Here is a 144,179-nt window from a genome sequence, read left to right as displayed (position 1 = left end):
ATAGCAGCTAACAGTAGAAGCATGTATCAGGTATCAACTAAACTAAACTAGGGGAGTACTAACTACCAACAGTAGTAAGTATATATAAACTGCACATATCATAAGACACTATCAAGAGATAAGTCAAAGGGTACCCGCCTCAAATAAAAGGTACAATCAAGCAAATCCAAAGTCAACGTCGAGACGCTCGTCTCGAATCAAAATCCTGCGTCAAACAATATATATATTTTTTAGTTAGCTAAATCCAAATGAATAGCTAAACAAAATCACTAAACTAAATTAGGGCAAAACCCTAATCACCACAATCACACCTACCTAGTTAAATCTAACAGTCAATTAGGGTTAGTTACCTAATCCCTAATCACCAATTAGATTAGAAATCCAAACTTAGATTAAATCCAATAATTGGCTAGGGTTAATTGTCTTAACCCAAATCCTTCCATTAGTTTAATCTAAGTAAACAAATCTAATCACAATCGACAACTAATTATAACCTTAAATCTAAAACATGATCTACCACATGTTCCATTCTAAATTCAATTCAAGCATAACCCTAATTCAAATATAGAACATGTCTCAATTACTCCTACACATACCTCAAATCTCAGCTCTCTGCTCTTGATCCGTAGCCAAAGAGGAGCTGCTGGTTGGAGTGTTGCCGAAAAGGAAACACTCCACAGAACAGAGCAACCTACTAGAATCAACCGGTCACGTAGAGATCAAGACATCACAGACCAAACAATACCGCCTCTGCCCGACAGCTCAAGAACACTTCACCATCATCAACCGAAACCCCCAATCAACCACAAGAATAGGAGGTGCAAGATCTGCTCAGAAAGAAATACTAGCACAAGAAGAGTCAATGCCGGAATAACCCTAACCTAACGAACCTTTGAATCTACCAAAGATCCGGTGATGCCTTACCTCCAAGATCACTGCTCGGCGGCGTCACTCCGTCCAATCCGGCCAATAAAGGGTGGATCGCACTGTGAGCAGCGCGAGGAGAGGAAAGGGAAGGTCGATTGGCTGGGAGACTGTAACGCCCGAAAATTCTCAAAACTATTTTAGAAATATTCTATGATTTTTCTGGAATTTTAGAATATTTTTATGGAATTTTTAGAGTAGTGGAAGTAGCAAAAATAAATAGAAAACGAAAATAGCTTAAGCGGGAATTGAACCCGAGACCTATTGGGTCCTACGACTTATGGTGAACCATGGTAACCAAGTGAACCCAGCAGGGCTGTGCTGAAAGGAAAGGGAAATAATTTTATTTAAGTTGGAGTTGGGTATATAAATAGGAAATAATTAGGTGAAGAGTTATTTTTCTTGGATCGTAGCTTTCTCCACCCCAACCTAATTCCGCCGCCCACTTCTCCTCTCCCTCTCTCGGCGCCAACCACAAGGAAGGCTGAGGTTCGGCCCAAGGACACTTTCCGGCGACGACTTCGACACGAGGACGCTCCCCTCCGCGAGAGGAACGCATAGACGTGAGAAGATCGTCGAAAGGATCGTCTCCTCCGGAAATCCAGCGATTAGAATCGTAAGAAAATCCAAACAGGAGGTAAGAAACCCCTCACCTGCAGTATAAGTAGCTTCCGTGTGAATTCCATGTTTTAGTTTAGTAATATGTAGACTTTCGGCACAAGGATGCGAATTAGTGCATACTAAGTGTTTGATTAAATTATTTAGCACAGAAAAATGCAACTTAGGCATTTTAATAGCTCAGTAAATGCAATAGAAGCATTTAAATAGTTTAGTTAGCCTTGCCACAGCATATATGGGACTACGGTCCAATGGGTGGGCACCCATAGTCGCCTCTAGGTTCAGATAACCTAGTAAAAGCAAGGTAAATTAATTAGCTATGATCCAGTATTTTATTTTCAGTAGTGGCACTGTACAGGATTAGATATCCATTGGGCTGGGCTCCCATAGTCGGTCCCTAGGTTTAGATAACCTAGTAAACCTTACTAAATTCGGGATTTGCAACCCCGGGTCTAGTTAAGGATGCGCGCATAGCATGTACAGTTGCCGGGCCCACTAGCAGTATGATTATGTATTTTAATCTATTATATTATAGTTTTTCAAAACTCACAAAGATCAGTTATGTTAGTTGAGTTTGAATTCAGTTCCAGACTAGCTTAATTCATGTTCAGCTCCGTTTTCTTTATTGTTACACATGATAGTTATGGTTAGCTTTGTATGCCATGCTTTGGTGTTCATGTTCAGTGATTTCAGTATGCCATGTTTTAACAAGTTTGACATATGTTTGATAGCATGTTTTTTTTTAAAAGCATAAATGCATCGTATGCATGTTTTAGTGAGGTAGATGGTTTCTTACTAAGCGAAAGCTTATAGATACTTTCTTTTCCTTATACTGCAGATAAAGGTAAAGGAAAGATGGACTAGCGGAGGCTGGAGGGCAATGCTACGAAGATGTGTGTGGGCAGGAACTTGGAAAGAAGATCTTAGGGAACTCTAGCAAGCTTTGTTTAAACATTAGTACTTTTTAGTGTTTTAGCAATTTGCACTTTAGTATGTTGATCGCTATGAATTAGTTAACCATGCACTCTATTATGCTTAGAACATTGTTCTTTATGATGTTAGAATGTTAGTTGTGGTTGTTAGAGTGTTTCCTAGCCATCTTAGAACATGTAATGTGATTGAGGCACGAAATAGTGCTGAAATCAGGGGTTCTGGTTCGAAATCAGAAACCCAGATCGATCTACAGATCGATCAGAATTGGGTTGTGCCACTGGATCGGTCAGCTGACCGATCCAGATGCGAACAGAGAGTACAGAAGCTCACTGATCGGTCAGCCGACCGATCAGTGAGCCACTGGATCGGTCTACCGACCGATCAGTGTACTCCTGGATCGGTCGGTAGACCGATCCAGCCGCATACAGAAGCAATATAGCTTATGGATCGGTCAGCCGACCGATCCAGCACTACAACAAAAGTGACTTTCCGCAGCACATCATTAACGGCGTGCAGTTAAAGTGCGCCGTTAATAATAGTTTTTATGGCGCGCCTAATTATGTGTGCTGCGAATAGTATAATATTTATATAAATAACGACGTACAGAAAAAGTATGCTGTTAATAAAATTTTCTACGATGTGCAAAGTGCGCTGTTAAAACTTAATATTAACAGCGCACGGAGCGCGCTGTTAATAATTATTATACCCAATTAAAATTACTTTTAACGGCGCATTATTCGCAGCTCGCTGCAAATACACTAGTGTAAAATCCTGTTTTTTTTTAAGTAGCCCCGTGTGTACTCTTCCCCTTCGTCAAAAAAAAAAAAATCCCTACCCCCTTTCCTCTCTTCACCTCGTCCCTTTGCCCCTCTGTTTGTGGAACGCCGCCCCCCGCCAGCGACAAAGGCGCTGCCCCTCCCCCTTCGAGCACCATCAGCGGTAGAGGCGTCGTCCCCTCCCTCTCTTCGAGCCCTATCAACAGAGGCGCCTAGCTCTCCGAACACCATCTCCCTCCCTCCCTCTCTTCGAGCACCATCAATGGCAGAGGTGCTGTCCCCTCCCCCTTCGAGGACCATTAGTGTTAGAGGTACCTCCACCCTCTTTGAGCCCTATCAGCAGCCCCTCTTCGAGGCCCATCAGCAAAGGCACCCATCAATGGCAAAGGCCCTCCCTTCGAGCTCTATCTCAGTAAAGGCGCCCCAGCACCATCTGCGAAGGGGACGGAACGAGGCGTGACAATTTTTTTGGCCCGATAATAATCAGACTACATCTTGGCGTTGAGAGAACCCTCAGCCATTTCGGTTTTCCCTTCTTTGAATCAAGACATCATGGCGGCGGAGGACAGCTCGTCGGCGGGAACAGTAAGTGATCCTTGTGTTTGCCTTCTTATCTTTGGATCCATTGTGCTAGTACCCGGTTGATCCTTGCGATTGGTGTATTTCTGAACCTTAGCTCAAGGTGGATGAGGAACAGTTATTTATTGCCGAATCCCGCTGGGTCGAGGCTCTAACGACCTGTGACCACCTGTCATCGTTGTGCTACGACCTATCCTAAATTCCTCTTCCGGTTACCCCTGCTCTAGGTTTGCCTCTTCATCAACTTATGAATATCTGAATATCTAATTCAAGTTTCTTTTTTTTCGACAGCAAATTATCATACTATGGTTCCATGAATCTGGAGATCAAGACGAATCAAGGTAGGAGATAAACCCTAACGATTTTAGAGGTTTTGTAAGGCCCTTCCTCGATTCGAATGGTTCACTATGTCTAAACTCCATCACCTGCTCGTTATAACATCCCTGAAACATCATTTAGTTAACTGGTTGTGTTAAAGGAAATTTCAGGTGTCATCACCCTGCTGAAAACTGGTTGTGTTTGAGCTGCAAAGATGTTTTCTTCAATCATTTTATCAATAAGCACATGGTGAACCATCACCAAGAAATTGGGCACTGCCTTGCTTTGAGTTTCAGGTTAGATAAATTACCCTCTTAGTCCATAAGCTGATTAACTTCGAGTGAGTGCATGTTTAATGCTTTGTGATTAACAACATCCAGAAACGATCTATCAGTTTGGTGCTTTAACTATGATGCATATCTAGATGTTCAGATGATCAGGCAACTACGACCTATTTATGAAGTTACCCATCTGCCAAAATTTGGTGAGCAACCTTCAACTATCACTCAGACTTTAAAGACAAAAATCAAAAACTTGCATCTTTGTTAGCAAGTTGATTTTCTTCCATTGTGTTTTATTATTCCCTAGTGTTTCCTTCAACTATTATGAAAGCTTTAATCCTTCTGAAACCACAAGTTAAGTTACATGCAGTTGTTATCATATCTGAGCCTTTTTAGTTTGGTAGAAATCTATATGAGCTTTATTAGGTGGCAGTAAAATGTCACGTTCTATATGAGCTTTGATAATTTTTCAAAAGAGTTACTATAATGCGACATTCTAGTTGCGTTGTGTAGGTGGCAGTAAAATGTAGGCCATTGACTGAAGGAGAACAAAAGCAGTGCATGCATATTATTCAAGTTATGGATGATAAGGTGTTAACTATAGTTAATACGACAATCTGTTCTTTGGAAGATTACAACAAGCAAATTGAACAATTGAAACAAGAAATGAATGATGCTACTCATGGAGCTGACAACATACGGAGTGATATTAGTGCCCTTGCTCAAAGATATGCTGAAATTGATCGTGATGAAGAATGTGGGGTATTGCTCTGACTTACATTTGTATATTTTTCAAGAAATTAAAAGTCTTTGGTCATCTTATGATAATGGAGATTATAACTGTTATGTTTGTTGACTTGATGTTAATATCTAGCTCAGTCAACATTTTCTAAATTGAATAGCTTGTGAAGTTGTGTCCTATGAAGTGTCTATAGTTAGCTCCTAGATTTGCAGAATCAGATTGCATTAGCAATGATGTAATGGAATATGGATGTAACTTCACTTGCATTGTTTATTAAGTATAGATTAAAATGTTTAAACATGAAGTTAATTAGAAATTCACCTTTCTTCAAATTGTTATGCTAATCTTCTCTTTTGATTGATAGGTTTGTAAAAGGAAAATATTAATGGCTGGAGGGGCACCTCTTCTGGCTAGGGGATATACATCAACTGGACCTATGACCCCCCTTCTTTATTTTCCCGTGTGGTCATTCCTTTCATGCAAATTGTCTGATTGCTCATGTGACTCGATGCACAAGTCGAACCCGAGTAAGTAAAAATTAGTTGTTTATTTGCATTTAATCTCAATGTTTCAGTGTTTATCTTTCATCTATGAGAGAATACTCTACTATTAACTCCTAGAGCTTGTAAAGCTACGTGCTGTATATTTTTTAGAGTTTCTTGTTTGAGTTTCTTCTATTTTTTTTTGCATATTGCAAGCTACACGATGACAACAGGGCTTGATAGGCTTACTAAATCAAAGGAAGCAGCATTATCTTATGCAATGTGTTTTTAGTGATGCAGAACCTTGGGCTTGTTCCTTGAAGACCAATGCTCGATATAGAGTTTGAGACAACAAAGTGATGAGTGGATGTGGTTCTTTCTGGGCTTTTATACAACTTTTGTAGTATTTTTTTTCCTCTGTATCGTTGGCGTTGGCTCCTGAAGGCAAAGGCTAACTTCTACTTAGGAAGACTAGATCAAGCATTTGAATTACTGAAGAAGCTTGAACAAGGGAAAAGTATAGTGGACAAAATTTCACTATATTTTTTCAGAATTTAAAAGGATAATGTTTTTCTCTTCAAATATATTCTTACAAACTATGACTTTTATTAATAGTCAGTTTGTAATAGCAAAATTTAACAGGATTATGTAATAGTTACTTTGTTATAGATTTGGTATCTTGCTTTGGATCTTCAAACTTTGTTTTGGTATAATGAAAAACTGACTTTCATTAATTTTGTGTGTATTTGATTTTCACTAAATTTGTTGTAAAATTTTATTTTATTGTATTTATTCATGAAATTGATTTTTTTTAAATATAGATAAGATTATCAACAACATATGTTTGCACGTTGAGGATGATTATCCGCGGCGTGCAATGCACGCCACAGCAAATAGTATTTGCAGCGCACAATGCACACCGTAGAAAATATTTTCTGCGGCGTGCATTGCGCGCTGCAGATACTATTTGCTGCAGCGTGCACTGCACGCTGCGGATAATATTTTCCGCGGTGTGCATTGAGCGCTGCGGATAATATTTTCCGCGGCGTGCATTGCGCGCTGCGGATAATCTAGGACTTTCAACAGCTTTTAATTGTGCAGCGCGCAATGCACGCTGCGGAAAGCGAATATGCGCGCTGCGGAAAGTCATTTTTGTTGTAGTGCAGAGTTTTTCTCCGTGCCGGTATCAAGCTGGATCGATCACTGGATCGATCCGACAGCCCCAATCGATTCATGGATCGATTGAAATGTCTGATTACAGCTAGTAGGACATCCGAGAGGCATAGATTATCTTCCCTAGCATATGTACAACTCCTAGGTACACCTAGAATATTAAGTTCAGAATTTACAGTAATCAGTTTAGTAAAATTTTAATCAATCCAGATTTCCGCAATAGTAATTTAGCACAGCATAATGTAGCGATCGGCCTCACAGCCTAGTCAGTAGAAGGCGGGTCGTTACAGAGACAACACGAATCAAGCCCCCCGCCGTGCCCTAGCCGCCGCATCGTTGACGATCGGTCGCTGAATCCACCGAACAACAACCCCTCGACCGAAGAAGATCTGTACTCCACCAGTCCCATCGTGCTCCAGCAAGCTCCGGTGACCCCACTGGTTTCCATCGAGGTCGACAGTCGCCGGAACCGTCGGCTTTGCTTCGTCTGCAAGAGAGAACAGAGGAAGGGGAGAAGAAAAGATCGGGGAAGGAGGAGAAGGTTAGGGTGAGGAGAGGATCGGGGTCGCCGTTTGGGGAAGAAAAATAAAAGGAAAATGTTTTATAAATAAAACATTTTCTCAATTAAACGGGTATCCCAAACAGGCTTTATCCGAACCCGCCGATCGATCCCCTCAAAACCCTTCGTACAAGCTCCGAAAAATCCCTAGAAAATTTCTAAAAAGTCCAGAAAAATTTTATAAGGCTATGTCTCAAATAACCCTATTTATTTAAATTTTTTGATATCTCACACAACTGGCGACCTTTTATGTCGTCAACCGATGACCCTCAGCCGTGTCGGTACTCACAAGGTCTTCCCACCCCCTGGCCAGTGGATTTTTGCCTTCCCCAGGATTTGAACTCTAGATCTCCAGGTTAAATACTAGAGTTTATGAATCCTGGTAGGATTCATAAACTCTAGTATTTAACCTGGAGATCTAGAGTTTGAATCCTGGGGATGGCAAAAATCCACTGGCCAGGGGTGGGAAGACCTTGTGAGTAACGACATGGCCGAGGATCATCGGTTGATGACATAAGGGGTCGCCAGTTGGGCCACCATTGTGGCCACTCAAGGGACCGCCAAGGGGCCGCCAGATTGGGCCGCTAGTGTGGCCGGCCAAGGGGCCGGGTCGTTACAAGATTCTTCTTGTTTGAATTGTGTTATGAATTTAAAAAGACATGAAAATCCTACATAACTTAACAAAACTAATTTAATTAATAAAAATTGAATAATTCAAATGTAACTCAAATTGATCAAATCAACCCAAACCTTAATCAAGATTCAGATCTAGTTAATCAAAACTTATTTATTCAAGATGATTTGAATTTAAATTAAAATAATAATAATCTAAAATTAACTACAATAAACAGAATTTAACTAAAAATTTAGAATATAAAAACAAGAAACTAAATTATAAATTAAATACAAAATCAAATTTTAGAAAACTAGAAAAACAAAATAATGTTTTGAAAAATAAAATTAATATATTAGAACACCTTATTAATAATTTTATCAACTTACAAAATCTAGATTTAAGTTATAAATCAAAACCAAATTTAAACCAAAACTTCCATAAACCTAATTATAATCATGTACCCTTTAATTATGAAACTAATCAATATTAATAATAATAATAATAATAATAATAATAATAATAATAATAATAATAATAATAATAAATAAAAACTAGAATGATAACAACAATAACAATAAAAATAATAAATAAAAACAATAATGATAGCAATAAAATAACAAACAATAATAATAAATATAATACAACAACAATAATAATATTACTTGTTTGAATTGTTTGGCTTACCATGATCATGCATATTTATATGTTATATACCATGTCATGCATCTTCTCTTTATGCTGTTAGTTTAGAATGGTTAGTTATAAAAGGTTTACCAAACCCTAACAACATAGCATCGAAATGGATTGAGATGATAATGCATCAAGGAAGCTTTGTCACAGGTATGTCTAGGCTGAATCTTGTTTATTCTACCTGGTGCACTAGACTTAGTGGAACTGACCGAAGCTACCCCAGTCAAATATAGGCTAGTTAGACCAAAATTTAATATTAAGTTTTTTGGGTGGGAGCAGTTTGGAAAGTCTTCAACAAGTGGTCCACCGTTGATACACAAGAAGGTCATATGCTTCGCCACTGAACTGAAAACTTATCCTTAGGAAGCCTGCTTGATTAACCCAAAGCTAAGTTTGAATCTAACGTGGGTTTAATAACCTTTTTCAAATTCAACTAAAAACTTAATTAAAATTATTTTAAAACTTTAATTTAAAATCAAATATTAAACCTAATTATGAAAACCCAATTTAAATGTAAAATTAAATTACAACTTTAAATTAATCAAAATTTAATTCAAACATCATTAAAACTTTAATTAATAAAACTAAAATTAAACTAAAATAAACTTAATTTAAACTAAACTTAAACTTAAATTAAATCAAGTGTAATTTAAAAAGGAAACTAAATCAACTTTAAAATAAAACTAAATTAATTGATTAACCCAAATCAATAATTAACTTTACAATTTAACTTAATGCATTTAATTATTTCTTAATGAATTTCAACTTGAAATCTTAACTTTAATCAACAAATAAAGTACTTTAACCTTAAAAAAAATTTAAATTAATTAAAACTAATTCTACAATCTTTACCAAATTAATTCCTAAGAACAAATTAAATTAATAATCAATTAATTCATAACTATTAATTATGAAACTTATAATCAACCTTAATTGAAATAAGCAATAATTAATCTAAAAATTATATATCAAATTTTTAATCCTTAATTAAAAATAAATAATCATACTAAATTAAACTCAATTAAAACTAACTTTTAAATTAAGTTTAAATCAATCATTAATCTAACAATCAACCTATAACCATAACTATTAAAAATAATTCTTAACCGAATCAACTTAATTAAACCTTAATTAGCTAATTATCATTAACAAATAACTTTAAAATCTCTAAACTAAACATTGATTTATACATTCAAATAATGTTACCATTAATTGATCTTAATAATTTATTTTAACCCAAAATTAACTTAACATAATCAAAGTTCAACTAAAATTTAAATTTCAACAAACTCAGAATCAATAAAGTCATCTCACATAATTATAGGATTACCATGCTTGAAAATTTAGAATGGGTGAAATGCTAAGAAAATTAAAATTTATAATATTTTTTTTTAAAAAGTGTTTTGAAAACTTATAAATCTATTCTCTTAAGAAATATTTTTTTTTTTCAAATTTTGATTGATGATTGATTGGATGTATTATTTATATAAATTATTGTTATTCACAACCTAAGTCTTTAGATCTTTAAGTCAACCATGACCCTTAGACACATCTAGGAATATCTTCCTTGTGGGTAATAAGGATATCTAAAAAGAGTGTCTGGTTAAGGGGGAGAGACTATACTGAAGGACATATTTTTTTTTTAAAAAAACAATATATCTTCAAAAAGGGTTTCAAAAGTTTTGATTTCAAGCATTTTTTTTAATCTTACTTTTACATATTTTGGAAAAATGCTTGATAATTTTTTTTTTAAAAAAATTATCTTTAAAATCTCTTAATTCATATCAAATATTTTTTTTTTAAATTACTTTTACAAAATTTCTTGATTTTTTTTTAAAAAACATCTTGGTTTTAAAATTAGCTAGAAAATATTTTTGAAAAATAATTCCAAATACTATCTTTTAAACATAGCTCAAGCATTATCTTTTCAAAATCATATTCTTCAAACTCAAACTTTTTGAAAACTTTTTGAAAAATCATAGTTTAAAAAACTACTTTGAAAATTCATTTCAAACTTTATGTTTCATACTTTGTAAAACTCTTTGGAAATCTTTTTGAAAATTATTTTTATGTAACTCTTATTCCTTGACAAATATTTTTAAAAGCTTCATATCTTGGTCGGTATTAAATCTTTGCAAAAAATATTATAGCCTTGGAATATCTTAGTAACATCCTTGTAAATATTTTTCAAATTAGCCTTGAAGTATTTTATTTTGAAAATAAAAATGATGTATGTTCAATTCGACACTAAGAAACAATATTTTTCAAAATATAAATGATGTATGCTCAATTTAAAAACCCAATTACATCTTATTATTATCTTTCAAAAGAGTGAGGGAATACCTTAGGAATATCTTGAGGATGTTTCAGGTTTTACATCATTGTTGGTGCAAAACTTAGGGGTACCTTAGAATATGAAGGATTCTTTTTGATGAATGACAAAAGGGGTAGAAGAAGGTTTTAAGTTAGAAATCTAAATCTTATGAATATACCTAACTTAAACATATTTGTCAAACATTAAAAATGGGAAGATTGTTGGTGCAATCGACCTCCAAGGTTTTAATGTCCGACAAATATGTTTAAGTATGATCATGGGAAGTCCTAGTCATGACTAGGCAAGGCTGAGAAGTTAGCTGAGTCTTGGAAAGTCCTAGTTGTAGGCTAGGCAAGGAAAATCTCGGTATATCGTGGAAACCAGGTGGAGAGATATGGAGGACCTGATCCTTGGGTAGCCGAATACTAAGGCAAGGGAAATCTCGGTATATCATGGAAGCCAGGAGGATAGGTCTGGAGGACCTGATCACTAGGTAGCCGAATACTGAGTCTTGGTGAGTGAAGCCAGGTGGAGAAAACCCTAGGGGGTGATAACCTTAGGTAACAAGAAGTCTTGGAGGAGTGAACTCCAAGCAAGGTTGATCGCGCGGTCGACTAGACCAGAGGATTTCAGTAAATCTAGGTTTAGGTTTACCATTATATTCTGTATTACTATTGTTGTTGGCTAATATAGTATTGTAGGAAAATTCTTAGTGGATCAGGTGATCAGACATTGAGCAGGCAAAGTCCAAATATGTCTGGAGGACTATGTTTGGCAGGTAAGTTGAGGTAAACAACTGGAGGAGCGACAGTGAGGTCGGGTTCCTGAAGGGAACAACCTAAAGTCGCTGATCCAACTGAAGAAACCGGGAAGGTTTTCAAGTTGAGATCAAGACAATTCTACTATCTAAATATTACTCATGCATTATTATTGTGCTAACCTTAGTGTTGCAGGGATAGTTTGCTTAACTCTGTGTTGCAGGTTCGGTCGGATCGGTCGACTGAACGAAGGGATCGATCGACTGAACCATGATGACTCAGCACAACCTAGTTCATCAGCATCGATCAGAAGCAAAAGGAAAAAGAGCTAATTGGTCGACCGAACCAATCAACATTAAAGCACCATTAAATGAGGATCTTGGAAAATCTTAACGAACAAGGAAGGAGCCTGTTCGATTGACAAAAAGAGGATCGATCGACCGAACCTTTAATGACCAGTTAATGCAAACGATCGAGCCAGCGTCAGACTCCAGCCAGGAAGGAAGAGAGCTGGTTCGGTCGATCGAACAGAGGGATCGGTCAACCGAACCTCAAAGACACTTATAAAAAGGGGCTCAAGGTCTGAGGCTGAATAATACTTTTTTCTGATCATCACAAAGCTCATCTTTGCAAGCGGACCGTGCTACAAGTCTTCTACGACTCTTCAAGCTACACCGTTCGGAAGTACCGACTGTGCTTCAATCTTCACTTACTATTGCTGGTAAAACTTTATTTGTATTGCACTTAAAATTTATAAAAGATAGTAGGATTGTTACTATCTTATATCTTTGTATTTGTACAATCTGCTTCTTTCCGGGGATTTCGGAAAGAAGGGTTATAATGGATTGCCCATCGGTATGATCAAGGATCACGAGCCTTCGAGTAGGAGTCGACCTAGACTCCGAACAAAGTAAACAAACTTATCTTTTATTTTACTTTCCGCTGCACGATTCTGATTTTCAAAGAAAAAGAAAAATTTTAAAAGAGCGCGATATTCACCCCCCCGCTATCGCACTTATCTGATTTAACAGAATTGACAACTAAAGTTTGATATGATCAAATGTTATCATGATTATGATAGACTCACATTATTGAATTTTAAAAATGTTCTAATATACCATGGACCAAGATGGAAGAAAGAAAAATGTCTTAGATTAATTTAGTTGCCACACATGTCTCTTCATATTCCTTGGAGAGATGAAGAGACACTTATCTCTTTATATTCCTTGGAGAGGTGAAGAGATAAATGTCTCTTCATCTTCCTTGGAGAGGTAAAGAGACACATGTCTCTTCATCTTCCTTGGATAGATGAAAAGACACTCATCTTTTCATCTTCAATAGAGAGTTGATTAACTATATAAAGAGATGTGACTATCCTTCGAAATGAGAGACCAAGAGTGTAGAAGTGAGAGAGAAGTGAGGTGGGTGAAGAGAGAAGTATTTTATTTCTAGTTGTCGCCCCCTCTCAAGAAGATAGAGATCTTTCCATTTCTTCCATCAAGAGAAATCCATCTCTTTGTCAATTGTTTGTTACAACCGTCAAATGAAAAATGACATTTGATCTCTACTGCGATCAAGCATTGGAAAGGGGACTCTGATCGTGGGCTGGATTAGAGGGAGGAAGCACAAGTTCAATACAAACAAAGAAGAGCTATTTCGCTAAACTCGAGATAGTTGGAGATATCCCGAAATAAAGGTTGTTTGAAAGGTATGTTTTCACTTATGTTTTGATTCATTTGTATAATGATGCATGTGTTAATAGTTTTATTTAGATTTTGATAAAAGATCTAGTATATTTAAATGAGATAGTTCTTCATGTATAAATAAAAGGATTAAAATGATATTAGATGAATCATTCAAATGATAGTTTATCTTTGTTATGCTTTAAGGATCTTAGTTGAATAGTTAGATTGTAATGCATACTTAGATTAAATATCATACTCATGTTTATTTTTGAAAATCCATATGAACACTCCTTTGATTTAATTGTTAAATCATAAAATAAATTTTAAACTTCTGCTGCACATAGGGGAGTAGAAGCATAATACGTGAATTTTGAATTCTGTTCCAACAGTTGTATCAGTGTCAGGTTATCATTGTTTGTCATATGAATTTTAAGACAAAAGAATATATGCTCCTTATAATTTGTTTGGCCACATAAAATATTTGGTAACATATTATGATAAAAATATGATTTTATCTATACTAATTATTTTACCAAAATTGATTATAGATAAATTATTTTGTCAATTTATTAGATAATCTTGAGGTCAAATATAAAGAATCAACAAGAAGCATAAATTGATCAATTACTTAATTATTAATTAATTGATATAAATGCATATGATGCAAAAAGGATGATCCAATGACTCTCATTTATTGCTCATCCTTAAAATTATGTGATAATGATATATAGCAATATATATGTTGGTCCTCTTGTGTTAGGACCAAAGGGAATTTAGATATCTTCACAATGATATGATATTATCTACTTTAGGCCTAAGCCTTCATGGTTTTGTTTTTAGGCTCTACCCAAAAGACTTCATAAGAATGGAGATATCTTTCCCTTATAAACCCATGATCTATTTTCAATGTGGGACTTTGTTTGCAACTATGCAACCGAACAATCCCCCCTCAAACGAAGGACCACAAGCTTCCCACATCCGATCTTCGACCCACCAGGTCTTTTTACCCCTTGATCCACCCGACCTACTAAGACTTCCTTGCCTAGCCATAACTAGGACTTCCTGCTTGGAGTTTGGTCCTATTGATTCAGACATGGGAGCCTCCACTTCCTTTGTTCGAGGTCAATATTCTACTCACATGGTTCAATTAGACCATAACTCTTGTGCATAGTCTACAGTTAGACATTCTAGCAGTCTGGCCTCTGATACCAATTGTCAGGACCAAAATAAACGTAGATATCTTCATAATGACATGATATTATCCACTTTAGGCCTAACCCCTCATGGTTTTATTTTTGGGTTCTACCCAAAATGCCTCATACCAATGGAGATATCTTTCTCTTATAAACTCATGATCATTCACATGTGTTTTCAATGTGAGACTTTGTTTACAACCTTGCAATCTAACACCTTGTAGCTGACAAGAGGGGGGGGGGGTGAATTTCTCTACATAATAAAAATAACAAATACCTTTCTTGATCTTTTTAAACTAAGTTAAAAACACTTGTTTAATAAGATACTAGAAAAGAGAAAGAAGAGGAAGATCTTTTACTTAGTTTACAATAAGGGGATTGCTAATCCAAGACGTTGAAAGCTCACTATCAAATCTCCTTCTGGCGGAGATGCCTCTTACAACAGTTAAAGCATTCGATTACAAAACTAAACAAAAAGAAGATCGTTTGCAAGTGTTGTTCTAACTAATAAAATCCGGGTTGTATTTATAGCACTGATCTGGGCACCTGGAAGGGTTTTCGGTGCCTAGGTGTGGATAAAATTTTATCCATGACACAACAGATAACAATAGCTGGCATTTTGATAAATTTTCTGGTGCAAGCGCCTGGATCAGGCTGAACTAGCCCTCTACCAGGGCACGAGCCTGGGGCACCCTGGTCGCCCTGGGAGTCCGGGCACCCGAACTAGAGTCAACTATGTGTTGACTTTCGATATGATTTTTTCCGCTCTGGCTCTGTTCACTTGGGTGATTTTGGCCATCTAGAATAGGGCTCACCCAAACCCATTTTCTGGCCTTCTAAAACAACCTTCCTCTCCAGCTTCTCGTCCCTCGGAACCGCCGCGCGCTTCCTTCTCGTTTGCCAACTTATTCTTCCGTAGCGCCTCATCCCTCAGATGCACCGAGCCCATCGACTCTCTCCCATACCATCCTTCTCACTAGATGTGTCTTTCGCTCGACTTCTTGTGCTTCTAAGTTCTTGCATACTCAGACACAGGGCATCAAAACACAACAGGACCTTACTTGACTTAGTTGATAACATCAAAGCTACCACGGGGTATTTACAATCTCTTCCTTTTTGATATGAGCAACCCAATTTAAGTTAGGATAAACTAAAAAAAATAATTAGAAAATAGCAAGTATAAATTTTACAATTTAAAAAATGTACAAAAATAAAGATGAAAATGTGCAAAAATCAAGATATGTTACCCTCCCCTAGACTTAACCTCTACTTCTCCTCCTTTAATCACATGAAAAATAGGGGTATGCTATGAAAGTAATTTGAAATAAATTTAAAGCAAAATCTAAGGGATAAAAATATAATGACTAGTATCCAGAAAAATCATCAAGTATAAATTTTTAAAATATGGATTTTTACTATTTATTAACAATTTTTGAAAAAATAATTTAAGAATTATGTTTAATTGTTCAAAAATTTTCACAGGTAAATAGATATATCCAAAGCTATTATAAAATTTTCATAAAATTATGGATTTTATTTAAGCAATAATAATTTATCTTCTAAAAAATTTGAATTTTTGAAAAAAAAGTTTAAAAATAGTTTCCATGCAAAAAAAAGTTATGAAAATTATTTTGAAAATGTAATAAAGCAAGTATTTTTATAATTTTTTTTAAAATTAAATGAAAATCAAATTTTTAATATTTAAAATATGATTTTTATAAAAAAATCATAGAAAAATAATACAATGGTAAAAAAATTCATTTTTTTTTCTTTAATCAATAATATGATAAGAGTTCACAAAAAAAATGAAGTTGGTAAAAATTGCTTTGTGAATTATTTTTAATTTAAAAAGTATTATTTTTGTTAAAAAATTCATAAAAAATAATTTATTGGTAAACAAATTTGAATTTTTTCCTACAAATAAGTGATGAAATTATCTTTTTTTTCAAAAAGATAAATTCTAATTAATTTCTAAAAGAAATCATACAAAGTAATTTATTTGAAAATATTATAAAATTATAAAAAACTTTAATTTAATTTAAAAATAAGGTATGCATAAAAATTTAATCTAAGCATCAATTTGGAACCCAATATAAGTTCCTACCTATTGGATTAATCAGAAATTTATTCAGAATATATTTTGATAATAATTTGTTGATTTAACCCTTATGATATCTAAGATACCAATTGAGTCCTTGATAATTTCTAAAATTTGAATGAATAACATTTGAACATGTAGAATTTTTCAAATTTTATATTTGTTCTTTTAAATTTTTATTTTCTATTTTTTGTTTATCAAAATCTTCCAATCGATAAGATGTTGCAAAGGTTCTTTTTAACTCATTATTTTCTTTTAATAATTTTTTATTATCATTTTCTAATTGACATGATGTTTTAGACAAGATTTTTATAAATTTATACAACTTGTCAGGAGGCAGAGACCATACCTGACTTACCTCGTCGATCCCTTAATCTGAATATCCTTTTGACGTTGCTCCCTCCTCATCGATGCTCTCGATGCTCATTGTGGATGAGCTTGCTTCGTCTTCTTCTTCTTGGTGACTTGCCATCAGCACAAGTCCAGTGTGTGCTTCGATCTCTGATTCTGATGATGTTTCATCCCACGACGCCTTTAGGTTTCTATACTTTGTCTGGATCGACTTCTTGTTCTTCTCCTTGTTCTTTAATTTTGGATAGTTGTCTTTGACGTTTCCTTCTTTATTACAGTGGTAGCATCTTACATTTCTTTTCCTTCTTTTACCCTACACTTGATTAAACTTATTAGTTTTAAAAAATTTTTTGAACTTCCTTACCATGAATGTCATTTCATCATTGTCAAGGGATGTTTCAGACTCTGGTTCATCCATTTTTACCTTTAGGGCAATGTTCTACATCATCTTCATATTTAGATCTGCACATCTAGATTCATAAATTTTAAATGTCAAAAATAATTCCTCTAAATTACTTACCTCTAAGTCCGTAGAGATGAAATATGCATCTAGTAGGGCCGACCATTTAAGAGTCCTATGAAATGCGTTAAGTACGTATCTTAGTGAATCTCGGTTGGCTACCTTTTCTCTGAGATTCATGAGTCCCATGATGAATTCTTTGATTCTCGAATAGAGGTGTGCGACAGTTTCACCTTCTTCAAACCGGAGGTTGTTCATCTGGTTTCGAAGCAGGTCTCGTCTCGTGAGTTTTGCCTCTAAGGTCCCTTCGTGTAGTTCTAGGAATTTATCACAGCGCTCTTTAGTTGACTCATAGGCTCTGATCTGGTTAACTCAGCAGATGGAATTCTACCCTGCCATTTATCATGAAGTCGGCTTGCTCCTTTTTTGTCCACCGATATTCTTTTTTTCCTTTGGTGCTACAAAATAATACTTCATAATAATTAATAATTCAAAATCTATTTTGAAGAATATATCGATCTTCATTTTATAGTTCATGAACTCCCTCTCGAAGTTCAGTGGGTAGATACTCGGTCCGACCATCGTCTTCTATGCTTCGATTGACGATTAGTCCTTCTGAAGTGGTTGGGCTCTAATGCCACTTGTTGGTCCCTTGAGGTCGGCAAGAGGGGGGTGAATTGCCTTGCACGATAAAAATAACAAGTAACTTTCTCGATCTTTTCAAACTAAGTTAAAAACACTTGTTTAATAAGAAACTAGAAAGAGAAAAAAGAGGCAGATCTTTTACTTGATTTACAATCAAGGGGTTACTAATCCAAGACGTTAAAAGTTCACTATCAAATATGCTTTTGGAGGAGAAGCCTCTTATAGCAGTTAAAGTACTCGATTACAAAATTAAATAGAAAGAAGATCATTTACAAGTGTTGTTCTAATTACTAAGATCAGGGTTGTATTTATATAATTGATCCGGGAGCCTGGAATGGTTCTGGACACCTAGGTGTGGATAAAATTTTATCCATGACATAAAAGATCATAGCAGCTGGCATTTTGATAAGTTTTCTGGTCTAGGTACCTAGATTAGGTTTGGGTTCTCGGACCGAGCTGAACTAGCCCTCAACTAGGGCATGAGCCCGGGGCACCCTGGTTCCCTGGGGGTCCGGGCTCCCAGACCAGGTTTGGGTGTCTGGAGTCCGGGCACTCATAATAGCACTGAGCACCCGGACTAGAGTCAACTCTGTGTTGACTTTCAGTTCAGGTCTTCAGCCCTAGCTCTACTCACTTGAGTAATTTTGGCCATCTGAAATAGGACTCACCCGAACTCATTTTCTGGCCTTCTTGAGCAACCTTCCACACCGGATTCTTGTCCCTCGAACCGTCGTGCGCTTCCTTCTTGTTTACCAGCATACTCTTCCATAGTGCATCGTCTCTCGGACGCACTGAGCCTGTCGACTCTCTCCCTTACTATTCTTCTCACTAGCTGCGTCTTTCGCTCGACAACCTATGCTCCTAAGTTTCTGCACACTCAGACACAGGGCATCAAAATACAACGGGACCTAGCTTGACTTGGTTGATACATCAAAACTACTACTGGGTACTTACAATATATATGTATGTTTGTTATTTTATAACATAGTTGCATGAATTTGGCAAACATACATAAAGCATATCTTCAAAGTAATGAGATAAATGTTTAAAATCTCTCATTTTGAATACGATTCAAAATTTAGATCCAGCCATAAAGGGAAAAATAAAAGAGTATATTTTTTCTCTACCTTCCATTAACAGTGGTTGCATGATGATGGCTACTCGCAGTCAATGTTTGGCTTATATCATTAGGGAGGTCTGGACACCAGAAAGTTGTGTCTTCCATTGACATAAGTGATATGGATTGGTTAGAACTCTCATGACTTCAGCTCATATCATTGGGGAAATGCATGGTGATCGCCCATTTTAATCTAACATTGATGGGTCGGCTTGACACGCAAAGATAATTGGCATCATATTATTGGGCTCTTATCAAACATGAGGCAAAATACATAGAGATTGCATATGATGTAATTGAGTTCTACCTTTTGGGAAGTGTGATCGGTTGATATCATTCAGGGATCACAATTGGCTAATTGGGCTCTATGTACTCGCTAAGGAAATATAATTTTCAGTTTCTATTAGAAGGTGATGGAAATGTTCAAAATAGTGGGAATAAATTCAAAATATAAAAGTCCACATATTTTGTCTTATGAATTATTTAAAATAGTCAGTAATGTTAATTATCTATTTTTCGTTCCAGTATATTTTTGATATGACATCTCGAAATCCTCTATCTATGAAACTTAATCAAAACAAATTAGCTAGACCTAACTATTCTGACTGGTTAAGAAACTTAGAAATTATTCTAGCTTCTGAAAAGATCACATATACACTGGATAAGACACCTCCAAAAGAGGCTCCTATCAATGCCATGTTGGGATATAGCCGATGCGGTATGTGCTAAAAACATATTTCATAAACAGACATAACAGAAGACTTAACGATAAATAAATTAATTTATTACATTACACACACCACACACATGCAAGATACAATCGCATAAACAAGATCATAAAATAAACCGAAATTGAATAACAATTATTCAAGGTATACCTTATGGATGACCTATAGCGAGAAGGGCATCAACCTTTTGCGATGTTATCGAACATTGCCTCTATTTGTATCCACGCCAAGCTCTTTAAGACAACTTCAAGAGAACAAGCTTCAACTTCAGAAGGTACTAGCCACAAGCGAAGGAGAAGGATTAAGAGGAGGATGAAGAAGTAAAAGAAAGATCTTCTTCCTTTGGGTGGCTAACGGCAACAAGAGGAGACCCTCTTGTTGTGGTCAGTGGCAAGAGAGAGGGAGAGGGAGAGAGGTATGGTTTATAAAGCTTAAATCCAACCCATTATGCCTTAACCAAAATTAGCCCATTAACCCCTTGGTTTGGTTCACAACTAAATCAAATTGGTTCATGCCTAAGCCAAATTGGTTCATGACTAAACCAAATAGGGTCTAACTCTTTCATAAGAGATGTGGCCCATTCATGCTTCTGTTTCGATAAATATTTTCATATTTATCTTATGTATGGTCTAACCAAATATTTATCTTTTGATTTGAGAATCTTATTTTCTAACTTGTTTTAAGTCTTTTAGAGACTCGTAGTACATGTGACCCAATAGGTTCCTGGTTTATCTTGGTCATCTATAATTAGCTTCTTAATTATAGAACGATCCTGAGTGACACCTAGTAGTATATTATGATCCCCAATTAAGTGAAAAATCATAATTGATCTTAGAACTAATTCTGAATCCTTTAATAGGTATAGTGAGTTGTGCCTTATTCTTTTCACTCATCTTATACCCACTTGGTTCAGGACATGGTCACACCTAGCTCAAGTAATACTAGGCTTACTATGTCACACCTACTAGGCTTACTATGTCAGACCTAGCCCTTGTAATACTTCCTTGTTTTATGGATTCAAATTACTTGTATATGTGTATAAGAATCCCATACTCTTAACATGTGATGTTTTGACCAAAGACTTTGAGTAATAATCCAAACGAGTGTCTATAGGGTATACGTCTCCTCGCAAGGAGTGGTGAATCCTCTATGGGCTATCCAAATACCTTCATGTACTTCAACTTATACCCAATTATCTCGGGTCCGTACCTTCAAGAAGATGCTTGATTAAGATGTCAAAGTATAAGTCTCCATAACCAAGGTGACTTGTATACCTCAAGTTGAAGGAAACTTGCACTCAAGCTACAGTAAGAACTTCATAGAAATATCTATATATGTAGAGAACCATATGAAATCATATAGTAGGTCACTCCAATGGACTAGTTACCATAACTAGCATCTACGTTTAACTCTCGACATCCCAATATCTCTGGTTAGTGAGAAATAGTTGCTTGACTGAACCAAGGAGTACAACCCATGCTAGTTTTACAGAATTGATGATGTTTGAATACACCAATTCAATGACTAGGAAAATTATAATATGTTTATAATTACACATGTAGAGATAATTACAAGTTGTGATCCAATCATAAATTCTTTCATGCTATGAATTGTATTGAGGACATTTAGTAAATAGGTATAAGACTATTTAAACATATAATATGTGTTAGTATTATCCCTATGAGCCAATTATGAGATGATTAGGCTTATTGGATTATTAGGTTAATGGTTAATCTAATATAATAATCCAACCCATTAAGAGGAAAATAAAGAGATCTTTAATTTGAATTAGACTCATTGAGTTAGACTCAATTAGATCCAATTATTAGATTGAGTGTAATTTAATTTAGATTCATGGAGTCAATTTGGATTGATGTTCATGAAGTCAATTGGGATTGATAAGGTTCAATGAGTTAGACTCATTGGGTGAACTTGAATTCACCAAGGAAGAGGAAAGGTCTTTTACATGATTTGATCATGTAAAAGAAAAAAGACTAAAAGACTCTTCATGGAAGATGAAAAGCCTCTTCATGAAAGATGACAATTCATGAAGGAAGATCAAAAGGCACAAGGGATTTTGGTATTCCATGAGAATATAAAAGGTGGTGCATTGATGATTTTTTGGTGAGAAAAAAAAAATGAAAGATGTTCATTTGGTCTCTTCTCCTTCCTCCTCTTCTTCCTCTTGGTTGTTCCTTCCTCATGGCCGAATCACCTTGTGTGGCTAGCACCACAAAGTTGGTTCTTCTCCAGATTGAGAGTTCATGAGATGAACGGAACATGTTGTGTGGATACTGTAGAGGCACGACCACTTGATCGCGCTGAGATTTGCATCCAAAGAAAAGTTGTTGTCGGGATTACAAAGGGCACGCAACAAAGGTATATCTCTCATATAAAACTTATTGTATGTAGTTTTAACCTTCGTATGGATCTTTTGGGAGAGGATCTAGTTAATGTTTCTGTTGTGCTTTCTCCTGTTTAGCGCCCTAGATCCCAACAGTGGTATCAGACTCACTTGCGAAGGCATATACTAAGTTGTTAGATTTTATGTGTGATATAGAAATTGCATGAGATATTTACTATGGTTTACAAGATTATAAGTCCTTTGTTTTGTTGGGACTGAAACAAAGTTGTTATGAACAAACTAGGTCCCGACCATACAAAGTTTTCGGCCAAACTAGGTTTTGGACAAACTATGTCTCGACCATCCAAAGGTCTCGGTCATACAAGGTTTCGGCCAAACTAGGTTTTGGCCAAATTGGTCTCGGTCAAAATATAATTGTAAATAGAAAGATTTTATGGGTAGTAGGGTCTCGTGTATGATAACAGCTCATACAATGAGTATGCAAAATAATTTTACTTCGCAGACGCTGCACCCTGAAACTCCCACAAGGGGCACTGCCCCCTTGACCCCCGCCCTCTAACCAGCTAGAGGGACCACCATGGCGTTGCGACTCATAAGTATTTGTAGAAATCATAGTAAATTTTATGTCATAAAAAAATATTATGAATGTTATATGACATGGTGCATGGTTATGATCTTTAACCCTAATGTGATTGGATATGTGTGTATGTTGTAATTCATAATATAGCCTATGTGTCATGCCTTCATCTTTTATCACTCTTGTTGTAAATTTAGACTACCCTTGAATGTAACTCAAGGTTTCTTTAGGTTTTGTAATATACAAATTAGAGAATAATTAGTCTACAGGACGACGGGGTGAAAAAGGAAAAGGATAACAACACACGACGACCAAAAAAGCACTTGGAGAAGATGCTTATACCTAGGTTGACTTGTCGATCTTCTCATTGGCTTGAGAGAATTGTAGATTATGAGGCCATAACCATGTCACATTTTTCCTTTATGTATATATGTGATGTATGCTATGATATTCCATGAATGTATGTGATGTATGTGTTGCTATCATAATTAGGTCTTTTTCATATGCCTATCAATGTTCGGTACTCACTATTACCTCGATCATTTGTAGTCAGGTTTGCCAAATCAAAGTGACTCATTTTATCTTGGTAGAGTGTGACAGGACAATTGTGATGTCCGACTATTAGACTTTTGGTGTGACTTAACTAAGTTATCTCACTTGGATTGAGAACTTAGAGGCATAACCCATATGATGAAATTCAAATTATATTAGTCTTGGGCGATTAGCCAAAGCTAACTCAAGATGAGCTATAATGTGAATTTCATAAGATGGGCAAATGAACAAATATTCTTGTTCACCGAAAGATACAAGAGTTACATAGGATGTAATTGGTAAACGTTGTCTACCTAAGTTGTATTAAGTCTTGGGCGATTAGCCAAACTAATTCAAGATGAGGTATAATGTGGATTTTGTCCCACTTGAATGTCTTTGTTTTTGGGTTCAGAGCTAGTAGTGACTTGCTCCTTGTAACGCCCGCCCTCCCTGCTACTAAAGGGACGGCGCTACTTACTTACCTAACTATTCCAGAATACACATGCATATTTAAAATTTCTTTCTAATAACATAAGCAGCGGAAATGTCATGAAATTATGCTGGAATGTAACATAATACAATTGGTTCATGTCAATTATAATAAAAATATAACATAGCAGGTCTTTATTTGTCTTAGCCGAGCCACTGCCACACACACCTCCTTGCCTCTCCTGCAGCTCCCTTAGGTCATCCATCCCTTGCCTTTATCTGTGGTACAAGGAAGTAAGCTATGAGCACACAGGCTCAGTAAGATCCTTTCCTACTCACAAAAATCGTATCTCAAAGCATAATCATATCAGCATATAATCAATGAAGACATAATCATCCAACATTATGTAATGTGAACATAGCTTCTTATCATATCATATCATTATGAACCAGGATTCTATCATACCATAAATAAAGGGGTCATGTGATGTGAAGCATAAGAAGCATAACATATCATCAGGTCATATGAATCATAAACAAAACATCCCATAACATCATGTCCTATAAGTCATAAGAGTATGACATAACATCACGTCATATAATTCATAAAAACATATCATATTATGAATGAGTGCATTATGCAAAATGTCCTTTTTAAAACATATGTCATGTCAAGTGCAAGATGTCTTTAAACATATCTTTTAATACTTAAACATAATATCATCATCATGAGGGTCCGGCTTGTACCACATACATACATATATGCGCGCAAATCCCTAGGACAAGGTAGCTAGCCCCGAACCTACTAGGGATCTAGACCCGTTCATAGTCCGTCGGCCTAGGGGCGTACTAAAGAGCCCATCCCTTTTTACTAGACCCGGGCGCTTATGGAGCCCACCCTTGGTACAAGCCATACAAAGTAAAATACATGTCATGCATATCATATCATCATAACTGTCATATCATATCATCATAAATGTCATGCTCTTGTCTTAACATGAAGAGTGCTCTTAATCCCTACTTAAGGGAAGCAACTCTTAGCCATTTTCTTATCATATCATAAGGCATACATTCTTGGGCACATAGCCATCATATAAAATCATTATCATGCTTGGTTCATAAGCTTACGTAAATGAGCATGCTACATATTTGAAATCATACATGCTTGGGTACATAGTCATCATAAGACTCATTTCATTCATAGTTCATAAACATACATAAATAGACATGTTACTTGTCTTATCATAAAGCATGCATACTTAAGCATAAAACACATCATGAGAGTCATCATCATGCATAGTTCCTGAGCATCCTTAAATAAGCCTATAAAGCATCATAGACAACCATAATCATACATGGAAAACATTTACTAGCATCTCCTAATTCATATCCTAGTATGTGAGACACCTAGCAAAGTCATAATTGGGTTTCTAACCCTAATTTCATATGGTGGCCGAAAGTCACCATGCTTAGTTTTAGGTTACAACAACATATAAGCATGTGAACCTTAAATCAATTTCATGTAATAAACTATAAAGAATATCATGAGCATAGGTAGTAGGTTCTAAGCTTCCTAGGCCTTTTAACTTAGTTGTGGCCGAACCTTTAAGAGCATGAAACTAAGTTCTACATAAGCATAAAAATACCAAGCTACCTTCATATCATATCATAAGGGAAATCCATGAGCTTGCTAAGTTTAAATTTAAACTTTCTTGAACCCTAGGTTATAGTCATGGCCGAAAGTTCATGAAAAGGGAAATGACTTCTAAACAACATACAAACATGAATACCTAGCCAATTTCATAACATCTCATAAGGAAGTCTATGAGCATACTAAATTTGGTTTTGAGCTTCATGAACCCTAAAACTCCATCATGGCCGAAACTTCATAAAAACAAGAAATAAACCTCTAAGCAACATGCAAACATGAATACCTAGCCAAGTTCATATCATATCATAAAGAAGTCTATGAGCATGCTAAAATAGGTTTTAAACTTCATGAAACCCTAAAAATCCATCATGGCCGAAACTACAAGGAAAGGAAAATAACTTCTAGGCTACATACAAACATGAATTCCTAGCCAATTTCATAACATATCATAAAGAAGTCTATGAGCATACTAAATTAGGTTTTTAGCTTCATGAACTCTAAAAACCCATCATGGCCGAAACTACAAGGAAAGGGAAATAAACTTCTAAGCTACATACAAACATGAATACCTAGCCAATTTCATAACATATCATAAAGAAGTCTATGAGCATACTAAATTAGGTTTTGAGCTTCATGAACCCTAAAATTTCATCATGGCCAAAACTTCATAAAAACAAGAAATAAACTTCTAAGCAACATATAAACATGAATACCTAGCTAATTTCATAACATATCATAAAGAAGTCTATGAGCATGCTAAATTAGGTTTTGAGCTTCATGAACCCTAAAATTTCATCATGGCCGAAACTTCATAAAAACAAGAAATAAACTTCTAAGCAACATATAAACATGAATACCTAGATAATTTCATAACATATCATAAAGAAGTCTATGAGCATGCTAAATTAGGTTTTGAGCTTCATGAACCCTAAAACTCCATCATGGCCGAAACTTCATAACAACAAGAAATAAACTTCTAAGCAACATATAAACATGAAGACTTAGCCAAGTTCATATCATAACATAAAGAAGTCTAGGAGCATGTTAAATTAAGTTTTAAGCTTCTTAAAGCCCTAGAATATTCATGGCCGAAACATATCAATAAGAAGATCAAGCTTAAACAATATCTAACATAAATCTTTAACTAAGTTCATATCATAACATAATAAGATCCATGAGCATGGGTTCTTCTCTTTTATGTTTATTTTTAAGTGTTCTAACCTTTCGAAAATATCATAAGCGACTTGTACCACAGGTGAGGGAATACTTACTTCCTTGTTTGATTTACTTAAGGAGAAAATCTTGCTTGTGGAGCCTTCCTAGAGAGGAGTCCTCCTTTGTTTTTGGATTTCGGCAAGGAGAGGTGAGGAGGAGGCTTGGTCACGGTGAAGAGAAGGAGGGAGGAGGAAGAGGAGAAAATGAATTTTCTTCTTTAATTTCCCCTTTTATTCATCATGAGAGGAGGAAGGGAAAATGCACTTTTCCTTCTCCTTTCTTTTACTTCTCCTTAATGAAAAAGAGGAAGCAAGAATCCTCTTTTCTTTTGAGAGGAAGAAGGCTACTCTAACTTCTCCTTCTAAATGAAAGAAGCTCTTTTCTTACTCTTAACTATATTGTCACTTCTCTCTCTAACAATAACTTCTCTTGGTCTATTGGTTAACACATACATGTATCTAGTAAGAGATCCAAGGTTCAAACCTTGGTCATCTCTTTTTGGGTTCTATTATTATTTGCCAATTCACACATAAGACTTATTTTCTTTTTATTCATGATAAAAATATCTAAAAAAAAATCTTGCTAAGTACCCTAGGGGTATTACACTCCTACCAAGCTTTAACATTCAGTCGGAGAATCATTTAATTAAAAAGCCTAATTAAATTATCCAAGTATGATATTTTCTACATTTTATTGTAGACCACCATGTCGTTTAGTACGTCGAATACACTCTTTCTGTGATCTATCCTTGATAAGGACAAGGTTAATGGAGATAATTTTCTAGATTGGTATAGGAACTTGAGAATAATTCTTAATCAAGAGAGAAAACTATACGTCTTAGAGAAATCCATTCCTGAAGCACCCCCACTACTGTCACTAGAGCTGATAGGGATGCTTATAAGGAGTATCAAGATGATGCATTAGATGCATTATGCCTTATGCTCGCCATCATGAACTTTGAGCTTTAGAAGCAACATGACAACATGGATGTTTATGATATGGCTGAACATCTTAGACAACTATATCAAGGACAAGCAATGCATGAGAGATTTAAGATCTCTAAGGCTCTGTTTCAATGCAAAAGGGGCAAAGGAAAATGAAAGCCCAAAGGTAAGGGTAAGACCCAAGCCAAAGGAAAGGGAAAGACCCATGCATTGAAACCTAAAGGTGGGGTTGCTAAGGAACAAACCCGCTTCCACTGCGGTGAGACCGGGCACTGGAAAAGGAACTGCAAGGTGTACCTGAGGAACTGAAAAGGAAGAGAAGTGAGACTTCTGCCTCAAGTATATATGTTATAGAAGTCAATCTATCTATTTCTTCTTCATGGGTATTAGATATCAGATGTGCATATCACATTTGTACTAATGTGCAGGGACTGAGAAATAGTAGAGCATTGACAAAGGGTGAAGTGGACCTATGAGTAGGCAATGGTGCAAGAGTTGCTGCTGTCGCTATAGGAATATATTCCTTATCTTTGCTCGCTGGACTTGTTTTAGAACTAGAAGAGTGTTGTTATGTACCTGCTTTAACTAAGAACATTATATCTATTTCTTATTTAGACAAGAAGGGTTTTTCATTTATAATAAAGGACAAATGTTATTCCGTTTATTTGAATGATATGTTCTACTGTAGTGCACCTCTAATAAATGGACTTTATATTCTAGACTTTGAAAACCCAATCCATAATATAAATACCAAATGGTTCAAGTCTAACGATTTGAACCAAACATATCTCTGGTATTGTCGCTTGGGTCACATAAATGAGAGTCACATATCCCATCTCCATAAGGATGGACTTTTGGACTCATTTGATCTTGAATCATATGAGGCATGCGAATCTTGTCTTCAAGTCAAGATGACAAAGACTTCATTTAGTAAACATAGCGAAAGAGCAAATGACTTGTTAGGACTCATACATACAGATGTATGTGGCCCTTTCAGAATAGCAGCTAGAGGAGGCTACCATTACTACATTACTTTTATTGATGATTTCAATAGGTACGACTATGTGTATCAGATGAGACACAAGTCATAATCCTTTAAAAAGTTCAAAGAATTCAAGAATAAAGTACAAAACCAACTTGGAAAGAGTATTAAGATGCTTCGATTAGATCGAGGTGGGGAATACCTTAGATAAGAGTTTCATGACCATCTGGTTGAGTGTGGGATCATATCTCAACTCACTCCACCTGAAACACCACAATGGAATGGTGTATCAAAAAGGAGAAATCATACTTTATTAGATATGGTACGATCAATGATGAGTCAAACAGATCTTCCTATTTCCTTCTGGGGGCATGCTCTAGAGACGACCGCTTTTACACTTAATCACGTTCTATCTAAGGTTGTAATAATTGTTGGGTTTTTCGGGCCGCAAAAATAGCTTTTTGCGTTGCGGAAACCCCGAAACCCCAGCCACCGGATCCGTGCGAAGATTAAAATTTTGAAAACATTACGAGTACGAGTTTCTTACACTAGTTCTAAACTATATCTATAAGGAGAAAGAATTTACCCTTGATGCGAAGCATCCCGCTCGTCCTCGGTTCGCCGAATCTCGAAAGTGTCAAAGTAGACACTTCTTTATGTGTATCCACACAAGAAAGAGATGGAGAAGAACCTCTAAGGATGTGCTAGCAACCTTGGAGATCAGTAATGGAGGAGAGGGAGAGCAAGAAGAAAACTAGAGAGGAAGAAGATGATGGAGTTACTCACACAAGCACACAAAATGCACTAACTCCTTATCAAAAGTGGCCGGCCACTTTAAGGGGAATTGTAACCTCCATGGGATGCCAAGAGTCACAACTCTTGGTAACTCCCAAGAGGTGGCATTCCACTTAAGCAACCATGATGATGTGGAGCATCATCATTGGACCACTTAATGCCAACTCACTAATGAGGTGGCAAATGGTCAAGTCAAAATTGACCCTTCATCTTCCTCTCAAGTCAAGACAAACTTGACCACTTCTCTCCCTTGGTTGATCTAATCTAACCATTGGTTCAAGTCAATTTTAATTTAATCAATCTCTATTCATTGAATTAAATTGATTAAATGAGTCTAAGTCCAAATTAGACTCACTTAACACATGAACCAAATTGAGTCCAACTCAATTAGCCAACTTTGGATTACCCTTAATTCAATTTGGTTCATCATATGAACCTAATCATTTAGGTTCATCAAATGAACCTAATCTCCATCTAATTGCCCTTTGTGTGTGACCCTATAGGTTCTTGTAACGTTGGCAATGCTCCTAAACCCATTTAGAAGCATAAATAATGAGCGGTATCTAGCAACACATCATTACTACCCAAGTTACAAGAATGTTGAGATCCAACATCACCTTGTGACTAGTAATTGTGAGTCCTCACAATATATGACATTGTCCTTCTATCCTAGACATCTAAATTGATCAATATGAGACATAGACCGTGTCATTCTCTAATCAATCTAAATCTTGAACTACAAGTAGACTCACTCAATCAAATGAGCTCAATATCTCATATTGACTCATTTGGGCATGGCCATGCACTTAGTGGTCTCACTCTATAAAGAATATCGATGTCTCTCCCGTCATATAGGAGGGATAGATCCCATCTACATCACTCACATCCCTCCGTATAATTTGTTACCTACCCAGTAATCGCCTTTATAGTCCACCCAGTTAGGGGTGACGTTTGACGAAGCCAAAGTATGTAACTCCTTATGTAGGGAACCATGGTGACTTCAGGTCCAAGGACTAGTAGTCATACTAATAGCCACATGAGAAAGTATATGACACTCATATAATGATCTATGATACTTTCTCATGGCGGGTCATTTAGTATACATTCTCCAATGCATACCCATGTGTCAACTTGATATCTCTATATCCATGACTTGTGAGATCAAGTCATCTAGTTGACCTACATGCTAGTCTCATCACATTAACATTGTCCCTAAATGTTAATACTCGACTAGGAATGATTAAGAGTAGTGTTCCCTATATCATCTCACTATCGATTCAACTAACCGATTGATATAGGTAAGAACCCTCTACTCAAGGACACTATTATACTTAGTTATTTGACACCAATACAAGTAAGTATAATAACCAAAACAAATGTCTTTATTTATATACAAGAATATGATACAATGAGTCCATACAACAATCATCAAATGATTGACTCTAGGGCTCTAACTAACAATAATGACACCATATACGATATGAATTGGGAAGAGTCCCAAAATGTCTTTCATGAAGATTTGGGGTTGTGAGGCTTACATTCAATGACAAGTCTCAGATAATCTAGGATCCAAATCAGACAAGTGATATTTTAGTAGGATATCCCAAGGAAACAAAGGGATATTACTTTAATAATCCCACACAAGGCAAAGTGTTTGTTGCCAGAAATAATGTCTTTCTAGAAAGGGAATTTGTTTCTAGAAAACTAGTGGGAGTAAAGTCGATCTTGAAGAAATTCAAGATGCACAAACTAGCACTGACACCTTGATGGAGACTAAATAGGAACCATAAGATATTGTGGATCTTGTTGTTGTTACACCACAAGAAGTTGTGGAGCAACAACCTATTCAAGTAGCACAAGCTCTACTTAGATATGATAGGGTCCGTTGTCAACCTAAGAGATATACTTTTCTCTTGTCTAACAATGGTGATGTAGTGCTAGTTGGTCTCAACGAGCCTACATCTTATCAGTAAGTTGTACAGGGCCCAGATTCTGAGAAATGGCTAGAGGCCATGAGATCCAAAATGAAATCCATGTACACTAACCAAGTATAGACTTTGGTTGATCCACCTGAAGGGATCAAACCCATTGGGTGTAAGTGGGTCTTTAAGGTGAAGACTGACATGGATGGTCATATGCATACCTATAAAGGTAGATTGATAGCTAAAGGATTCAAGAGATTCATGGTATAGACTATGATGAAACCTTTTCACCAGTTGCGATGCTAAAGTCCATTCGGATTATGCTTGCTATACTTGCTTACTATGATTATGAGATCTGGTAGATGGATATCAAAATCATATTTCTTAATGAAAATCTACTCGAGGATGTGTATATGACACAACCTGAGGGTTTTGTAGATTCAGAGCATGCTGGAAAGGTATGTAAGTTGCAACGATCTATATATGGATTAAAGTAAGCTTCTAGAAGCTGGAATCTTCGATTTGATGATGCGATCAAAGCGTTTAGTTTTATTAAGAATGAAGATGAACCTTGTGTCTACAAGAAGATTAGTTAGAGCACAGTCATCTTTCTCATATTGTATGTAGATGACATACTTCTCATTGGAAATGATATTCCTACTCTTCAATCAGTGAAGACTTGGTTTGGGAATTGTTTCTCAACGAAGGAATTTAGTGAAACATCCTACATTTTAGGCATCAAGTTCTATAGAGATAGATCTAAGAGATTCTTGGTCTAAGTTAGAGTACATATATTGACAAAGTTCTTAATCATTTTACTATGCAGAATTCCAAGAAAGGATTTCTGTCGATGTCATATGGTGTGAGTCTTTCGAAGGCTTAATGCCCCTCTTCTAAGGAAGAAAGAGACTACATGGATTAGATTTCTTATGCTTCTGCTATAGGGTCTATCATGTACACTATGCTTTGTACTCGCCTAAATGTCTCGTATGCTTTAAGCATGACGAGCAGATACTAGTCAGATATAGGTGAAAGTCACTGGACAACAGTCAATAATATTCTTATGTACTTGAGAAGAACTCAAGATTATTTCTTGATCTTTGGAGGCGATAAAGAGCTTGTTGTAAAGGGTTACAACGGTTGTTGTAAAGGGTTATCATCGTTCAAGCTTCCAAATTAACATGGATGATTCTAAATCACAGTTAGGGTATGCATTTTATTTAAATGGTGGTCTTGGGTATTGAATACTACAATGATTCCATCTTATTGAGGGATCATCGATATATGAGATGTGAGGATATGTAGAGAACCAAACAATGCTAACATTACAAATCCTTTGACCAAGGCTTTGGCACCGAGAAAACATGATGGTCACACTAGGTCAATGGATATTAGATATTTCAGTGATTGACACTAGTGACATAAGGAGATTGTTAGTGTAAGCCCTAAGAGGAAATCAAGAGTTGATTGACTTAGGACATTTTGTATCATATTTCATTATCAATAAAAGGTAAAGTTGGTTATTATATTTATTTCAATTTAGTGTCGAATGAATAAGTATAATAATATCCTAGAGTAGGAGGTTCTAATCTACAAGATATCAATTGGTTGAATTAATAGTGAGATATTATAGATATACATAGAACACTACTCTTAACTATTCGTAGTCAAGCAATAATATATAAGGACAATATTAATTCGTTGAAACTAGCATGTAGGCCAACCGATGACTTAATCTCACAAGTCATGGATATGAGATATCATGATGGCACATGGGTATATATTAGAGAATATATACTGAATGACCCGCCATGAGAATGTTTCATGGATCATTATATAAGTGTCATAAATATTCTTATGTGTCTATTGGTATGAATAAACCTTAGACCTGAAGTCACTACGGTTCCCTACATAAGGCGTTGTATACTTTGGTATCGGCAAACATTACCTGTAACAGGATGGACTATAAAGTCGATCACTGGGTATGCAATAACTTATGTGGAGGGATATGAGTGATGCATATGGGATATATCCCTTCAATATAGCAGAAGTGATATCTGTGGGTCCCTTGATTAGTAGGACTCAAGAATGCATGACCATGCTCAAATGAGTCAATATGAGATATTGAGCTTATTTGTTTTGAGTGTGTGTACTTAGAGATAAGAAACACAAAGATTGATAAGAGAATGACACGGTCTATGCCTCATTGATTAATCTAAATATCAAGGATAGAAGGATTGAGTCATACAAGATAATAGCCACGGATAGGTTAAGTCAGATCTTGACTTTCTCGTCACTTAGGTAGTAATGATGCATTGCTAGATGTCACTCATTATTTATGTATCTAAAATATTGATTTGGACACATTGCCAACGTTACTAGAACCTATTGGGTCACACACAAAAAATATGTTGGTTTGGAGATAGGTATTTTAGTTTGACTAAAATACTGAGGAACTTTAGATTAATGGGTTAATCTAAAGTGTTGGTGTCATCTTTGTAATGATTGGCACCTAGAGCTAGTGGGAGATTGTTAATATTAGCCCTATGAGCCAATTATGAGATGATTAGGCTTATTGGGTTATTGGGTTAATGGTTAATCCAATATAATAATCCAACCCATTAAAATGAAAACAAAGAGATGTTTAATCCGAATTAGACTCATTGAGTTAGACTTAATTGGATCCAATTATTGGATTGAGTCTAATTTAAATTAGATTCATAAAGTCAATTTGGATTGATGTTCATGAAGTCAATTGGGAATGATAAGGTTCAATGAGTTAGACTCATTGGGTGAACTTGAACTCACCAAAGAAGAGGAAAGGTCTTTTACATGATTTAATCATGTAAAAGAAAAAAAGACTAAAAGGCTCTTCATGGAAAATGAAAAGCCTCTTCATGAAAGATGACAATTCATGAAGGAAGATCAAAAGGCACAAGGGATTTTGGTATTCCATGAGAATATAAAAGGTGGTCCGTTGATGATTTTTTAGTGAGAAAAAAAATGAAAGATGTTCATTTGGTCTTCTTCTCCTTCCTCCTCTTCTTCCTCTTAGCCATTCCTTCCTCATGGTCGAATCACCTTATGTGGCTAGCACCACAAAGTTGGTTCTTCTCTAGATCAAGAGTTTGTGAGATGAACGAAACATGTTCGTGTGGATACCATAGAGACACGACCACTTGATCACGCTGAGATCTGCATCCAAAGAAAAGTTGCTGTCGAGATTACAAAGGGCACGCAACAAAGGTATACCTCTCATATAAAACTTATCATATGTAGTTTTATCCTTCACATGGATCTTTTGGGAGAGGATCTAGTTAATTTTTTGCTACGCTTTCGCGTGTTTAGCGCCCTAGTTCCTTACAATATGCACTCAAATAGTGAATTTATATTTATCAAATAAATAGTAAAATTATAACGTGATTGCCTTAAGACATCCCTCAAAATCTAACACTCCCACTTGGCCTAATGCCAATCACCATGATGTCTTAAATCGTAAGCATGGATGTGACTCTCAAACTTGCTTTGTGATAGAGCCTTTGCCAAAGGATCCACTAGGTTCCTTTTAGTGGAAATTTTCTTGAGTTGGTTTTCTTTCCTACTAATGATCTCCTTGATTAGATGATAGCGGTGAAGCACGCATTTGGATAACTGATGAGACCTAGGTTCTTTTGCTTGTGCAATGACTCTAGTATTGTCATAGTAAACAAGTAATGGTTTAACAGTGGATAGAACCACACCAAGTTTGGTAACAAACTTCTTGATCCAAACTGCTTCATTTGCTACTTCCGAAGCTGCAATGTATTTTGCCTCACAGGTTGAATCTACAATAGTGTCTTATTTGGAGCTCTTCTAATTAACTACACCTCCATTTAATATGAATATGAATCCAAACTGAGACTTGGTGTCATCCTTATATGTCTTGAAACTAGCATCCGTATACCCGCGTATGATCATATTACCATCTCCATATACCAAGAACATATCCTTAGTTCTTTGAAAGTATTTATGGATTATCTTGAAGGCTATCCAATGATCCATTCCTAGATCTGACTGGTATCTTCTTGTTGCACTTAGAGCATATGATACATCGAGCCTTGTACATAACATAACATACATGATAGATCTTATTACGGATGCATAAGGTATTTTATCCATGAAAATTCTCTCGTCTTTTGTATGTGTGCATATAGACATCGAAAGGTGAATTCCATGCCTCATAGGTATGAAACCTTTCATAGATTTAGACATAGTAAACTATTTTAGCACTTTGTTTATATATGTTGATTGTGAAAAACCAAATAACCTTTTAAGTCTATCTCTATAGATCTTCATCCATAGGATGTAAGTTGCTTCTCACATATCTTTCATGGATAATGTCATGAACAACAAAACTTTAATTGACTGTAGAACTGACACATCATTTCCTATAAATAATATGTCATCAACATATAATATTAAGAATATTGTCACATTCCCACTAACCTTTGGATACACATAAGGTTTATCTGAATTTTATAAGAAATCAAACTCTTTGATCATCTAATCAAAATGGATATTCCAACTCCTAGATGATTACTTTAGTCCATAAATAGACCGTTGAAGCTTGCATACTTTATTCTGGTTAACAGATGTGAAGTCTTCAGGTTGTATCATATACATGTCCTCGAGCAGGTTTCCATCAAGGAAAGCTGTTTTCACATCCATTTTCCATATCTCATAATAATGATAAGCTAATATGGCCAAGAGTATCAGAATGGATTTAAGCATGGCTACAGGTGAGAAGATTTTGTCATAATCAATGTCTTGCTTTTAATGATAGCCTTTCGCCACCAACCTTGTCATGTGGATAATTATTAGTATTAGCCCTAGTACAAGTTATGAGATGATTAATAAGGACACTCTTTGTATCATATTTTACTTATTAATAAAAGATAAAGTTGGTTATTATATTTACTTTAGTTCAGTGATGAACGAATAAGTATAATAATGTTCTACAGTAGGAGGTTCTAGTCTACAACATATCAATTGGTTGAATTGATAGCGGGATATTGTGGATATATATAGAATGCTACTCTTAACAATTCCTAATCAAGCATTAATATATAAGAATAATATTAATGTGTTCAGACTAACATGTAGGTCAACCGATGACTTAATCTCACAAGTCATGGATATGAGATATCAGATTGACACATGAGTATATATTAGAGAATATGTGCTGAATGACCAGCCATGAGATGTTTCATGGATTGTTATATGTGTTGGTGCAATATCCTTTAGGTCAAGGTTGACTGAGTTGACCAAGCTTGAGTCTTGGTCATAGTTTCGATGTTTGACAATACATGTAGACATATGGACAATGCAGGTGCAGTTGTTCATGTGAGGAGATTCTGATCAGGGACTGATCAGTGTGGATGAAGAAGAGTCAAGTAGATCAAGGATGATCGGATACTTGACTGGAAAGTCCTGGTGAGTGAAGCCAGGCAGAAGAAAAATCCTAGTGAGTGAAGCTAGGAAGAAGGGAAATCCTGGTGAGTGAAGCCAGGTGAAAGTCCTAGTGAGTGAAGCTAGGCAGATTGAAAACACTAGTGAGTGAAGCTAGGTGAAAGTCCTGGTGAGTGAAGCCAGGCAAGGGAAATCCATATGGATCAAGGATGATCGGACATCTAGTGTTGGGAAGTCCAAGTAGGTCAAAGGATGCAGGTGCAGTTGTTCATGTGAGGAGATTCTGATCAGGGACTGATCAGTGTGGATGAAGAAGAGTCAAGTAGATCAAGGATGATCGGATACTTGACTAGAAAGTCCTGGTGAGTGAAGCCAGGTAGAAGAAAAATCCTAGTGAGTGAAGCTAGGAAGAAGGGAAATCCTGGTGAGTGAAGCCAGGTGAAAGTCCTAGTGAGTGAAGCTAGGCAGATGGAAAACCCTAGTGAGTGAAGCTAGGTGAAAGTCCTGGTGAGTGAAGCCAGGCAAGGGAAATCCAGATGGATCAAGGATGATCGGACATCTGGTGTTGGGAAGTCCAAGTAGGTCAAAGGATTGACTGGATACTTGGCACGAGAAAATCCAGATGGGTCAAGGTTGACCAGACATCTGGTGGAAGCTCAAGTAGGTCAAGGGAGTGACCGGATACTTGACACGAAGAGAAAAGTCCAAGTGGGTCAAAGGGATTGACCGGACACTTGATGGGGAGTCCTGGCAGGTCAAGGGAGTGACCAGATGCTAGGCATGATGTACCAACAGGTCAAGGTTGACCGGATGTTGGTTTGAGAGGCTTGGGACTTGGTTTTGAGCAAAAACCAAGAGCTGGATCGATCAGTGGATCGATCCAGGAGCGGGATTGATTAGTGGATCGATTCAGGCCTTTCCCAGCGAACAGAGAGCCTCTGGATCGATCCGTGGATCGATCCAGAGGTCCCAATCGATCAGTGGATCGATTGGGACGCTGCTGCTTCGCACGATAAGCACTGGATCGATTCGTGGATCGATCCAGGCATTTTTCCAGAGCACAGAGGCACTCTGAATCGATCCGTGGATCGATCCAAAGCCTCCCCGATCAATTGGGAATAATCGAATGGATTGGGATCCGACCGTTGCGTCGTATTTGAGCAGCAGGCGAGCGTTGTCTTCGGTACTTCTTCACCGATTCATTTCAGATCTTCACCAGCTCCTCCACAGCTCTCTCAAAGCTCCAGATTGCCAGTTCTTGAAGGTTCTTGGAGTCTTCCAAGTCAAGAGTCGGATCAAAAGCAAAGAAGAAGAAAGCTAGGGTTAGGGTTTTTGTACTCATTGTAAGCTTGTGCTTGTATTTCATTACCTTTCCCTTTCTTCTTGTATTGAGAGTCTTGTAGGGCTTCTCCCCCTTTGGTAGTTACCATAAAGGAGGGTTTTATTAGTGGAGGGTGAGTGAGTAGGTGTGGATCCTTGGACTAGTCACCTCTTGTGAGGTGGATACCAAGTAAACCAACCTTGTTAGCATTATGTGGTTTGTTTCTTGTATTTTCACTGCGCATCTTTGAAGAAACAAGCAACGATGAGCACCTAGCATGGGACGGGCTATTCACCCCCCCTCTAGATACTTTTCGGTCCCAACAAGTGGTATCAGAGTGAGGTCGCTCTTCACCGGAGTCATCGCCGGAAGGGGTAAACAAAACAAGCCAAGCTAGAGGGTGAAGAAGTTGGAGCAAATTCTTCAAGTTCAAGATTTTATCAAGCTCAACTTCAAGATGCAATTCCAAGATGGACTTGGATTTGACACAAGAGTGGCTCCACCATATTCATCTACAAGCTTCGATCTTTGGAAATCAAGGATCGAAAACTTCCTAATGGTGGAGATAGAGCAATGGTTTGATCTCATGGAAGGTTTTGAAGCTCCCACAAATTCCAAGGGCAAAGTACTCAAGAGGAGCAAGTGGAGCCAAGACAAAATCCAAAGATGTGAGGCAAATGACAAAGTGACCAAGCTTTTGGTCAATTTATTGCCGAGCAACATCTTGGAGAAAATAGGAGAATTTGAAGATGCCAAAGAGCTATGGAGCAAATTGGCAAAGATTCATGAGATCCCCTCCACTGTACAAGATCAAGAAGAATCCAAAGAGGGTGACTCATTGGATCAAGACCAAGTGGAGGAAGACTCCGAAGTTGAGAGATGCTCAACTTCCGAAGAAGAGGAAGTCCAAGAAGTTTCATCCTCAAAGGAGTGCAATCAAAAGAGCAAGGAAGGAGTATATTCCTTGTTTCATGTACAAGAGGATGAAGAAGAAGATGAAGTCTCCACATCTAGGATTGAGGGGGAGCAATCCTTGGTGACACCGGATCAAGAAGAAGGAGAAGTCTCTACATCCGGGTCAAGAGAAGAAGTGGAGGAAGAAACTTCCACCTCCACAAGTCAAGCTAAATCTATAGGAGGAAAATCATTTGCGGATCAAGAGGAATCCTCTACCTCCGGATCCAAAAGAAAAAGTGTCATCCCTACACAAGAAGGTATAAATAGTTCAATTAATAATAAAAATCATATTATATGTTTTGAGTGTAGGAAGAATGGGCACTACAAGAGCAAGTGTCCCAACTTGGCCAAGAAGAAGGGCCAAGTGACAAAAAAGGGCAAGGAGAAGCCCAAGGAGACAATCCTCGGAATAAAGAAGAGCAAGGAGCACATTGTGTGCTTTTCTTGCAACCAAAAGGGGCATTACCGAAGTCAATGCCCTAAGGGGAAGAAGGTGGTCAAGGCTCATGGAGGAAGCTCAAGTCAAGGGGGAGCCTCCAAGGTAAAAAGAAAGGTAACTTTCATTGAGCCTACCCCTTTAAATTATGGTAAAAAGCATGATAGTTCTAACTTATATCATTTTAATGCAATTTACCATGAAAATAGGAAGCATGATAGTGTTAAGGAAAAACATGTAGCTTATCATGCTAAGACTACCACACCTAGGTTTAGGAAGGTAAACAAAAATCTAGGCAATAACCCTAAGGACAATAGTTACAAGCCTAGAAACCAAAATGCTCATGGACGTAATGAAAAATCCAAATCTAAGGACTTAGTGATGGAAAATCAAGTCTTGAGTGTTGGATGATCGGTGGACGGCTTGAAGGGGGTTGGATAGACGGCGCCCCCAAATCCTTGCTTCCTATGATGTTAGTGCAGCGAAATACAAACAAACACAAATAGAAAGCTAAACACTAAATACAAGAATGGAAATGCAAACCGCTAACACGTTCGTTTACGTGGTTCGGAGATAACTTGCTCCTACTCCACGGCGTGTCCGTAAGGTGGACGATCCCTCAATCCGTCGATGGATTAGTCCCCGGCAAACTCCGGCTAGCTCAACCTCCTTGTGGGTGGAGAAACCTCACCACAACACTCTCCAAAAATACTTGGACACAAGGGAACCTTGAGCACTTTGGTGACTACTAATTAGGCTTTAACCAAGTCTAATTTCGTCAAGTTAGCCGGCCATCCCATGCTCCTTCTTATAGAGCTTGGGGAAATCAGCCTTGCTGATTTGCCCGTTACTAGTCGACTGATCCTTGCACCAGTCGACTGATGCCAGCCCAACGGCTCTTTCAACGGCTATCTGCTACAGTGCATCAGTCGACTGGTCCTTACACCAGTCGACTGCTACAGTACGCTACAGTAACTACTACAGTGCACTACAGTAACTGCTACAGTGCCGCTACAGTAAAACCCTAAAAGTAGGATTTTACTCCGAGTACAATCTCTCATGCACTCGTACCCTCACGACTCATTTGACTCTTCTTTGCAGCCTTGACCTCTTGCCTTCAAGCCTACTTCCTTTGGCTCTCGTCCCTCGGATGCATCCAAGCCCGCGGCTTGTCTCCAATGCCATCCTTCGCGTATGCCTCGAAGTCGCTTCCCTCGGCCATTGTCCTTGCTGCCTTGTCCATGGTCCCTCAGATGCTCCATCCTTCACCGGACCCGAAGCTGTCAACCTGAGTCACATGTGTCACCTGCAGTCCTGCACAACTCAAGTACACATATCAAATAACAAGGGTAAACCTAACTTAAACCCTTTGCCCAAACACCAAAACACATGGTCCCACGAACCATTGGGATTGCTTCAACATTGAGGTCAAGACTTGACAAATTAGAAAAGACCCTAAAAAGGATGGAAAATATCCTTAAAGGGCAAAATGAGAAAAATCTAGGTCTAGGAGTATCAAAGTCATCCAATGGCCGTAGAGGTTTGGGATACAAACCTAAGGCTAAGAAGGATAAAATTTCATACCATAGGGTTCCATATAGTTATGGAACTAACCCTAGGTCTAGTGGTCAAGTCAAAAATACTAGGGAAGTCATCCCTAAGAGTATTTTTGCAATAAATGTGACTAAGGCTTCTAAGAAGTCTAAGAAAGTCACAAACAAGGTCACAAGGGAGGCTATCCCTAGAGTTGACCTAGAAAAAGTGACCAAGGCCTCCAGGAAGCCAAACAAGGTCACTAGGAAGGTATCTAGGGAAGTCATCCCTAGTGAATACCTAGAGCATCCAACGAGCACCAATAGGTGTTGGGTTCCTAGGAGCATCTTCTCTATCCCATAGACGGGTTAGAGAGTGTCAACTCTAAGAAGAAGGGTAGTTAACCCAACTTTGATGAAATTGACACTCAAGGAGCATTTTCAAGGTTATTATTAATCTTTGAGAATGAAAAGGATTATGAGTTACTCTTTGGAAGAGTAAAATGTACCAAAATTGAAGATATTAATTTTAATCTTAAATGTCACGTATTGGGAAATTCATAAGAACTACCAAGTTGGGATTTTGGTATGTTCTTAGGAAATTAAAGGCATTTTAAGTCTTAATTTAAAAGTGCTACTCTTGTGGAAAAATGAAATATGCCAACATTTGAGGAATATGCTTAATTTCAATTGGCATAAACTAATCAAGGGAATTAGAAATGCTAATTTAGGTTTTGGCATTTTCTTGAAGCACTTATGGGCAATCTAAAGTTTAATTTTAAGTTAGCTAAGTTTAAGGACACCTAGATAGGTAATCTAGGCATTTTATTTATGCTAAATCTTGCCATGATTGTTTGCCCATGATATGCCATGACATCATATTTAGTTTTGTATTTTGCATTCATTCTTTTATTATGAAAAATACAAAAAATATCATGTCATGTCATACATACATCATGTAGTTATAGGAATATTTCTTTTGAAAGCTATTTCTTTTTGATGTATACCATAACATTATCATGCATTATTTTATTTTCTTTAAATTAAGAACAAATGGCATTTGTTTAACAAGTGGTGTTAACAAGTAACATCCTAAGTGGATGTTCAATATCCACAAAATGCCTAGATAGATATGCATGATCCCTAGATTAGGGTAAAACCAAACTTTACATCTCACAGAGACCAATAAGATGACTTGTATGTGTTTTAGTGCACATTAGATACAAGTGAGATGTTAGGATGATGAACAAAACTCATGATGTTGATCTAGTGCATTCTTTTGAGTTTTAAATTCATCAAAACACGTAGTTATGTGTTTTCCCATCATTGGGAAAGCTAATGTACAATTCATGTGCATTAAGCCCAAGGAATATGGTGGGATATTGGTTTTGAAAATCATTTTAAAATACTTTTGGAAAACCTTGGTGAAGGCTAACTTTTGATAGTAATCACCATTGAATAGTTAGACACAAGCTTGAAGAAAACACTAAAGTCTTTGCAAGTTTTTAAGTTTGTGTCAATCTTTGAAAATATGATGTATTTTTTTAGAAATCTATTTTTCCTTGATAGTATATACCCTAAATAATGTCTACACGAAATTTCATGATTTTTGGGTTTTTGTAGAATTTTCTAGGGGTTTCTTAAGTTGGCTGAATTTGAAATTCAGCAACTATCAGAGCTCCGATCGATCCATGGATCGATTGGAGTGTCTGAATCGATCAGTGGATCGATTCAGAAGGTAATTCTCACGAGCAGAAGCTCGCTGGATCAATCAGCCGATCGATCTACACATCCTGAATCGATCAGTGGATCGATTCAGATAGGTTCAATCGATTGGAACCCAACTCCAATCGATCCAGGATGCTGATTTTGGCTGAGAAAGCCTGATTTCAGCATTTTGAACTTTGTTTAGTCAATGTAACCATTCCAAACCCCTCAAAATACATTTGTATACATAAAAGGGTGTTTTCACGTTGAAAACAAGGATGGATTGGTTAAGGAAGACTAAATTGAAGTTTAGGTTGAGGTTTGTTTCAAATTTTTGAACATTTGAACCTCACAACTTCTAAATTTGGGTTTCCTAAAGGTTTAGGGATTCCAAGTCATTGTTGGTGCAATGACAGAAGTTACCACCATGTCTTTAGGGGGAGGGACTCTTTAAAGACATGAAAAATTATCTTTCATGAACCTTGGAGGGTGGTTAACCTTCTTTAGAGAAAATGCTCATGAATGAGCATTTGAACTTGAAATGGGGAGTGAATATCCTCATTATTTCAAGTGGTATTTTTCAAGTGGTTGAAAAATGCTCAAGGTTGGGCATTTGTCTACATTGCGGGAGAATGTAGGGAAAATGAAGGGTATGGGACCTTCATTATGATGTTGATCACAACTGTAAGAAACTCTTCAGCGGGAGAGTTTCAAAAGGCATAAAGGTTCAACGAGTGAAGTTGTAACCAATGATGAGTATCTCTTCAGGGGGAGAGTTTTCAACAATGGATTTGTTGTTGTGTGCCCAAAAATGGGGCATAGTTTGATGTGTGCCAATAGGGGGAGAATGTGTGGTTTAAATTAGGCCTTCATTACCTATGGGGGAGGTCATAGGGGGAGAATGAAGGGAACCAACATTCATACTTTGGCATGAAGAGAGTTAAGGCTATGGGATCAGCTTAACTCAGAGTGGTTCTAACTTAAAGGTATTGTCAAACATCAAAAAGGGGGAGATTGTTGGTGCAATATCCTTTAGGTCAAGGTTGACTGAGTTGACCAAGCTTGAGTCTTGGTCATAGTTTCGATGTTTGATAATACATGTAGACATATGGACAATGCAGGCGCAGTTGTTCATGTGAGGAGATTCTAATCAGGGACTGATCAGTGTGGATGAAGAAGAGTCAAGTAGATCAAGGATGATTGGATACTTGACTGGAAAGTCCTGGTGAGTGAAGCCAGGCAGAAGAAAAATCCTAGTGAGTGAAGCTAGGAAGAAGGGAAATCCTGGTGAGTGAAGCCAGGTGAAAGTCCTAGTGAGTGAAGCTAGGCAGATGGAAAACCCTAGTGAGTGATGCAAGGTGAAAGTCCTGGTGAGTGAAGCCAGGCAAGGGAAATCCAGATGGATCAAGGATGATCGGACATCTAGTGTTGGGAAGTCCAAGTAGGTCAAAGGATGCAGGTGCAGTTGTTCATGTGAGGAGATTCTGATCAGGGACTGATCAGTGTGGATGAAGAAGAGTCAAGTAGATCAAGGATGATCGAATACTTGACTGGAAAGTCCTGGTGAGTGAAGCCAGGCAGAAGAAAAATCCTAGTGAGTGAAGCTAGGAAGAAGGGAAATCCTGGTGAGTGAAGCCAGGTGAAAGTCCTAGTGAGTGAAGCTAGGCAGATGGAAAACCCTAGTGAGTGAAGCTAGGTGAAAGTCCTGGTGAGTGAAGCCAGGCACGGGAAATCCAGATGGATCAAGGATGATCGGACATCTGGTGTTGGGAAGTCCAAGTAGGTCAAAGGATTGACTGGATACTTGGCACGAGAAAATCTAGATAGGTCAAGGTTGACCAGACATCTGGTGGAAGCTCAAGTAGGTCAAGGGAGTGACCGGATACTTGACACGAAGAGAAAAGTCCAAGTGGGTCAAAGGGATTGACTGGACACTTGGTGGGGAGTTCTGGCAGGTTAAGGGAGTGACCAGATGCTAGGCATGATGTACCAACAGGTCAAGGTTGACCGGATGTTGGTTTGAGAGGCTTGAGACTTGGTTTTGGGCAAAAACCAAGAGCTGGATCGATCAGTGGATCGATCCAGGAGCGGGATTGATCAGTGGATCGATTCAGGCCTTTCCCAGCGAACAGAGAGCCTCTGGATCGATCCGTGGATCGATCCAGAGGTCCCAATTGATCAGTGGATCGATTGGGACGCTGCTGCTTCGCACGATAAGCGCTGGATCGATCCGTGGATCGATCCAGGCATTTTTCCATAGCACAGAGGCACTCTGAATCGATCCGTGGATCGATCCAAAGCCTCCTCGATCAATTGGGAATAATCGAATGGATTGGGATCCGACCGTTGCATCGTATTTGAGCCGCAGGCGAGCGTTGTCTTCGGCACTTCTTCACCGATTCATTTCAGATCTTCACCAGCTCCTCCACATCTCTCTCAAAGCTCCAGATCGCCAGTTCTTGAAGGTTCTTGGAGTCTTCCAAGTCAAGAGGCGGATCAAAAGCAAAGAAGAAGAAAGCTAGGGTTAGGGTTTTTGTACTCATTGTAAGCTTGTGCTTGTATTTCATTACCTTTCCCTTTCTTCTTGTATTGAGAGTCTTGTAGGGCTTCTCGGCCTTTGGTAGTTACCATAAAGGAGGGTTTTATTAGTGGAGGGTGTGTGAGTAGGTGTGGATCCTTGGACTAGTCACCTCTTGTGAGGTGGATACCAAGTAAACCAACCTTGTTAGCGTTGTGTGGTTTGTTTCTTGTATTTTCGCTACGCATCTTTGAAGAAACAAGCAACGACGAGCACCTAGCACGCGACGAGCTATTCATCCCCCCCCCTCTAGCTACTTTTCGGTCCCAATAATATGAGTGTCATAAATATTCTCATAGTGACTATTAGTGTGAATAGTCCTTAGACTTGAAGTCACTATGATTCCCTACATAAGGAGTTGTATACTTTGGTATCGACAAACGCCACCTGTAATATGGTAGACTATAAAGCTAATTACTGGGTATGTAATAAATTATATGGAGGGATGTGGGTGATATAGATGGGATATATCCCTTCCATATGATAAAAGTGATATCTATGGGCCCCTTGATTAGTAGGACACAAGAATGCATGACCATGATCAAATGAGTCAATATGCAATATTGAACTTATTTGATTGAGTATGTCTACTTAGAGATTAAAAAACATAAATATTAATAAGAGGATGACATGGTCTATGTCTCATTGATCATTCTAGATATTAAGGATAGATAGATTGAGTCATACAAGATAATAGACATGGAAAGGTTAAGTCAAATCTTGATATTCTCACCACTTGGGTAGCAAAGATGCCTTGTGTAAAATACCAAAAATAGGAGAATATTAATAAGGGAATTTTCCGGAATTTTTGGAAATATTTCGGGAATTTTTCGGAGCTCGTATGAACGAATTTACGGGGATAAAAACAGGACCTCGGGAAGGCCTATTTGGGCTACCCTATTTTTAAGAGGAAATGTTTATTTTCTTTAACTCATTTCCTTTTTCTTTTAATTTAATTTATTTTGATTTATTTCCTCTTCTTCGCCCCGTGCCTCACCCGAGCTCCCTCACGCGATCTCCCTCCTCGCGCCCGACTCTTCCCCCATGCCCTAACCGGCGCCGCACGAGCGGTTCCTCCTCCCCGAGTGCACAAAACCCCTCGGCCACTTCTTCTTCTTGCTTCTTCTCACCACTGCCCGAAGCTTCTTCATCTTCCTTGACTTCAAATTGGCGCCGACTCCTCCTCCCCTTTGGGCTCGCGACACCGCCGACCTACCTCCTACTCATTTCTCCTCTCCTCTGCCCGACGCCGACGACGCCGACGCCGGGGAAAAGAGAGCCGACCCGTGACTCCCACACCCTCCCGAGACACCGCCGGCCACTGGAATCCAGTGCCACCACTGTGCCTGCCGACGCCGCCGTCTTCGACCCTAGCGCCGACCTCCTCCACTTGGCCGTGCCCTAGATTTGCAGCGGCACCGAGCCCTCTTTGCCTTGGCTCCGGCAGCAGACCCTGTCTTCAGCTTCTGCCCTAGCGCCGGCCGCTGCTCTGAGACCTAGATCCGTCTCCACTGTAGAGATCAGAAACACGCCGAGACCCCCCTTCTCTTTCTCCTTGCCGATTTCCGATAGTAAGCGTTCCTCTGCCGGACTAGGTACCATATCAGCCCTTACCAGATTTCTTTTGTTTCTCTTTCTGATTGTTATTGCAACCTCCTCACTGTGCCCTAGGGCCTAACCATGCTATGTTCAGGTTAAAGGGAGAGGAGGGTCGGCAGAGGCATCATCTTTATCAGAAGCTCACAGATTTGGATTTGGGTAAGTTGTTAGCATAAAGGTTATGGGAGTAAGGTAAGGGTTTGGTTTATGGATTGAGTTGATACATTTTGATACATGTTTTAGGTATGTATTGATACATATCTAAATTGGTTATAGGGTGATTTAGGTATGTTATGCTATGATACATAATAAATTATAGTCATGTGTCGGTTGATTAGGTTTATGTGTTTTTGGAATTAGGGTTTTTGCCCTAATTTAGGGTTAAAGAACTTATTTAGCTATTTATAGGAATTTAGCTAAATAATTGTATATATATTGGTGACACAGGACTTTGACGCGAGACGAGTATCTCGGAGTCAGATTTGGACTTTTCGATTGGAGGCGGGTACTTTTGACTTATTGTCTTTGATATGCATAGTAATGAAATTAACAAGTTGCATTAATTATGTTCCTCATTTGTTTCGGTTAATCACTACCCGATTACCTGTTACCTGCTTGATTGATTGTTTGTTTTGCATTTCATGTTATTATGTACCTGATTACACATGCTCATAGGGGTAGTGATATAACCATGCTTCACCATGTTCAGGACCTAGGTGTGATACCTTATCTGATCTATGCACCCTTTATATGATTTACTGACTATGGTGCACATCATATATGTATATAGATTTGGTTCAGTATATTACCATGCTTAGTGTCATGCACCATTCGCATGACTACATGCTGTGTGATAGATTGCTCTATTATTGTCGAGCACATCTCCAGTTTTCATCACTGTTCGGTGCTCCGTTGTTGATGCTCATGGGTAGCGTGATGTAGCGTGGTAGCACGTCAGTTTGCTCTTCCGGTGCTCCGTTGGTCCACTCATGGGTAGTGTGATGCAGTGTGTAGCATGTAAGGGACCCCTCCCCATCATCGTGTACCGGGAGATGAGAGCATTGCGCTCCCCCATTTATGATTTGGGGTAGAAGTATGTGTGTACTCCGACAGCATCCCGTCCACTCGGTCACTCATCAGGAGTAGTGATGCAGAGTGCACGGTCGTCACAGCCCTACCCACTCGGTCCCACCTTTGTTGTGAGTTGGCTGACTGGCGTCAGGGGTGACCATCACATTGGCATCATATGCATGATTCATTTATTGCTTGTGTTTGTGTTTGCTGCATTTATATGCTGCATATTGTTTGGATACCTATGTTTGACATGCATACAGAATTTCCATATCACTCAGATTGTTTATCCTTATACACAGGTCGTGGTTAGTACAGTTTCTCTCCTGTTTACTTTAGATGCATTTTTATATTCCTTATATCAGGAGACTGTACGCATGATTAGTGCTAGGTGTTATTTCCTTACTTTGCATATCAATTGTACCTGCTGAGTGTTGGACTCACCCGCCTCCATTGTTGTTATATTTCAGGTTGATGCTGTCAGGAGAGAGTTCCAGTTGCTAGTCCCCTGCAGACCACGAGGACTTATTGATCTTTTAGTTTTCTTCTCTATTAGACTATGTTTTGAACTTGTTATATTTTGGATTGTTTTTACTTATGGATCTTGTATGGATTCTTATCATTGAGGGACTTTGTTGTGGTTTGGATATGTTTTACTCCATGCCTGCCTGGACGGCAGAAGAGGTGAGTTTGTCGGATTTGAGCTTTACGAGTGTAGTGGAGTAGGGTTGCTTTCGAGTCATGGTATATTGATTTGTTTATTTCTTATTAAACTGCGTGGAATGCCTGTGTGATGTGTTTTATTACTGTTATTATTCTAGCCGCATGTGGATGAGGTATGTGGATATGTAGAAAGTTTCAGATTGTTCGCCGTACAGGGGAGATGCTGCCGAAATTTCTTCGGACAGAGACTCCTCCGGGGCGTGATAATTTATTTGGTATCAGAGCTTAAGTTTTATGATCTTTGTTTTCATATTTTGGATAGTTGGTATAACCTGATACCAATTGATATGGTATCAGAGCGCCAAAGTTTGGCGATATTTGTTTGATTTCCGTGTGTTGAATTTTTGAGATTTATCTGATACCAATTTATTGGTATCAGAGCAGGGTGTGATACATGCTTTTAGTATTCTGGATATATTGTGCTAGCCCTAGTTTGCGAGTCAAACTGGGTAGTTATTTTGGTTGCACGGATTTGTTATTACGTATATGTTTGAACTTCCGTTTCGGATTTTATTTTGGATTTCCGGTGATTTTCGTGTATGGAATTTGGAGGTCAATTTGGGGACTGGACAGCGACGGAACATCTCCAGACAACAATTAGGTATGATGTTATCTTGGTAATTGATGATACTTGTAGTAATATCTGTGATATAATTTAACAGATATGAGGCGATCTACGCGTATTGCTGCGAGACATGGAGCTGGACGACCACGTACGAGGACCGCGGGATCTCTGGATGTGCCAGAGATGCCTTCTATTGATGAGCCTGTCAGCCAGGGACAGACTCAGCATGCTGCGGGCGCGTCGAGCTCTCAGACCCCGATGGCTCCCTTAGAGGTACCTACCTCAGCGGCACCGACAGTATCCACTCCTACTGTATTTCCGGTACCACCAGGGGTACCATTGACATACCCGACACCAGCTCCAGCCCAGCCTATGGCGTACTCGGCACCACCGCCACCTGGGCCTACAGTATACCCGACACCAGCGGCACCTGTGCTCCCAGTACATACGGTGTACCCAGCAGTACCTGTATTAGGGATACCGGCTACTCCACAACCGGTACCATTGCCTACCGTTCATCCAGCCGCGGCCACCTATGTTCACCCTACAGTGCCATCGACGGCATATGCTCTAGTTTACCCAACAGCACCGGGAGTACCTCCTCCGGTTTATACAGCGGTACCACTCGTAGCACCAGCTCCAGTGGTTCCGCCAGTTCTGATAGCCGTTCTGACACACCTCACTGACATTGTTGCGGCACGAGCCAGGATTCCAGTGTTGGCAGAGTCGATGAAGAGTTGATTCACACTCTTCCGAGGAGACCGAGATCCGAGTGTGGCCTTGTCTTGGATTGAGACTATAGAGCGGACCTTCTTCTATATGGCTTGCTCCGAGTGGGAGAAAGTAGAGCTGGCTGCTTTTCATTTATGGGACGCGGTCGACACTTGGTGGATTACTCAGCGTTCCATCATCGACGAGAAGAACATCACGTGGGCCAGATTCAGAGAGGCTTTTGAAAGCCGTTTCTTTCCACGAGCTTATCAGATGGCTCGCCGGCAGGATTTTCTAAGTTTGCGACAGAACAATCGATCGGTGACAGAGTATAATACAGAGTTTGACAGATTGGCCAGATTTTGTCCAGAGCTAGTTGCTGAGGACAGTTCACGTATGCAGCAGTTCATTCAGGGGCTGGATGGACATTTGCAACTAAGACTTGTGGGTCTTGGTATCACATCTTATGCGGAGATGTTGGACAGAGCCCTCATTATTGAGTCAGCTCAGCAGAGAGTTTTTCCGGATAGGAAAAGGATGCAGCCGAGTTAGACATCTGGACAGATCCAGCAGTCATAGGCTACACCACAGCAGAGTAGGCGCTGTCGGTCAGATCAGGGTACTTCTGGGGTATCTCGTAGGCCTCAGAAATCAGGACAGTCTTCTTCAGGACGTTTCCGGTCTCCACAGCAGAACCAGAAACAAACCGCCAGCGACATTCGGTGTTTCAGATGTGGGTCCAGAGATCACATCACCACAGCCTGTACTATGTAGCAGCCAGTTTGCTTTTATTGCAAATTTCCTGGGCACCAGAGTTAAGATTGCCAGCTGAAGGCTCAACATACTGCTCCCGAAGTTACTACTCAGGGAGGACAGCACAGTCAGTCAGGGTCTCGACAAGGAGGGCGGAGATTCCAGCCCTCACATCATTAGCAGGGGACAGCTTCACCTGCAGCAGCATTTGGCATGCATGGATAGGAGTACTCCAGTGCTTCCATAGCACCCTAGAGTTCTGTTCCGGGACCTTATTATTCGACGCAAGGGCAGTATCAGATGCAGCCTCAGCCTCTGGGCCAGTACCAGACTCAGTCCCAGCCATCGGCACAGTATCAGTCGCCGCCTTCTCAGTCTTCTCTGGCACATTTTCCAGCAGCGCCTCAGTGGCAGGCTTCTGCCCAGCTGCAGTAGCCGCTGGCAGCGTTACCACCTCCTCCTCCGCCAGAGACTGAACGTGTTCATGCGATTACCAGGGAGGATGCACAGCGGGCCGACGGATCCATTTTCCGCGGTATGATTTCCATTTATGCATTTTCCGCTGATATATTGATTGATACTGGTAGCTCGCATTCTTTTATATCCTGTACCTTTATGCGGGAGATTGGTAGATTACCTACTTTTAGACTGCAGCGATTGACCGTCTCCCTACAGTCCGGTGATACTTTAGATGTCACCCAGGAGGTCAGAGGTTGCCCGTTAGACTTTGGCAACATGATACTTACGGTAGATCTTCTAGTATTGGAGATGGTCGAGTTTGATATTATTCTTGGCATGGATTGGCTGTCAGTATATCATGCTACCGTTGATTTCCAGACGAGGGTGGTCACTTTCCAGCCTCCGAACCAACCCTCGTGGGATTTCACTAGCATCAGAGATGACGGCATATCGATCATTTAGGCGATTCAGGCTCAGAAGCTGTTGTCACATGGCTGTCATGGTTTCCTATTATCTCTGATTAGTACTGAGGACAGCAGTAGTTTGCAGCTCTCCGACGTTCCTATAGTCCAGGAGTACCCAGATGTATTTCCTGAGGAGCTGCCAAGTTTGCCTCCCAGAAGGCAAGTGGAGTTCGGTATTGAGCTGATTCCGGGAACCGCGCCGACATCGAAAGCTCCTTATCGTATGGCACAAAAAGAGTTGAACGAGCTGAAGGTTCAACTCCAGGAGCTTTTAGACAGGGGATTTATTCACCCTAGTGTTTCTCCATGGGGTTCTCCGGTGTTATTTGTCAAGAAAAAGGACGGCACTATGAGGTTATGTATTGACTACAGACAGCTGAATGCAGTTACTGTCAGAAATAAATATCCTCTACCATGGATCGAGGATTTGTTTGATCAGCTCAGAGGTACTTCAGTGTATTCTAAGATTGATCTGCAATCCGGATATCATCAGCTGAGAGTCAGAGACTCAGATATTCAGAAGACAGCTTTCCGTACCAGATACGGTCATTATGAGTTTTTGGTAATGCCATTTGGGCTTACCAATGCTCCAGCGGTGTTTATGGACTTGATGAACCACATTTTTCTTGAGTATCTAGATCAGTTTGTTATCGTTTTCATTGATGACATATTGGTCTACTCTCATTCTGAGGAGGAGCATGCACAGCATCTTCGTATAGTCTTGGAGACTCTTAGACTACATCAGCTGTACGCGAAGTTCAGCAAGTGTGCATTCTGGTTATCCTCAGTCGGTTTTCTGGGACACGTGGTTTCTAGCAGAGGTATTTCAGTTGATCCTCAGAAGATCGAGGCTGTCATCGGTTGGGGCGGTAAAGTCGATTCGAGATCCGTAGTTTTCGATTGGCGGATATTACCGACATTTTGTCGAGGTTTCTCGCGTATTGCTATGCTGCTGACCTTACAGGAAAGGCGTGAAGTTCATGTGGTCCGAGGATTGCGAGACCTTTCAGGAGCTGGAGCGGAGATTAGTGTCGGCTCCAGCTTTTGTTTTACCATCCGGAGGGCGGTTGTACTCTTCACCGACGCGTCTCTTGAGGTTTGGGTATTACGATGCAGCACGGCAGAGTAGTCTCTTATGCTTCTCGTCAGCTGAAGGAGCATGAGAAGAACTACCCAGTTCATGACTTGGAGTTAGCTGCCATCATCTTTGCTCTGAAGCTTTGGCGGCATCATTTATACGATATTACATTTGAGATTTTCACTGATCATAAGAGTCTCAAATATATTTTCACTCAGAAGGAGCTTAATCTCCGACAGAGGAGATGGATGGAGTTCCTGAAGGATTACGATTATACCATTAGCTACCACCCGGGGAAAGCTAATGTGGTTGCTGATGCACTCAGCAGAAAGTCCAGAGGGACTTTGGCTTGCCACCGGACTTCAGTCACGGACTTGATTCAGGGTTTCTCTGAGTTAGACCTTGAGGAGCAGGGACAGACAAAGCAAGGTATTCTTGTTACTATGGTTGCTCAGTCGTCGATCAGGACGAAGATCCGAGAGGCTCAGGCTAGTGACAAGCATTGTCAGTTCGTTGGCAGCCAGATAGCTTCCGGGCAGCAGACCAAGTTCACACGAGACGAGGAGGGTGTTATATACTTCCGAGGTAAATTATGCGTACCTCAGTCTCATCCGGTCTTACAGGAGCTACTTCAGGAGGCTCACCGCTCTCGATTTACGATCCATCCAGGCGGGACCCGTATGTATCGAGACTTGAGGCGTTCCTATTGGTGGAATGGCATGAAGAAAGACATCGCGTATTTTGTAGCTAGATGTCTTGTTTGTCAGCAGTTGAAGGCTGAGCGCCAGAGACCTGTAGGATTACTTCAGCGGATTCCTATTCCTGAGTGGAAGTGGGATCACATTACCATGGACTTTGTGGTGGGATTGCTGAGGACACGACGTGGCCATGACGCGATTTGGGTAATCGTTGATCGATTAACCAAATCCGCACACTTCTTAGCGATCCGGAGGATAGATTCCATGGATCGATTGGCAGATCTATATTGCCGGGAGATCATCAGATTACATGGTGTTCCGTTGAGTATCATTTCGGATAGAGATCCACGGTTTACATCTCGTTTCTGGTAGAGTCTGCAGCAGGCCTTGGGCACGCAGCTCCGATTTAGTACAACCTTCCATCCACAGATAGATGGATAGTCAGAGCGAACCATTCAGACTTTAGAGGACCTGCTGAGGTCATGTGTTATGGATTTCGGAGGCAGTTGGGAGGACCATCTGCCGTTAGTAGAGTTTGCTTACAACAGCAGCTTTCATTTGGCTATCTAGATGGCACCGTTCGAAGCGTTGTATGGTAGACCTTGTCGGACACCCGTCCTCTGGGATGAGGTTGGAGAGGCCCAGTTGTTGGGACCTCATAGAGTTCAGCAGGATGCAGAGTTGGTCTGTACTATTAGACGGAGGATGTCAGAGGCGCAGGACTGCCAGAAGAGTTACGCTGATCAGAGACGCAGACCACTAGAGTTCTCTGTTGGCGACCATGTATTTCTGCGAGTTTCACCCATGAAAGGGGTGAAGAGATTTGACCTTAGAGGTAAGCTAGCTCTGCGGTACATTGGCCCTTTCGAGATCTTGGAGAGGATCGGAGCAGTAGCTTACCGACTGGCACTACCACCGTCCCTGTCAGGCGTTCACGATATATTCCACGTATCTATCCTGAGGAGATACGTACCCGACCCGACACATGTGTTGGCAGATATCCCAGTTCCAGTTCGGCCTGACATTACTTATGACGATGTTCTGGTACGAATTCTCAACTGGAAAGAGCGTCAGTTGCGGAACAAGACTATCCGGCTGGTTAAAGTCGGATGACAGCATCATTCGGACGAGGAGGCTACTTGGGAGCTCGAGGATACAATCTGAGCTCGTTATCCCCATCTTTTCACTTGAGGTATGTGATTTAATTTACCGTTCAGCATTTATACTTTATATTTGTTGTTAGTACTTGTTGATGGTAGATAACGAAATTTGGGGACCAAATTTTTATTAGTAGGGGAGAATGTAAAATACCAAAAATAGGCGAATATTAATAAGGGAATTTTCCGGAATTTTTGGGAATTTTTGGGATTTTTCGGAGCTCGTATGAACGAGTTTACGGGGATAAAAATAGGACCTCGTGAAGGCCTATTTGGGCTACCCTATTTTTAAGAAGAAATGTTTATTTTCTTTAACTCATTTCCTTTTTCTTTTAATTTATTTTATTTTGATTTATTTCCTCTTCTTCGCCCCGTGCCTCACCCGAGCTCCCCCACGCGATCTCCCTCCTCGCGCCCGACTCTTCCCTCATGCCCTAACCGGCGCCGCACGAGCAGTTCCTCCTCCCTGAGTGCACAAAACCCCTCGGCCACTTCTTCTTCTTGCTTCTGCTCACCACTGCCCGAAGCTTCTTCATCTTCCTTGACTCCGAATTGGCGCCGACTCCTCCTCCCCTTTGGGCTCGCGACATCGCCGACCTACCTCCTACTCATTTCTCCTCTCCTCTGCCCGACGCCGACGACGACGACGCCGGGGAATAGAGAGCCGACTCGTGACTCCCACACCCTCCCGAGACACCGCTGGCCACTGGAATCCAGCGCCACCACTGTGCCTGCCGACGCCGCCATCTTCAACCCCAGCGCCAACCTCCTCCACTTGGCCGTGCCCTAGATTTGCAAACCTCCTCCACTTGGCCGTGCCCTAGATTTGCAGCGACACCGAGCCCTCTCTGCCTTGGCTCCGGCAGCAGACCCTGTCTTCAGCTTCTGCCCTAGCGCCGGCCGCCACTCTGAGACCTAGATCCGTCTCCACTGTAGAGATCAGAAACACGTCGAGACCCTCCTTCTCTTTCTCCTTGCCGATTTCCGATAGTAAGCGTTCCTCTGCCAGACTAGGTACCATATCAGCCCTTACCAGATTTCTTTTGTTTCTCTTTCTGATTGTTATTGCAACCTCCTCATTGTGCCCTAGGGCCTAACCGTGATATGTTCAGGTTAAAGGGAGAGGAGGGTCGGCAGAGGCATCATCTTTATCAGAAGCTCACAGATTTGGATTTGGGTAAGTTGTTAGCATAAAGGTTATGGGAGTAAGGTAAGGGTTTGGTTTATGGATTGAGTTGACACATTTTGATACATGTTTTAGGTATGTATTGATACATATCTAAATTGGTTATAGGGTGATTTAGGTATGTTATGCTATGATACATAATAAATTATAGTCATGTGTCGGTTGATTAGGTTTATGTGTTTTTGGAATTAGGGTTTTTGCCCTAATTTAGGGTTAAAGAACTTATTTAGCTATTTATAGAATTTAGCTAAATAATTGTATATATATTGGTGACACAGGACTTTGACGCGAGACGAGTATCTCGGAGTCAGATTTGAACCAGTTTGGACTTTTCGATTGGTGGCGAGTACTTTTGACTTATTGTCTTTGATATGCATAGAAATGAAATTAACAAGTTGCATTAATTATGTTCCTCATTTGTTTTGGTTAATCACTACCCGATTACCTGTTACCTGCTTGATTGATTGTTTGTTTTGCATTTCGTGTTGTTATGTACCTGATTACACATGCTCAAAGGGGTAGTGATATAACCATGCTTCACCATGTTCAGGACCTAGGTGTGATACCTTATTTAATCTATGCACCCTTTATATGATTTACTGACTATGGTGCACATCATATATGTATATAGATTTGGTTCAGTATATTACCATGCTTAGTGTCATGCACCATTAGCATGACTGCATGCTGTGTGATAGATTGCTCCATTATTGTCGAGCACATCGCCAGTTTCATCACTGTTCGGTGCTCCGTTGTTGACGCTCATGGGTAGCGTGACGTAGCGTGGTAGCACGTCAGTTTGCTCTTCCGGTGCTCCGTTGGTCCGCTCATGGGTAGTGTGACACAGCGTGTAGCACGTTAGGGACCCCTCCCCATCATCGTGTACCGGGAGATGAGAGCATTGCGCTCCCCCATTTATGATTTGGGGTAGAAGTATGTGTGTAATCCGACAGCATCCCGTCCACTTGGTCACTCATAAGGAGTAGTGATGCAGAGTGCACGGTCGTCACATCCCTACCCACTCGGTCCCACTTTTGTTGTGAGTTGGCTGACTGGCGTCAGGGGTGACCATGACATTGGCATCATATGCATGATGCATTTATTTCTTGTGTTTGTGTTTGCTGCATTTATATGCTGCATATTGTTTGGATACCTATGTTTGACATGCATACAGGATTTCCATATCACTCGGACTGTTTGTCCTTATACCCAGGTCCTGGTTAGTACAGTTTCTCTCATGTTTACTTCAGATGTATTTTTATCTTCCTTATATCAGGAGACTGTACGCATGATTAGTGCTAGGTGTTATTTCCTTACTTTGCATATCAATTGTACCTGCTGAGTGTTGGACTCACCCCGCCTCCATTGTTGTTATATTTCAGGTTGATGTTGTCAGGAGAGAGTTCCAGTTGCTAGTCCCCTGCAGACCACGAGGACTTATTGATCTTTTAGTTTTCTTCTCTATTAGACTATGTTTTGAACTTGTTATATTTTGGATTGTTTTTACTTATGGATCTTGTATGGATTCTTATCGTTGAGGGACTTTGTTGTGGTTTGGATATGTTTTACTCCATGCCTGCCTGGATGGCAGAAGAGGTGAGTTTGTTGGATTTGAGCTTTACGAGTGTAGTGGAGTAGGGTTGCTTTCGAGTCATGGTATACTGATTTGTTTATTTCTTATTAAACTGAGTGGAATGCCTATATGATGTGTTTTATTACTGTTATTATTCCAGCCTCATGTGGCTGAGGTATGTGGATATGTAGAAAGTTTCAGATTATCCGTCGTACAGGGGAGATGCTGCCGAAATTTCTTCGGACAGAGACTCCTCCGGGGCGTGGCACCTTGCTAGATGTCATTCATTGTTTATGTTTCTAAAATAGTTTTAGAGATATTGCCAATGTTACGAGAGCCTACTGGATCACGCACAAAGAATAGGTTGATTTAAAGATAGGTTCATATAATGGATCATTGGATTGAGTCTAATCCAAATTAGACTCATTAAATTAAACTCAATTGGATTCAATTATTGGATTGAGTCTAATTCATATTAGACTTATTGCGTCAATCTGAATTATTGAGATGGTGACTCATTGAATTTGAATTGCATGAATTACATGAAGGAAGATAAAAGGTCAATTTTAAAATTGACCATTGACTCATGAAAAATTCAATGTTGATTTGAATGCTTGAAGGAAGACCAAAAGGCTCTTGTCTTAATGGAGTGTTAATGCTCATTAAGTGTATTCATTCGATGAAGTACATATGACCTTTTTCATCTCATTTTTGATATGTGAATCTTCTTCTTCTCTCTTCTTCCACCTTTGGCCGAAACCTTCCCATTGTAGTTATTAGCACAATCTTTGGTTGGTTTTCTTCTCCACTTCGTGAGTTCATGAGATGGACAGAAGGCTTGTTCGTGTGGATACCGTTAGAGACATGGACATGTGATCATGCTAAGATCCTAGCTATCAATTTATGTTTATGTACCAAAGGTATAACTCCCTTTTAACAAACTTACTATATATTTTCTCCTTTGCATGGATCTCCTGAAAAGGATCTAGTTAGTTTTTCGCTACGCTTTCTTCTTGTTTAACACACTAGATCCTTATAAGACCTTCCTCCAACACAATGAAAGTCTAGTAAATATTGTAATAATTTTAAGCTAAGAAGTGGCTGGAATAATAATGAATTTAAGAAGAAAGATGAGTATGGATATGAGATGAGGAATAAAAGAGAATCACAAAATCTCACCTCCATGACTCCAACAAAAGACTATAGGTCACCAGTATCATTTCCTCAACGGTTAATGAGTTCAAGCCTAGACAAGTAATTTGCACCTCTCTTACATATTCAAGGAGAATATGTGGAAAAGAAAGATAAAATAATTCTACCATCTCTATCGAGAACTTATGAACCACTCCGTCCCCTTTCCATATGGGTTAGTGTAAGCCAAGAATATAAAGAATTTGATGTACTTTGTAATGATGTGGTGGAAACATGCAACTTTTTGGATATAGCTACTAAAGCTATAGGTGGTTATAAAATTTCAGATTCTTCTAATGGAGATTGTGATGATGATGTAGTGGATTATAAATTTTTGGATTTACTTATTGAGGGTAAAGGTTGCTGCAGTGATATAGAGTTTTTGGATGATGATGGTGATGAGTATGCTCAACATGAAATCTCTAATGATGTTGTTGATCCTTCTATTGATGATCTTGATATTAGTGTACTCTTCACCTCTTCTAAAGCTATTGATGTTGTGGATGAAAATGTAGGGACTTTTGCAGTAGAGGCAGAGTCCCAAGAATCACTTTCTTTGGAGGCACCATCACTTGAGCCAAAGCAAGAACCTTTACCTAATCTAGAAGGATTCACATTCAATTATTTATAACATTCATGTACCTCTTTGAAATACAAAGTATCACTAGTGATCTTTTAGAAAACTTCATAGAGGTACACATCATTGATTTTATTGGATCTAGTTCATCTTTTGAAACATGCTCTATTAAACCTAATATTTTTATAGTTCTTTCTTATCTTTCTCTTGTATGGGAGGTGTTCTCTTTCTTTGCATGTGCATATTTCACTTTGGCCAAAAATTAGAAGCTCAATCTTAATCGTCTTTGACCACCTGAAAGAACCTCCAAGAAGATTAAGATGGAGAGAGTGATACTTCACTTTATATATATCCTATGATGAAAGCTCTCTCTATAATAAGAGCTCTTGATAAGAGGGTGTTGAAATATCTTACCCCTCGAAGAGCAAGATTTAGATGAATCTAATGGGGTGGTCAAGCTAATGACCTAAAAAAAGTACTTATTGGGAGGCATCCCAAGTTCTTTTCTATTTTTTATTTCAATTTTTAGTTTCTTATTCATAACCCAAATCCTCTACTTAAGTTTTCTTGTCTATCTTCTTTGTATAGGATTCAAAGATTTGGAAGAGCATGGCTACTTGATGGAGAAGTTAATGACTTGGGTCTTTGAACACATCATTTGATAACTTCTCTACAAACCTCCTCCATATTACATTTCTAGTTTTCATTAGGACAATAAATAGTTTAAGTCTGGGGGGATGTGTTGGGTTTAGTTTATTTTTTTCATATTTCTTTTTGCATAATAAAATATTTTCTAGTTGCATCATTAATCATATCATGATTGTTTGTTCCTTAATGTAAAATTCTAACACGCTTGTTCTAGATTTTATGTGATTTATTGGTTACATATGGTGCTAGTATGTTTAGTGATTTATCTTTTCCTATCTATGTTACCATGAAATGAGCAATGGTCTTACTGTAGAAGTTTGAGTGTTGGCCTTGTTTTAGGATCTCTTTACATCTTGCCTAATTTTGATGGTAGATAACTCTAAAAATAGCCATGATTCATTAAAATAGACTTGTACTTGTGTTTCTAAGGTGACCTCTTAATTACATTTTGGTTACTGGATGATCTTGGATCATAGCAACTCACTTGAAAAAATTAAAATTCTTGCATTTGTATTTGTATATTTACATATGTGTTAGTGCTACACTTTTAAAGCACCAAAAAAATCATATGAATAAGAGATAAAAATTAGTTGTCATAAGTAGAAACTAATAATTTACCCCTTTAAGACTGAGTTTAGTTACTAGGAAAATAAATGTTATGTTTCTCTTAATTTCGAGTAGTCCTTTGAGACCTTGTTTAGTTTTAAAGATATAAACCATGCATGTGGCAGGTAAGTGCCTATCGCTAGAAGTATAAGGAACGTAGTTTTATAATGACTTGACTAGGCTTAGGGATTAAAACTTAAAAAACTTAGGTCAATATTGCACTGAGTATGGAGAACTATTTCTTAGGTCATACTCAAATAACTTGTCTCTTGCTCACCAATGAAATCATTAGATAGGATTAGATTGACTTGCTAGAGATTATGATGCACTATTTAGCCACTGGAGTCTATATTGTAGTTTTTATTTGAGGACAAGTAAAGCTTTAAGTCTAGGGGTGTGATGTGCGTAGATTATATATATTTTTATGCAGCCTTTGACGCACATCTACTTATTTCCATGAGTATAATCTATATTTATTGCACTCTATATCATTATTATGTCATACTTCCAGTCTATTTGTTCAAAGATTTGCTCTTTGCATATTTTGATTGACAAGATGTCATTTGGAGTGAAATGGAGTAAAGGTGCCTTCAACCAGGCTGATTTTGCCGTTAGCAGTGGATAAACTTTTATCCACTGGCGCCTCGCTGGAGGCGCCTTCCAGCTCTATGGAAGGCACCATCAAGCCACAAATAACATTTTCCAGGGGATATAAAAAGACCCCTGGACCTAGGAAGTAAATATCAACTCTGGTTTCCTAGCAACTTTCAAAGCTTTCAACGAGTGCAAGAGGCTTCTTCGCCTTCAATGAAGGATATTTTCTTTTAGTGCTTTCATTGGTCTTGGATTAACAACCACCTAGGTTGTAACCAAATAAATCTGGTGCCTCATCTTTAAGTTGTTATTTTCATTATTATTATAGTTGCTTTTAATTAGAGTTGAAAGAACAAGAAAGGTTTTTATTTATTTTTTCAGGCAATTCACTCCTTCTTACCGGCCCGATGCATCAACAAGTGGTATCAGAGCCCAACCGCATTAGAAGCACCAAAACGATGCCCGGACCGACAATTTACCCACCAAAGTTTGAGGGAGAATTTGTGTCTTGGAAGAAACGCATGGAGGTGTTTTTTAAAACTAATTTTGAATTATTGTTAATATTAAAATATGGATTTGTAGCACCGAAAGAAAAAGAGGAGTATCAATGGACCAAAAAGGAGAAAGAAGATTTCGTGGCAAATGGACGAGCTGTATTCCATCTACTGAGTGTGCTACCTCCACAGGAAGTCAACAGAATCAGCACCTATGAATCATCAAAGACACTTTGGAAGAAGTTCCTGAAATTACATGAAGGTCGTCCGAAGCCAAACTCGTAAAACGGGACCTACTCCGGAACCAAATAAGCAATCTCCAAATGGAAGAAGGTGAATCAGTTGCTCAACTACACAGAAGAATTAAGGAGCTAATTACTGCTTATTGAACCTCGGAGAAACGGTAACCAATCGGGACACACTGAGGTATGCTTTAAATGTATCCCTAAGAACATCGGAATGGGCATCTATAGTAGACTCCTACTGTATCTCCAAAAATCTCGAGGTGAATACTTTAGAAAAAATTTTCTCCACTTTGGAATTACATGAATCTTGGTGTGTAGGACAAAGAAAGGGACCGAGTTAAAACATTACCCTAAAGGTAGGAATGAACGATCCAGACTTTGAAGAGTCAATTGATGAAGACAAAATGACTTTAATGGTAAGGAAATTTAATAAGTTTATTCGATCTATTAAGTTTAAATTGCAAACAAAAAAGGATTATCGAAACAAAAGGAAGGTCCGATGCTACAACTACAATGAAGAAGGACACATCAAGGATGAATGGTCTAAACTAAAGAAGAAGGAGAAAGACAAGGGCAACAAACCAAAACACAAGAACTTGAAGGCCACATGGGATGAATCATCATCCTCTGAGTCTGAGATCGAGACCTTCTCTGGACTAGCCCTAATGGCAAACCATCAAATAGAAGATGAAAGCGGTTTAGAGATGAGCATCGATGAAGGGGGAGGATCATCAGAAGAAAGCTGCGATGAAGAAGGGAGCATTAGATCATGAGGTAAGTGAGGTACATGTACTATCTCCTTAGCAGTCTTTTAATTTTATCAAAATGCTTTATAAAAATTTGTACAAATTAAAAAAAGAAAGTATTGTTTTAAAAAGATAATTAGCTAATGCATGCCCTCTAGAATTATATGATCATCTAAAATTAGAAAATAAAAAAATAGAAGATAGAAATCAAAAAATTGAAAAATGACCATGCATGCTTGAATTTGAATAATTGTTAAAGCCAAAATCTAGAAAGTATGGTAGACTAAACTGGTATATTAGATATCACTAGGGGCAAATTAGGAATATTCCTAAAAATTATGTACCCCTCAAATTTTTAATTGACCCAATAGATAGGAACTTATATTGGGTTCCAAAAACATACTTAGAGTCAAAACATACTTAGAGTCAAATTCTTTTTAAAAGGGTTAAATGTGAGAAAGGAAATTAGATATTAATTTCTTTAAAAGGCTTTGTCTCGGAAAGTGGTTGTTGCTCCAATATCCAAGAAGGCCTAGTGCCTCGCCACAGCCTGGAAGCCTATTATTGAAACAAATAGTTAATTGACTAATTGTTAAAATGATTTACTATTATAATCTGTTAACAAGTTAGATTTTTTTTTTCAAAATTTCACACTTAACAAAATATTTTTGTTAACTCTTTTATTGTTTTTAAGTATAACTTTATGAAAATTTTTAACCATTCTATTTACTTTTTTTTTTAAGTTCCCCTCAAAATTAATTTCAAAATATTCTAACTTCTTATGTTATTTTTCCTATTTTTTTGATGCGATTAGGGGGAGAAATAGGTACAAGTTAAGGAGGAGTTAGGATATATTTTTATCATTTTTTTTACAAAATTCTTTAATTCAATATATTTTTACTCTAACATGAACTTGGGTTGATGCACATCAAAAAAGGAGAGATTGTTGGAACCTTGTGGTAGTTTTGATGTGATCAACCAAGTTAAAGTTAGGTCCTATTATGTTTGATCCTTGTGTCTAAGTGTACAGAGCTTAGGAACACAAGAAATTGAGCGGAAGACACAGTTAGTGAGAAGGATTGCATGGGAAGGGAGTTGACAGGCTCAGTGCATCCGAGGGACGAGGTGCTACGAAAGAGTATACCGGTGAATGAGAAGGATGTGTGCGATGTTTAGAGGGACGAGAAGCCAGAGCGGAAGCCTGCTTGAGGAGAAAGCCGGAAAATGGGTTCGGGTGAGCTCTATCCCGGATGGCCACGATCACCTAGGCAATTAGAGCAGCAGAAGAGTAAAAAGAAGGCTGGAAATACTGCTGGAGGTGCCTTCAAAGGGAGTTGAAGGCGTCTTCGTATGCCTCCACGACCTTCAGGAAAAAGGCTCCTTCAGCTGGCTTGAAGGTGCCTTCAACCAACCATGGAAGGCGCCTTCGACCAGGCAGATTTTGCCATTAGAAGTGGATAAACTTTTATCCACTAGCGCTTTGCTAGAGACGCCTTCCAGCTTTATGGAAGGCGCCCTCAAGCCACAAATAAGATTTTCCAAGGGATATAAAAAGACCCCTGAACCTAGGAAATAAACATCAACTCTGGTTTGAATTTCCTAGCAACTTTCTAAGCTTTCAACGAGTGTAAGAGACTTCTCCACCTTCAATAAAGGAGATTTTCTTTTAGTACTTTCATTGGTCTTGGATTAACAACCACATAGGTTGTAACTAAGTAAATCTGGTGCCTCATCTTTAAGTTGTTATTTTCATTTATTATTATAGTTGCTTTTAATTAGAGTTGAAAGAATGAGAAAGGTTTTTATTTATTTTTTTAGGCAATTCACCCCTCTTGTCGGCCCCGCTGCACCAACAGTACTTCCTCAATGAGTTTTTCCATCCTTGATAGTTGATTGTTTTGTTGATATCTATCTCATTTCCCTTGATCTTGATTATTTATATAGGAGAAGTTTAGGTGAATCCTCTATTCAGGATTATATATGTTGGAGAATGGATTATTTTGTCTTTAGTTGAAGTTGTCTACTATATCAACTTGTTCTAATTGAGCTAATTGTAGAGAGAAGGCTTCAAGTGGGTAACTTTCTTTGATGTGCTCTATGCTTCCACATCCTTCACATGTAACGATAATGGCATTCACCAGATTTACACTCATTGTATCAAATTTCTTTGTCAGGGCATCCAACTTTGCACAAAGTAAACTCATCGCATCAACATTGTATTTTCCAGGAACATTGATTAGATTTCCTCCTCTTTCAAAAGCCCATTAATGGTGGTTGAGTGCTACCCTCTCGATAATTTCTTTAGCTTCATCTAATCCCTTATTCATTAGAGCTCCACCAGCTGTAGAGTCTAATGAGACTTTAGTTTGGTAATTACTGTCGTTATAAAAAGTGTGTATCACCAACCATTTTTCTAGACCGTGGTGAGGGCATTGCCTGAGCATTCGTTTGAATCTATCTCATGCTTCATGTAATGACTTAGTTTCATTTTGTTGAAAGTTGGCAATCATATTCCTCTTGGAAACTGTTTTACTAGGAGGAAGAATTTCTCCAAGAATACTTGCTCACACTTCTCCCATGAGGTAATGCTATTTGCAGGTAAAGAATTTAACCATGCTTTAGCTCTATCTCTGAGGGAGAATCCAAATAATTGCAATCTCACTATTTCAGGAGGGACCCCATTCATCTTCATAGTTCCACAAATTTCATAAAAAGTTTCTAGATATTGATTTGTGTCTTCAGTGGGTCCTCCCCCAAACTAATTATACTGTACTATTGATATCATAGTTAGTTTAATCTCAAAATTATTGACCTTGACAATAGGTCTAGTAATGCTAGACTTCAGACCTCTAGAATAGGGAGCAGAATAATCCTTCAGTGGTTTGTTAGCCATCTCAACCTGTTCATATTCTAATTGTCTCTATAGAATTCTTATTCTTCTAAATGTTCTATCAATCTCAGGATTGACGAACAATAATTCTCTTGCAAGGTTAGATATTTGTATACAAGAACAAAATTTATATCAGTTTTATGTTTTTGTCAATAAGAAAACAAATGTAGAAATTGAAAATGCAAAATTGAATGTACAGAAATTAAAAGTAAGGGAGTGCAAGCTATGTATGAAAGGAAAATGTAAAATATTTACAAACAATATTTATTATAACTCAAGTTTTCATTACAAATGTTAATTACAATCTCTGACAATGATATCAAAAACTTGTTATGCTATCGCAAGTGTACAATTACGTCCACAGGGATTAGTTAAGCACTAGTGATTTCACATAGAGAACTAGCTAAATGATCGAGAAGTTTGTAAGTGTTTGAACTATGAGAAAGATAAAGAGAAGTTTAAAAGAGAGTCAAGAGTTGTTGTGAGGAAATTGGTCAAGGGGAGTATTATAGGGGTTTAGTTTCATTGTGATGTTAATTAATGTCCTATGTATGGATTGCCCATCTCCAACCCTCTATCCTTATGTACAAGTAGGGAGTCTTACTAATAACCGACACTACCCTATGATGGTCGTATTGGAGTATTATCTCTATTGTTATTTGATGCCACTAAGCAATTATGGTAACTTATGAAATTCAGTTAATGAGTTACCTTCGTCACTAAGGGTCACCTAGGCTTTTCAATCACTAAATTACATAGGACACTTCTTAGTACAGGATTAGAGATAATCTATTAAGCCTAATTAGACACTTCCAGAATTCCTCTCCCTTTTCGGTGACACCCTCAAAATGTCACTTTATATGGATAACTCCCTCTCACGGAGCTTCCACGGCTATACGATCTAGGACATCATCTATCTAGGATGAGAATCCAATAAATCCATTTAATCAAACATGCCATTCAAGGATAAAAACTCCACACACATATTTAATCAAAGAGATACAAGGCATAAGCATGTCATTTGAATAGAACATTGGCAAATCTATAGAGTAAGCATCAATTATTCACACATCACAATTATTCCCTTAATCATAGAACAAGATTGATCTTCTCCATAACAAGAGAAACTAGATCCAAATACACAGAATTGATATGCTTCTGCTCAAATCTATGAGAAAGGAGAAAGAAGTCTCATCCAATACTTCGAAGAGTCTTTGAACCCAATCCTTTTCTTCCGGAGTGATGGAGATATTGAAAGCAGCTTTAGATCATTGTTCGCAATGCAAAAGAGGTGTAGATCTAGATCAAAAGGAACCCCCCCAAGGGAAAAAGTCTCCTACACACAAAAAGGTGAAAGAACACCCTTTTATAGGCATGGACATGGCCCCTACCTGGGCCATGTCATGGCCATGTGAAAGGGCATGACCCTGTGTTGGTTTTTCCAACACTGGTGAGGCACGACCGTGTGGAATCCACACAGCCACCCCCTGTGTATCTTCTGTTGGGCACTGTAAGTACTCCAAGTTAGTTTTGATGTGGTCAACCAAGTCAAGTTAGGTCTTGTTATATTTTTATCCTTGTGTCTAAATGTGCAAGAAGGATGGCACAAAGAGTGAGTCGATGGTTTCAGTGCATCCGAGGGATGAGAAGTTGTGGAAGAGTACACTGGTGGAACGAGAAGGATGCATGCAACTTTTTCGAGGGATGAGAAGCTAGAGCGAAAGACTGCTCGAGGAAAAGGTTAAAGTTGGGTTCAAGTGAGCTTAACTCTGGATGGTCAGAGAATCACCCAAGAGACCAGAGCAGATGATCGAAAAAGTCAACATAGTGTTGACTTATCTAGGCATTCGAAGAGGGTTTGGGTGCCTAGACTGCCTCAGATTAGAATGGGTACCTCGTCGAGGAGTCGTTGCTAGGGATGACGTTCGGGTTCATGTCAAGAGCACTGCGAGCACCCAAATTGGTCCTGGCACCCGAAAATGGATAAGGTGTTGCCATCACACTGTTGAGTAGCTGTTACGAGCAGTTAAGATGAACAACTAGGGGCGCTCGGAGATGCTACGTCAGGAAACGACTATTTTCGACCAGTGAGCTATAAATAAAGCCTTGGTTTTCTTCAGTAAAAACAACACTCAACAACACTTTCTGTACTTTTATTTCCATACTCTATACTTTCTTTTTTGTTCTTCAACATGTGTACTAGCCTTCTCCGCCTCTGAGGATTCGCTCATAGAAGGATATCATAGTGAGCTTCCATTATCTTGGAGTAGCAATCTTCTAATTGCAAACCAAGTAAACCTGGTTGTCTTGTACTTTCTTTTAATTTTGTTCTTATTTAATTAAGTGTTTGTCTTGTTAGTATTAGCCTTATGAGCCAATTATGAGATGATTAGACTTTTGGGTTACTCATTGAGTTAGACTCAAATGAATCCACTTATTAGATTGAGTCCAATCTAAATTACACACATTGGATTAATGGGTTATACTCATTGGGTTGTTGGTGCAGTGAGCACCAAACGATTGAACCTATGTTTTGATAATGGAAAAGGATTCAAAGTTAAGTTGTCTTGTTATCTAACAAGTGTGATCAGCTTGCAAGAAAGTTCTAAGTGTTCTTAGGCAAAAGTCCTACTGGATACTAGGCAGATGGAAAACCCTAGGGGGAGGTAACCCTAGGTCTTAGGGGGTGGTAACCCTACATTATGGAAAACCCTAGGGGGAGGTAACCCTAGGTGGAAAGTCTTGATGGGTCGTGAACTTTAGGAGAAAACCTAGAGTTGGGGACTTTAGGTGAAAATCCTAGTGGTCGCTAACCAGGTGAAAGTCTGGATGGGTTATGGAGCGGACATCCAGCATGAAGACCTGAAGTCTCGGGTGTTGAGAAAAAGTCTAGTAGGTCTAGAGGATCGGTCTGGCAACAGGTAACTTCTCCTAAGAGGAGTAGGTGAGGACACGTTCCCCGTTGAGGGAACAGTAGGCGTTAGTTCGACCGAGGATTTTCAAAGGAAATCCAAAAGTCAGAACCGAATAGTTCGGAAGCTATCAAAATTTATTCTTTAATATTACTTTATTTGCTATTTGTCTAACTCTGTTTTATAGGAGACTAAAACTTTTTTTAGGGTTAGATTTGACCTTGATTGATCGACCAAACGTCTGGATCGGACAACTAAACCCTCAAACAAAACGATCAGATTTCTAGCGAGATGATCGGGTTCGACCAAGGGATCGGTCGACCGAACTTGGGGTTTAGTTAACCGAACAGTGGATAGGCGTCAACGTGGTCGAGCCTAGTTGATCGGACTAGATAAGCTGGGGATCGATCGACTAAACTGCGGGATCAGTCGATCGAACAAAGATTTCCATCCAAGCAGTGGAACTTGGACAGGAAGCTGGGACAATTCAGGTAGGATCGGTCGACCGATCCGAGGGATCAATCAATCGATTAGAGTCGAGTCAAACCTACTCCCGAATTTAGACTCCTCTGTGATACTCCAAAGTGCTTTGACAATGTGTAATTGCTGCTCTAACAATCGATGAACTTCTATTTAATCTTTTATTGTTGGTAACACAGTTTCTTTTCATTGTTTTTATACACTATGTGAAAAACGACTTTTTACTTCGCCACAATTTACTTCGGCAATTTAAATATACGAAGTAAAAGTGTATAAGCAACTTCGCTGCAAAAACCGACGAAGTATATACAAATATAGACTTCACAGATTTAAAAACACGGGCTTCGCTTTAAACTGAAATAAACTATTACTTCAGAAATTTGTTAAATACCGAAGTAGTAACGTCGTGAATACATTTTTTAGTGTTTACTCCGAAGTAATAGTACAAGAGTTAACTTTTATTTTTACAAAAAGACTCTGACTTTTTCTATAGACCTTTGTTCCCCCCACTTCCTTTCATTTTCTTGGGTTAGGGCTTCCGATGCTCCTCTTCCGAAATTGAGTTGTTGGACCTCCTCTTCCTTCCCCTTCATTTCAGTCCTCTCCGTTCCCCCTCGTTAGGGCTTCCAATTAGGAGTCTTAGGCAACAGAGACAAAGGTTTGTAGCAGTCAGCCAAAAATAAGGTTTGGCAACTTGAACTTTCTTACGCAGGGTTTAGGTTGCAAGTGTTTGAGATATACCGTATGTTTTCAATTTGACAGAGCTGGCGGAAGGCTAAGGTCCAGGTTTCTTTCCATCGATTTCTTTTTCTTATTCTTCTTCTTTTTCTCCTCCTTTATTTTGCAAAATCATGTTTTAGACAGTCTCCAATTTGTTGCAGGTTTGGTGCTATTCTTCCAACAAAGACAAGTAAACATTATGCTTCCGATCTAAGCACAACTTTCCTGAGAATTTAGAGGGTGTAGATGGGTATGTCTTCTATTGGTGAGAGCCAGCGTTGCCTTGCTGTAATCTTTCTTGTAAATTTAATGGACTGGTATTGAGAGGCCAAAACAAGATTTTTTTAATGGATATATTCTCTTTTTAAAACAAGATTCTATTTTATACTAACAATTTGATTTCATGTCATTATTCGTAGGAGTTAATGATATTCAATTTTTTGGTTTAGTTTTGTTTGGTTGCTTGGCTTTTATGTATTTCCAATATTTTAAAGCATGCCACATGAAAACATAATCCAAGCTTTTTTCCTGTAAATTTTCCAAGTGAAATCAATGTTCAAATTCCGATTACCTATTCACAATGTCAATTATTACATTCAATTAGGTTACTGATTGTTTATTAAACTTTGTCAATTATTATATTTAATGAAGTTACTGGTTGTTTATTAAACTTTGTCATATGAATTTCTTGCCTATATTCTATAAATCATTAATACATTTTCAAGTAACAATATTTGGCCTGAAAATTGAAAGTAATCCATGGAACATTATATTTGGCCTGAAATTTTATTAGAGTTTGAGAAAGGTAAAAATTATGTGAAACAAATTGATGGCACTTTATTATTTGGAAAATGTTTTTTTCATTTTTTTTCAGTCTCTGTGTTTGTTGTCTTGTTGTCTTGTTCTGCTCTGTAATCTGGAAATTTTTTTTGCTTTTTTTCAGTGTCTATGTTTACGAGGTCATTACCTAAAGGGCTGATTCATGATGCTTTCTTGGAGTAGATACTTCTATTTTTGGTTGTTCTTTATTTGGTTTGTTGTTGTGGATCGTGTATTGTGGGATTGATTTCTGTTGTAAAAGTTTATACCAATTAAAATTGTTGGTTTTTGACGTAGAAGAATGCATTTCAGCTGCACAAATATAGATTTTCATTGAGCACTGACTATACTTCATGAGATTTATGAGTCATCCCATGCTTTCGTTCTTTATATATCCACATATTGTACAAAATACGCATTTGATGAAGTCATGTTTGGACGTAATGTGAGTACATTCCTTATGTTGTTAGACTGATGACTGAGGAGGAGACCATTCCTATCGAATTTGATGAAGTCATGTTTGGACGTAATGTGAGTACATCATTGTTGAGAGAGGATGTCATGCGTTGTATGGAAATGAGAGAGATAGGGTCCAGGCAAATTTTAGTTTACATGGGGTAAGTTATGTCTTATATACAATTCTTCTCTTTGCATGAGTTGATGTCTTAAGTAACCATGTTTTTTATTACTTGAATGCAGTTACTTGTACAAGTACATGAAGGAAACAAACAGGGCTGAGTATGTGTCGTTTGTGGATCCCAACAAAATACCAGCCGCTCAAGATGGCAGTACCTCTTCACAACACATTGCTAATCAGTTGGAAGCATCAAACGGAGACAGCATATGCCATATCCCATACAACACTGGGTATATTTTTAATCCCTGCTCAATTCATAATACATAGTAGCTTAGCTATATATTGACAATCGTGTAGGTACCACTGGATTTTGACCGTTATAAACGAGGACAAAGATACAATTTATTTGTTGGACTCAATGGGTAATAGGAACCGAGATGACGCTTGGAAAAATACAGTGTGTAAGTATGTTTTAGATTATGTAGATTGTGAATAGATTGATTACCAAATATGAAATGAAATAAGTTCTATTTTTACAATGTAGTGGAGTGAGGACGTACCTTTGTATGAGGGGTAATCCAAAACGACCAACTTTCAAACAGTTGACGGTATGTCTTATTGAAAACATGCATTCCTGGTTCTTATATATTTGGTTTTTCACTTTGCATTAACTTTGATTCATTAGGGTAATCTAAAACAACAAGGTTGTGTTGAATGTGGATATTGTGTCATACGGTACATGAAAGAGATTGTTGAATGTGAGGATATACAGTTGGAGAGGAAGGTGTGTGAATTTCTTCCATTTTGAACAGGAATGTACATACTGAATCAAATCGATATAGTGTTGTTGCACATTGAATCAAATCGTTCACGCCTTGCTACTGCTTTCTTCTCATGCTTTGATATGGCTTCTTTCCTTCTTTTTTTTCCTCGCCCTTAGATGACACCCTGTTTATGGTTTTATACAAAACTGTGTTATGCATAGTTCTATTAGTAGCTGGGGGAAATTAGTAACTGATTTGGGGCCAACATGTGTACTTTCCCATATGTTATATTTATTTAGGCTTCTGTGACCCACATGTTATAATTCGAACAAAATGTTACTATAAGAGTGCATATAAAAATACATATTTATTTGTCTTATCATGCTTATCATGCTTTTGTTAATTTAATTCATGATTTTTTTTGTCAACTTACTGTGTTTTGATTTAAAGTTTTCAGCTACAAAACATAACATGATGGTTCTTTCTAAATTGCAGTTTGCAGGTTGTGTGAAGAACCAGTACTATACGCAGACACAATACGATGAAGTGAGAATTGAATGGAGTGAATTTGTGTACTCGTTCTTAGGTGTCTGACTTGTATGTACTGATATTTTTATTTACGATATTATGAGGTGATGGCTGCTCCCTTTTTTGGTTTTTTATGGCTTATTTTGACCATATTTAGGGAGATTTGTTTTGTATAAACATATGCTGAAATCAAGGCTTATGAAGTTACCTTTTGTGATGCTCAAAATTTGTTGCTGTAAAATAGTATCAACTACTTCGGTTATTACCGAAAATTCCGAAGTAGTATCCATCTATTACTTCGATCCAGAATGAAGTTAAATGTAATTTAATTGATAATTACTTCAAGAATTAACGATATATGTCGAAGTAAAAGTAATCCATTACTTCATTTTTAACCGAAGTTAAAGTAGGTATATTACTTCACAACAAATACTAAACGATGAAGTCGAAAAGGATTAATTACTTCGGTGTTTTTAAAAACCGACGAAGTTAAATGCACTTTTTACTTCGTAATATGTCCAAACCTGACACCCAATACGACTTCGTTTTTCTGGGCCTACGATTTCGGAGTTTATCCGAAGTAAAATGAATCTTTTTACTTCACGTGCGTCTACTTCGATAAAAACAGGTATTTTACTTCAGGTAATCAACAAAGTAAAAAGTCATTTTTCACATAGTGTTAATACATGAACTTGCATATCTGTAAAGCCTTTATGAATTAATAGTGGATTTCCCAATGTAAGTGATCAACGATCGCCGACCTTGGAGTAGGAGTCGTCACAGGCTCCAAACCAAGTAAAATCAAAGGTGTCAACTTGGTTTTTGTTCTCTTACTTTTTGCTCTTTAATTTCCACTGCACAAACTCTTACGCGATCGAGTTTTTCAAAATGAGTGAAAAGTCACGAGTGCTATTCCCCCCCCCCCCCCCCCAGCACGTCATCGATCCTACAATTGGTATCAGAGCTAGGCTGCTCCGAATTGGTGAAACCACTAATCAAGTAGGGGGATCCTTTTGAAAGCAAAATATATATCGTCTTTGTGTAAAAAATATCCTTACGTCTTTCATTTTCCCACCAAATTTCTTTTTTTTTTTTAAAAGTCATTTTCATTTTTTCACCATTTGTCAATGTTGATGAAATATCGCATTTAACAAAATTTATAATAATATTTTAGTATTATTATTATTACTATTATTATTTTTTATTATTTTTTCTTAAAATTAGTGAAATACTATTTTCTTTATCTCCCGCACTACTAATCCAAGACTAATTCTTGGGACAAGTTTTTGTATTTGTTTGTGTGCAAGATCTCTTTTTATAAATGGTCCACCAAGAAGGTTACAGTACAGCATGCCCACCTCTTTTCTTCGGCGAAGACTTCAGCTACTGGAAGGGTCGAATGGAGTACTACCTCAAGATGCTAGTTGAGATGTGGATGATCATCCAAATAGGCCTCGTGTTCCCACTCGACGGCACTAGAAAACCAGTATCATGTGAGAATTGGGACACAAATCTGATGAAGAAGATCGAGGCCGATGCCAAAGCAACATGTACTCTACAATGCAGACTAACCAAAGAAGAGCTGAACCGAGTCAGTCCATTTTCAAGCGCCAAAAACCTATGGGAGAAGCTAATCGAACTGCATGAAGGGACTTCCGACACCAAGGTTAGTAAGCATGATTTGATTTTAAATAAACTTTATAATATAAAAATGTAGAAAGGTGAATCGGCCAGGCAACTTGATGCTCGGATCCAAGATCTGCTAAATGACCTCCACGCGATCGGACAAAAAAATGGAGAATTGTGATGTCATAAGGTACGCACTAAATGCTTTTTGGAGGAATACCTTGTGGACATCAATGGTAGGTGCTTACAAAGTATCCAAGGATCATTCAATATTAGATTAGATGAATTATTTTTTGATTTTGAGTTACATGAACAAACTAATGCATGCCCGACTGAGAAAGGTATTGCTTTGATTACAGGAACAAGCAGAATGGGGAACCAAAAATCAAGTGCTAAATCAAACTCGAGTCTGAAGATGAATCGGACTCAGAAGAAGACAAAATCAACACCGAACTAGTCAAACTAGTTCGGAAAGCACTCAACATGAAAAAAAGGTGACTTAATCAAACATGAAGGGCAAGTCTGGAGTTACATTCTATGGCTACAATAAGAAGAGACACTACAAGCCTGAATGCCCAAACAAAAAGAAAGGAATAATAAAGGCGTTGAAGGCAACATGGTCTAAGTTGGATGAAGAAGAATACAAGCAAGCCAACTTCATCGCTCTACCAGCACAAGCATACCTTCTCAAAACTTAGTCTGATTCCATAACTGGAGCAGAATCAGAAACCGAGTCTGAAAGAAGCCACGAATCCGCATCCATTTCCGAAGGGCCAAACAACATTGTAAGTTCTTTATTCGTTGGTACTCAAATAGATTTATTGCAAAATTTAATTGAATACTTATTAAGAAAATTGGCAAATCCAATCTCAAGGTCAAGTCACTCCAAAAGGAGGTAATATCCCTTAAGGTGTAACACCTGTCCTCCCTGCTTTCTAAGAGTTGGGTTACGTTCTTTGACTTTTACTTCTTCTTTAATTTAAGCACTACTCTACTTGGCAATAATTAAATGAATTTCTTTTACTCTTTAAAATTAATCCACATACAATGCATCAATTAGCATACCTTACGTGCTAAAAGTATCAATCTGTAAAAACTAATTAAGCATTTCTTCATTTTATTACTTTAGAATCTCATGCATATTCCTTAAAAGACATGGAATCATAATATCCAACAAATATTAACTAAAACTAATCTATTTCATCACTAGCAACAGAAATACTAAACAATATCCAACATATGCAAAATTAACAATTTATAAAATCTTCTTAACAATGAATAGAAAGTAAACTCTCTAAATTTTCTTAGTAATTTAAAGAAAAATCTTAATATGTTCTTAACAAATTCCCAAGGCTTTCCATAGTCCAAGCATCACACACACCATCACGCACCCCCTTGTCGCCTTCCTTCAAATTTGTTTTCCTTTTCCTTTGTCTGCAGTAAGAGGAAATGCAACTAGTAAGCAACATGGCTTAGTAAATACTACCTAACTCACAAAAATCTCGAGATGTGCAAGCATGTTTTTTTTTTTAAAATACTTTTCATGACAGAATCTTTACCACTACTTACACTGATGGTACATGTAAACATGCATAAATACTTTCGTATTAATAGAGGAACTAAAACAGGTTTAACTCAAGGAAACATGCATATACAAGCATTTAACTTTCTTAAACATATACAAGCATTTAACTTTCTTAAACATATAAAAACATTTAACTTTCTTAAACATATACAAGCATTTAACTTCCTTAAACTCGCTTTTTCTTAACTTAACTTGAAACTTGGAAATTCTTCAACTTGAAAACTTTGCTAAAGCATATACTTGAAAATAAATAGCTTCACTTGGGATCCCTAAGGCGTAAATACCATCTTATGCGCGTTCCCTAATAGGTTGGGGTAGCGAGCCACCAATCCTAAAAGAGTAGACCTTGGTCTACCAGGGCCAAGACCTTGGAATTGGACACCTGGATTTATTTACGACAACCTTGGAAGTCGGGTACTGGCCTTTCAAAGTAAAATATCTTAATTACTTCTTCTTTAAATGTCTTGGCATTTTAACAAGCACCTTGTGTGCCAGAATCCCTAAAGTCTTGATTTTGGGATCTACTTAAAGCCTTGGCCTTTTTCTTTCTTTTCTTTATCTTTCTTATACTTCTCCTACGCCCACCATACTGATTGGGTATTCTTCCATATGCATCTACAAGTGAAATCAACTAGGTAACACACAATCATGCATAGAACACAAAATAAATCTGCACATATAATATTTCTACGACGAGAAATCAACGGAAAACACCTCTTACTATAGGTTAGCGGTACTTACCGTGTTATCTTGAACTTACTAACACGAAACCCCTCTAGAATTCCAGTGAAACTTGAGATCCTCGTGGTTTGCTCACGTCCACGCGTTCTTCTCGTCGAGACGAGTAGGAAAATATCAAAAGCTCCCTCGAAGCTCGTCCTAGCCGGCCACCACAGGAAGCCCTAGGCTTCTTTTGTTTTTTTTTCTCCCAAGCCAAGGAGGAGTCGGCGCACGGGAGGAAGAGGAAAGATTAGGTCGAGAAAATCCCATTATTTCACTTAAGTTTTCTATTTATGCCTAGGGACGTATTTATTTCTACATAAAATTATTCTGCTCTCTTTTCTTTTAGCACACCCCTGCTGGGGCACTTGGTCATCCTAAACATTCTTAAGACTTTGCTTACAAAGGGTTCTGGGGTCGAACCTCAGCTTGACAATTTTTTGCCACAACTTTAATTCTTTTTGTAAAAATACCAAACGACCATCGAAAATTCTATAAAAATACTCTAAAAATCTCTAGAATATTTCTAAAGTATTTCTAAATATTTATAAGCACTTATAGAACTCAAAACAAGGAAATATGGGTTGTTACAATTCCCCATACCTTATAAAAAGATCGTCCTCGAACTTAGAATAATTCTGGATATTTTTGTCTCATACTGTCCTCATGCTCCCAAGTAGCTTCCTCATGCTTCTAATTTTGCCAAATGACCTTCACTAGTGGTATTTCTTTGTTTCTTAGTCTCTTAACTTCTCTGTCCACTATTTGTGTAGGTTTGCTCTCATAGCTAAGATCCTCCTAGACCTGTACTAACTGAGGCTGAATCACTTGGCTGGGGTCGTGGATGTACTTCTTTAGCATGGAGACATGAAACATATTGTGTATTGCTGACATGTCTTGTCGTAAGTCCAGCTTGTAAGCTACTTTCCCAATCCTCTCTGTAATCGGTTACGGTCCTACATAGCGAGGACTTACTTTGCCCTTTTTGCCAAATCTCATCATTCCCTTCATAGGAGCGACCTTGAGAAAGACCGAATCCCCTACTCGGAATTCAAGCGGCCTACGGCGTGTGTTAGCATAGCTTTTCTGCCTACTTTGGGCAGTCTCGATTCTCTGTCTGATCTTCTAGATAGCTTGAGTGGTCTCATCTATCATCTCAGTCTGAATGCCTAACTCTACTTCCATTTCTTTCCTTTCACCTGCTTCTTGCCAGCAGATGGGTGATCTGCACTTCCTACCATACAACGCTTCGTACGGTGCCATCTTAATAGTGGTTTGACAGCTATTGTTGTAGACGAATTAAGCTAAGTACAGATACTTGCACCAACTGCCCTTAAAAGCTAATGCGCAAGCCCTAATCATATCTTTTAAAATCTAATTTACTCGTTCTGTCTGTCCATCAGTCTGAGGATGAAAGGCTATGCTGAACTTGAGTTTGTTACCTAGTGCATTCTGAACACACTCCCAAAAATGAGAGGTGAAACACCCATCTCTATTAGAAACGATGGATTTCAGAACTCCATGAAGTCTGATCACTTCCTTAATATATAGCTGTGCCAACTGCTCTTAGAGTAGGACACCTTGATGGCTAGAAAATGGGCAGACTTGGTCAATCTATCCACTATCACCTATATCGCATCATATCCATTAGTGATTCTTGGAAGACCCGTTATAAAGTCCATGGATATTTCCTCCCACTTCCACTCCGGTATTGGAAGGGGTTGTAGGACTCCTCCTGGTCTTTGGTGCTTCGCTTTGACTCTCTGGCATGTCAGGCAGGTGCTGACATATTTAGCAATATCTCTCTTGAGTCCAGACCACCAGAATCTCTGTTTCAAATCTTGATACATCTTGGTGGAACCAGAATGCATGGAGTAAGTGTTGGAACCTTGACATTTGCTAGAGGGGGGGGGGGGTGAATAGCGTCTCACCCAAATCATCGCTTCCTACGCTTGTTAGTACACAGCGGAAACAAAAATACTAACAAACAAAAGCAAAGCTAACCCTAGAAAACAATAAACAAGAAGCAAACCCAATGACACGTTGTTTAACGTGGTTCGGAGATAAAGCTCCTACTCCACGGCTGTCTGTTAGGTGGACGATCCAAATCTGTCAGTGGATGACTCCCCAGAAAACCTCCGGCTAGCTCGTGTAGCTCCTTGTGGGTGGAGAAACCTCGCCACAAACTCTCACCCAGGACTCTTGAGAAGCTAGGGCACTGGTAGACTACTAATAGGAGTTAACCACCACTATTTCGTCAACCTTAACCAAGCTTCCAATGCTTGGTTATATTGGCCATGGGTTGGAAAACCCCGCCTACCAGTCGACTGCTAAAACATGCAGTCGACTACCCTTCGTGGAAATTCGACCGTTGCAGCCCAACGGCTCGATACCAGCCCTCTGTTCGCTCCCAGTCGATTGCACCAATCGACTGCACCAGTCGACTAATAAAACATGCAGTCGACTGCTATAGTAACGCTACAGTTCTGCTACAGTAAACCCTAATTTTGGGATTTTACCCCGAGTACATTTACTCAACACTCATTCTCGCCCGACCAACCTAGACCTAACCTTCTAGCCTCCTTCATCAGCCTTGCGTCCCTCGGATGCCTCCCCATCCTTCACTTCTTGTCTTCTGGAGCTTACATCAGCCTTGTCATTGTTGTCGGGTCTTCCTTTGCCAAGAGGTCGCGCCTCCGGGACTTCATCCATTGCCAAGTCACACTTGGACTTACGTTGCCAAGACTACATGCTTGGACTTACACCGCCAAGACTCATCCTTGGACTTTCCTCCTTTGCCAAGATCACACTTGGACTTTCCTTGTTGTACATGTATCCTGCACACTCATAATGAATATCAAATACAACAATAATCCTAACTTAAACCTTTGTCCAAACATCAAAACCTAGGGTCACTAGATTGCTCCAACAATCTCCCCCTTTTTGATGTTTGGCAACCCGTTTAAGTTAGGGAAACATTATATCAATAATAATGCAAATAAATATGCAATCTACACATGCATAAATCATGGAACCTAATCCTAGGCTCCCCTTTCACCTAAGCTCCCCCTTGAGCTAGGATTTCTTGCAAATGTAAACTTCTCTCCCTTTGCTAATAAATGAGCAATCACTCCCCCTTCACCTAATCTCCCCCTTGAGCTAGGATTTCTTGCAAAGGTCTATAGGTTTCCCACTTAAACCTAAATTTCTCCCCCTTTGCCATACATCAAAAAGAGCTCCAACAATATCTCAATTATTGGACTCTTTGACCTCTAATGACCATAAACATCATGTATTAATCCCCCATAAGATTACATGCATGTTCACCACTCTTTTAATCATTTTCTAATGTTGAAAAATATTTTCAGACCGTATCAGTCGACTGCTATAAGTACCAGTCGACTGCCATCATCAAAATGAGCTTACAAAGACATTCTGTGCTCATGAACAGTGTTACCAGTCGACCGGTAAACAAGTAGTCGACTGGCCTCGTCAAAATGAGCTTACAGAGGTCCTCTGTGCTGAAAATTACTGTTACCAGTCGACTGGTAACTGTTAGCTAGAGCCCTAGAGCCAATCATTTGATGATTGTATTATGGACTTGTTGTATCATATTCTATATAAATAATGGCATTTGGTTTTTGGTTATTATACTTACCTGTATTGGTGCCAAATAAACTAAGTATAATAACGTTCTTGAGTAGAAGGTTCTTACCTATATCAATCGGTTAGTTGAACCGATAGTGAGATGATATAGGGAACACTACTCTTAATCATTTCTAGTCGAGTATTAACATTCAGGGACAATGTTAATGCAATAAGACTAGTATGTAGGTCAACTTAATGACTTGATCTCACAAGTCATGGATATAGAGATATCAAGTTGACACATGGGTATGCATTAGAGAAAGTATACTGAATGACCCGCCATGAGAAAGTATCATGGATCGTTATATGAGTGTCATATACTTTCTCATGTGGCTATTAGTATGACTACTAGTCCTTGGACCTGAAGTCACCATGGATCCCTACATAAGGAGTTATGTGCTTTGGTTTCTTCAAACGTCACCCGTAACTTGGTGGACTATAAAGGCGATTACTGGGTATGTAACGAATTATGCAGAGGAATATGAGTGATGTAGATGGGATCTATCCCTCCTATATGACGGGAGAGACATCAGTATTCTTGATAGAGTGAGACCACGAAGTGCATGGCCATGCCCAAATGAGTCAATATAAGATATTGAGCTCATTTGATTTAGTGAGTCTACTTGGAGTTCAAGATTTAGATTGATCAGAGGATGACACGGTCTATGCCTCACATTGATCAATCTAGATGTCTAGAAGGACACTTGTGATATATTGTGAGGAGTCACAATTAGTAGTCACAAGGTGATGTTGGATCTCAACATTCTTTTAATTTGGGTAGTAATGATGTATTGCTAGATACCGCTTATTACTTATGCTTCTAAATGAGTTTAGGGGCATTTCCAATATTACAAGAACCTATTGGGTCACACACAAAGAACAAGTGGATGGAGATTAGGTTCATATGATGAACCAAGAGGATTAGATTCATGTGATGAATCAAATTGGATTAAGAGTAATCCTAATTGGGCTAATTGAGTTGGACTCAAGTTGATTCATGTGTTCAACGAGTCTAATTTAGATTATGACTCATTGAATCAATTTAATTAAATGAATTAGATTCATTATATTAAATTGGCATGAATTAAATGGTTGGATTAGATCAACCATGAGAGAGATTAAGTCAAGTTTGACTTGACTTGAGAGGAAGAGGAAGAGTCAAGTTTGACTTGACTATTTGCCACATCATTAGTGATTTGGCATTAGGAGGACTAATGATGATGTGCCATATCATCAAAGTGTGCCACCTCATGGGGGTTACAAATCTATTCTCTTTAATGGCCACATTTAATGAGAATGGGGTTACCTTTTTGGTTTTGAATTAGAATGAATTTTTCATTCACTCACATTCACATCATCTTCATCCTCAAGTTCTCTTTTTGCTCCTTCTCTTCTCTTGGTCGTGGGTTTCAAGAAAGGAAGAAGAAAGGTGAGTGAATCTAATCCAAGAAGAAAGGTTAGTGAAAGTCACATAGAGTTTTAGAGGAGTGTGTTCTCTTCTTTTCCTTTCTTCATCTTCCAATCCTATCCGAGAGCCCTAGAAAGTGCTAGCACACTTGTGGTGCTCTCTTCTCCATCCTTGTGTGTTAGAGAACACATCTTGTTCGTGTGGATACTTCTAGAGGATTGTCTACGTTGACAATCTTGAGATCCGGCGTACCTTGGACTTGCGGGATTGCGAAGGGCTTCGCTTCAAAGGTATAACCTTTTTCCCTTGTAGATCTAAGTGTAGATCTAGGTAAACTCGTACTCGTAGTTTTTCAAATTTTTTCTTTGCACCGATCCGTTGGCTAGGGAGTTTTGGGGTTTCCGCGACGCGAAAAAGTGGTTTTCGCGGCTCGAAAAACCTAACAGTGGTATCAGAGCCACGTGCGAAGACGAATACAAGTTTATTTTGGTTTTTATGAAATATAAAAATTCTGTGAATTTCTGTAATTTCATGATTTTTATAGTTTTAAAGGGTATTTTTCTCGTAGAAACGAAGCACAAGTGTTTAGACACTTGTAGGCTTCGACTAACGAGAAGATTTTTCCGTAACGGCAATGTTTCGACCCAAAATCTTTTGGGACAGCGGACTAACGCGCTGTAGGATCGCTTAGGAGCAACTCGTGATGGTTAGATCACGGGTAGGGGTACTGCCCCTAACCCCGCAAGGGGATTTGCTTCGCGATTGCGCCCGAAATCGCTAATCGGGACCGCCGGGAAAAATTTACTCATAAAAAATTGTAAAAACTATGAAAAATTATAGAAAATTATGAAAATATGTTATTTTGAATTATATATTATTTTTGTGATATTCATGGCCCAAAAAGACCCAATATGATTGGATTTGTGTTGTAATTTATAATACGGCCTGCGTGCCGTCATGTGTTTGTGTGTGCTGTATTTGATACGCGACCTGCGCATCGTGCCTCCCTATTTATATTCTGGTTGTAAATTAGATTTAGACTCGAATGTAACTCGAGTTTCAAAATTGTAATATAAATTTTGAAGCGGTGGAAGGTCCACTCAAGACGGAGTTACGAGGAAGGCGTGAGCAACACAAGGTGGTCAAAAGGAAGACGCTTGAGAAGCTGTTGACCTTAGGTTGACCTTCCAATCTTCTCATTGGCTTGAGAAGATCGTAGTAGGGCCATGACATAATCACAAAAATTATTTAATTAATTGCTTTTGTGTGTATGTGATGCATGCTAGTTAATTAAGTAATTAATTAGTGCCTAACGATTAGATTAGATCTAAGTCGTGCACATGATGCACCCTTCGATTAGATTAGATCTATCGAGTATATGATACGCATTATCGTTTAGATTAGATCTAAATCACGACAACTCGTAATGCCTACCATGCCGTGATACCTACCACTACCTCGATCGCATGTTGTTGTTGAATCTGCCAAAGCAGAGCAACACATACTATCTTGGTAGGGTACGGAGGGACAATCTTGGTCCCGCCTATCAACGCATGGGTGAGTACAACTCAATTAGATTGAGTAACTAGTTAACTCAATTGGATCGAGTTTAACTATAGCCATTATCCAATGGTTGGTAGATAGGTCAAAATCACGTTTATATTAACTCTTGGGCGTATTAGCCAAAGATAACTCAAGTTTTAATATAAATGCGGATCTTGATCCTATAAATAAGAGTTGCATAGAGATATAATTGGTAATTGTTACCTACCGATCATACTAAATCTTGGGCGTATTAGCCAAAGCTAACTCAAGGGTTAGTATGATGTGGATCTTGTCCCACATGAATTATAGAATTCAGTGGGAGCATCATTTAGTTAAAGGCCTAATTAAATGATTTAAAAGGAATATGATATTTATTTCTGCATTTATTTCTGTTGTAGAATTTCCATGACGTCAAACACGTACAACTTCTCTCTGCGTTCTGTCCTTAAGAAGGACAAGCTCAATGGAGCAAATTTCCTGGACTTGTACAGGAACCTGAGAATAGTTCTCACCCAAGAATGTAAATTGTACATTCTAGAGCAGCCAATTCCGGAGGCTCCTCGTGCCACTGCCACGCTAGCAGACCGAGATGCTTACAAGAAGCATCAAGATGACGCATTAGATGTGTCATGTCTTATGCTCGCGACCATGAACTCTAAGCTTCAGAAGAAACATGAGTTGATGGGCTCTTACGATATGGTTGAATATCTTTGTCACCTATATCAAGGACAAGCAAGGCACTGGAAGAGGAACTTCAAAGAATACCTGGAAGATCTTAAGAAGAAGAGAAATAAGATTTCTACTTCAGGTATACATGTTATAGAAGTCAACCTCTCTATTTCTTCATCGTGGGTATTAGATACCGGATGTTCTTCGCACATTTGTACTAATGTACAAGCATTGAGAAATAGCAGGGCATTGATGAAGGGTGAGATAGACCTACGAGTAGGCAATGGAGCACAGGTTGCTACTGTTGCTATAGGAACTTATCATCTAACTCTGTCCTCTGGGCTTGTACTAGAATTAGATGATTGTTGTTATGTGCCTGCATTAACTAAGAACATTATATTAGTTTCTTGTTTGGACAAGAAAGTTTTCTCGTTTACAATAAAGAACAAATGTTGTTCCGTCTATTTAAATGATATGTTCTATTGTAGTGCACCTCTGATAAACGGACTCTATATTCTAGATCTTGAAAGCCCTATTTATAACATAAATACCAAGAGGTTCAAGTCAAATGACCTGAACCAAACCTATCTTTGGCACTGTCGCTTAGGTCATATAAATGACAAGCACTTATCCCAGCTCCATAAGGATGGTTTGCTGGACTCATTTGATTTTGAATCTTATGAGACGTGCGAGTCATGCCTACTAGGCAAGATGACCAAGACTCCCTTTAGTGGGCACAGCGAAAGAGCGACTGATTAGGACTCATATATAGTGATGTATGTGGCCCTTTCAATGTCGCGGCTAGAGGCGGTTATAGGTACTTCATCACATTTACTGATGACTTCAGTAGATATGGTTATGTGTACTTGGTGACACATAAGTCTGAATCCTTTGAAAAGTTCAAAGAATTCAAGAATGAAGTACAGAACTAGCTTGGCAAGAGTATTAAGATACTTCGATCAGATCGAGGTGGAGAATACCTTAGCCATGAGTTTCGTGACTATCTAGCTGAGTGTGGGATTCTATCCCAACTCACTCCTCCTGGAACACCACAGTGGAATGGTGTATCCGAAAGGAGGAATCGTACCTTATTAGATATGGTACGGTCTATGATGAGTCACACAGATCTTCCGACATTCCTTTAGGGCTATGCTCTAGACACGGCAGCTTTTATACTCAACCGAGTTCCATTTAAGGCCGTGATAAAGACACCATATAGGATATGGACTGGGAGAGATGCCCAGGTGTCTTTCATGATGATTTGGGGTTGTGAGGCTTACGTTAGACGTCAAGTCTCAGATAAATTAGGACCCAAATCCGATAAGTGCTACTTTATAGGATATCCCAAGGAAACTAAGGGATATTACTTCTACATTCCCAGTCAACACAAGATAGTTGTGGCAATGACTGGAGTCTTTTTGGAAAGGGACTTTGTTTCTAGAAAGACTAGTGGGAGTACATTCGATCTTAAAGAAGTTCAAGATGCGGATCCTAGCACTGAAGCCTCGATGGAAGTTGAACTGGAACCACAAAATGTTGTGGATGATGTTGTTCCACAAAGAGTTGAGGAACAACAACCAGTTCAAGTAGACCTACCTCTTCGCAGGTCTGATAGGGTACGTCGTCAGCCTGAGAGATACTCATTTCTCTTGTCTGACCATGATGACGTTGTGCTCATAGAGGATGAGCCTACCACCTATCAGGAAGCTGTGATGAGACCAGATTCTGAGAAATGGCTAGAAGCCATGAGATCTGAAATGGATTCCATGTACACCAACCAAGTATGGACTTTGGTTGATCCACCTGAAGGGGTAAAACCCATAGGGTGTAAGTGGGTCTTTAAGTGAATGACTGACATGGCTGGACTTATCTATAAGGGTCGCTTGGTAGCTAAAGGTTTCAAGCAAATTCATGGTACTGACTATGATGAAACCTTTTCTCCAGTAGCGATGTTTAAGTCCATTCGGATCATGCTTGCTATTGCAGCTTACCATGACTCTGAGATATGGCAGATGAATGTCAAAACCGTGTTTATGAATGGAAACCTACTCGAGGATGTGTACATGATACAACCTGAGGGTTTTGTAGATCCACAGCATACTAGTAGAGTATGCAAGCTGCATAGGTCCATTTATGGATTAAAGCAAGCTTCTCGGAGCTAGAATCTTCGATTTGATGATGCAATCAAACAGTTTGGTTTCATCAAGAACGAAGATGAGCCTTGTGTCTACAAGAAGGTTGTAGGGGATATAGTTGTCTTCCTCATATTGTATGTGGATGACATACTACTCATTGGGATGGACATCCCTTTGCTACAGTCTGTCAAGACTTGGCTATGGACATGTTTCTCAATGAAGGACTTAGGTGAAGCATCCCGCATTCTAGGGATACAGATTTATAGAGATAGATCTAAGAGATTGCTTGGCCTAAGTCAGAGTACATATATTGACAAGGTACTCCTTCGGTTTGCCATGCAGAACTCTAAGAAGGGATTTCTGCCGATGTCACATGGCATGAGTCTTTCGAAGACTCAGGGCCCCTCTTCTAGAGAGGAGAGAGACCGCATGGATCAGATCCCTTATGCTTCAGACATAGGATCTATCATGTACGTCATGCTATGTACTCGACCTGATGTCTCGTATTCTTTGAGAATGACGAGCAGATACCAGTCAGATCCAGGTGAAAGTCACTGGATAGCGGTCAAGAATATTCTTAATTACTTAAGAAGGACTAAAGAATATTTCATGATATATGGAGGCGATGATGAGCTAGCTGTAAAGGGTTACAGTGATGCTAGCTTCCAGACCGACCAGGATGATTATCGATCGCAGTCAGGGTTCGTGTTTTGCATAAATGGTGGTGCTGTGAGCTGGAAGAGTTCAAAGCAGGACACAGTAGCTGATTCTACGACAGAGGCTGAGTATATTGCTGCATCAGAGGCAGCAAAAGAGGCAGTTTGGATTTGCAAGTTCGTCACTGAACTTGGGGTGGTTCCTAGCATTGCTGACCCTGTTAAGCTCTATTGTGACAACAATGGAGCTATAGCAAAGGCGAAGGAACCTCGCTCACACCAGCGGACCAAACACATACTACGACTCTTCCATCTCATTCGAGAGATTATCGAGAGAGGAAATGTGAAGATTTGCAGAGTACCCACAGAGGCTAACATCGCATATCCCTTGACTAAGACTTTGGCACAGAGTAAGCATGATGGTCACACTAGGTCATTGGGACTTAGAGCCTACACTGATTGGCACTAGTGCTAGTGAGAGATTGTTAGCTAGAGCCCTAGAGCCAATCATTTGATGATTGTATTATGGACTTGTTGTATCATATTCTATATAAATAATGGCATTTGGTTTTTGGTTATTATACTTACCTGTATTGGTGCCAAATAAACTAAGTATAATAACGTTCTTGAGTAGAAGGTTCTTACCTATATCAATCGGTTAGCTGAACCGATAGTGAGATAATATAGGGAACACTACTCTTAATCATTTCTAGTCGAGTATTAACATTCAGGGACAATGTTAATGCAATAAGACTAGTATGTAGGTCAACTCGATAACTTGATCTCACAAGTCATGGATATAGAGATATCAAGTTGACACATGGGTATGCATTAGAGAATGTATACTGAATGACCCGCCATGAGAAAGTATCATGGATCGTTATATGAGTGTCATATACTTTCTCATGTGGCTATTAGTATGGCTACTAGTCCTTGGACCTGAAGTCACCATGGATCCCTACATAAGGAGTTATGTACTTTGGTTTCGTCAAACGTCACTCGTAACTGGGTGGACTATAAAGGCGATTACTGGGTATGTAATGAATTATGCAGAGGGATGTGAGTGATGTAGATGGGATCTATCCCTCCTATATGACGGGAGAGACATCGGTATTCTTGATAGAGTGAGACCACGAAGTGCATGGCCATGCCCAAATGAGTCAATATAAGATATTGAGCTCATTTAATTTAGTGAGTCTACTTGGAGTTCAAGATTTAGATTGATAAGAGGATGACACGGTCTATGCCTCACATTGATCAATCTAGATGTCTAGGATAGAATGACACTTGTCATATATTGTGAGGAGTCACAATTAGTAGTCACAAGGTGATGTTGGATCTCAACATTCTTGTAACTTGGGTAGTAATGATGTATTGCTAGATACCGCTCATTACTTATGCTTCTAAATGAGTTTAAGGGCATTGCCAACGTTACAAGAACCTATTGGGTCACACACAAAGAACAAGTGGATGGAAATTAGGTTCATATGATGAACCAAGAGGATTAGATTCATGTGATGAATCAAATTGGATTAAGGGTAATCCTAATTGGGCTAATTGAGTTGGACTCAAGTTGATTCATGTGTTCAATGAGTCTAATTTAGATTATGACTCATTGAATCAATTTAATTAAATGAATTAGATTCATTATATTAAATTGACTTGAATTAAATGGTTGGATTAGATCAACCATGAGAGAGATTAAGTCAAGTTTGACTTGACTTGAGAGGAAGAGGAAGAGTCAAGTTTGACTTAACTATTTGCCACATCATTAGTGATTTGGCATTAGGAGGACTAATGATGATGTGCCACATCATCAAAGTGTGCCACCTCATGGGTGTTACAAATCTATTCTCTTTAATGGCCACATTTAATGAGAATGGGGTTACCTTTTTGGTTTTGAATTAGAATGAATTTTTCATTCACTCACATTCATATCATCTTCATCCTCAAGCTCTCTTTTTGCTCCTTCTCTTCTCTTGGTCATGGGTTTCAAGAAAGGAAGAAGAAAGGTGAGTGAATCTAATCCAAGAAGAAAGGTTAGTGAAAGTCACATAGAGTTTTAGAAGAGTGTGTTCTCTTCTTTTCCTTTCTTCTTCTTCCAATCCTATCCGAGAGCCCTAGAAAGTGCTAGCACACTTGTGGTGCTCTCTTCTCCATCCTTGTGTGTTAGAGAACACATCTTGTTCGTGTGGATACTTCTAGAGAATTGTTTACGTTGACAATCTTGAGATCCGGCGTACCTTGGACTTGCGGGATTGCGAAGGGCTTCGCTTCAAAGGTATAACCTTTTTCCCTTGTAGATCCAAGTGTAGATCTAGGTAAACTCGTACTCGTAGTTTTTCGAATTTTTTCTTTGCACCGATCCGTTGGCTAGGGAGTTTCGGGGTTTCCGCGATGCGAAAAAGTAGTTTTCGCGGCCCGAAAAACCTAACAGTAACTGTACTAGTCGACTGGTACTCTTTTTGGGCAAAAATCAACCTTTTTTACCCACTTTCAGAAATACGCCAAAAATTCCACAGACCTCCAAAAAATCTCAAATTTTATGGAGAGCTCTATTTTATCTATGTCTACTTGGGAAATATATATATAAAAATATATTTATCACAGATCCCAAGATTGACACAAAATTCAAAACTAGCTAAATGGTTCAATTGAACCCTGACCTAAAGTCCTAGTTTTGGCTTCCTCTTGATGTATCTGCCCATACTAAACCATAATGCATCCCTAGCATTAGTTTATATGATATATATACATCAAAAACTAATTTTCATGCAATATGAACCCAATTCATATTTCCATGCACGAAACATATCCCAATTGTGCCAACCCACTAGGTTAGAGGCTTAAGTCTGTCTCCTAACCACTTGGCACATTTGATAACCCATCTACCATGGGTCCCAAAGGCTCTTCCTAACCTTAGGAATCTTAAACTTAGTCACCTCCCTTGGTGACTCATCCACTATGGCTAGGCCACTTCGGTGCACCTCGGGTGACACTTGGCCTACAAAACTCACCTTCTTAACCTTAGACACATTGTCTTTGGTTAATTTCTTCTTGTCCTTAACCTTGGACATCTTATCCTTGCCATAATTATATGCCACCCTAGCATATTCCTTCTTATTGGCCTTAGATGACTCTCCTTTATCCTTGGTCACACCTCCCTTACCAATGTCATGTGCTACCTTAGCACTTGACCTCCTTTTGGTCTTGGAGGGACCTAATTTGATATTTTTGGGTCTTTGACCACCCAAATACATGTCAAGTCCTTTAGATCCAATAATGAACCTCTCTAGTGTTAGGATCCTTTGTACGGCTAGAGAGGGGGGGTGTGAATAGCCGACCCCAAATCGCTCGCGTTTCTTTCTACAAATTAGGTTAGCAGCGGAAATAACAAAAGGAAACGAAAACAAAACAAATCAAACCTCAACTCGTCGATGTAACGAGGTTCGGAGATGAAACTCCTACTCCTCGGCGTGTCCGTAAGGTGGACGAAGCCTACCAATCCGTCGGTGGATGAGTCCCCGGAAACCCGGCTAATAGATACTCCTTGTGGGTGGAGAAACCTCACCACAATCTTTGCAACAGCAATAGGAGTACAAATAGGAACAAGAAAACAAGAACAGAAATGTAAACAACACTTGCTTGCCTTCTCGAAGTCAGCAGGAACCCTGGTGAAGCAGCAGCTTCTCGGATCCAAGCCTAGCTAGAAAACCAGCAACAGGAAGAAGCTCACGCGAAGCTTTAGCACCCAACGAGCTCAACAAAGCTCAGCAGGAAGAAGAAGTAGAAGCTTCAGGCAGAAGAGTACTTCCAGAAGGAAGAAGAAGAAGCAAAAGTTACCGAGAGAACGTTCCCTGTAGAAGCCTTATATCTCCTGATGTCCCCCTGCAACCTGTGGAGAAAACAGACGAAGCAGACAACGCAGAGAACTATCCGTTGTGTCACAACGGCTAGGGCTGGACCGATCAGGCTCCATCCTGATCGGTCCAGATCCTCTCTGATCGGTCTTGGGGACCGATCAGGACCTGTGCTGATCGGTCCCCAGACCGATCAGTGCCTGTTCTGATCGGTCCCCAGACCGATCGGCATTCTTCACAGAGAACTTGCCCAAGTTCTCTGATCGTCTCCTGATCGGTCTGTGGACCGATCAGGACACAGCTGGATCGGTCCACAGACCGATCCCACCTCTCTCGGCTTCGTCTCTGATCTCCTTCTGATCGGTCTCCAGACCGATCAGATAACCATCAGTAGCATACTGATCGGTCACTGATCGGTCACCAGACCGATCAGAAAACACTGAGTATCACTGGATCGGTCTGCAGACCGATCCAACTCCTAGGTTTAGAGTGCCCTCTCTAACCTAGTTCGGAGAACGAACTACCGAGCCCTCTCCGACTCCATATGCCAAGCTTCACTCACTTGGACTTCTCAACACCAGATGTCCGATCACCCTTGATCCATCTGGATTTTCCCTTGCTCGGCTTTACTCACCAGGACTTTCCACCTGGCTTCACTCACCAGGATTTCCACACTGCCTAACATCCCAGTTAGGACTTTCTCCTCGGCTTCACTCACAGGACTTTCCATGCCAACTCCACACTTAGGACTTTCCCCTTGTCAGCTCCATACTTGGACTTTTCCCGTGCCAAACCTCCAGACTTGGACCTTTCCCTGCCAAGTCTTCATACTTGGACCTTTCCCGTGCCAAGTCTCCATACTTGGACTTTTCCATGCCAAGTCTCCATACTTGGACTTTTCCAGTGCCAAGTCTCCATACTTGGACTTTTCGCGTGCCAAGCTCCCTGCTTGGACTTTTCCGTGCCAAGTCTCCATACTTGGACTTTTCCAGTGCCAAGTCTCCATACTTGGACTTTTCCGTGCCAAGTCTCCATACTTGGACTTTTCCCGAATCAGGTCAACCAGGTCAACCTTGGCCTACGGTTGCACCAATAATCTCCCAAACATCTATTCTTGTCCCACATCAAGAATAGAACTCTCTCACGAGTGTCAAACATCAACATGCAACACAACTAGGTCAACCTTGACCTAAGGTTGCACCGACAATCTTCCCAAGTCAAACATCAAAATACAACTCGAGTCACGTCAACTCGAGTCGGGTCAACCAGGTCAACCTTGACCTAAGGTTGCACCAACAATCTCCCCCTTTTTGATGTTTGACAAAACCATAATTAAGTTAGGTTAACCCGATAACCTAACTTAGGTTTTCAATCATCTTCCAATGTCCAATGTTCCTTCCTTGAACATTCTCTGGACATTCTCCCCTTAGGTTAATCCTAACTTGGGTTCTCCAATAATTCTCCCCCTTTTTGACACACATTAAAAAGAATTCCAATGTTCTTCCTTGAACATTCCTTGACATTCTTCCCCTAGCTTAGGTTAACCTGATAACCTAACTTGGGTTCTCCAATAATTCTCCAATGAACACTCTCCCCTTTTTGACACACATCAAAAAGGAAAAAGGAGGGTATCAAGGTCAAGAGTTTCTTCCTAATGAAAGTCCCATACCTTTCATTGAAACTCTTAATTTCCCCCTTGATACTAAACTCAACAATCAACTTAGTGATAATCCCATATCACTAATCCTTAAAAGTCTTTTGGAGTAAAAACTCCCCCTAAAAGTCAACTCCCCCTTGACAATTAGGTAAAACTTCCCCTAAAGGTCAACTCCCCCTGACCATTGCACCAACAATGTCTTGGCGAGTTTCAAACCTTTAGAAATCCACAAAACCTAACTTCCACAGCTGAAATTTCAGACCACAGTCGAAATTCAGCAACTAGCACGCACTGATCGGTCCCCAGACCGATCAGAAACCCCATGGATCGGTCCCCAGACCGATCAGCCCTTCACCAGATCGCACCAAGCTCTCTGGATCTTACTGGATCGGTCTGCAGACCGATCCATGCTTCACTGGATCGGTCCACAGACCGATCAGGACTTACCTGGATCGGTCTCCAGACCGATCCAGACTCTGATAGGCAGATTTCTGAAATTTCCTTCCCGAAATTCAGAAACTCCTAGAAAATTCCAGAAAATTCCAAAAATCGTAAAATTTTGAGGATACATTCCTCATACCATATACTATCATGGAAAAATAGTTTTAGATGAAAATAACTTCCATTTTCAAATCTTGATACAAAGTTTGAAAAGTTTTGAAATAGCTCAAAGTTTCAAAAACTTTGTATCACTTTGTTCAATGATGAATGCAATCACTAAGATGGCTTCATCAAGGTTTTCCAAATAAATTTCAAAATGATTTTAAACCTTTTAATTTAGGACCATAATCTTAGGGCTAAATGTACATGACTTGTACACAAGCTTTCCCTATGATCCTCCATTTCTTGAATTAGGCTCATCTAAGTACAAGAACTATGCACCTTGATCCTAACTCATGATCCTAATATCTCACACACATCTAAAGTGTATCAAACACATCCATGTCAATTTTGATGTGAGATATGGGTTTAGGTATCTTAGACTAAGGTCTCATGCATTTTCTAAACACAACTTTGATCTCAATATCAAAATGTGTTTTTCATCCTTAAATCAATTCAATTGATTATTAATGCAAGAGATGATGACATGGCATAAAATGGTATCATAAATGAAAACATGTGCCAATGTCATGATGTCATGGCATAAAGTTTGAAACTTAAATAAACATGACATAAAAACTAGCCTAAGCATTATCATGACATTTCAAATGATAATAAAATAAATATGATGTCATGGCATGGCATATGGCAACCAATCATGGGAATTTAGCACAAATAAAATACCTAAATTCCCTATCTAAGTATTTTTAGCCTTAGCTAACTTAGAATCTAACCCTAGATTGCCCATATATCCCTAAGAGACAACCAAAATCCCAATTATGGTATTTCTCTAGGTTTTCTTAAATTGTGCCAAATAAGATTAAAATCGATATTTTTCAAATATGACACAATTTACTCTTTAAGGAGTAAATAACAATCCTCTTTCATTTTCAAAGGTTATCTAAACCTTGAAAATGCTCCTTGAGTGTCAATTTCCTCAAAGTTGGGTTAACTACCCTTCTAATTGGAGTTGACACTCTCTAACCCATCTATTGGGTAGAGAAGATGCTCCTAGGAACCCAATATCTATGTGAGCTCATTGGGTTCACTAAATATTCACTAGGGATGACTTCCCTAGCAACCCTCCTAATGACCCTCTTAGGCTTTGAAGCCTTGGTCATTTGGGACTCATCAAGATCAACTCTAGGGGTGACTCCCCTTGTGACCTTGGTGGTGGTCTTCCTAGCCCTAGGTTTTGTTCCATAATCGAATGGAACACTATGATAAGTGGGCTTGACCACTTGGGACTTAGGTTTGTGACCCAAACCCTTTTTGTCCTTGGACATTGGTTTTTGACCCTTAAACCCTAGAGATGACTTCTCCAAGTTCTTAAGAGCCTTTTCCAAAGTATCAAGTCTTGACCTCAAGACTTGATTCTCCTTCTCTAATACCTCAAATTTTGATTTATCACTTTTCTTTGAGGTATTCCTAGGCATGTGTCTAGATGATTTGGGATTTCTATCTAGATTTTCCTTAGCCTTAGATGAGTTAATCCTAGGGTTGACTTTCCTAGTGTTATCCTTATCTAGACTAACATCTTTGGCACCTAAGCACATATATTGGTTCCTAGAATTAACATGCTTATCATTCTTGACAATAGCAATAAGGCTACTAGCATGCATCCTACTAGAATTGCAATAATGTGCCTTAGAGGTTACCTTAGGGTTTGCCTTAGCTCCCCCTATCGATGTGCTCGGTCTCTTGTCCTTGTGAGATTGCCTCCCCCTCGGACATTGGCTCCTATAGTGTCCCCTTCGATTGCATTGGAAGCACACCATGTGCTCCTTGCCCTTGCGTGTTGGGACTCCGGCTTCCTTGACCTTTGGCGCCGGTGGAGTCTTTCTAACCCTCTTTGGACACTTACTCTTGTAGTGCCCAAATTCCCTACACTCAAAACACATTATATGCAATTTACTTGAAATTAACATGTTTGAGTTACCTAGGTTTGAAGGTGGATGAATGCTCTTTTCTTCATCCCTTCCGGAGGTAGACGCTTCTTCTTCTTCTTGCTCCGAACTTGAAAAAGAACTCTCCTCCTCTTCTTCTTTAGATGTTGAGTGGCCCTCAACTTCTAAATCCATTCCTCCATGAAGTGAGCTACTTGGCTCACTTAACTCCTCTTCATGGCTTGAAGTGGAGCTCACTTCATGGAACTTGGCCAAGTTGTTCCACAACCCCTTGGCGTTGTTGTAACCACCTATCTCACACAAAATGTCATTAGGTAATGAAAACTCAAGAATTTTCGTTACCTCATCGTTGATCTCGGATTGGTGGATTTGTTCCTCCGTCCACTTCTTCTTTTCTAAAGGTCCTCCTTCTTTATCCATCGGAGGATTGAACCCAAATTGTACACAACTCCAATGCACTAAGTTAGTCATAAGAAATAACTTCATTCTTACCTTCCAAAACGCGAAATCGTCGCGGTCGTAGAAAGGCGGAATTGTGACATCTTCTCCGAACCGATCCATTCTCTAGCGCTTGTGCTCCCACGGGTGTGAATCCGATGAAGAGCGACCTCGCTCTGATACCACTTGTTAGGATCCTTTGTACGGCTAGAGAGGGGGGGTGTGAATAGCCGACCCCAAATCGCTCGCGTTTCTTTCTACAAATTAGGTTAGCAGCGGAAATAACAAAAGGAAACGAAAACAAAACAAATCAAACCTCAACTCGTCGATGTAACGAGGTTCGGAGATGAAACTCCTACTCCTCGGCGTGTCCGTAAGGTGGACGAAGCCTACCAATCCGTCGGTGGATGAGTCCCCGGAAACCCGGCTAATAGATACTCCTTGTGGGTGGAGAAACCTCACCACAATCTTTGCAACAGCAATAGGAGTACAAATAGGAACAAGAAAACAAGAACAGAAATGTAAACAACACTTGCTTGCCTTCTCGAAGTCAGCAGGAACCCTGGTGAAGCAGCAGCTTCTCGGATCCAAGCCTAGCTAGAAAACCAGCAACAGGAAGAAGCTCACGCGAAGCTTTAGCACCCAACGAGCTCAACAAAGCTCAGCAGGAAGAAGAAGCAGAAGCTTCAGGCAGAAGAGTACTTCCAGAAGGAAGAAGAAGAAGCAAAAGTTACCGAGAGAACGTTCCCTGTAGAAGCCTTATATCTCCTGATGTCCCCCTGCAACCTGTGGAGAAAACAGACGAAGCAGACAACGCAGAGAACTATCCGTTGTGTCACAACGGCTAGGGCTGGACCGATCAGGCTCCATCCTGATCGGTCCAGATCCTCTCCGACGGTCTTGGGACCGATCAGGATTCTTGATCGATCGGTCCCGGACATCGATCAAGGTTCGATCGGTCCCCGCACGATCAAGATTCTTCATGCAGAACTTGCCCAAGTTCTCCGATCGCTCGATCGGCGTGGACCGATCAAGAACATGATCGGTCCACGCACCGATCCCACCTCTCGCCGTCGATCTTCCGATCGGTCTCGCACCGATCAGATAACCATCGCATACATCTGATCGGTCACTAATCGGTCACCGCACGATCAGAAACACTGAGATCACTGACGGCCTGCGACCGATCCAACTCCTAGGTTTAGAGTGCCCTCTCTAACCTAGTTCGGAGAACGAACTACCGAGCCCTCTCCGACTCCATATGCCAAGCTTCACTCACTTGGACTTCTCAACACCAGATGTCCGATCACCCTTGATCCATCTGGATTTTCCCTTGCCCGGCTTTACTCACCAGGACTTTCCACCTGGCTTCACTCACCAGGATTTTCACACTGCCTAACATCCCAGTTAGGACTTTCTCACTGCCTGGCTTCACTCACCAGGACTTTCCAACTGCCTAACATCCCAGTTAGGACTTTCCCACTGCCTGGCTTCACTCACCAGGACTTTCCAACTACCTAACATCCCAGTTAGGACTTTCCCACTGCCTGGCTTCACTCACTAGGACTTTCCCCGTGCCAAGTCTCCATACTTGGTATTTTCCAGTGCCAAAATTATTTAAAAATATTTTCAAAATTAATTTCAAAATTACTTAAAAAAAAAACTTTTCAAAATCAATTTCAAAATTATTTAAAAATCATTTCAAAATCAATTTCAAAATTATTTAAAAAACTTCTCAAAATCAATTTCAAAATTATTTAAAAAAATTTTCAAAATTAATTTCAAAATTATTTAAAAATCTTTTCAAAATTAATTTCAAAATTCTTTAATAAACTTTTCAAAATTAATTTCAAAATTATTTTAAAAACTTTTCAAAATCAATTTCAAAATTATTTAAAAAACTTTTCAAAATCAATTTCAAGATTATTTAAAAAACTTTTTAAAATCAATTTCAAAATTATTTAAAAAATCTTCTCAAAATCAATTTCAAAATTATTTAAAAATCTTTTCAAAATTAATTTCAAAATTATTTAAAAATCTTCTCAAAATCAATTTCAAAATTATTTAAAAAACTTTTCAAAATCAATTTCAAAATTATTGAAAAAACTTTTCAAAATCAATTTAAAAATTATTTAAAAAACTTTTCAAAATCAATTTCAAAATTATTTAAAAAACATTTCAAAATCAATTTCAAAATTATTTAAAAAACTTTTCAAAATCAATTTCAAAATTATTTTAAAAACTTTTCAAAATCAATTTCAAAATTATTTAAAAATCTTTTCAAAATTAATTTCAAAATTACTTAAAAAAAAACTTTTTAAAATCAATTTCAAAATTATTTAAAAATCTTTCAAAATTAATTTCAAAATTATTTAAAAATCTTTTCAAAATCAATTTCAAAATTACTTTAAAAAAAACTTTTCAAAATTATTTAAAAATCTTTCAAAATTAATTTCCAAATTATTTAAAAATATTTTCAAAATTAATTTCAAAATTATTTAAAAATCTTTTCAAATTCAATTTCAAAATTATTTAAAAAACTTTTCAAAATCAATTTCAAAATTATTTAAAAATCTTTCAAAATTAATTTCAAAATTATTTAAAAATCTTTTCAAAATCAATTTCAAAATTATTTAAAAATCTTTCAAAATTAATTTCAAAATTATTTCAAAATCTTTCAAAATTAATTTCAAAATTATTTAAAAATCTTTTCAAAATTAATTTCAAAATTACTTAAAAAAAAAACTTCTCAAAATCAATTTCAAAATTATTTAAAAATCTTTCAAAATTAATTTCAAAATTATTTAAAAATCTTTTCAAAATTAATTTCAAAATTATTTAAAAAACTTCTCAAAATCAATTTCAAAATTATTTAAAAAACTTTTCAAAATCAATTTCAAAATCTTTCAAAATCAATTTCAAAATTATTTTAAAAACTTTTCAAAATCAATTTCAAAATCTTTCAAAATTAATTTCAAAATTATTTAAAAAATCTTTTAAACTCAATTTCAAAATTATTTGGAAAAACTAATTTCAAAATCCTTTGAAAAATATTTGGAAATACTTATTTCAAAATCCTTTGAAAAATCTTTGGAAAACTTATTTCAAAATCCTTTGAAAAATATTTGGGAAAACTTATTTCAAAATCCTTTGAAAAATACTTGAAAAACTAATTTCAAAATCCTTTGAAAAATATTTGGAAAAACTAATTTCAAAATCCTTTGAAAAATACTTGAAAAACTAACTTGAAAATCTTACTTCCCTAAATTTACTAGACTTACAAGAATATGGAATTAGCCCTGAAGGAAATGGAGATTTGAAGTTTGAGCATGCTCATATTTTAGGGCTCTGATACCTGAACAAAACAATCTAGATAACTTAAAATCTATTTAACATCATGCTTGGACTTAAAGACCAACTAAAATAAATAACCTAAATTAAACATTTAGCTACTCCCTCTTCATCCTAAAAATTAACAAGATCTTACTCCTATTTTTCAAAATTAAGCCTTTAAGCTAAGTACCTTTTTAAATTGAACTTGCATTCTCAAATTCATTGTTTGCAAAAGGCTTAGCTAAAGTGACTCATATAGCAACCTTCAAACTTTCTCAAACTTAGCCACCTTATAAATTTTAACTCTAAATGCTAAAATACTTTTCTAAGTTAAAAGTATTAAAAAGCATATTTCTTTACTTACAAAATTAAACTCATGGCTTTCAAAAGACTTTTGCTAAGTAAATTGAGACTTTAAATTTCTTTACAAACAACTTGGCTCCAAAATTTTAAAAAAAATCTAGCTAAGTTTTTCTAACTTTAGTTAGGTATGTCTTTCTAAAAACAACTAAGTCCCAAAAGTGGCTAAAGACATCATTCGAAATAATCCATATATTAGCCTTTTAAACTTAGGTGAAAAATATTCCGTTTAACTAAGTTTCACAAGCCTTCTTCTTCCTTCTCTCAAAAAGATTGTTTTTGCTTTCAACTGATTTTTGATATATGGCAAAGGGGGAGAGTAGAAGAAAATTCAAAACATTAAAGAAAATTGAAAGAAATTCAAATTTTAAAAAGTGAGCTTTTATTAAGGGGGAGTCCTTATATTAAGGAGGAGCTCTGCACTTAACTATCATTATGCTTGTATTTTCATGCTTATCTTTTAATGGCATTATTTTCTTAACTTTGAATTTTTGTTGCCATAATTAAAAAGGGGGAGATTGTTGGTGCAGGAAGCATCCGACGATCGAACCTAAGTTTTGATAATGGCAAAGGGATTCAAAGTTAAGATACTCTGTTATCTAATATGTTGAATGAGTGTTTCAGGAAAGTCCTAACTGCGGTTAGGCAGGTGAAAACCCTAGGGGGTGGTAACCCTAGGTGGAGAAAAGTCCTAGCTGCGGTTAGGCAAAGGGAAAACCCTAGGGGGTGGTAACCCTAGGTCATAGGGGGTGGTAACCCTATGCGGAAAGTCTTGGCAGGTCGATGGCTTCAGGCAAAAGTCCTAGGGGGTGGTAACCCTAGGTGGAAAGTCCTGGTGTCGCGAACCAGGTGAAAGTCTGGACTAGCCGGGAAGCGGATGTCCAGCAGAAAGTCCGGAAGCATCGAGTGCTGAGCAAAAGTCCAGTCGATCTGGAGGATCGACTGGCAACAGGTAAATCTCCTGAGTGGAGTAGGTGAGGACGCGTTTCCCATAGAGGGAACAGTAGGCGTCGGGTCGACCTAGGGTTTCCCATAGAGGGAACAGTAGGCGTCGGAAACCCGAAGTCAGACTCGGACAGTCCGGAGACTGTCTATACTTCATTTATCATGTTTATTGTGCTAACTTTGTGTTGCAGGATATTGTTTGGGACTAACGTATCTTGCAGGTGCAAAGGAGCAACCTAAAGCCTCGGATGAACAGTGTCCGAGGCGCCTCCATGGAGCTTGGCAGGCTCAGGTCAACAGGTTAGCTAAGTTCATAGGGCTTGAAAGTATAAGGCAATTGGAACTTAGTATAAGTTTTAGGATAAGGTTATTTACAGTTCTGCTACTCTCCCCCTTGCCATAACTCAAAAATGGGCGATTATAGACATTTGATTGAGTTGTACACAATTAAGGTCAACAGGTTAGCTATCTTCAATAGCGTTTGAAGTCTAACAAAGTCATTCCGAAGTGCTGTTGCAACATTCCGACGACCCGGAGCTTCGTTTTTCTCTTCTTTAAGTTGTCGGTACAAAGTTATTCTAATTGCTGTTACATTTTGTAATCTGTAATTCTTATCGAGATTATAGTTGTTGCCCACCGGAAGCGATCAAGGATCGCGGGCCTTCGAGTAGGAGTCGCCTTAGGCTCCAAACGAAGTAAATCCCTTTGTGTCTTTGTGTTTATTTTATTCCGCTGCATTTTAATTACTCCGATAGTTTTCCGATAATCGAACAAATAGCCACGAGCGCTATTCACCCCCCCTCTAGCGCTTCTCGATCCAACACTCACCTAGCTCTGATACCACTTGTTGGGACCTTGACGTTCGCTAGAGGGGGGTGAATAGCGTCTCACCCAAATCGTCGCTTCCTACGCTTGTTAGTGCACAGCGGAAACAAAAATACTAACAAACAAAAGCAAAGCTAACCCTAGAAATTAATAAACATGAAGCAAACCCAATGACACGTTGTTTAACGTGGTTCGGAGATGAAGCTCCTACTCCACGGCTGTCCGTAAGGTGGATGATCTCGATCCGTCGGTGGATGACTCCCCGGAAAACCTTTGGCTAGCTCGTGTAGCTCCTTGTGGGTGGAGAAACCTCGCCACAAACTCTCACCAAGGACTCTTGAGAAGCTAGGGCACTGGTAGACTACTAATAGGAGTTAACCACCACTATTTCGTCAACTTTAACCAAGCTTCCAATGCTTGGTTATATAGGCCACGGGTTGGAAAACCCCACCTACCAGTCGACTGCTAAAACATGCAGTCGACTGCCCTTCGTAGAAATTCGACCGTTGCAGCCCAACGGCTCAATACCAGCTCTTTGTTCGCTCCCAGTCGACTGCACCAGTCGACTGATAAAACATTCAGTCGACTGCTATAGTACTGCTACAGTAATGCTATAGTACTGCTATAGTAAACCCTAATTTTGGGATTTTACCCCGAGTACATTCACTCAACACTCGTTCTCGCCCGACCAACCTAGACCTAGCCTTCTAGCCTCCTTCATCAGCCTTGTGTCCCTCGGATGCCTCCCCATCCTTCACGTCTTGTCTTCTGGAGCTTACATCAGCCTTGTCATTGTTGTCGGGTCTTCCTTTGCCAAGAGGTCGCGCCTCCGGGACTTCATCCATTGCCAAGTCACACTTGGACTTATGTTGTCAAGACTACATGCTTGGACTTACACCGCCAAGACTCATCCTTGGACTTTCATCCTTTGCCAAGATCACACTTGGACTTTCCTTGTTGTACCTGTATCCTGCACACTCATAATGCATATCAAATACAACAATAATTCTAACTTAAACCTTTTCCCAAACATCAAAACCTAGGGTCACTAGATTGCTCCAACAGTAAGGTGTACTATGAGCCTCTTCTAGAATCTTCTTTCTCAGTTTATCATCATTGGGGACACAAAGGAGGCTTCCCAGATAGAGGATTCCACTGTCTGAGACTCAAAACTCTGAATTTTCTTCTTTTTGTATCCCTTGCTTGATCTTTTGGATATCTGGATCCTCACTTTGCTTTCTCTATATATCCTCAAGCAGGGTTGACTCTAAGGTCAATGCAGAGAGTTGCCCATAAATAACTTCAACTCTAAAGTTTGACAATTCCTTCTGCAGTGGCAATGCTAATGACGATAAGGACATCAGGGGTGCACTGGATTTTCGGCTTAGTGCATCCACCACTTTATTAGCTTTACCTAGGTGGTAGATGATTTCACAATCATAATCTTTAACCAACTCTAGCCACCTACGCTGTCTCAAGTTTAAATCTTTCTGGGTAAAGAAATACTTCAAACTTTGATGGTCTGTGAGGATTCTACAATGAACTCCATACAAATAACGTCGCCAGAGTTTTAGTGCAAAGACCACAGCTGCCAGCTCAAGATCATGAGTGGGGTAGTTCTTCTCATAGTCCTTGAGTTGTCTGGAAGCATAAGTTATAACCTTCCCCTCTTGCATGAGTACAACCCCAAGGCCCATCTTGGAAGCATCACTGTATATATCAAAACTCTTGTCACTCTCTGTAATAGTCAGAATGGGGGCACTGGTCAGTCTTTTCTTCAGCTCTAGAAAACTTTGTTCACATTTGTCTGACCATTTAAACTTCATATTCTTCCAAGTTAGGGTTGTTAGTGGAGAGGCTATCCTGGAAAAGTCCTCCACAAATTTTCTAGAATACACAACTAAACCAAGGAAACTTCTGATCTCACTGGCGTTCTTGGGCCTACACCAGTTGTTGACTGCCTCTATTTTGGCAAGGTTCACTTGGATACCTTTCCCTAGAAGAGATGTGACCTAGAAATACCACCTGATTTAACCAGAACTCGCACTTGAGAATTTGGCATAAAGCTATTTTTGCTGTAGGGTCTGCAGTACTATTCTCAAGTGTGTGTCATGCTCCTCTGTGGTTCTTGAATAGATCAGAATGTCATCGATGAACATTATGACAAATTTGTCGTGGTATTCTCTGAACACCCTGTTCATTAAGTCCATGAAGACCGCAGGAGCATTAGTCACTCCAAAAGGCATGACTACGAATTCGTAGTGTCCATATCTAGTTTTGAAAGCTATTCTAGGTATATCACTTTCTTTCACTTTCAACTGATGGTATCCAGAGCGCAAGTCTATCTTCGAGAAAACTGTGGTCCCTCTCAGCTAGTCAAAGAGATCATCTATTATGGGAAGAGGGTACTTGTTCTTAACTGTTACTTTGTTCAGCACTCTATAATCTATGCACATCCACATAGATCTATCCTTCTTCTTAACGAATAACACTGGAGCTCCCAAAGGTGAATGACTAGGGCGGATGAAGCCTTTGTCTAGAAGCTCCTGGAGTTGTTCCTGTAATTCTTTTAGCTTTGCTGGGGACATTCTGTAGGGTGCCTTGGAAATTGGACCGGTACCAGGTACTAATTCAATTTCAAATTCAACTTCTCGTAGGGGAGGTAGCCCAGGTAGATCTTCTGGAAATACTTTGGGATATTCACAGACCGCCCGAACCACCTCCTTCTTGAGTTCTTTCTGTTCTTCTGCATTCACTATGTATGCAAGGAACCCAGCACACCCTTTAGCTAACATCTGGTGAGCTGTTAAAGAAGATAGGAACTTCTTGGTCCTCCTCTTTGGTGCTCCAATGAACTTGAATGGGACTTCACCCTCTGGACTGAATGTTACCTTTCTCTTACGGCACTCTACAACAGTATTGTACTTGCTTAGAAAATCTATACCCAGGATGTCATCATAGTCTTGCATAGCAAGTACTACTAGGTCAACATATAGCTCTCAGTCTGAAATTTTGACTAGTATAGACCGGAGCCACTGGTTGGACTCCATGACTTCCCTAGAAGGTAGGTTCGCCAAGAACTTGGAGTTTATGCTCTCTGTAGACACCTGGAATTCTTTGGCAAAGGGTACTGATATAAAAGAATGGGTCGCGCCAGTATCAAATAGTGTAGTAGCTAAATACTGAAAAATAACTGCTTGACCTGTTATGACCGTGGAGGCACTAGCAGCTTCCTCCTTAGTGAGGGAGAATACTCTGGCACTGGCTGAAACTGGTGAGGCTTCCAACCTTCCTTGATTGAGCTGGGGTCCATCTGGAGATACAGACATGTAGTGTAGCTGAGGCTTGCCCCCGTACTGCACCGTCTGCTGCTGGGATGCTTTGTACTTATTAGGGCAGTCCTTGGACCTATGTCCTTCTTGCCCACAAGTATAGCATCCTGTGACACCCAAAAGACACGTCCCTGGGTGTGTTCTCCCACATTTAGGATAGGGAGGGTACTTGACTTGCTTGCTCTCTGAACCGCCATTCTAACTGCCTGGCCACTGCTTCCACTTATTGCTCTTGACCTTCCAGTTCTGATTACTTGACTAGCGTTTCTGACCCCCTACTGTCTTATCTTCTATCTTAACTGGCTTGAGTTGCGTTTGTTGTACCTTGATGTTGTTAAGATAGTGCTCAGTGATTAATGCACTACTAACCAGCTCTTCTCCAGTCTGCGGCCGATGAGTTCCACTACTCACATTAAGTGTTATCTCTGGTCTCAACATTCGGAGCATCAATCTGACTCACTCCCTCTTTGTACTTACTAGCTCTGGGTAGAGATGAGCTAGCCTATTGAACCTTTTGACTGCTTCTTCCACTAGCAGGTCATCTTGTCTGAATTCTATAAATTCTTCATAGTGTTCATTGGTGACCCATAGATGGAAGAATTTTTTGTAGAACTCTATCTCAAAGTCAGCCCAGCTCATCTGGTTGGCTGCTCTCTTGCTCAAAATTCTCTCCCACCACATACGAGCATCTCCAGAAAGGCAGAATGAGGCACATTTGACCTTCTCAACTTTTGGCCAGTCAAGAATTTCCATTGTGCTCTCTAGCGTCTTGAACCAAGCCTGGGCATCCCAGGGCTCAGTCGTGCCCAAGAAGCTTTCCGGTTTCAGCTTCTGCCACTGGATAAGGTATGTTTCTTGTCTTTTAACTGTTGTGACGACTTCCGGGGCAGCTAGTGGGACCTCAGTCACCACTGGAGTCTCCACGTTTATAGTTGGGGGAGTGGTAGGAATTGGCTACTGATTAGCCATCAGATTGAAAATCACTTGTTGTTGCTCTGCTACTTGTCTCTGGAGTTGAGCAACAACTTCAAAAAGATTGGTCTCAGTTGTTCTGGGCTCCTCATTCTCCTAAGCTCGGTTCTCAGTACGAGTGGTACGGGGACGTCCTCTTCTTGCCATCTAGTCATACAGAGGGAAAACTTGAAATCATCACTATACTTTCTAGATATATCTTACTTAAGCATGATTCTTGACTTTAAACACATATGAGCAGGTACTTCTAAACATTTCTCTATTCTACAAGCACTAAAGGAAAAGCATAACAGAAAGTATAAATACATTCTTACTTGAAGGCGGCAAGGCTGATACTGATGTGTGTAATGTTGGAGAATGGGAACCGCTCTAATATCAACCTGTAACACCCCCGTCCTCAATGTTTTCTACGAGTAGGGTTACGTTATTTCACTTTTACTTCTTCTTTAATTTAAGCGCTACTCTACTTGGCAATAGTTAAATGAATTTCTTTTACTCTTTAAAATGAATCTACATACAATGCATCAATTAACATACCTCACGTGCTAAAAGTATCAATTTGTAAAAACTAATTAAGCATTTCTTCATTTTATTACTTTAGAATCTCATGCATATTCCTTAAAAGATATGGAATCATAATATCCAACAAAGATTAACTAAAACTAATCTATTTCATCACTAGCAACAAAAATACTAAACAATATCCAACATATGCAAAATTAACAATTTATAAAATCTTCTTAACAATGAATAGAAAGTAAACTCTCTAAATTTTCTTAGTAATTTAAAGAAAAATCTTAATATGTTCTTAGCAAATTCCCAAAACTTTCCATAGTCCAAGCATCACACACACCATCACGCACCCCCTTATCGCCTTCCTTCAAATTTGTTTTCCTTTTCCTTTGTCTGCAGTAAGAGGAAATGCAACTAGTAAGCAACATGACTTAGTAAGTACTACGTAGATCACAAAAATCTCGAGATGTGCAAGCATGTTTTTTTTTTAAATACTTTTCATGCCAGAATCTTTACTACTACTTACACTGATGGTACATGTAAACATGCATAAATAATTTTGTACTAATAGAGGAACTAAAACAGGTTTAACTCAAGGAAACATGCATATACAAGCATTTAACTTTCTTAAATATATACAAGCATTTAACTTTCTTAAACATATACAAGCATTTAACTTTCTTAAACATATAAAAGTATTTAACTTCCTTAAACATATACAAGCATTTAACTTCCTTAAACTCGCTTTTTCTTAACTTAACTTGAAACTTGGAAATTCTTCAACTTGAAAACTTTGCTAAAGCATATACTTGAAAATAAATAGCTTCACTTGGGATTCCTAAGGCGTAAGTACCATCTTATGCGCGTTCCCTAATAGGTTGGGGTAGCGAGCCACCAATCCTAAAAGAGCAGACCTTGGTCTACCAAGGCCAAGACCTTTGAATTGGACACCTGGATTTATTTACGACAACCTTGGAAGTCGGGTACTTGCCTTTCAAAGTAAAATATCTTAATTACTTCTTCTTTAAATGTCTTGACATTTTAACAAGCACCTTGTGTGCCAGAATCCCTAAAGTCTTGACTTTGGGATCTACTTAAGGCCTTGGCCTTTTTCTTTATTTTATTTATCTTTCTTATACTTCTCCTAAGCCCACTATACTGATTGGGTATTCTTCCATATGCATCTACAAGTGAAATCAACTAGGTAACACACAATCATGCATAGAACACAAAAGAAATCTGCACATATAATATTTCTACGACGAGAAATCAATGGAAAACACCTCTTACTGCAGGTGAGCGGTACTTACCGTGTTATCTTGAACTTACTAACGCGAAACCCCTCTAGAATTCCGGTGAAACTTGAAATCCTCGCTGTTTGCTCACGTCCACGCGTTCCTCTCGTCGAGACGAGTAGGAAAATATCAAAAGCTCCCTCGAAGCTCGTCCTAGCCGGCCACCACAGGAAGCTCTAGGCTTCTTTTGTTTTTTTTCACCCAAGCAAAGGAGGAGTCGGCGCACGGGAGGAAGAGGAAAGATTAGGTCGAGAAAATCCCATTATTTCACTTAAGTTCTTCTATTTATGCCTAGGGACGTATTTATTTCTACATAAAATTATTCTGCTCTCTTTTATTTTAGCACACCCTTGCTGGGGCACTTGGTCATCCTAACATTCTTAAGACTTTGCTTGCTAAGGGGTTCCAGGGTCGAACCTCGGCTTGACAACTTTTTCCCGCAACTTTATTTATTTTTGGTAAAAATACCAAATGACCTTCGAAAATTCTATAAAAATACTCTAAAAATTTCTGAAAATCTCTAGAATTTTTCTAAAGCGTTTCTAAATATTTATAAGCACTTTTAGAACTCAAAACAAGGAAATTTGGGGTGTTACAATTCCCCATACCTTATAAAAAGTTCGTCCTCGAACTTAGAATAATTCTGGATATTTTTATCTCATACTGTCCTCATGCTCCCAAGTAGCTTCCTCATGCTTTTGATTTTGACAAATGACCTTCACTAGTGGTACTTCTTTGTTTCTTAGCCTCTTAACTTCTCTGTCCACTATTTGTGTAGGTCTACTCTCATAGCTAAGATCCTCCTAGACCTGTACTAACTGAGGCTGAATCACATGGCTAGGGTCGTGGATGTACTTCTTTAGCGTGGAGACATGAAACACATTGTGTATTGCTGACATGTCTTGTGGTAAGTCCAGCTTGTAAGCTACTTTCCCAATCCTCTCTGTAATCGGTTAGGGTCCTACGAAGCGAGGACTTAATTTGCCCTTTTTGCCAAATCTTATCATTCCCTTCATAGGAGCGACCTTGAGAAAGACTGAATCCCCTACTGGGAATTCAAGTGGCCTACGGCATGTGTCAGCATAGCTTTTCTGCCTACTCTGGGCAGTTTCGATTCTCTGTCTGATCTTCTAGATAACCTAAGTGGTCTCATCTATCATCTCAGTCTGAATGCCCAACTCTACTTCCATTTCTTTCCTTTCACCTACTTCTTGCCAGTAGATGGGTGATCTGCACTTCCTACCATACAACGCTTCATACGGTGCCATCTTAATAGTGGTCTGATAGCTATTGTTATAGGTGAATTAAGCTAAGTACAGATACTTGCACCAACTGCCCTTAAAATCTAATGCGCAAGCCCTAATCATATCTTCTAAAATCTGATTTACTCATTCGGTCTGTCCATCAGTCTGAGGATGGAAGGTTGTGCTGAACTTGAGTTTGGTGCCTAGTCCATTCTGAACACACTCCCAAAAATGAGAGGTGAAATACCCATCTCTATCCGAAACGATGTATTTCGGAACTCCATGAAGTCTGATCACTTCCTTAATATATAACTGTGCCAACTGCTCTATAGAGTAGGACACCTTGATGGCTAGAAAATGGGCAGACTTGGTCAATCTGTCCACTATCACCCATATCGCATCATATCCATTAGTGGTTCTTGGAAGACCCGTTATAAAGTCCATGGATATTTCCTCCCACTTCCACTCCAGTATTGGAATGGGTTGTAGGACTCCTCCTGGTCTTTGGTGCTCTGCTTTGACTCTCTGGCATGTCAAGCAAGTGCTGACATATTTAGCAACATCTCTCTTGAGTCCAGACCACCAGAATCTCTATTTCAAATCTTAATACATCTTGGTGGAACCAGTATGCATGGAGTAAGGTGTACTATGAGCCTCTTCTAGAATCTTCTTTCTCAGTTCCTCATCATTGGGGACACAAAGGCGGCTTCCCAGATAGAGGATTCCACTATCTGAGACTCAAAACTCTGAATTTTCTTCTTTTTGTATCCCTTGCTTGATCTTTTGGATATCTGGATCCTCACTTTGCTTTCTCTGTATATCCTCAAGCAGGGTTGACTCTAAGGTTAATGTAGAGAGTTGTCCATAAATAACTTCAACTTTAAAGTCTGACAATTCCTTCTGCAGTGGCAATGCTAATGACGACAAGGACATCAGGGGTGCACTGGATTTTCGGCTTAGTGCATCCACCACTTTGTTAGATTTACCTGGGTGGTAGATTATTTCATAGTCATAATTTTTAACCAACTCTAGCCACCTACGCTGTCTCATGTTTAAATTTTTCTGGGTAAAGAAATACTTTAAACTCTGATGGTCTGTGAAGATTTTGTTGGTTAGTCTTAGGAAAACATACCGGTTCCACTGTACAAAAATTTTTTGTACAAGTGTCGATCCTTTCCTTAAATAACCTATTGTGTTCTTTAGAAGTTAAATTAGGAATCATAGATGGAACTTAACATCATTGATTCTAAATTTAACTTATCTGTTCTTAATGGTTTAGATTTGAATCGCAAGCGGAACTTAACACTATTGATTCAAATCCACCTATGTTGTTAATTCCATTAAATATTAATTTCCAAAATTAGCTTCCAGGACTGCATGGCGAGGCACATGGCCTTCTTGGATATGGGAGCAACCACCACCGCCTAGACAAAGCCTTTTAAGGAAAGCTAATATTTAATTTCCTTAAATAACTCTAGTTTAACCAAAAAGAACAATCGAAACACAAATTCGAAAAAGAAGAAAACACAAACTCGAAAAACTAATTCAAAAAACTAGATCTAATGCCTCTTGTGTTTGGAATTCATACAAAAGAAATACAACTAGTATGATGCGAAAATTAATTACTAATTATACCTTCCTTTGTAAACTTTAATGACCTCTTGATCTTCTACCGTATTCCTCTTCTAACCTCGGACGTTGTGTGGGCAACGATCTTTTGAGATGAGAACCACCAAGCACCTTCTTCTTCCTTCTAGGTTTCGGCCACCAAGAGTCCTTCTTGATGGATAGGTTCGGCCCACCACCAATGAACCAAGGGATGCTAGAGACTAGGCATACCACCAAGGAAGAGAGGGAGGAAGAAAAAGAATAGAGTCGTTACACATGAAGGCACCTCTACCCCCTCTTTTATAATCCTTGGTCTTGGCAAATAAGGAAATTTAAATAAAAAACTTCCTTAATTCTTTTGCCATGAAAAGGAAAATTTATTTAATTAAAAATAATTTTCTCTTCTCACATTACATGATCGGCCACATCTATAAGCTATATACAAGGAGAGTTTTAAGAATTAAAACTTCCTAATTTGTCTCCGAAAATTTATAAAAAATTTCTCCAATAATTTTTTCCTTCATGGTGGATTATAAAAAGGAAATTTTATAAATTAAAATCTTTCTTTTAAACATGTGGATGATTTCCAAAAACGAAAGTTATCTCTAAAAATTAAAATCTCCTTTTAATCTACAAATAAGGAAAGATATCAAATCTTTTCTTAATCTTTTGTAGAAACTAATAAAAGAGAATATTTAATTTTTAAACTCTCTTTTAAATCATGAACATGGTTAAAAATGGAAAGTTTTCTCAAAATTAAAATCTACCTTTCAATCTACAAATAAGGAAAGATTTTAAATCTTTTCTTAATCTTTTGTAGAAAGCTATAAAAGGAAAGATTTAAATTTTAAACTCTCTTTTAAAACCATGAAATCCACATAAGAAAAATTTTAAAAATAAAATTACTTTTTATTTTAATAGGGCCGGCCACCTAAGCTTGGGTTCAAGCTAGGGCTGGCCACCTCATGAACCCATGAACCATGCCTTTGGCCGGCCCTAGCTTGGACTCCAAGCTAGCTTGGTCGGCCCCTATAGGATGGGTAAGAAGGTGGGTATAGGTGGGTATAGTACTCTATAATTAAGAGGCTATGATAGGGACCGAGATGAGGAATTGGTTTTGGTCTCCCGATGAAATTAAGCATCCCGTGTTCACCCCGAACACAAAACTTAATTTCATCAATAATAATTCATTCCACTAAAGAACTATTATTGAACTACCGCACCAATCCCAATTTACATTTTGGGCTCCTTCTTATTATGAGTGTGTTAGTCTCCCTGTGTTTAAGATAATGAATGTGTTGGGTTTTTCAGGCCACGAAAACTGCTTTTCGCATCGCGGAAACCCCGAATCACCCAAAGCCGTAGATCCGTGCAAGGAAAACCGAACGAAAGTTACGAGTACAAGTTTTTAAATATCTAGATCTACTCCTAGATCTATGTGTTAAGAAGTATACCTTGAAGCGTGCCCTTTCGCGTTCCCGCTCGTCCAAGGAATTGCCGGATCTCTAGACCGTCAAGCGTCGGTCCTCTAAAAGTATCCACACGGACACGTAAGTGGAGAAAACCTCACACAAAGGTGTGCTAGCACCTTGGTAAGATTCGGCCAAGCAAGGAGGAGAGGGAGAGGGAGAGCTTGAGGAAGAAGGAAGAATAATGCACACTTGAATGAATGAATGAAAATCAATTCACCCCATTCAAAATGTGGTCGGCCACTATCTTCATGTGTAACTCCCCATTAAATGCAATTAATGTGAAGTTATTAAGAAAATAGCTTTATAACTTCCATGAGGTGACACCCATGATGATGTGGAGTAACATCATTGGTCCACTTCAATGCCAACTCACCAATGAGGTGGCATAAAGTCAAGTCAAACTTGACTTTTAATCTTCCTCTCAAGTCAAGTCAAACTTGACCAAATTTCTTCCATGGTTGATCGAATCCAACCATTTGATTCAAGCCAACTTAATATAATGAATCTAATTCATTTAATTAAATTGATTCAATAAGTCATAATCTAAATTAGACTTATTGAATACATGAATCAACTTGAGTCCAACTCAATTAGCCCAATTAGGATTACTTTTAATCCAATTTGATTCATCAAATGAATCTAATCCTCTTGGTTCATCATATGAACTTAATCTCCATCTAATTGTCCTAAGTGTGTGACCCTATAGGTTCTTGTAATGTTGGCAATGCCCTAAACTCATTTAGGAGCATAAGTAATGAGCGGTATCTAGCAACACATCATTACTACCCAAGTTACAAGAATGTCGAGATCCGACATCACCTTGTGACTACTAATTGTGACTCCTCACAAAATATGACAAGTGTCCTTCTATCCTAGACATCTAGATTGATCAAAGTGAGGCATAGACTGTGTCATCCTATGACCAATCTAAATCTTGAACTCCAAGTAGACTCACTAAATCAAATGAGCTCAATATCATATATTGACTCATTTGGGCATGGCCATGCACTTCGTGGTCTCACTCTATCAAGAATACCGATGTCGCTCCCGTCATATGGGAGGGATAGATCCCATCTACATCACTCACATCCCTCTGCATAATTCGTTATATACCCAGTAATCGCCTTTATAGTCCACCCAGTTACGGGTGACGTTTGACGAAACTAAAGTACATAACTCCTTATGTAAGGATCTATGGTGACTTCAGGTCTAAGGACTAGTAGTCATACTAATAGCCACATGAGAAAGTATATGACACTCATATAATGATCCATGATACTTTCTCATGGCGGGTCATTCAGTATACATTCTCCAATGCATACCCATGTATCAACTTGATATCTCCATATCCATGACTTGTGAGATCAAGTCATCGAGTTGGCCTACATGCTAGTCTTATTGCATTAACATTGTCCCTGAATGTTAATACTCGACTAGGAATGATTTAGAGTAGTGTTCCCTATATCATCTCACTATCGGTTCAACTAACCGATTGATATAGGTGAGAACCATCTACTCAAGGACATTATTATACTTAGTTTATTTGGCACCAATACAAGTAAGTATAATAACCAAAATCCAAATGCCTTGATTTTATATAGAATATGATACAATAAGTCCAAAATACAATCATCAAATGATTGGCTCTAGGGTTCTAGCTAACAGAATGTCCACTAATTAAATGAGTTACTGACAACTCACTTAATTAATATCTTAGTCCAAGAGTAGTACCACTCAACCTTATCGTCATGTCAAACTAAATCCACCTGCAGGGTTTAACATGAAAATCCTTATGAGCTTCTCTTGGGATCATTCTCAACCTAGATTACTAGGACACAGTTTCTTCTATAATCAACAATACACACTATAAGTAATATCATTTCCCAACTTATCGGGCTTATTGATTTATCGAGCTAAATCTCACCCATTGATAAGTCAAAGAAATAAATACTAAATATATATGTTTGTTATTATATTAGGATTAAGAGCACACATTTCCATAATATTAAAAATCTCACCCTATGGCTGAGGCATAAGGGATCTAATCCATGCGGTCTCTCTCCTCTCTAGAAGAGGGACCTTGAGTCTTCGAAAGACTCACGCCATGTGACATCGGTAGAAATCCCTTCTTGGAGTTCTGCATGGCAAACCGAAGGAGTACCTTGTCAATATATGTACTCTGACTTAGGCCAAGCAATCTCTTAGATCTATCTCTATAGATCTGTATCCCTAGAATGTGGGATGCCTCACCTAAGTCCTTCATTGAGAAGCAACTCCCTAGCCAGGTCTTGACAGACTGAAGCATAGGGATGTCCTTCCCAATGAGTAGTATGTCATCCACATACAATATGAGGAAGACAACTATATCCCCTACAACCTTCTTGTAGACACAAGGCTCATCTTCGTTCTTGATGAAACCAAACTATTTGATTGCATCATCGAATCGAAGATTCCAGCTCCAAGAAGCTTGCTTTAGTCCATAAATGGACCTATGCAGCTTGCATACTCTGCTAGTATTGTATCGCCAGCCCTCCATGTACACTCTAAGCGGGGTTTCGATACGTGGTTTTGACATCCATCTGCCATATCTCATAGTCATGGTAGGCTGCAATAGCAAGCATGATCCGAATGGACTTAAACATCGCTACTGGAGAAAAGGTTTCATCATAGTCAATACCATGAATCTGCTTGAAACCTTTAGCTACCAAGTGACCCTTATAGATAAGTCCATCCATGTCAGTCTTTCTCTTAAAGACCCACTTACACCCAATGGGTTTTACCCCTTCAGGTGGATCAACCAAAGTCCATACTTGGTTGGTGTACATGGATTCCATTTCAGATCTCATGGCCTCTAGCCATTTCTCGGAATCTGGTCTCATCACAGCTTCCTGATAGGTGGTAGGCTCATCCTCTATGAGCATAACGTCATCATGGTCAGACAAGAGAAATGAGTATCTCTCAGGCTGACGACGTACCCTATCAGACCTGCGAAGTGGTATGTCTACTTGAACTGGTTGTTGTTCCTCAACTCCTTGTGGAACATCATCCACAACACTTTGTGGTTCTAGTTCAATTTCCATCGATGCATCAGTGCTATTGTTCGCATCTTGAACTTCTTCAAGATCGAACGCGCTCCCACTAGTCTTTCTAGAAACAAAGTCCCTTTCTAGAAAGACCCCAGTCTTTGCCACAACTACCTTGTGCTGACTGGGAATGTAGAAGTAATATCCCTTAGTTTCCTTGGGATATCCAATGAAATAGCACTTGTCGGATTTGGGTCCTAATTTATCTAAGACTTGACGTCATACGTAAGCCTCACAACCCCAAATCCTCATGAAAGACACCTGGGCATCTCTCCCAGTCCATATCCAATATGGTGTCTTTATCACGACCTTGGATGGAACTCGGTTGAGTATAAAAGCTGCCGTGTCTAGAGCATAGCCCCAAAGGTATGTCGGAAGATCTGTGTGACTCATCATCGATCGTACCATATCTAATAGGGTACGATTCCTCCTTTCGGATACACCATTCCACTGTGGTGTTCCAGGAGGAGTGAGTTGGGATAGAATCCCACACTCAACTAGATAGTCACGGAACTCATGGCTAAGGTATTCTCCACCTCGATCGGATCGAAGTATCTTAATACTCTTGCCAAGCTGGTTCTGTACTTCATTCTTGAATTCTTTGAACTTTTCAAAGGATTCAGACTTATGTGTCATCAAGTACACATAACCATATCTACTGAAGTCATCAGTAAATGTGATGAAGTACCTATTACCGCCTCTAGCAGCGACATTGAAAGGGCTACATACATCACTATATATGAGTCCTAACAAATCAGTCGCTCTCTCGCTGTGCCCACTAAAGGGAGTCTTGGTCATCTTGCCTCATAGGCATGACTCGTATACCTCATATGATTCAAAATCAAATGAGTCCAGCATACCATCCTTATGGAGCTGGGATAAGCGCTTGTTATTTATATGACCTAAGCGACAGTGCCAGAGGTAGGTTTGGTTCATGTCATTTGACTTGAACCTCTTGGTATTTATGTTATAGATAGGGCTCTCAAGGTCTAGAATATAGAGTCCGTTTATCAGAGGTGCACTACAATAGAACATATCGTTTAAATAGACGGAACAACATTTGTTCTTTATTGTAAACGAAAATCCTTTCTTGTCCAAACAAGAAACTGAAATTATGTTTTTAGTCAAGGCAGGCACATAACAACAATCATCTAATTCTAGTACAAGCCCAGAGGGCAGAGATAGATGGTAAGTTCCTACAGCAATAGCAGCAACCCGTGCTCCATTGCCTACTCGTAGGTCTATCTCACCCTTCGTCAATGCCCTACTATTCCTCAGCGCTTGTACATTAGTACAAATGTGCGAAGCACATCGGGTATCTAATACCCACGATGTAGAAATAGATAGGTTGACTTCTATAACATGTATACCTGAAGTAGAAATCTTATTTCTCTTCTTCTTAAGATCTTCCAGGTATTCTTTGGAGTTCCTCTTCCAGTGCCTTGCTTGTCCTTGATATAGGTGACAAAAATGTTCAACCATATCGTAAGCACCCATCAACTCATGTTGCTTCTGAAGCTCAGAGTTCATGGTCGCGAGCATAAGACAGGACACATCTAATGCGTCATCTTGATGCTTCTTGTAAGCATCGATCCATTCAGTGGCGGTGGCGGGTGAGGAACCTCCGGATAGGCCTGCTCGAGCGTCATGATTTACGCTCCGAGTGAGAACTATTCTCGGTTCCCGATCCGAAATTTGCTCCGTTGAGCTTGTCCTTCTTAAGGACAGAACGCAGGGAGAAAGAGCTCGTATTCGACGTCATGGTTATCTACAATAGAAAATTTACAGAAATAAATATCATATTCTTTTAAAATCATTTAATTAGGCCTTTAATTAAATGATGCTCCCACTGAATTCTATAATTCTTGTGGGACAAGATCCACATCATACTAACCCTTGAGTTAGCTTTGGCTAATACGCCCAAGACTTAGTATGATCAGTAGGTAACGATTACTAATTACATCTCTATGCAACTCTTGTTTATAGGATGAAATCCGCATTTATATTAAAACTCGAGTTAGCTTTGGCTAATACGCCCGAGAGTTAATATAGATGTGATTTTGACCTATCTTTTCCAACCGTTGGAAGAATGCCTATAGTTGACTCGATCTAACCGAGCAACTAGGAATACTCAATCTAATTGAGTTTGTATTCACCCATGCATTGATAGGCGGGACCAAGATTGTCCCTCCGTACCCTACCAAGATAATATGTATTGCTCTGCTTTGGTAGATTCAACAATACATGTGATCGAGGTAGTGATAGGTATCACGGCACGGTTAGGCATTTAGAGTTGGTTCGATCGAGATCTAATCTAATCGAAAAGGATGCATCTTGTACACGACTTAGATCTAATCTAATCGCAAGGGTGCATCATGTGCACGACTTAGATCTAATCTAATCGTAAGGCACTAATTAATTAATTACTTATTAAACATGCATCATATACATAAGCAATTAACTAATTAATCTATTTGTGATTTAGTCATGGCCCTACTATGATCTTCTCAAGCCAATGAGAAGATCGAATGGTCAACCTAGGGTCAACAACTTCTCCAAGCTCCTCCCTTTGACCACCTTGTGTTGCTCGTGCCCGCCTCGGAACTCCGTCTCGTGTGGACCCTCCACCGCTCCAATTTGTACATTACAATTTGAAACTCAAGTTACATTCGAGTCTAAATCTAATTTACAACACGAATATATGAGAAAGGCACGACGCACAGGTCGCGAAAAAATAAAAACATACAACACGCGCAAACACATAACGGCACGCAGGCCGTATTATGAATTACAACACAATCCAATCATATTGGGTTTTTGGGCCATGACTATCACAAAATTAATATATAATTCAAAATTATATATTTTCATAATTTTCTATAATTTTAAAATTAATTTTTTACAATTTTTACAAGTAAAATTTCCCGGCGGTCCCGTTTAGCGGTTTCGGGCGCAATCGCGGAACGGATCCCCTTGCGGGGCCAGGGGCAGCGCCCCTACCCGCGATTTAACCATCGCGAGGGTTCCTTTGCGATCCAACAGCGCCTAAACTCACTGTCCCAAAATGATTTGGGACGAAACCTTTGAGAAGAATTTTCCCGGCGGTCCCGATTAGCGATTTCGGGCGCAATCGCGAAGAAAATCCCCTTGCGGGGTTAGGGGAAGTGCCCCTACCCACGATCTAACCATCGTGAGTTGCTCCTAAGCGATCCTACAGCGCCTTCACTCGCTGTCCCAAACAGATTTGGGTCGAAACATCACCGTTTTTGGAAAAATCTTCCCGGTAGTCGAAGCCTACAAGCGTCTAAACACTTGTGCTTCGATTACTCGAGAAAAATACTCATAAAAACCCAAAAAACATAATTTTACAGAAAATTACAGAAACTTTAGTTTTCATAAAACCAAAAACAAACTCGTACAAGCCTTGCACGTGGCTCTGATACCACTGTTGGGTTTTTCGGGCCGCGAAAACCGCTTTTCGCGTCGCGGAAACCCCGAATCACCCAAAGACGTAGATCCGTGCAAGGAAAACCGAACGAAAGTTACGAGTACGAGTTTTTAAATATCTAGATCTACTCCTAGATCTATGTGTTAAGAAGTATACCTTGAAGCGTGCCCTTTCGCGTTCCCGCTCGTCCAAGGAATTGTCGGATCTCTAGATCGTCAAGCGTCGGTCCTCTAGAAGTATCCACACGGACACGTAGGTGGAGAAAACCTCACACAAAGGTGTGCTAGCACCTTGGTAAGATTCGGCCAAGCAAGTAGGAGAGGGAGAGGGAGAGCTTGAGGAAGAAGGAAGAATAATGCACACTTGAATGAATGAATGAAAATCAATTCACCCCATTCAAAATGTGGTCAGCCACTATCTTCATGTGTAACTCCCCATTAAATGCAATTAATGTGAAGTTATTAAGAAAAATAGCTTTGTAACTTCCATGAGGTGGCACCCATGATGATGTGGAGTAACATCATTGGTCCACTTCAATGCCAACTCACCAATGAGGTGGCATAAAGTCAAGTCAAACTTGACTTTTAATCTTCCTCTCAAGTCAAGTCAAACTTGACCAAATTTCTTCCATGGTTGATCGAATCCAACCATTTGATTCAAGCCAACTTAATATAATGAATCTAATTCATTTAATTAAATTGATTTAATAAGTCATAATCTAAATTAGACTCATTGAATACATGAATCAACTTGAGTCCAACTCAATTAGCCCAATTAGGACTACTTTTAATCCAATTTGATTCATCAAATGAATCTAATCCTCTTGGTTCATCATATAAACTTAATCTCCATCTAAGTGTCCTAAGTGTGTAACCCTATAGGTTCTTGTAACGTTGGCAATGCCCTAAACTCATTTAGGAGCATAAGTAATGAGCGGTATCTAGCAACACATCATTACTACCCAAGTTACAAGAATGTCGAGATCCGACATCACCTTGTGACTACTAATTGTGACTCCTCACAAAATATGACAAGTGTCCTTCTATCCTAGACATCTAGATTGATTAAAGTGAGGCATAGACTGTGTCATCCTCTGACCAATCTAAATCTTGAACTCCAAGTAGACTCACTAAATCAAATGAGCTCAATATCATATATTGACTCATTTGGGCATGGCCATGCACTTCGTGGTCTCACTCTATCAAGAATATCGATGTCGCTCCCATCATATGGGAGGGATAGATCCCATCTATATCACTCACATCCCTCTGCATAATTCGTTATATACCTAGTAATCACCTTTATAGTCCACCCAGTTACGGGTGACGTTTGACGAAACCAAAGTACATAACTCCTTATGTAGGGATCTATGGTGACTTCAGGTCTAAGGACTAGTAGTCATACTAATAGCCACATGAGAAAGTATATGACACTCATATAACGATCCATGATACTTTCTCATGGAGGGTCATTCAGTATACATTCTCCAATGCATACCCATGTGTCAACTTGATATCTCCATATCCATGACTTGTGAGATCAAGTCATCGAGTTGACCTACATGCTAGTCTTATTGCATTAACATTGTCCCTGAATGTTAATACTTGACTAGGAATGATTTAGAGTAGTGTTCCCTATATCATCTCACTATCGGTTCAACTAACCGGTTGATATAGGTGAGAACCATCTACTCAAGGACATTATTATACTTAGTTTATTTGGCACTAATACAAGTAAGTATAATAACCAAAATCCAAATGCCTTGATTTTATATAGAATATGATACAATAAGTCCAAAATACAATCATCAAATGATTGGCTCTAGGGCTCTAGCTAACAGAATGTCCACTAATTAAATGAGTTACTGATAACTCACTTAATTAATATCTTAGTCCAAGAGTAGTACCACTCAACCTTATCGTCATGTCGAACTAAATCCACCTGCAGGGTTTAACATGAAAATCCTTATGAGCTTCTCTTGGGATCATTCTCAACCTAGATTACTAGGATACAGTTTCCTCCTATAATCAACAACACACACTATAAGTAATATCATTTCCCAACTTATTGGGCTTATTGATTTATCGAGCTAAATCTCACCCATTGATAAGTCAAAGAAATAAATACTAAATATATGTGTTTGTTATTATATTAGGATTAAGAGCACACATTTCCATAATAACTAAGGTATAGTTCTTTTATAAAGTTAGTGCAAAAAGAACTTACCTAAAATGGTCCTACTCAATACACTCAGAGTGTACTAGTATAATTTATTAGTCAAGATAAACTAATACCTAATTACACTACGACTATTCCAATGATTTGTTCCTTTCCATCTTAGTCGTGAGCAATTGTTTATAATTTATAAAGAACTGATAATATGATCTTTTGTGTGTGACACCACACACCATGTTATCTACAATATAAATTAATTGAACAACTACATTTAACAAATAAATGTAGGTATTTGACCATTGTGATTCTTTATTTCTAAATAAATATTTATACAAAAAGCTAGGCTTTTAGTATACATTCTAACAATCACCCACTTATACTAAAAGACTATGCTGCCATAAATGCTGTCATACATCTGATTCCCAACCCTTCAACATGCCCATCAAAAGCTCTTGCCTTAAGGACCTTAGTGAAAGGATCTACAGATCATCACCTGATGCAATATAGGTGGCAACAACTTCTCCTCGTATATACGATGTCTCATATTGGGTGGTACTTGCGCTCTATTATGTTTACTTATCTTATGGACTTATGTTTTCTTCGAGTTTGCTACTGCACCACTATTATTACAATAAATTGTAATAATTTTTGGATAAACCAGAAATCATATCTAAGTCCATCATGAAGTTTCTAAGCCATACAGCTTCTATGGTTGCCTTAGAGGCTGCCACATACTCAGCTTCTATGGTGGAGTCTGAAAAACATCTATGCTTAACACTCCTCCATTGTTATAGCTTTACCTCCTGAAGTAAATACAAAACCCCGAGGTTGACTTATTACTGCCCCTATCTGATTAGAAGTCAAAATCCTTATTACCCACAGAGATCAAATCATCTGCCTAGTAAACTAGCATATAATCTCTAGTCCCTCTAAGGTACTTTAATATATGCATTACGGCAGTCTAGTGTCCCGGTCCTGGGTTACTTCAATATCTACTAACTATGCCCTAGGCAAAATAGATATCTAGTCTCATGCATAGTATACATTAGGCTTCCGATAGCCGAAGCATAAGGAACTACCTTCATTTTCTCTATCTCCTTTGATGTCTTCGGAGACATCTCTTTAGATAAAGCTACTCCATGCTGAAAAGGTAAGAAACCTTTCTTAGAGTTTTGCATGCTTAAATGAGCAAGGATTATTTCGATATATGAAGCTTGGGATAAGTAAAATATTCTTTTCTTGCGATCCCTTTTTACTTTGATCCCAAGAATATATGCATTCTCCCAAGTCCTTCATATCAAATTGTTTCGACAATAATACTCTTACTTCTGACAACACTTTGATATTGTTTCCAACTACCAAAAATATTATCTACGTATAGTACAAGAAATACCACCACATTTTCATCACACTTCTTGTATACACAAGACTCATTCAGTTATTAAATAAATCCATAGGTCTGGATTACTTTATTAAACCAGATGTTCTAAGACCTTGAAGCTTTACTTCAGTCCATAGACTGATTGAGCTTACACAAAAGATGCTCTTTGCTCTTTGCATGAACCCTTCTAGTTGCTATATATGGATGTTTTCTTCAAGACTTCCATTAAGGAAAGCTGTCTTGACATCCACTTGCTAAATCTCATAGTAATAGATAAAAGAATCCGGATAGACTTAAGCATGGCTACCGGTGAAAAAGTTTCCTTTTTCAACAAGCCTTGCTTTGAAAGTTTCTACCTTCCTGTCTATCCCTCTTTTCCTATTGTAGACTTATTTTCACCCAATGGCTTTTACACTATTTGGTGATTTTATAAGCTCTCAGACTCTATTAGAATACATATGTTCTAATTTTATTGCTCTTTACAAAGATGCTGCATCCTAATCTTGGAGTGCTTCGTCATATGTCCGGGGATTAGGTTCATGTCTACCAGGGATCAAGTCCAAAGATTCTCCTAAAACATGAATCTTTTAGGTTGCCTAACAACCCTCCCTCTATGACGAGGCACTTTCTGTAATTATGTATCATTTGTGATACGTGTTACAGTTTCTTGTGATATTTCATCTTGTACAGTTGGTACTAGATTAGACATGTCCTTTAATTTCCTTAAGAACAATTTTTACTCATGGGCTTGTGGTTCATAGTATAGTCCTTTTCTAAAATCAGGCATTGGTGCCAACAATGACCTTCCGATTTTAAGGACTATAAACCTCTTTTCGTTTTTCTAGGATAACTCACAAATAAGTGAACTCATGTTCAACTTATCAGTGTCTCTCATGTGCTAGACCACCCAAATCCGAATATACTTCAGACAAGGCTTACGCTCATTCTGCAATTCTTTGGGAGTAGAGAGTTCTGACTTAGAAGGTACTATGTTCACTTCCGTTTTCAGTGTATATCTTTAAAACGAATTTGGTAATTTTCTGAATAACTCATTATCGATCTAATTATTCCATAAGAGTCTTATACCTTCTTTCTACTACACCATTCTGTTGGGGTGTACCAGATGGAGTTAGTTGGGATTAAATCTCGACTTCTAATAAGTGACTCCTAAACTCTCCTAAGAGGTACTTGTTACTACAATTTCACCGTCGTGTCTTGATACTTTTACTTTGACGTTACTCCTCATCAGCCTAGTACTCTTTGAACTAATCAAAGCACTTAGACTTGTGACGCGTCAAGTAAATGTATCCTTATCTCGAATAGTCATCTATAAAAGAGACGAAATATTCGAAACAACCTCTTGCCTGGATAGTCAAAGGTCTACACAAATCAGAATGAACCAATTCCAACATATCTTTGTCTCCATACCCCTTAGACTTAAAAGCTTCTTGGTTATTTTCCTTCCAAGTAAGACTCGCAGGTTGGAAAGATTTTCACTACCAATGAACCCAAGAGTTCATTGGTTATTATCCTTTGAATCCTACTCAAGTTAATATAACCTAGCTTTAGATGCCAAAAATATGATTTGTTCATTTCCGAAGGTTACTTTCTCTTATTAAAGTTAGAAAATATGTTATTAATTTCCATTTATTGCATCGTGGGAGTTATTGGATTATAAACTGTCAACCAACGTACCAGAATAGATAACTTCCCTATTTTTCTTGATAACAAGTTTGTTATCAAAATAGACAGAATATCTATTCTTTAATAGTTTAGAAACTGAAATCAGGTTCTTTCTAAACTTAGTACGTAAAGATAATTTCTGAAAATCCATATTTTATTCCTATCAGAGGATAAACATCTCCCACTGCAACAGCTGCTACTATTACAGTAGTGCCCATGTAGACGGTGATTTATATAGTTGTCGGGTTTCCTGGAACCCCTGTATTGAATTGTAGACATAATCTGTGGTTTATGTATCTACACACCAGGTACCGGTAGATAACACCACAAAATATGTTTCAACAACTAATACACCGTTATTGTTCTCAGTTCTAAGAGGACAGTCTACCTTAATGTACAAGTTTTTCAATCATTACAATTGGAACTACTAAGTCTATTCTATAGTATAACAACTAGTGGATTGACTAACATTTGAAATCCTAAGAATCACAAAAATATTTGGTCAAGACCAACATCTCAAAATCCCCGTGAATTTTGTATGCCACGATAGTGTGGACGTATACAAATTCTAAAAGGAGATTTTATCCATTAATTTTATTATCTTGTCAACTTATGACAAATAAAATTAATAGTTGGTCTGTCTTTGATCAAATATTTGGTCAAGACTCTAAATTTAAAATAATATTGATTCCTCTAACAATACTATTTAAATTTACCAACACCTCAAAACACCGTGAATTTTGCATGCCACGTTAGTGTGGACGTATACAAATTCAACATTCGTAAGAAGAGGGTCTTACCCAATAATTATCTTGTCAACCTTAAATTACATCAAACACCATGAATTTTGTATGCCACGTTAGTGTAGACGTATACAAATTCAATTGTCTGTAAGAGGATACTTGTTCTTAACTGTTACTTTGTTCAGCGCTCTATAATCTATGCACATCCACCTAGATCCATCCTTCTTCTTAACGAACAACACTGGAGCTCCCCAGGGTGAATGACTAGGGTGGATGAAGCCTTTGTCTAGAAGCTCCTGGAGTTGTTCCTGTAATTCTTTTAGCTCTGCCGGGGACATTCTGTAGGGCGCCTTGGAAATTGGACCGGTACCAAGTACCAATTCAATTTCAAATTCAACTTCTCGTAGGAGAGGTAGCCTAGGTAGATCTTCTGGAAATACTTCGGGATATTCACAGACCACCCAAACCTCCTCCTTCTTGAGTTCTTTCTGTTCTTCTGCATTCACTATGTATGCAAGGAACCCTGCACACCCTTTAGCTAACATCTGGTGAGCTGTTAAAGAAGATAGGAACTTCTTGATCCTCCTCTTTGGTGCTCCAATGAACTCGAATGGGACTTCACCCTCTGGACTGAATGTTACCTTTCTCTTATGGCACTCTACGATAGTATTGTACTTGCTTAGAAAATCCATACCTAGTATGACATCATAATCTTGTATAGCAAGTACAACTAGGTCAACATATAGCTTTTGGTCTGAAATTCTGACTGGTATAGACCGGAGCCACTGGTTGGATTCCATGACTTCCCCAGAAGGTAGGGTCATCAAGAACTTGGAGTTCATGCTCTCTGTAGACACCTAGAATTCTTTAGCAAAGGGTACTGATATAAAAGAATGGGTCGCCCTAGTATCAAATAGTGCAGTAGCTAAATACTGAAAAATAACTACTTGACCTGTTATGACCGTGGAGGCACTAGCAGCTTCCTCCTTAGTGAGGGAGAATACTCTGGCACTGGCTGAAACTGGTGGGGCTTCCAACCTTCCTTGATTGAGCTGGGGTCCATCCGGAGTTGCAGACATGTAGTGTAGCTGAGGCTTGCCCCCGTACTGCACCGTATGCTGCTGGGAAGCTTTGTACTTGTTAGGGCAGCCCTTGGACCTATGTACTTCTTGCCCACAAGTATAGCATCCTGTGACACCCAAAAGACACATCCCTGGGTGTGTTCTCCCACATTTAGGACAGGGAGGGTACTTGACTTGCTTGTTCTCTGAACCTCCCTTCTGACTGCCTAGCCACTGCTTCCACTTATTGCTCTTGCCCATACAGTTCTGATTACTTAACTGGGGTTTCTGACCCTCTATTGTCTTGTCTTCTATCTTAACTAGCTTGATTTGCGTTTGTTGTACCTTGATGCTGTTCAGATAGTGCTCAACGATTAATGCACTACTGACTAGCTCTTCACCAGTCTACAGCCGGTGAGTTCCACTACTTACATTAAGTGTTATCTCTGGTCTCAGCATTCAGAGCATCAATCTGACTCGCTCCCTCTCTGTACTTACTAGCTCTAGGCAGATACGAGCTATCCTATTGAACCTTTTGATTACTTCTTCCATTGGCAGGACACCTTGTCTAAATTCTATAAATTCTTTATAGTGTTTATTGGTGACCTGTAGATGGAAGAATTCTTCGTAGAACTCTGTCTCAAAGTTAGCCCAGCTCATCTGGTTGGCTGCTCTCTTGCTCTTAATTCTCTCCCACCACATACGAGCATCTCTAGATAGGCAGAATGAGGTACACTTGACCTTCTCGACTTCTGGCCAGTCAAGAAGCTCCATTGTGCCCTCTAGCGTCTTGAACCAAGCTTGGGCATATCAGGGCTCAGTCGTGCTCGAGAAGCTTTTCGGTTTCAGCTTCTGCTACTGGATAAGGTATGCTTCTTGTCTTTTAACTGTTGTGACAACTTCCGGGGTAGTTGGTGGGACCTCAGTCACCACTGGAGTCTCCATGTTTATAGTTGGGGGAGTGGTAGGAACTGGCTACAGATTAGCCATCAGATTGACAATCACTTGTTGTTGCTCTGCTACTTGTCTCTTGTGTTTAGCAATAACTTCAAAAAGATTGGTCTCAGTTGTTCTGGGCTCCTCATTCTCCTGTGCTCGGTTCTCAGTACGAGTGGTACGGGGATGTCCTCTTCTTGCCATCTAGTCATGCAGAGGGAAAACTTGAAATCATCACTATACTTTCTAGATATATCTTACTTAAGCAAGATTCTTGACTTTAAACACATATGAGCAGGTACTTTTAAACATTTCTCTATTCTGCAAGCACTAAAGGAAAAGCAAAAAAGAAAGTATAAATACATTCTTACTTGAAGGCGGCAAGGTTGATGCTGATGTGTGTAATGCTGGAGAATGGGAACCGCTCTGATACCAACCTGTAACACCCACGTCCTCAATGTTTTCTACGAGTTGGGTTACGTTCTTTCACTTTTACTTCTTCTTTAATTTAAGCGCTACTCTACTTGTCAATAATTAAATGAATTTCTTTTACCCTTTAAAATGAATCCACATACAATGCATCAATTAGCATACCTCACGTGCTAAAAGTATCAATCTGTAAAAACTAATTATGCATTTCTTCATTTTATTACAATAGAATCTCATGCATATTCCTTAAAAGACATGGAATCATAATATCCAACAAACATTAACTAAAAATAATCTATTTCATCACTAGCAACAGAAATACTAATCAACATCCAACATATGCAAAATTAAGAATTTATAAAATCTTCTTAACAATGAATAGAAAGTAAACTCTCTAAATTTTCTTAGTAATTTAAATAAAAATCTTAATATGTTCTTAGCAAATTCCCAAGGCTTTCCATAGTCCAAGCATCACACACACCATCACGCACCCCCTTGTCGCCTTCCTTCAAATTTGTTTTCCTTTTCCTTTGTCTGTAGTAAGAGGAAATGCAACTAGTAAGCAACATGGCTTAGTATGTACTACCTAGCTCACAAAAATCTCGAGATGTGCAAGCATGTTTTTTTTTAAAAATACTTTTCATGCCAGAATCTTTACTACTACTTACACTGATGGTACATGTAAACATGCATAAATACTTTCGTACTAATAGAGGAACTAAAACAGGTTTAACTCAAGGAAACATGCATATACAAGCATTTAACTTTCTTAAACATATACAAGCATTTAACTTTCTTAAACATATACAAGCATTTAACTTCCTTAAACTCATTTTTTCTAAACTAAACTTGAAACTTGGAAATTCTTCAACTTGAAAACTTTGCTAAAGCATATACTTGAAAATAAATAGCTTCACTTGGGATCCCAAAGGCGTAAGTACCATCTTATGCGCGTTCTCTAATAGGTTGGGGTAGTGAGCCACCAATCCTAAAAGAGTAGACCTTGGTCTACCAGGGCCAAAATCTTGGAATTGGACACCTGGATTTATTTACGACAACCTTGGAAGTCGCGTACTGGCCTTTCAAAGTAAAATATCTTAATTACTTCTTCTTTAAATGTCTTGGCATTTTAACAAGCACCTTGTGTGCCAGAATCACTAAAGTCTTGACTTTGGGATCTACTTAAGGTCTTGGCCTTTTTCTTTCTTTTCTTTATCTTTCTTATACTTCTCCTAAGCCCACCATACTAATTGGGTATTCTTCCATATGCATCTACAAGTGAATTCAACTAGGTAACACACAATCCTGCATGGAACACAAAAGAAATCTGCACATATAATATTTCTACAATGAGAAATCAACGGAAAACACCTCTTACTATAGGTGAGCAGTACTTACCGTGTTATCTTGAACTTACTAACACGAAAACCCTCTAGAATTCCAGTGAAACTTGAGATCCTCGCGGTTTGCTCACGTCCACGCGTTCCTCTCGTCGAGACGAGTAGGAAAATATCAAAAGCTCCCTCGAAGCTCGTCCTAGCCGGCCACCACAGGAAGCCCTAGGCTTCTTTTGTTTTTTCTTCGCCCTAGGCAAGGAGGAGTCAGCGCACGGGAGGAAGAGGAAAGATTAGGTCAAGAAAATCCAATTTTTTTCACTTAAGTTCTTCTATTTATGCCTAGGGACGTATTTATTTCTACATAAAATTATTCTGCTCTCTTTTCTTTCAGCACACCCTTGTTGTGGCACCTGGTCATCATAAACATTCTTAAGACTTTGCTTCCTAATGGGTTCTGGGGTCGAACCTCGGCTTGACAATTTTTGCCGCAACTTTATTTCTTTTGGTAAAAATACCAAACGACCTCCGAAAATTCTATAAAAATACTCTAAAAATTTCTAAAAATCTCTAGAATATTTCTAAATATATATAAGCACATTTAGAACTCAAAACAAGGAAATTTGCGGTGTTACATAAGGAAGTGACTTACTCGAGTTCTTTAACTGAGCAAGTTCAAGAAGGAACCTCAACTCAAGTCCAACAACTTGAGAAAGAAAATTCCAATTTAAAAACTCAAGTCAATGAACTCAAGGACTCATTAGAGCAGTTCACTTTGGATTCCAAGAACCTTGATTTGATTCTTGAAAAACAAAGAGTTGTATACAATTGATCCAGACTTGGTGTAACGCTCGAAAAATTCTCAAAATTATATTAGAAATATTCTATGATTTTTATGGAATTTTAGAATATTTTCCCGGAATTTTTGGAGTAGCAGAGTAGCAAAAATAAATAGAAACGTAAAATAGCTTAAGCGGGAATCGAACCCGGGACCTATCGGGTCCGATAACCTTTAGATAGCTTTAGTAACCAAATGAACCCAGCAGGGCCGTGCTGAAAGAAAAGGGGAACAATTATATTTATATTTGAGTTGGGTCGAATTACCCACTTAATATAAATAGGGAATTTAAGTGAGGAATTGTTATTTTCTTAACCGAGAAAAACTTTTCCCTCAAACCTCACCCGCCGACCCTCTCTCTTTCTCCCTCATCTCTCGGCGCCAACCTCAAGAAGACCTAGGGTTCCATCTTGAGGAGCGTAGGAGTACCTCCCGGCGACATCAAGGATACGAGGGCGCTCCTCTCCGCGAGAAGAACGCATAGACGCAAGAAAATTGTCGGAGAGATCTCTTCGCCGGAAAGCTAGCGACTAGAATCGTAAGAAATCTAGCGCAGGAGGTAAGAAACTCCTCACCTACAGTATAAGTAGCTCTTTTCGAGGTTTTACGCATTAGTTTAGTTGTATGCAGAATTTTAGTATGTAGGGTGTGAACTAGTGCACACCATATGTTTGATAAAATGTGTAGCTCAGTTAAATGCTACCACAGGCATTTTAATAGCTCAGTAAATGCAATAGAAGTATTTTTACAGCATGTTCAGTTTTATTACAGCTTTTATGGGACTACGGTCCAATGGGTGGGCTCCCACAGTCGCCTCTAGGTTCAGACAACCTAGTTCTAGGTTTAGATAACCTAGAAATAGCAAGATAAAAAAAATTCAGCTATAACCAGTATTTTATTTTCAGCAGTGGCACTATACTGGACTAGATGTCCATTGGGTTGGGTTCCCATAGTCGTCCCTAGGTTTAGATAACCTAGTAAACCCTACTAGATTCGGAATTTGCAACCTCAGGTCTAGTTAGGGATGCGCGCATAGCAAGTACAGTAGCCGGGCCCAACAGCAGCATGATTAGTATTTTCATCTATTTATGATAATAGTTTTTAAAACTTCATAAAATAGTTATGTGAATTCAATACAGCTTTAGCATTAGTTTAGTATTAGCTTAGCTCAGCTTTTGTATCAATTTAGTTTCTTGTTGATACAATACAATAGTTATGATTAGCACTTGTTGTCATGCCTAGTCTAATGTTATGCCATGTGTAGTGTTTTCATCATGATCTTCAGCTTGGATTTCGATTGACAGCATATATATGTTAAGTGGCATGTTTTAAAAATCATAAAATGCATCGTTTGCATGTTTTGTGAGGTAGATGGTTTCTTACTAAGCGTAAGCTTACAAATACTTCTTTTCCTTATACTGCAGATAAAGGTAAAGGAAAGATGGACTAGCGGAGGCTTCAGGACAATGCTACAAAGATGTGTGTGGACAGGAACTTGGAATAAAGATCCTTGGAGAAACTAGCAACCTTTAGAACTTAGTATTTTCTTATAGTATTACTTTTCTACATTTCTAGATATTTAAGTGTCCGAATTATGCAAGATATGCTTAGATGGTTAGTGGACATGCTTAGAACACTAGTTGTTTGCTATTAGAATGTTTTCCAGTTATTTTAGAACTTATGTATGTGATCTTGGCACGAAACAGTGCTGAAATCAGAGCTTAGCTGCGAAATCAGAAACCCCAATCGATCCACCGATCCATTGGAGGCCCTCAATCAATCAGCTGATCGATTGGGGAGTTTTCCTCGTGAACAGTAATCTCCTGGATCGATCAGCTGATCGATCCGGTCGCGTTCTATCGCGAACAAAGAGTCTTAGAATCGATCACTGGATCGATCAACAAACTTCTGTCGCGAACAGAGAGCTCTGGAATCGATCCTTGGATCGATTGACAAGTTTGGATCGATCAGCCGATCGATCCTGAATTTACCCCGTGTACAGTAGCAAGCTAAATCGATCAGTGGATCGATCAGACCACTCCAATCGATCCACTGATCGATTGGGAGGCCTGATAACAGTTGGAAACCCCTTATTTCAGTCCTTGTTCATATGTGAAGTCTAGATTACTTCCTTTAGCATAGGAACAGCATTCAAGATGTAGTTTAAACATGAATTTCAGATCTAATAGCAATTAGCAGAAGAAATAGTAGTAGTTAGCAAAATTTTGAATTAGTTCAGCTTTTTTGCACCTTAAAAATAGTTTAGCACAGCATAATGTGACGGTCCGACCTCGCAGCCTAGCTAGTAGGAGGCGGGTCGTTACAGTGTGGTATCAGAGTGAAGTTCCATACTTCCTACACACACATCAGCATTGAACCTGCAGCTTCCAAGTAAGAACATCTCTCACTTTATTTATGTTTCATGTTTCCATGTTTAGAGATATCGAAAGTACGTTTATTTATGATAGTATCTAACATGATAACAATAGTTATGCAAATATGATTGTCTTAGTTATGTATGTCCTCTATGTCTCTAGAAATGGCACGAGGACACCCAGCTAGAAGGGCACCAGCTATTGAGCCCCAGCATGATGCAGGCAACTCAGTGCCTCCCCCAGACCTTACAGCTGTAGTGGCTCAGTTACAGAAGCAGCTAGCTGAACAACAGCAGGAGATAGCCACCTTAAGGACTAGTCAGCAGAACACTCCCACTGTCACTCCGGAACCTAACCTGGCAACCCCAGCAGTAATAGCGGTTCCACCAGTCCAACCTACAGCACCAGTAGCCCCAGCAGCAGGGGCAAGGAGGGAAGCTTATCTGATCCCGTGGCAGAAAATTAAGCCAGAGAACTTCTCAGGCACCAATGAACCATGGGATGCTCAGGCCTGGTTCAAAACACTGGAGAGTACGATGGAGCTTCTGGACTGGCCAGAATATGAGAAGGTGAAGTGTGCCTCCTTCTGCTTGACAGGGGATGCACGTATGTGGTGGGAGAGAATTAAAGTGAAGCACCTAGTGAACCAGATGACATGGGCTGACTTCGAGAAGGAATTCTTCGAGGAGTTCTTTCACATGCGGGTCACAAACCGCCACTACGACGAGTTCACTAAGTTTCATCAGGGTAACCTATCAGTTGAGGAAGCCGTGAAGAAATTCAACAGATTGGCTCGTCTATGCCCTAAATTAGTTAGCACTGAAAAAGAACGAGTCCGGTTGATGCTCAAGATGCTAAGGCCGGAAATAGCAATGAACGTGACCAGCGGCGTCCATAGGTCGCAAACCATTGAAGAACTAGTAAGCAGTACTTTGACCATCGAGCACTACCAGAACAATATCAAACAGCAGAAGCAAGTCCTCTCAGAATCCAGAGGTCAGGGAGGCTCAGGTACTCAGAAACACCAGGGCCACAGCTCCCACGACTCTAACTGGAAAGGGAACTCCAGCAACAAACGCAAACCAGGGAGTTACCCAAAAGGAGGACCAGCTAGTAAACAGCCCAGCTATCCCAAGTGTTCTACTTGTGGGAGATTCCACCCAGGAGTTTGTCGCAAGGGCACACGGGGATGCTTCGAATGTGGACAAGAGGGGCATATGGCTAAGCAGTGCCCGAACAAGACCGATTTTCCTCAACCACAGCCGATTCAGCATGGAGGCCAGCCAGCCCAGTTATACCAGATGCAGGCTGCTTTAGATGGTCCATCCATCAGCCAGGGCAGACTAGAAGCCCCCTCCGCCACGACGAACGCAAGGATCTATTCACTCACCAGAGAGGATGTAGCGAATGCCTCGACAATTGTTACAGGTCAGATTAGTATTTTACAGCAAAGTGCAACTGTCTTATTCGATACTAGGGCAACCCATTCTTATATATCCAAGGCATTCGCCGAAAAGTTAGCAGTACCCCCAGAGGTATTCAGTGGTCAGTTTCTGACAACACTACCTTCGGGAGAAATTATGACATCCAAGCACTGGCTCAGAGCAGTGCCAGTCATTATAGCAGACAGAGAACTCTTTTGTGATCTGATAGTGCTAGATATGACTGATTACGATGTCATTTTTGGAATGGACTTTCTGATGAAGTATGGCGCCTCTATAGAGTGCCGTAAACAGAGAATTGTATTCTAACCCGAAGCAGGAGTGCAGTTTGGGTTCGTCGGAGAACCAAAGAGAAAGGCCAAGAAGTTTCTCTCAGCTCTGAAGGCACAGAAACTACTAGATTCAGGATGTAGGGGATTCTTAGCACATATAGTCAGTAGCAGCCAGGACAAGGACCGAAAGCTAGAGGAGGTCCGAGTCATGTGTGACTACCCAGTAATCTTTCCTGAGGAGTTACCAGGCCTTGCACCAGACAGGGGGATAGAATTTGAGATAGAACTTATTCCCGGTACAAATCCCATCTCCAAAGCACCCTACCGCATGGCTCCAGCAGAACTGAAGGAACTTCAGGAGCAACTACAGGAGCTTCTTGACAAGGGCTTCATACGTCCTAGTCACTCACCATGGGGAGCGCCTGTATTGTTCGTGAAGAAGAAGGACGGGAGCATGCGCCTGTGTATAGATTACAGAGCACTAAACCAAGTCACGATTAAGAACAGGTATCCTCTTCCCAGAATAGATGACTTGTTCGATCAGCTAAAGGGAGCAGCAGTGTTCTCTAAAATAGATCTCAGATCAGGATATCACCAGGTTAGAGTTAAAGAAGGTGATATACCTAAGACAGCCTTCAGGACCAGATATGGACATTATGAGTTCGTAGTCATGCCCTTTGGTGTGACAAATGCTCCAGCTACTTTCATGGACCTCATGAACAGAGTATTCAGAGAACACTTAGATAAGTTCATTATCATATTCATCGATGACATCCTCATCTATTCCAGAACTCAGGAAGAACACACAGAGCACCTGAAGACAGTACTGCAGAACCTTCAGCAGAACCAGCTGTACGCCAAGTTCACGAAATGTGAATTCTGGCTCGATCAGGTAGCCTTCCTGGGTCACATTATCTCCAAGGATGGTATTATGGTAGACCCCAGCAAAATAAAAGCTGTGAGTAACTGGAAAAGACCTAAGAATGCCAGTGAAATCAGAAGCTTTCTGGGACTAGCAGGTTATTACAGAAAATTCATAGAGGACTTCTCCAGGATAGCCTCCCCACTCACAGCTCTTACCAGAAAGAACAGAAAATTTCAGTGGACAGAGGACTGTGAGAACAGCTTCAGCGAGCTAAAGAGGAGATTGACCAGTGCTCCCATTCTGGCTCTACCAGAAAACACAGACAGTTTTGACATTTATAGTGATGCCTCTAAATTGGGACTAGGAGCAGTACTGATGCAAAAAGGTAAGGTGATCGCCTATGCCTCCAGACAACTCAAGGATTATGAGAGGAACTACCCTACTCATGACCTTGAGCTTGCAGCAGTGGTGTTCGCTCTCAAAATTTGGAGACATTACTTTTATGGAGCTCAGTGCAGAGTGTATACATATCACAAGAGTTTGAAGTACTTCTTCACTCAGAAGGATCTGAATATACGACAGCGCAGATGGCTCGAGCTGGTCAAGGACTATGATATAGACATCCTCTACCACCCAGGAAAGGCCAATAAGGTGGCAGACGCACTTAGCAGGAAGTCCAGCACCACCATGCTATCACTAGCAGCCATGTCACCACCCCTACAGAAGGAGATCACAGATTTCAGCCTCAAACTTATAGTGGGACAACTCTCTACTATGACATTAGAATCCACCTTGCTTGGTGATATCCAGACAGCTCAGGGACAGGATCCTGAAATTCAGAAAATCAAGCAAGGACTAGCAGGATCAGAAAGTGGAGAGTTCAGAGTATTAAATAGTGGGGAATTATATTTTGGTGATAGACTTTGTGTTCCAGATCAGGAGGAACTACGGAGGAAGATCTTAGACGAGGCTCACGGAACTCCTTATGCGATGCATCCTGGTTTCACCAAGATGTACCAGGACCTAAAGAAACATTTTTGGTGGCCTAGGATGAAAAGAGACATCGCTAGATATGTTAGCACCTGTCTGACCTGCCAGAGAGTCAAGGCAGAACACCAGAGACCAGGAGGAGTTTTGCAGCCTATCCAGATCCCAGAATGGAAGTGGGAAGACATTTCTATGGATTTCATAGTGGGACTACCCAGAACCACGAATGGTTTTGATACCATCTGGGTAATAGTTGATAGGTTAATTAAATCAGCCCACTTCTTAGCTATCAGGATATCCTACTCCATGGAACAGCTAGCTCAGTTGTATCTCAAGGAGATCGTTAGACTGCATAGAGTCCCACGGACCATTATTTCAGACAGAGACAGTAGATTCACATCACACTTTTGGGAGTGTGTTCAGTCAGCATTGGGCACCAAGTTAAAATTTAGCACAGCCTTCCATCCTCAGACAGATGGTCAGACGGAGTGAGTAAATCAGGTACTCGAAGATATGCTCCGAGCATGTGCCCTAGACTTCAAAGGAAGTTGGTGCAAATATCTTAGTTTAGCAGAATTTGCATACAACAACAACTATCAGGCCACTATCGGCATGGCACCTTACGAGGCTCTCTATGGGCGGAGGTGTATATCTCAAATCTGCTGGTATGAGAGTGGTGAACAGAAAGAACTAGAACTTCAGACAGATCTAGTAGCAGATACCACAGCAGCTATACAGCAGATCCGCCAGAGGATAGAGACAGCTCAGAGCCGCCAGAAAAGCTATGCTGATACACGGTGCAGACCCTTAGAATTTTCAGTTCGGGATACAGTATTCCTCAGAGTAGCTCCCATGAAGGGAGTAATACATTTTGGGAAGAAGGGCAAACTAAGTCCCAGATATGTGGGACCATACCTTATTACCAGAAGAGTTGGCAAGGTAGCCTATGAGCTAGGGCTACCTCAGGAGATGTCAGCTATCCACAATGTATTTCATGTCTCTATGCTGAAGAAACATATCCCAGATGCCACCCAGGTGATTGAGCCCAGTCGGTACAAGTCCGTGAAGACCTCAGCTATGATAGTCGGCCTATTCAGATAATAGACCGAGCAGTTAAGAAATTGCGAAACAAGGAAGTACTCTTAGTAAAAGTTATTTAGCAAAGTCACACAACAGAAGAGGCAACTTGGGAGACAAAAGCCAGTATGAGATAGAAGTACCCAGAGTTGTTCTAAGTTCGAGGATGAACTTTTTATAAGGTATGGGGGATTGTAACGCCCGAAAAATTCTCAAAATTATATTAGAAATATTCTATGATTTTTCTGGAATTTTAGAATATTTTTCCAGAATTTTTGGAGTAGCGGAAGTAGCAAAAATAAATAGAAACGTAAAATAGCTTAAGCGGGAATCGAACCTGGGACCTATCGGGTCCGATAACCTTTAGATAGCTTTAGTAACCAAGTGAACCCAGCAGGGCCGTGCTGAAAGGAAAGGGGAACAATTATATTTATATTTGAGTTGGGCCGAATTAACCACTTAATATAAATAGGGAATTTAAGTGAGGAATTGTTATTTTCTTAACCGAGAAAAACTTTTCCCTCAAACCTCACCCGCCGACCCTCTCTCTTTCTCCCTCATCTCTCGGCGCCAACCTCAAGAAGACCTAGGGTTCCATCTTGAGGAGCGTAGGAGTACCTCCCGGAGACATCAAGGATACGAGGGCGCTCCTCTCCGCGAGAAGAACGCATAGACGTAAGAAAATTGTCGGAGAGATCTCTTCGCCGGAAAGCTAGCGACTAGAATCGTAAGAAATCTAGCGCAGGAGGTAAGAAACCCCTCACCTGCAGTATAAGTAGCTCTTTTCGAGGTTTTACGCATTAGTTTAGTTGTATGCAGAATTTTAGTATGTAGGGTGTGAACTAGTGCACACCATATGTTTGATAAAATGTGTAGCTCAGTTAAATGCTACCACAGGCATTTTAATAGCTCAGTAAATGCAACAGAAGTATTTTTACAGCATGTTCAGTTTTATTACAGCTTTTATGGGACTACGGTCCAATGGGTGTGCTCCCACAGTCGCCTCTAGGTTCAGACAACCTAGTTCTAGGTTGAGATAACCTAGAAATAGCAAGATAAAAAAAATTCAGCTATAACCAGTATTTTATTTTCAGCAGTGGCACTGTACAGGACTAGATGTCCATTGGGTTGGGCTCCCATAGTCGTCCCTAGGTTTAGATAACCTAGTAAACCCTACTAGATTCGGAATTTGCAACCCCGGGTCTAGTTAGGGATGCGCGCATAGCAAGTATAGTAGCCGGGCCCAACAGCAGCATGATTAGTATTTTCATCTATTTATGATAATAGTTTTTAAAACTTCACAAAATAGTTATGTGAATTCAATACAGCTTTAGCATTAGTTTAGTATTAGCTTAGCTCAGCTTTTGTATCAGTTTAGTTTCTTGTTGATACAATACAATAGTTATGATTAGCACTTGTTGTCATGCCTAGTCTAATGTTATGCCATGTGTAGTGTTTTCATCATGATCTTCAGCTTGGATTTCGATTAACAGCATATATATGTTAAGTGGCATGTTTTAAAAATCATAAAATGCATCGTTTGCATGTTTTGTGAGGTAGATGATTTCTTACTAAGCGTAAGCTTACAGATACTTCTTTTCCTTATACTGCAGATAAAGGTAAAGGAAAGATGGACTAGCGGAGGCTTCAGGACAATGCTACAAAGATGTGTGTGGACAGGAACTTGGAATAAAGATCCTTGGAGAAACTAACAACCTTTAGAACTTAGTATTTTCTTATAGTATTACTTTTCTACATTTCTAGATATTTAAGTGTCCGAATTATGCAAGATATCCTTAGATGGTTAGTGGACATGCTTAGAACACTAGTTGTTTGCTATTAGAATGTTTTCCAGTTATTTTAGAACTTATGTATGTGATCTTGGCACGAAATAGTGCTGAAATCAGAGCTTAGCTGAGAAATCAGAAACCCCAATCGATCCACCGATCGATTAGAGGCCCTCAATCGATCAGCTGATCGATTGGGGAGTTTTCCTCATGAACAGTAAGCTCCTGGATCGATCAGCTGATCGATCTGGTCGCGTTCTGTCGCGAACAGAGAGTCTTGGAATCGATCAACAAACTTCTGTCGCGAACAGAGAGCTCTGGAATCGATCCTTGGATCGATTGACAAGTTTGGATCGATCAGCCGATCGATCCAGAATTTACCCCGTGTACAGTAGCAAGCTGAATCGATCAGTGGATCGATCAGACCACTCCAATCGATCCACCGATCGATTAGGAGGCCTGATAATAGCTGGAAACCCCTTATTTCTGTCTTTGTTCATATGTGAAGTCTAGATTACTTCCTTTAGCATAGGAACAGCATTCAAGATGTAGTTTAAACATGAATTTCAGATCTAATAGCAATTAGCAGAAGAAATAGTAGTAGTTAGCAAAATTTTGAATTAGTTCAGCTTTTCCGCACCTTAAAAATAGTTTAGCACAGCATAATGTGACAGTCCGGCCTCGCAGCCTAGCTAGTAGGAGGCGGGTCGTTACACTTGGATATAAGGCTAACCACAAGTTTATATCTTATTTATCACTTGTTAACTGAATAAATAGAAAAATAGTCCAAGCATGTGTCCCCAAGTCTAACCTAATTAATCAAGTTAGACTTAATCAATATTGGATCTCCAAGGGTTAAATCCATTACCTTGATAGACCCTATCGAGGCTATGATCCAGGGGGAGCCAATAAAAAGACCATATTCATTAGATAAATTTATGTGATGTTTGCTTTACTATTTTTTATTATTCGTGCTTAGATTAAGATAGATAAGAAATTAGACTTGATTCACACTTGACTAGTTTGACCTAGGATTTTCATAATGGAAATTAAATATTTAATTTCTTTAAAAGGCTTTGTCTAGAAGTGGTTGATGATCCAATACCCAAGAAGGCCTAGTACCTCGCCACAGTTTGGAAGTCAATTATTGAAATGAATATTTAATTAACTAACTGTTAAACCTTAGTGTAACACAAATGTAGATCAATCCTTAAATTTTAATCTAAAGTGAAAATTAAATTAACCATTTCACAAAACCATTTAGATTTCCTGATTGAAAATCTAGAAAAGGTTGAGATGGACCTAGGTTTAAAATAAAAAGTAGTTTACCAAATTCAAATTAATTAAACTCAATTCAATTAAAATTAATTAAAATTAATTAATCTAAGTCACTTCAATTTTTAAATCATAATTAATTTCAAAATATTAATTCTAATTAATTTCAAAATATAAATTCTAATTAATTTCAAAATATTAATTCTAATTAATTTCAAAATATTAATTCTAATTAATTTTAAAATTAGAATTTTAAATCATAATTAATTTTAAAACTATAATTAATTTTAAATCATAATTAATTTCAAAATTATGATTAATTTTAAACATTAATTATTTTCAAAATTATAATTATTTTCAAATCATAATTAATTTTCAAAATCTTAATTATTTTCAAATCATAATTAATTTTAATTTATTTTCAAATCATAATTAATTTTCAAAATCTTGATTATTTTTAAATCATAAATTTTTAAAATCTTAATTATTTTCAAAAGTTAATTAATCTTTAAAATTTTAATTATCCTCAAATGTTCAAATCTAATTAACCTTCAAATTCTAATTAATTTTTAAAATTCAAATTTAAAATTCAAAATTCAATATTTTAATCTTAAATTTAAATTCAAACTGAAAATTCAATATTTGATATTTTTGAAATCCAAATTTAAACTCAAACTTAAATATTGTTCAATACCATAAATATTTTCTAAAGTGATAGATAAAATTAACTTCAGAATTAACTTAACTCCATCTCTTAAACTCATAAGCTGAACATGTTTAATAACATAGAAAAGGTAAGATGGAAAATTAGGAAACTAAATAATTACTTTTTACTTTAAACTTGTGTTTTAACTTTGAACTCTCATGCTTGGACTCTAGAACTCTAAAATTTAAAATATTCATTTTTTGTATTAATTAAGGGGGAGTGAAAGGAAGTGAAGACATTAATTTTTCTTAAATGTTTTCTCAAAGTTATAGTATTCTTTTTCAAGATTTTAAAAAAGAAGTATTTTTCAAAAAGGAAGTTCAATTTTTTTTTGCTTAACTATTTTTGAAAAAAAAGTTTAACTATTTTTGAAAAGTAACTTTAATACTTTATTTGAAAAATGAAGATCAAATATTTCTAGCTGGAAAACTAAGTTTTTGAAAAAGTATTTTTAAGTAAGTGTTTAATTTTTTTTTTTCAAAAAGAAATGTACTTGATATAGTGTTTCTAACTTAGCTAAGTATTTTTCAAAGAAATCATTTTCTTAGTTAAGTATTATTACAAGGAATTCTTTTCAAAACTTAAATTTAGCTAAGTTTTTTTTAAACTAAGTTTTTGTCAAAATCTTTTTAAAGCTATGTACTTAACTAAGTTTTTTCTTTATCAAAATCTTTTTAAAGCTAAGTACTTAACTAAATTTTTATCAACCATTTTTTTAAGCTAAGTATTTAACTAAGTTTTTGCTAAATTTTTTTAAAAGCTAAGTTTCTTTAAAAGAAAATCTTTTCAAAGCTAAATTTTTTTAAAGAAAATATTTTCAAAGCTAAGTATTGAGTTAAGTATTTTTCAAATATATCCTTTTCAAAGCTAGGTATTTAGCTATTTTGTTTAAAAGATAAATGATTTTTAAGCCAAGTAAGTACTACCCTTCAGGGAGGATTTAAAAGATTAAAAAAATCATCTTTCAAATTTAAAGATTCTTTTTCTCTCTAACTTAGTTGTTGGGATGTATACTATAAATCTAGCTTTTGTATGAACATCTGTTTTTAAATATTTTGAAATGAGAAACACTTTGGTCAAATGTTTGCATTTTATATTTATATATATGTCAATACAGTTGTCCATTTAATTTATATTGTAGATAACATAGTGTGTGGTGCCACACAGAAGATCATGTTATCGGTTCCTTATAAATTATAATATAACGCCCCGGGGAAGTCCCTGTTCGAAGAAATTTCGGCAGCACCTCCCCTGTACGGGTGACAATCTGAAACATTTCTATAGGCACAGTATACATCAGCCATAGGCGGCTGGAACATACACACAACCATGCAGTTTATATGCAGCCTACTCTGCTGATACAATAAAAACACAACCACGCAGTTATATGTAGATCTAACAGCCCACTCGGCTGTACCAAACCAAACACAGCGGAATACAATAGAAAACCAAATACAAACCAAAATACAAGACTGCTAGCCGGCTAGGCTTACACAACCAACAAACAATACAAAATAGCACGTAACAACAACAACACTCCAGAAATAAAACCGGAGCACAAAGCTAAATACACTGACACATAAAATAATTAAAATATATAGGGAAACTGTAAGTCTTCTGATGTGATGTGAGTACCGGTAGACAGGATACTCCAAGCGACTCCATAACAACCTGGTACCTGAAAAAGATAGTGTCCAAGGGGGTGAGTTCAACAACTCAGCAGATACCAGTTGACATGTATAGTAAGCTATAACAAACAGTAATAACTATGGAGGACAGTCTCCTGGACAAAAGCTGGAAGATGCACAATAGAAAGGCTGAAGAGAACTGTACTCACCAGGGCCTCCTATCAGAATAGTCAGGTCGTCAGACCGAAAGTATCATAAATCCTGTATGCATGTCAAACATATGCATCCATCCAAATGTAGCACATAAATGCAACAAACACAATCAGTAAATGCATAAATGCATATGATGCCAATGACATGGTCACCCCTGACGCTAGTCAGCCATCTCACACACAATGGTGAGACCGAGTGGGTAGGGCTATGACAACTGTGCACTCTGCCATCACTGCCCCTGATGAGTGACCGAGTGGACGGGATGCTGTCGGAGTACACCTATCCTCCTACCCCAAATCATAAATGGGGGAGCTCAATGCTCTCATCTCCCGATACACAATGACGGGGAGGGATCCCTGACGTGCTATCACGCTGCGTCACACTACCCATGAGCGGACCAACGGAGCACCGATAAAGCAAAACTAACGTGCTACCACGCTGCGTCATGCTATCCATGAGCGGACCAACGGAGCACCGACAGAGATGAAACTGGCGATGTGCTCAACAATAATGGAGCAGACTATCGCGCAGCATGCAATCATGCGAATGGTGCATGACACTAAGCATGACAAAATCCTGAATAGTATAGCAATATCCATATATATAAAATATGTACCGTAGTATCGATGATCAAATATGAAGACCTAAGGTACACAGGTCAGGTAGGGTATAAAAATCTAGGTCATGAGTATAATAAGGCATGGTATGTCACTGACATATGAGCATATATATAATCATGTGGATACTAACATAAAATGCATAACAGGTGAGCAAACAAGCATGTAACAGGTATCTTGTAGTGACATATTGAAACAAGAACGAACATAATTATTACTAAAAGCTATAACCTACTAAACATATCAATATGACATTATCAAAGATAAGTTAAGGTACCCGCCTCAAATAGCAGGTCCAATCCAGTCAAATCCAACGTCGAGATGCTCGTCTCGAATCAGAGTCCTGTAATACATGATATACAAATTTAGCTAATTATATATAAATAAATTAGCTAAATCAAATCCTCGAAAAGCTAACATAAATCCAAATCTAGTTATAAACCCTAATTGGATCATCTAACTCCTCCCCCACATCTGATAATCATTTCTATACTCTGAATAGTAATCATTAAATCATAAAACCCTCATGAATCACCTACCAATGAAATACAATAAGATATGGTTTCATTCTATCAAAAAAAATCAGATGCTACCTCCTTACACATCCCCTTCTCCACATCAAATTAAAACCATTTAACTACTGATACGTCATCACTCTGCATCAACCCGAAAGCTGAATAAAACTCACCTCAACCTCTACACGTAGCCCTTCATGAATTACTACTGGAAAGGACAGCCAATACCAGATGGAGCTGTTGTCATCCAACAAAAATTCTCCAAACCAGCGTTGTAACTAGACCCATACTCTAGATCAATCCAGCTTTAGTCAATCCTATAAACCAATTCGAGTTTAATTCAACACCTTACCATAGATCTGTGTCAGCAGTGCAAGGTCCCACGGTGGTCCTAGATCGGTTGCATCTGGTGGTGAAGCAGTAGACAACGCTGATCAAAGCTAGGGCATAGATCTTTGCCCCTGGTTTAAGCCCAAGTCATGTAGAGGTGGCACCTCAGATGGAGAAAACCAGAAATCGTCGGCGGTGGACCAAGAGCTAGGGCAAAAGAAGAGGAAGTGGCGTCAGGACGGCGGTGGCGCACGTGAGGAGCAAGGTGGTCGGCGCTCATGTGGTGTCGTCGGAAAAGAAGGGAGACCGGCAGAGGGTGCTAGGGCACAGGCGACGGCTCGAGTGCCGACGAGGAGATGGAGTCAGCGCCGACCAGAGTTGAGGAAAGTGAAGAGGAGAAGAGGATCGGCGAGGAAGAAGAGTGAAGGGAAAGGGAATGTGCATCCCTCGGCCAAGGCTTTGTACGAGAGGGAGAAGGAAACCGCCGCCGGGTAGGGCAAGGATCGGGAGTTCGGGGATGGCTCGGCATGCGGCGCGGGTTTGGGGAAGAAACGACGATGGAGAAGAAAGAAATAAGGAAAAAGAAAGAAAATTAAAAACGAAAATCAAACATTTCCTCATTTAAATGGGGTAACCCAAATAGGCTTTCCCGGTGCCCAATTTTGTCCCCGTAAACTCATCCATACGAGCTCCGAAAAATTTCGGAAAAATTTCTAAAAATTCTGAAAAATTCCCTTAAGGTGTTATGCCCATTTTCGGTATTTTACATATAAATAGTAGCTCACAACTAAGATGGATTGGGACAAACCATTGGAACAGTTGTAGTGTAATTTGGTATTAGTCTGTCTTAACTATAAAATTACACTAATACACTATGTGTGTATCAAGCAGGACCATTTGAGGTTGATTGATTTATACTGACTACATAAAAGAACAGAACCTCTGTTATTATGGATGTGCATCATCTTAATCCCTATATAATAACAAGCACATATACTTTGTATTTATTTCTTTAACTTATTAATAGGTGAGATTTATTCATTAAATCAATAGACTCGATGAGTTGGGAAATAGTACTATTTATATGATGTGTTGTTGATTATATAAGGAATCTGTGTCCTAATTATTTAGGTTGATGATGTCCCTTTGAGGAGCTCATAAGGATTATCATGTAAACCCTGCAGGTGACTTAGTCCGGTATGATAATAAAGTTGAGTGGTACTACTTTTGGAATCGGATGTTAATTAATTGAGTTGTCGGTAACTCATTTAATTAACGGACATATGATATCTTAAACACAGGGAGTTTAATGCACTTATGATAAGAAGGAGTCTATATTGTAATATTGGATTAGTGTGGTAGTTCAATAATAACCCTTTAGTGGTATGGGTTATTATTGATGGACTTGGGTTGGGTGTTCGGGCCGAACAAAAGAAGCCCAAGCCCATCAGGAGGCCTAAACCAATTCCTCCTCTAAGTCACTGTTGTAGCCTCTATATAAAGTCTCACATCCACTCATCCATAACTTGGTTTGGTTTGATTTTCTCCATCCTCCTAGGGCCGGCGGTAAGGTTATAGGAAAAGATATTTTTTTTTCTAAATAGAATTTTGTTATTTTTATTTCTTTGTAACCGACAGAAAAGGTTATAAAAGGAGTAGGTGGTGCCCCCTAACACCTAATTTTCCCACAAGCCTCCTCTTCTCCTTACCTAGGGTTGGCAACATCCCACCTCTCCCCTCTTCCTTGGTGGCTGACGCCCCCTCCTCCTTAGTGGCCGGCGAATTGGAGAAGAAGAAGAAGAAGAGAAGGAAGAAGATTAGAAGGTACCCCATCCTAGAGCCTCCTTTTGTAACCGGTGGTTTGGAGAAACAAGAGGGGAAGGGTGGTTGTTGTCTTGGTAGATCGTCACCCACACGACGTCCAAGAAGAGGAGAGGAATATGACAGAAGATCAAGAGGTCTTTAGCTACAAAGGAAAGGTACAACTAGTTCTTTAATTCCGCTGCGTAATTAGCCGAGTTTTCTTTATATCGATTTTGAATACCAACACAAGAGGCCAGCGATCTTGTACTTCGATCAAGGTGTGCTTTGATCCATCAAGAACTTGCTTGATTGATCAAACACATGTCTGATCGAACATGCGAGTTGCTAGGAATAGTTTTGTACTTGTATAATTTTTGTACGGGGAAATTTAAATAGAACAGAATTCTAGCGCCTTCAAGTGGTATCAGAGTGAGTTTTCTGCCTCTATGTGATTGGTTTTCGATTAAATTATGCACTGCTCATATACAAGTTTAGGTAGGATAATAGTAGAATGTGCAAGATAGATTAACTCTGTGGTTGTAGGCATCCTAGGTCTAACTATTAT

This window comes from Zingiber officinale, chromosome 3A (genome assembly GCF_018446385.1).
Source record: "Zingiber officinale cultivar Zhangliang chromosome 3A, Zo_v1.1, whole genome shotgun sequence".
NCBI lineage: Eukaryota > Viridiplantae > Streptophyta > Magnoliopsida > Zingiberales > Zingiberaceae > Zingiber > Zingiber officinale.
The sequence above is the reverse complement of the archived record's forward strand: the minus strand, read 5'-3'. Positions refer to the sequence as shown.